Source organism: Hyaena hyaena, unplaced genomic scaffold (genome assembly GCF_003009895.1).
Source record: "Hyaena hyaena isolate Hyena2069 unplaced genomic scaffold, ASM300989v1 scaffold_161, whole genome shotgun sequence".
Classification (NCBI taxonomy): Eukaryota; Metazoa; Chordata; class Mammalia; order Carnivora; family Hyaenidae; genus Hyaena; species Hyaena hyaena.
The window spans coordinates 1,782,400-1,926,578 of NW_024080792.1; the positions used below are offsets into that span (position 1 = coordinate 1,782,400).

The following is a 144,179-nucleotide window of genomic DNA, read 5'->3' on the forward strand; positions in this document are numbered from 1 at the left end:
CCTGAAAAAAAAAAAAAAACAAAACTGTGCAATTAGAGCTCTAGTTTTAACCTCCTGTATTCCCTAGAGGATATATTTTATATAAATGAAACTGCAAATTATTTATTTATTTAATTCAAACTATTATCTTTTGTGTATAGTATTGCATGATTCCCTCTATTTCTCTCCTAGTTGTGGCTAAATACATTGTTACCTGTAAGCATTGCTCTAAATCAATAAAAACTAGTACTGGGGATGTAAATCTGCTTTATATTTCAGATATTCAGTAACTAAAGCATTGACATTTTCATTAATGTATTTTTGTGTAAATACATTCAAGATGCTTTGGATATTAAGTAAACTCTAGTACACCAAAGCTGTGACATTTTCGTTCGTGCATTTTATGTAAACGTATTCACAAAACATCTGAATGCAAAGATAGGAGTTCATGGCATATGTTACAGGTTTTACAAGTGTTTTTTCTGATACTTGTGCAGCAGGAGAAAGATGTATTCTATGGAACTGACACAATTGCTGTATCTGAAATGGATCTGATCTTTTTTTCTTACATTTTGAAGTTTCCTAGCCGTGCTTTTGTTTTTGAGTGGGCTGAGTGGCAAGGGGAACTAATTTCTATCTAATTAGGACTCTGTTCTTCCTGAATATGTCACTTTATCTGGAAGAGGGCAACAGCTGCTTCTCCCCACTGAGCCTGGAGAAGCCAAACATTCTACAGTGGTGCCTGTTGAACCACTGTGGAATCGACATGATAGAGTTTTGATGACATCGCCCCATGCTGCCAAGATGTACATGGTTGTTTTGGTCACAGTGGATTTTGTTTTGTACTCCACAGGGAGCCTGGAGGGAAAGGAGCAGCTCTGATCTCTCATTTGAATACATTTTCTTTAGTTTTTCAGTACGCAGTCCTTAAAGAGTATTTCCATTGCGGACTTAAAATAATTTTATAAGCACATGGAAACCAAGTGCCTCCAGAAGACTGAGGTTCAATCATTTTCGCTGGTCACAGGACATGTTTCTAGGCAATAGGATGACAGTGCAAAAGACGTGAGGAGGATCGTGTTCGTGAGGTACAGCAAATATTCATAGGTAACCCTCCCTTTGATGCGGGCTTTCAAAAATTCAGTATCTATAGGTCAGACAGTATGGAAACTACCAAAAAAAAAAAAAAAAAGATGGAGATGGAGTCTTTTAGACACAGAGAACACACTTCAGCCTCGTCATTGACCTTTTGCCCCACATTCCGATCCACATTTCGTTTTCAAGTCACATTACTCTCATGTATATAGTCACCTTCCAAATCAGAAATTACTTAGGACGTGTAAAAACTCTAAGCCGCTTCAAGTTTTTCATGGGTCAAAATGAAACACTGCATGCATATATCCATACTTACATACACCCAGTACATATATATATGACATATACACATAGAATATACATACACACATACATACACACCTGCAGCCTAGTGCGGCATTTTAGCAGTGCCATATAGTGCAGGAGGTAAGAACATATACTTTGTAATCCCAAAGACCTCAGTTTGAACCAGGCACCACCAATTATTAGCTGCTTGATTTTGAACAAGACATGAGATAAGTACATAAACACCATACCCAACCTAGAGTAAGTGCATGTGCAACTCGAGCTCTCAGCATTATTACTCCACAGTGGGAGAGCCAGCGCCAGAGCTGCAAAAGCCAAGAACCTTGGTCTCATGACATGTCTGCAGCTCGTCATGCTTACGTGTGAAAATATGAAAAATAATGTCAGAGATGTGTATGGCCTCTCACTATCATCTATAAATACTTTGAGAAAATTCACAGGATGAAAACACCAGAGGATTGGCCCAAGCGTGCAGAACCCCTCCTCCACTTTTTACTAGGAAATCCCTGATCATCAATTGTTGGGAGAAAAGAAAGGCTTCTCGGGGGAGAAGATGTGTAGAAGGAGTACTTATTTGACCTCGGTGGCCTGTGTTTTGCAACCTCAGGGAGTGCTAGAGATGTCTGGGGATTTGCTGTTTTTGGAAGGGGACAGTCTAGTAATTTGAATCTGGGCACTGGGGGCGCCTGAGTTCTCATATCAGATTGGCAAGCGATTCCACCACAGGCACTTGACGGGTACTCACATTCTGTGCTTGAGATTCCAGTAAACTGGGAACAGTCATTTCTCTGGCCTTGGAAGTCTTCCATCCCAGATCCCCAATGAGATTGAAGATAAAACTTCTTGGAAGCAGCCCATAGTGTTGAATAAGGTAGAAGGTGTGTAAGGTGCTAAATGTGGTACTTACTTTGGGATTGCGTGGCAGTGAGATGCCAGTATCTGGTTCTTTCTGTTTGAGGCAAAGTCCATACTGCCTTCTCAAGGAAAGTTTTGGGGTTTTTTTATGCTTTGTGGAAGCCAAATACCTAGACATGACATTCAGTGGTCAATAAACCATGAATTCCTGAATGTCTGAATACCCCTGATGAATTAGTTACCCCAATTGGGTTAGTATTGTTTCAACGAAGTGACAAGTTTAATCACCTTTGACTGGAGGAAGGTAATGTTTGCTTAGGTCTGACTCATTGGAAGCCCTTCAACCAGACTCAGCACTGCCCCCAGACGCTCCACCAGGGTTCTGTCCTTCACAACCACCCAAGGTACCCGAGAGGCTTAACTGAATTTGTGGACTGGAGGATTCCCTGAGTAAATCTCAACTTCAACTTTACTGAGTTGGACTTCCTACAGTGATTCTAGGATACCCTCTCTTCACCAGGAAACAAAACCTTTTACTACACCATCAAAAGTAAGGTTTAGAATGCAAGTAAATTTAAAAGAGGTGGAAGAATACTGAGACCTTTTTTAAAGGTCTTTTTTAAATAACAGGCCTCAGTAAGGAAATGGTGGTGAGAACCCCGTCTGTAGAAGGAAACTGGTAAATATTTCCTATAGATCGAAAGTTTAATCATGTGTTGTACGAAGGTGGAAAGAATCTTGAGAAACACCTAATTGATTTTAATACATTCTAGAAAGGCCCTTTATTTGTCCCCTGTTTTAGAGTTCACAAAGCATTCCACGTACATCATCTTACTTGATTTTTACAACTGTTTTGAGGTGAAGGGCAGGGAATGTGTTAATTACCTGCAACTCTATAGATAGGGAAAACAATCTTACAGATAACTAAGGTAGTCAGTACCAGACCTAGGACTCAACAGGAAACTCTTGACTCCAAATCCCCAACTTTTACCACCCCATCATTTTTAGTTCAGATTCAGAGGGCATTGTTCATAATAGCCGAAAAGTGGATATAATCTAAATGTCCATAAACTGGTGAATGAATAAACACAGCACGGTTTACTGTTTAGCAACATGCTACAACATGGATGACTCTGAAAAGCATCAGGTTAGGTGAAAGAAGTCAGATACAGAAGAATACTATTGTATGATTCTGTGTATATAAAATGTCCAGACAAAACAAATACATTGAGACAGAAAACAGATCAGTGGTTGTCTGGAGTTGGGTGGAGGGAACAAAAATTGATTACGTGGGGTACTGGAAATGTTCTAAATTTACAGTTTGGTAAATTTACTGAAAATAATCATTGAACTTTACACTGACAGTGAGTGGATTTTATGGTATATAAATTAAACTGAATACATTGCTTTAAAAAAACAGGAGGTGCCTGCCTCTCACTGACAGGCGATGCCATGTTTACAGCTTCACTGAAGTAGCTCAGCTAAACAATGGAATCATCTGGCTCAGAGGAAAGCACTTGGTTCTTGTGCTCGCGGCACATGATTTATTAGTTTTGCTCTGCTGATAAGACCATTAAAAGCAAATGACACAGCATTCAAGGGCAGCGCCATGTTTACTGCCTTCACCAGTCTTACTGGATCTCAACCCAGGCAAACGTAGCCTTTCTGCCAACCTCTGACATTTTCATGCTGGTTGTAATATGGCTTTCCCATGTATTATTATTGTTGTTGTTGTTGTTGCTATTTACAAACCATACAGAAACGTACAGATTGGAGAGCTAAAAATGAAGATTTCCTGTGCTATTAAGGGCACGAATTGGCAAAGAATCAGGTTACCAGGGGGTTGGGGCTTTTGTAATAGCCTTGAAAACTAGCTCTGATTCTCTGGGGGGTGCAGTGCATAGGAAAGCAAGGAGGGGGGTGGCATTTGGAAATGAGTTCCAGGGGAAAATGAGAGAAGGCAAACATTCAAAAGGCTCTGAATATCAAGAACACAGGGTAACCATGGAAGTAAAAGTCAGTGCGGAACTGCGAGTCTGTGTGAAAAGACAGTGCCTTTGATTTTCATGAGAAAACTGCAAATGAAACAGCTCAGTAACCAGATAGCAGCTTTCAGGCATTAACTGTTCCATTATTGGGTATGCTGAGTTTCCATATTCCTCTACTTTCACGCCAAATTTACCTTTCTAGCCCCTCTTCATAGCAGGAGGTCAATTTTTCTGCCACGTCCCTGCAGGACTTGGAGTTTTCTAAAGTGACAGCTGTCGTGCACCTGAGGGGAGAGCCACCCCAAGGAAAAGATCCACATAGTGGGAACTGACCCTTCCCATTATTTTTCCTGATACCACAGTGAGCAAATCTGTCCAAAACAGTAATATCAACACTTGAGGTTACAAATAACTGTTGCTGACATGAATGGAAGCTTCAGACCTTCCAGGATACCCCAAGCAAACTTTCTTTTATTAGAACTTCATAGAATATATGTCAACTCTGCTCTTGCTGCATAAGTAGAATTCCATACTCATGATCTGCTGGGTAAAATGAAAGACCTTAATGGTGAAGGTCAGCTATTCATTCCTCACTTTGAAGTTTTTTTCTGGAAATCCTTTTTTTTTTTTTTTTTTTTTGGTTTTGACCTTATATTTTTAACATTATCAGTGTATTTTTCTATTCGCTTGCCTAGAACTCATTTTTACATCTTTGAATTAGTTCAGCAAAGAAAAAGCGAACCTACTCTCCATAAGGCGAAGCATCAGATGCTCTATTAAAAATTTCTTTCACTCAATCTGTCTTTCGTTTCAGTACATTTTGAAATGACAAATGAGTAAATCTCAATACAAGAAGCAGCTTGGACTTCTGATACATAACCACAATGATCACTTACTAGTTGGGTATGCTTTAAGAGGTTTTTTTTTTAACCTCTCAGAACCTCAGAACCCATTTTTATCCTTTGTGAAATGGAAGTAATAGTATCTATTTCACCAAGGGTTGCCTTCCATGCTTTCAGTGGTAGCTGCACACAATTATTAAACGGAGATCATATTCGTAGGTGAGACTGCCTGGCACGTAGTATGCAAAAGCAGTTTGTAGACTACGAATGTTATACGATTGCAAGATATTCTTTTTATAAATAGCTCTAATAATTTTAAATTTGACTCATGCTCACTCCCGTAAACTGGCATAGCTTGGAGAGTTGCTTGGCCGCCGGGCCTCAGAGCGAAGACTTGATAAGGGTATTTGCCAGCTCTCATCTGGACCCTGTGGCCTGTTTGGTTGTTGTCCGTACAGAGCCTGACCTTTGCCTGACATTCCCCCCGGGAGCCATCTGACACGCTCCCCGCAGACACACGGAGAAGTCGGAAGCTTAACTTCCTAGGGGGTCATAATATTAGTTCGGCAGCCTGACGACAAGCCGTCCGTAGGAAATGTTGAAAACCCAAATCCTTCTGTGTAAATGGGAGCTATGTTAGATATGTTCAGGAAGCAATCTTGCACCTGTACATTGAAAGAGATTAGATAAGCCTTCAAGAAAAAAAAACAAAAAAAGCAGGGATAGAGGGAGGGTAAAAGTTAACTGGTAGAACCCTTGACATGTGTGAGGATAAGAGAATTTTCAGTTTCCCAGTTTTGCAAATGTTATTATCTCATATGATTTCTATGTTTCCTCATCAGCAAATTGAGGACACTTTCAGTAAGAAAGGTCTCCACGAGACGAACAAGAATGTCATCATGAGATAGGAACACTTCAGTGGCCAGTGGTCTTGTTCACTAATTGGAGGCCACACTCAGAAGCTTCTGGGCCCCTGTGAGTATTGGGGTTCACAAGAGTAGTGGGGTGTCGGTGGTGTGGGGGGGTAGAGAAGCTGGGTTACAACTATGCAGCTCTTCTCTGTAAGCAGTGTCAGTAAACTGCTTAAGGAGAGCTCAGAAGAAAGCAGCTCAAATCACCTACCGCCTCATAATTTTTCATGACTCTATTGTTGCTTTGAATACAGTCTCACCTTCATAACTAATCGTGTACTTATAATTTCATATTGTTTCATAAAGAGGGGCTCAACACTGTATTAACTCTATAAAACTTGGATCCACTCCTGCCTAGCTGGCAATGCGTCTGGTTTGGGTTTGTTTTCAGCCCTACAGCTTGAACATCGAATAACTGTGCTAAGCCTTGGTGACAGTCGATGGGGCAGGCACAGCCCCTCCCCTAGGAGAAAACGCCAGTATGCCAAAGGTGTCTTGAAACAAGACATGCCAAGTGGGATGCTGCATGGAGTGAATGCAGTTTGGGGGAGCTGAGAGAACTAAGCTGCCCCAGGCATCAGGAGAAGCCTGTCCTTGGGAGTGTTGCTTAAGACCTGCGCCTGTAGAAGAGGCAAAGGCATTCCAGGCACAGGGAGGAGCGGGACAGCGGCTTGAGGGTGATGGAGCAAGTGGGGGGGGGGGGGGAGTCCAGGAGCCCAGTGTGGCTTGGGTGTGAGAGTTGTAGGGAGTGACCCCAGCTGAAAGATGGAGGGGTCAACAAGGCTTGATCCTGGAGGGGCCAGAGGGCATGTCAAAGATTCTGTCTCAAGGATAATGAGAGCCATTCAAGGATTTTAAGCAGAGAATGACCCAAAGGGATTTGTATTTTTAAAAAGTTACTCTGTTGGGGCACCTGGCTGGCTCAGTCAGTTGGGCGTCCGACTTCAGCTCAAGTCATGATCACCGTTAGTGATTTAGAGCCCTGCATTGGCCTCTCCACTCTCAGTGAGGAGCCTACTTCGGATCCTCTGTCTACCTCTCCCTCTGTCTCCTCCCCCACTCGATCTTTCTCTCAAAAATAAATAAATATTAAAAAATTTTTCTTTAAGTTACTCTGTTAAGAGTACACTTATCTTGATGAGCACTGAGTCATGTGTAGAATTGTTGAATCACCATTGTACACCTGAAGCTAATATAACACCGTATGTTAAATACACCAGGATTGAAAAAAAAAAAGTTACTCTGGCTCTCTTTGTAAAAGGGGAAAATGTCAGTCTTCCAAGAAAATGAGGACGGCAGCTTAGATTCAAGTGGAAATAGTCAAAGGGGAATCGTCAGAAATATAGCAGGAATTTGAGAATTGCTTAAAATCCAGGAGTCTGGGCCTCACAATGGAGTATGTCCATGTTGGTGACAGAGGGACCCAAAGGTAACACACAGGCTCCAGCAACCGGGTGGGTGAAGAAGGCGCGTTCAGGAATGTGGAAGCCTGGGTGTGGGGGAGGGGAAGCAGGAAAAGGGAAATCAAGACACTGGTGTGGGGCAGGTTGAGTTTTAGGCACCGGTGAGACACCCACCCGAATACAGATGTGCAAGGTGGTTTCAGGAAACATTCTTGAGCTTGAGGTTATAAATTTTACCGCAGTAAAATAACATGTCATTGTAAATCTTGACCTTTGGAGTCCTTTCACGTCACTGAAACTACTCAGATTAAATCTGTGACTGACAAAGGCCTATTGTAAAATGAAACAGAGGACTAGGGGAATCTCTTTTGTTAAATGGATTCATATAATACATTCATTTAACTCCGGTATGTGGTTATAAATAGAGATGCCTATACATTTTGAAATACAGAAAATTCCTGAAATTGCCAAATTTTCCCTGAAATGTGGAGGTTATTAAAGAAAACAAAGGAAGAATTGGTAGGGTCTCTCAACACTTCCAAACATTGAGAGCCAACAGTACGTAAACCATGAGCAAAGTAATTCGCCGTTAAGCAGAGAGTCTCTGCCATGTAGGGTGTAGGCTGACGTACTTAAGACCTACAAACGGAGGGGGGGTGGTCTCCAATCACTGCTTGTAAACAATATTCCCCGAAACACCAGATCTGCTGTCAGGGCCGGTATTGCTGAGTTTTGAAGGTGCTGACAAGTTTTGCTCCTGTTGACTTTCCAATAGCATTAAGACATTTGCTGGGATTAACAGTTGCCTGTATTTAAAAGAGCAAACTAGGGGGCTCCCGAGTGGCTCAAGTTAAGCATCTGACTTCAGCTCAGGTCATAATCTCGCACTTTGTGAGTTCAAGCCCCACTTCCGGCTCTGTGCTGACAGCTCCGAGCTTGGAGACTGCTTCAGCTTCTGTGTCTTCCTCTCTCTCTCTCTGTCTCTCTTTCTCTCTCTCTCTCAAAAATAAACATTGAAAAAATAAAAGGGCAAATTATGGCTATGGGATACTGTCAGAGACTTCATTTAACAGTAGATGATAATAAAGTCCAAATTTCTTGAATGGCCTTTCAAATAAAAAACATTCAACATCTATATGCATCTACCATGATGCTGATGGCTGTTGGGGGAAAAAAAAAAAAGAATTGAGGCTGGGGGGAAGATAGCAAGGCATTGTATCGGAAATAGTGGGTGAGCCAGGGGCCGTTTTCTGCCCATCTCTACCTCCTCTCCACCCCTTTATGGAATAACGCCAGGGGTTTTGTTTTTATTTTTGCTTTCATACTCCTATGTACTTGCCCGGAGGCCACTATCTCTGTCTGGAAAGCTCTTTATCAGCTTCTGGGCCTTCTCCGACTCCTCCTCCGTGGGCCGCACTGCTGCTTCATCTGTACTCCACGTTTGTCCCTTTGCTGGCATCGTGCTGAGCTGTCCCTGCGCTCTGTTACTGTCAGCTGTCTGCCTCTCTCCCAGGAGTGTGAGCTCCTGAGGCCAGGGACTAGATCAATTTCTATTTTTCTGTTTGTAATCCTAGCTTCCTGCCCAGTACCTGTCCACCCAGCGGGCACTTGGTAAATGTGTGTTAAATAAACCAACAAATGATAGTATTTTCAGGGTGAAACCAAAAGAGAAAAACTATTGAAAAAGGAAACTGTTTTCACTAAAAAGGAAATTGCCAATATAATGTGAAATTGTGTATATGCAATTGTGAGCCAAGAACAATGGAAATGATTCTCCCCGAGATAGATACTTTCTGAACAAAAGATGCTAGTCGTCAAAAGGCTTGTAGTATTATTGACTGTAAAAGCAATTCTACTAAAAAAACACGCTGTAATCAAGTAAAAACCCGAAATAGAAAATCCTGGTGCCAGGATCATATTTGATTGGGTCTTTATCCTCAAAGAAAAAGGTTACACACCCCCTCCTGCTCCCCTCAAGGTAGACAGGTTTGTAAAGCAATCTAAATTATTCATCATATTTAAGTCTGGCCGGGGTCAGGTGGTCATGTTTAACTGCTCAACAGAATTTCATCCAATGGATTTTAAGTTTGTGGAGAATACCTAGAGGGGGATCCAGTGAACTAAGATCATCCATGAGTTGTGATTATTATGGCACTCAGAGTGATTGGTAATGTATACACAAGGATATCTAAGGACCGTTGTTCTTAAGGTACTGTCCTTGAGAGGCCCTCATTGTTTTTCAGCGATGCTGTCACAGAACAGCGCTCTTCCAGATTCATTTCCAAAGTCATTCATCAGCCATCCAAGATTTGGGAGAAGAAACTCACATGAGACTCAATTTCCTTCTTTCCTTCTTTCCTTCTCTTTCTTTCTTTCTTTCTTTCTTTCTTTCTTTCTTTCTTTCTTTCTTTCTTTCTTTCTTTCTTTCTTTCTTTCTTTTCTTTCTTTCTTTCCTTTTTTCTTTCTTTCTTTCTTCCTTTCTTTCTTTCCTTTTTTCTTTCTTTCTTTCTTTCTTTCTTTCTTTCTTTCTTTCTTTCTTTCTTTCTCTCTCTCTCTCTCTTTTTATCATTATTTATTTATTATTCCTTATTATTTATTAAATTTCTCATTGTTCCAATGAGAAAACTAAAATATATGGGGTGATTTTTCAAGAGACGCATTTCAACACAATAGAAAACCTTTTTTTTTTTTTTTTAATGATTTGAGCCATCCAACAATGAAATAAGTTTTTGCTCATGTATAATTTTCACTGAAAGTGTTCAAACAAACCCTAGGTGACCGCTTACAGAAATGATAATGAGAAGATTTATGTATTTCAAAGTCCCTTTGAAAGTTGAGAATCTGTGGTTCCAAGAATACCTATCACACCAAATGTATATTAAAATCTGCGTGCATCAAGCCTTTATTTCTCCAGGAGTGTGCTCAAATGTCACCTGATTATAGAGATCTTGCCTATATGAAATATTACCCCCACAACCTTCTCTCTTCTCACCCTGCTCTATTTCTCTCCATAGACCTTCTGTGGGATATGGATTGTATTTATTTATATACTGTTTCCTCCAACTAAAGAAAGTAAATTCCACAAAAGAAAGGATTTTGTTGGTTTTCTTTACTACGGTACCTAAATTGGAATCCGGCATACAGTGTGTGTTTAATCAATTATCAAATAAAAATAATATTAAAATGTTACAGAAAAATTATAACCATGAGAGGTGGGAGGAAGAGAGAAAGAGAAAGCACAATTCCACTGTAGGTTTTTTTGGTACATAATTACATACCCCTTCTTATCTCTTTGCTTTCAAAAAGCACCTAGGTTTTGATATAACTGTAGTCATTATTTTACCTAAAATGTTTTATACAGCTGAATAACTCTTATCCCCTTCACCAAATCTGGCTGTTGTGATTCGAAATCATTTCCAAAAATCAAACCCATTTCCGCATAAAAAAGGTGTGTGACCAGTAAGGCTACACAAAAGGTATATGCTATAGCCCATAAAAACCCAACGAAGTCACCATTTCTAATTTCATAATCATCTCTCTCATAAGTATCATTGAAAAGAGTCATAGTTATTTTTGGAGGCAGAGTACCATCATGAGTAAGAGTTAAGATCATAATAGCCAAAACATTCTTGCAAAAAAAAAAAAAAAAAAAAGCTGGAGAACTTAACACCTCCTGATTTCAACAGGCACTACAAGTCCATAGCAATTAAGACAAGGTGGTATCACAGAAAAAATAGACATATAGATCCATAGAGCAGAAATGACTCTGCAGACTAATCCTTACATTTATGGCCAATTAATTGTCCACAAAGGCATCAATGCAATTCAATAGGGGAAAGTGTAGTTGTTTCCAAAAAAGATGTTAAGCCAAAAGATGTAATACCAATCAGGTATCTGTATGCAAAAAGACAAATTTAGACCCTCACCTTATACATATGCAAATATAAGTTGAAATGAGTAACAGACCTATATATAAATACCTAAAACTATAGAACTCTCAGAAATAAAACATAAGAATGAGAATCTGATTTTGGATTAGGAAACCATTTCTTAGATAATACCAAGGACTCAAGTAGTAGATGAAAAAACTGATAAATTGGACTTCATCAAAATTAAAAGCATTCACTCTTCAAAAAACACCAGTGGAAAATTCACAGAATGGAAGAAAATATCTGCAAATCATACACTTGCTGGAGTCCTGAATATGTTATAGAACTTACTGGCCAATAGTAAGAAGATGACCCAATTTAGAATAAGTGTAAGATTTGTTCCAAAAAATACTTTATCAAGGTAAAAATAAATGTATGTAATGATGCTCAACATTACTAGTAATGAGAAGAATGAAAATGAAAACTGCAGTGAGACGTATTTAACGCCCACTGAAATGGCTATAATCAGAAAGATGGGCAGGAACTGGGGCGCCTGGGTGGCTTAGTCGGTTAAGCGTCTGACTTTCGCTTAGTTCATGGTCTCCCAGTTCGTGGGTTCGAGCCCCGCGTCGGGCTCTGTGCTGACTGCCAGCTCAGAGCCTGGAGCCTGTTTCAGTCTGTGACTCCCTCTCTCTCTAACCCTCCCCTGCTCATGCTGTCTCTCTCTCTCTCTCTCTCTCCTAGAAATAAATTAAAAAAAAATTTTTTTTTTTAAAAATTAAAAGAAAAAAATTTAAAAAATAAAAAATTAAAGAAAGATGGGCAGGAACAAACTAGAATGTGGAGAGACTGGAACTCACATCATGTCTGATGGGAACATAAGTGGGAGAAGCCATTTTGGAAAATAATTCCACAATTTCTTGAACAGTTAAATGTAAATATGCCATATAACTCAGCAAATCCACTGCTACTATCTACCGAAGAAAAATGAAAACATATGGCTACACAAAGACTTGCATATAAATGTTCACAGCATTATTTATAACAGCCCAAACCTGGAAGTAACTCAAATATTCACCAACTATGGAATGTCATAAACAAAGTATGGCATATTATACATGTATTAATAAGTGTATACTCTGTGCATACACATTGTAACAGCTCTTTATATATCTATGCTAAAATGATATATTGCTGAGCTCCTAAAAGCTATGTATATATTTTTTCACAATCATAAGAATACAGACAAATATATATATAATTTCATGTTAGCATTTCTTCAGCTTTCAGCCCACATACCAATCTGGGTCCAAATTCTAGTTTCACTACGTTTTTAGCTCTGTGGCTGTGGGCTAGTTACTTAACCTCTCTGTGGCTGTACTGGCAAAATATGGATGACAATATACACCTGAAAGGACTGTGGGGTTAAATGAGATAAAAATATATAAAGTGCAGAGCACTAATAAGCTATACCCAGTATTATTATTTGTCTTTTTGGAGTTTTATTTGCAAATCTAGCTACTTACTAATACTTCTGGTTGAGGGGAAGGAAGCCATTTTGTGCAGTGGAGAAAGCCACTTGGATACTTCCAGCTTCAAAGTTTTCACTTAATCTCTCAGAGCCTCAGTTGCCAAAATTGGTAAAGGAGGGTAATCAGCTCACAGGATTTGTTATGCTTAGTGTCTTGTAAACTGCAGAACACAATGAAAGTTTAAGCTGCTATATTACCACAGCCTTCTGCTACCATCAAAGCCACCCACAGTATGTTTTTAGAAGAACCTGCATAACTACTTATAGAGTGATGTGTAGTCATTTCTCAGCCTCTGAGATTATAATCAAAGAATCTTTTCATGGCCATGGTGGTGGTAGCAAGTCATTTTCAAAATAAGTTTTATTCCCCTGTTGTTTGAATACAAAGTGAGGACTGTGTTACTCTCTATCTGCAACACTCCCTGCCTGTCTCATGAGCTATCAGGCTCAGCTAAATATGTCCCTGGCCAGTATGTCAATAATCCCCACTGGTTCTGAGACCTCCATCCACCACCGATGTGACATTCTTTGTGTTCAAATGTCTAGCTGACGTCTGCTGCTTAAAACAGCCCATGCTTTCACCCCCTCTCTGCATTGTCACGGCCCTGTATCACCGCTCTTAAAAGGCCACTCTGAGTGCCAGTTGCCGACCAGCCTGCCTACTTGCCTCCCTGCCTGCTGCCGGCTGCCTTGAATGCCTGGTTCTTTGAGCTCCTTGTGGGTCTGACGAAGCAGGGACAATGTCTACCTTTGGCTACAGGAGAGGACTTAGCAAATATGAATCCATCGATGAGGATGAACTTCTCGCTTCCCTGTCAGCTGAGGAGCTGAAGGAGCTAGAGAGGGAGCTGGAAGACATTGAACCTGATCACAGCCTTCCCGTGGGGCTAAGGCAAAAGAGTCTGACCGAGAAAACCCCCACGGGGACATTCAGCAGAGAGGCACTGATGGCCTATTGGGAAAAGGAGTCCCAAAAACTCTTGGAGAAGGAGAGGCTGGGGGAGTGTGGAAAGGTAGGCTCTCAGGTTTTTTCCTTAGCTACTCCCACCCCTGACCCCCATCCCCAACCCGGGAACCTGTTTTCTCTAACATTTTAGCCCTCTTCAATTTTCTTTCCTCATAACCCATTTGCACCTGCTACTGAACAATTCCTCAGGCCACCCAGGGGATCATAATAAGTAAAATTCTTAGCTGGGATCTTTCGATGGACTTTTAATCAATCAAGATGGGATTTTCAAGAGGAAAATAATTCACAAGCAAGTCATGGGTTTAGATATATTGCCAAACATAAGTCTAATTTGAGCTATAAGCTGCTGACATGGCATAATATGTGTGACATTACATATATATTGCAGTTAGGTAGACTTATTTCCTTCTACCAAGACAGAAAGTGAGTACTCTGGTTGCTTTGACTGTAATGATGACTACAGTAAAAATAATTCTTTTTTTTCCCCATCACCAAAAAGTGAGCAGTGGTGGAAAATATGCAGCATTAAGAGCCGGGGGAGCCTTATTTCAAGTCCCTGTACTATCCCTAACTTGTTAGACCTTGAACAGAGAGTCCATCTCTGCAGAGGTGTCTTTCCCATCTGTCCATTGAAGGAGTTGAATCTAGGGTTTCTTTTGTAAATCAAGAACCCCTTTGAGATTGTGATAAATTACATGACTTCTCCTGCAGATAATGTACATGTCTTGTGCACACACACACACACACACATACACACAATTTCAAAATGATGACACACACCCTGAAACCCACCTGAGGACCCAGGTTAAACACATCTGAGTAGATAACCTCTATTCCTTCCTGCTTTATAAGGGTGATCTGAGACCGGGAAATGTGTGTATATTAGAGCTCGGGTCTGTTAAGCTCTTGTGTTCTGCTCAGTAAACTGTTACTTTGGATTACGATCATTAAGATTACGATCATTAAGAGAAGAAAGTATAAAAGACTATGCTCTGGGAAAATAGTAATGGCAATAGCAATTCGAATACAGTATAATAAGTGTCTGAATCTATGGCAGAACACAGGTCAGGAGCAACGGTTTAAAACCCCTGGGCTCCACTAGAATCATCTAAAATCAAAATGGCCTGAATCCAATGGCAAGACTGCCACAGTACTAATCCAGGCACTGTTAGATGATCTTGATGACAGGGTGTGTGGGCCACATTTGTAGCAAGATATGTGTGAGCCTTGTTCATGTCAATCATCGCGGGAAGGGTCACTGGGATCAGGCCAGGGTCTGCCAAGGCCACCGTGGCTGCGTGCACTGAGGGGTGGAAGGGGAAAGTGAGGCCAGGACTGGGCTGGTCAGTTCCTCCACAACTCTGATTTTTAGAGGTCTTTTTTTTCCCCTCCAATGGGGGGATGTGTGTCAAAAATCTGATAAACTGTATAACATTTTGATTATAGTTCTTAAAGACTTTCCTTGATAAAAATATGATGACAATTGCCACAGAATATCCAGGACAGACAGCCATGGCAGCAGTCACCAGCAAGGGCATTTTCGTGTCAGAAGGTCTTGATATCAGTACGAAACAAAGGGCAAAGCCTGCTGTCAGTTCTGTCGGAACGCATCCTGATCCTGCCAAAGGGTTTGCTGATCCCTGCCAATGGCTCAACTAGACGGGCTGCGTGTTGATGAACTTTGATTCCCTTCTGGGTAGTTAACTTTTCTCCCAGGACGTTTTCCCAGCTGGCCAGCTGTCTCTGTGGTCACAAGGAGGGCTGAGCAGAAGTCTCACAGCGTATAAACCCATTCCCATCACAGGACAAAGTTCAAGTCAGCTGGCGGGGAGGTGCGGGGGAGGGGAGTGCCCATGTAAGTGAAGACAAGTGCAATCTGGACCACGAGAGGAGATGGGGGTCTTGGTTATCAGGCCACTGGCTCTGTAAAGGCTTATGAAAATCATGTTCAACTCCTGTTGACTGACAGCCTCTGTCCACTTGGGTTCACACAAACTTATGCTGCATTGAGCTCCAAGGGGCTTGGAGACCAGAGTGTCTAGCTCCCCTAATTTGAGTATCTGCTGGGTCTCAGGCATAGGTGCCAATAAGTTCACTCACATTATTTAGTTGAATTCTTACCCCTGCACATGAGAATTGAGACTAGGAGAGGTTAAGAAATTCAGTGGAAGTTACCAGTGGGGGGAGATATGATACTCAGACCAAGGTCTGCTGATGCCAAGACCACGATTCGTAAATTGTGAGTGCCCAACCCCTCGGCATTACCTGGGAATTTCTTGGAACGGCTGGCTCATTCTAGGGCTTTCCCAGACCTCCCGGAGTGGGGCCCAGCATTTTGTGTTCTCACAAGCCCCTCAGGTGATCCACACCACAGTTGAGGACCACTCAACTATACTGAGACCTCTCAGAGGTTTACTGCTTTGACTACAGTCAATCAGCTCTTTAGGGGTAGACCCACAACCAGAACCGAAAACCAAGCCTATTGCCTCTTGTTCATGTAAAGATGCCAGGGAGGTGATCAGGAGACATGGTTGGCCACTACCTTCCTGTTGCCTTATTTATTCCCTAAGAGTGCCAACATTCGTGTTTTCTCTACCAGCCCTCATGCCTCACCGCATCCCCACCTTCCCACCCCCATTCTCACAAGGATCAAGGTTAACTCCAGAGCCCCCTCGGCTTCCCTTCCCCACAGCAGCAACAGGGCAGCGGCTGCCCTCTGGGAGTACGGGGTCTCTGAGACCCTGCGCCAGGCTCTCCCCCAGAGGGAGGTTCATGCTGGAGAAGCAAAGGACGCCCCTGCCTCTGCCTTCACTGAGCCAAGCTGGGACACAGAGCACCCAGTGGCTGTCGCAGCTGCTAGTGGGGGCAAATTTGAGGAAGAATTTTGAGCGTTAAAAAAAGGGAATCCAGTAACGTGTTGTCTATTCTTGTTGTCGTTTGTTCGGGATGGAGAAATAAGGAAAGATGGAGGAGTGATTCCAGATGGGAGGGTTGAGTTGTCTAAATTCTGAGTAAACAAGGAGCCAAGTCGCTCAGAACAAGTAGTTAAAGAGAATGAAGAACGTATCAAGGGTTTTCCAAAGCTGAACTTCTGACGCATTTGTTCAAACTGACAAAATGATAGTAAATTTTAATACAGTAGGTTGAGTTCTAAATATTTATGCTGCAGAGAACAAAAGAAATGTTTGTTTAAAAAACTGTGGACTTGGAAGGGGAGCAGCTTATTTGGTTTTGCTTCACAGAGCAGAACTCTGGGCACTGGAAAGATATACGGAGGTAGAAGACTGTCTTCAAATAAAGAATTTTCTAACAATTAAAAAAAGCCTTTGAAAGATACGCAATGAAAGATAATAACCGTCATCACCCCAAGTGGAGAGGTCAGAAGCAAGAGAGTGAACTTTTTTTCTTACCTGCTTTTATATTACGTGTTGTGTGTTATTTCCCCCCTTTCTTATTTACTGAGATAATTCACATATAACCTTGTTGTGCTTTTAGTGCAACATAGTGATTTGATATATTGCAAAACCGTGTGTTACTTTTGCAAATTAAAAAAAAAAATGTGCTTAAAAAGGACCAATTTACTGATGATACCGTGCTCTTCAGGTTGCGGAAGAAGACAAAGAAGAGAGTGAGGAAGAGCTTATTTTTACTGAAAGTAACAGTGAAATTTCTGAAGAGGTGTATACAGAGGAGGAGGAGGAGGAAGAAGAGGAGGAAGAGGAGGAAGAGGAAGGAACAACTGACAAGGAGAAAGGTATTAATGGAACTGTAAATTATGATAGCATCGATTCTGAAAATTCTAAGCCAAAGACATTTAAAAGTCAGATAGAAAACATAAATTTGACCAACGGCCACAGTGGAAGGAACACGGAGTCGCCAGCTGCCATTCACCCTTGCGGAAATCCTACCGTGATTGAGGATGCCTTGGAAAAGATAAGGAACAACGACCCTGACACCACAGAGGTCAACTTGAACAACATCGAGAACATCACGTCGCCGACCCTCGCCCGCTTCGCCGAGGCACTCAAGGGCAACACGGTGGTGAAGACCTTCAGTCTGGCCAACACCCGCGCGGACGACAGTGCGGCCATGGCCATTGCAGAAATGCTCAGAGTCAACCAGCACATCACGAACGTCAACGTGGAGTCCAACTTTATCACGGGCAAGGGGATCCTGGCCATCATGAGGGCTCTGCAGCACAACACGGTGCTCACAGAGCTGCGCTTCCACAACCAGAGGCACATCATGGGCAGCCAGGTGGAGATGGAGATCGTTAAGCTGCTCAGGGAGAACACCACGCTGCTGAGGTTGGGTTACCATTTTGAGCTCCCAGGACCAAGAATGAGCATGACGAGCCTCTTAACGAGAAATATGGATAAACAGAGGCAGAAGCGGATGCAGGAGCAAAAACAGCAAGAGGGCTATGACGGAGGAGCCAATCTTAGGACCAAAGTCTGGCAAAGAGGAACACCTGGCTCTTCACCTCAAGCATCTCCCAGGCACTCTCCCTGGTCATCCCCCAAACTCCCCAAGAAAGTCCAAACTGTGAGGAGGAGTCGTCCTCCGTCGCCCATGGCCCCACCCCCTCCCGCTCCCCCACCCCCTCCTCCTCCTCCTCCTCCTCCTCCTCCCCAAAAGCTGCCCCCTCCTCCTCCACCACCACCTCCTCCACTCCCAGAGAAAAAACTAATCACTCGAAACATTGCAGAAGTCATCAAACAGCAGGAGAGTGCCCAGCGGGCATTACAAAATGGACAGAAGAAGAAAAAAGGGAAAAAGGTTAAGAAACAGCCAAACAATATCCTAAAGGAAGTTAAAAATTCCCTGAGGTCAGTGCAAGAGAAGAAAATGGAAGACACTTCCCGCCCTTCTACCCCACTGAGATCAGCTCATGAGAATCTCATGGAAGCTATTCGGGGAAGCAGCATAAAACAGCTAAGGCGGGTAAGTAACCCAAGGGCGGATTTGGGGCACAGTGCAGTGAGTGAACCCCTATTATACAATAGTACCAAAATCACCTTTCAACACATTTGTGAATGTTTAAAATATTTTAGTATGCGAGAGCAAGCGTCCCAATTTGGAACACCAGGAGCGGGTCACCAGTGGGCACATTTCCACTGGAGAAGTGTGCCTGGCCCACCTTCTTAGCCCCTCAATTCCAGAAGGGCCAGGCCTATTTTAAGGCACTCCAATATATAAAAATCCTGATTTCCTTAATAAGAAAATCAGGGAATATAATCTATATTCCAAAAAAGATGATCAAGTTGCAGGTGATTTAAAACTGAATTTACATTATAGAGGCACCTGGGTGGCTCAGTCGGTTGAGCATCTGTCTCTTGATTCCGGCTCAGGTCATGATCTCACAGTTTGTGAGATCAGAGCCCCATCTCGGACTCTGTGCTGTCAGCTCGGAGCCTGTTTGGAATTCTCCCTCTGCCCCTCCCCAACTCACGCGCGTGCGCCCTCTCTCTCAAAATAAATAAAGTTAAAAAGATAATAAAAGTAAAAATAAACATGAAAAAATAAGCCCTAATTTATAATATAAACTTTGAATATCACACAGCAATAATCAACCTACATCTGAGTTAGTCTTAGGGAATACTGCTAGAGACATACCCTATTTCTTGTTTATCTTTTGTGTTGTTTTATTGAAAGACAATTCCTCGTTCTTCTAGGTGGAAGTTCCAGAAGCTCTGCGATAAAAACACCATCTTTGGAAGAAGATGCAGATTCGTTCAGGGGTATTGAATAAAATGCATTATGAGCTGTTTCTAATATACCTTCTTCAATTTGAAATGTTTCCTGACTTTAAAAATAGCCTCACCTATTAATTCCAAAGAGAATTTTAAGAAACAATCAGGATGTTTCTTCTGTAAATATGCAAATAAACTACTTTTTTATGTTATGAGATTTGTATTGGCAAGAAGCAGTTTATTTAAAGATGCTCTTCTATCTCTGGGATGTGTTGGTAACTCTGAGCTGTTATGAGTTAATGAAATGTGCTGTTATTTTTGTAATCCCAATAAATTTGGATTGAAGTTTTTTGGTTTTTTTAAAACAAACTAATTTTTGTGTGCTTGAGTTTGATACATCTGTCAGGTGTTTATGTAACATTGCTAAATATTAAAAATATGACATTCTTACCCAAAAAGGGCTTGGGTCCCTAGCATTTTCCTCTTTGTTTTTTCACATCCCAGATAATTCGATCAGAGCTCTTTCTAAAACGTATGAAATCAAAAATTTTCTTCAGTCTTCTTGGTAGTGAGATAAAAGCTGTAGGAAAGATCCCGAAGTGGCTTTTATCATCCTGGATGCACTGATGTTAGACCCGCTCCCAAGAGGCTTATAGATACCCAGGAGTTGATTCAATCCTTTACAGTTAATGTCAACTATTTCTGGAGGAAAGAAAAAAAATGAAGGAATGCTTCTTGGTAGAGGAAATTTCATTAAGGGAATTCCTGGAAAATAAGCCCCGAATGGAGAGCTGTCTTGTAGCCGATACTAAAGATTCACCTCCCAAGCCTCCCTTTGAACTATCCTTAGATGAGCCTTAGTCCAGCGGGCCTCCACCTTTGTGTGCCCTACACAAATGGTGACATTGACATCCTCGACACATATCCAGGGACACAGGCACTTGTATTTCTAATCCCCAAATATCATTCTATTCCACCTCTCTGTCACTCAAGGAAGACCTGAATTCAAATTAGAGAAAGGCATGTCCGAGACTTCCTTCATCCAGCTCCAGTGCTCCATTCCAACTTATGAAAGCTATAAATCTCTTAAAGCCCTTTGTCTTAACTATGATTAGCAGTGTTTCCTTTGTGTCCTACAGAGTCTAACAGTGGTCCTGGCAAAGCTCTCTGGGCCACTCATTCATTAATTGTTTGCTCTACATACAAAGCTTTGGATTATCTTCAATCAAGAGGATTTTGTTTCACTAGGCTATTTCTCCAATAGTTCTTGGGTCTGTCTCTTTTAGTCTGTTTCTATTGTTCTGCCATCCAGAGAGGTTACTCAGAGAGAACAACCAATATAACCTCTGAAAGTGGGTGCCAGATATCTCTGAGCCAAGCCAGTGCCCTGGGTCCACATGGGGAGTGGCTGACATCTTCTGAACTATCTAAATTATCTCATGACTACTATTCACAAAACGTCAAAAGGGGCTGTCCCCATTTTAGAGATGAGGAAACCATTCAGAGAGGAAATGGGCTCAGGAAGTCAAGGTTGCATGTGGCCGTGCGTATCTCTGACCGCGCAGCCTGTGCCCATTGTATATCACATCACCTCCGGGTGTCCCTCCAGAATCAAACCTCCTCAAGGGTCCCTGTTCTTACAACAGTGATGGAGATTGCAGTTTCTATTTTAAGTGACTTCACTACTTTTACCCTTTTACCCTTTTTCATTAGTGTTCACAATCATGCTTATTATTATGTAAACAGATAAAAAGCTAAAATGTAGGTTCTGAAAAGACGTGTGTGTGTGTGTGTGTGTGTGTGTGTGTGTGTGTGTGTGTATTTAGAACAGAAAGCCAAGGCCAAATCTCTTTTCCCATCATCCTTGCATGTGCATGAGCACAGGGCTCTTCTAAACTGGAAATACTTCTGACTTCACCATGATGAGGCAGTGGGGCAGACAGTTCCTGATAAATCAGGGTTCATAAAACCATGCATGAATCCCAGAAAGCCACTGTGTGGCAGCTCTCTGGAGTGAGGAGGAAAAGGTTAGTAATCTGGGCTGCCAAGAACCATATAGTTGGGGACACTGGCCAGGCCTTCTCACCAAAAGTGAGTGATTGGCAAACAGATAGTCTGACCTCTGCATTTAAAAGTCTACCTTGCTGGGGACGCCTGGTGGCTCAGTCAGCCAGCAGCCAGCTATAGCTCAGATCACAATCTCACGGTTCCATGCGTTGAAGCACTGCATCAGCCTTTGCGCTGATAGCATGGAGTCTGCTTGGGACTCTCTCTCTGTGTCTCTGTCTCTCTCTTTCTGCCCCTTTCGTACTTGTGTTCTCTCTCTCTCTCTCTCTAAAATAAATAAACATCTAAAAATAAATAAATAAATAAAGATCAATCAATCAATCTATCTTGCTGGAAATGTCTGGGCCTGAGGAGATAGCAGTATGCACTTCCTGGGAATGTCACAAAAACGTAAATAAAGACATGAATCCTCACCCTCAATCTACAAAACAGAATATAAAGCCCATCACAACACAGGTGTGATGTGATCAGATACTGAGTGGGTACACTTAGCATTTAGGAAAACCATTTCTAGAACAGTATTACAGAATATAGTACTGTAAACATTTGAGATGTTATGACTCTCTCTATTCAGCACAGGATGGGGATTCTTAGTTTATCCTTCCTGCAAACTCACAGAGTTTGTACGAAAAGTAGTGAGTTCATCCTTTATCAGGAGCTTTCACCTCACTGGGAGAAGAGTGTCCAAGGCCAGCTGAAGTGTTTAGGCTGTGATTTATATTTGCACATTAATCTCTTGAAGTACATATCATCCCGATTTGAAACAGGGCCAGGTTGCTGAGTCTCACTCTGCTTTGAGAGCCATGGCTGCCCCAGGTATTTAATAACTCAGTGTCAGCACGATGTTGATTTAATACCTGCCCTGACGTAGTTGCTCCAAGTGAGTGAAAGGAAGAGGTAGTACCAGGCTGTACGCCTATATTGAGATGCACCGAGGAGTAGGGCAAATCCACTGGTTCTTGAGAAGGCCCCTTAGCCACTTCCTTTCATGACAAACTGAACACTGTCTTTTCTCCACTTCTCTGAGGGTTGAGGGGTGGAGTTTTATTTTCATTAATGATCAAATAGCATGGTCTGAAAGCCTAAGAATTGATCTAAGAATTAGAAAACTCAGAAATATGGTACCAACGTTACTGCACTTAACAGCTTCCACAAATATTTTCCAAATGCCTACAACATTCCAGCAACTTTTCTAGATGCTGAGGATACACAGTGAACGAGGGAGATAAAATCCCTGTCCTCATATACCTTACATTCTTTTTAAAAATTTTTTTAAATGTTTTTTATTTATTTTTGAGAAAGAGAGCAAGGCACAAATGGAAGATGTGCAGAGAGAGGGAGACACAGAATCTGAAGCAGGCTCCAGGCTCTGAGTTGTCAGCACAGAGCCTGACACATCGCTCGAACTCATGAACCACAAGATCATGACCTCAGCATAAGTAGGATGCTTCGCCAACTGAGCTAGCCATCATGTACCTTACATTCTAATTGAGGGAGTTGAGGTTAACAGCGTTCCTGCAAGCATCATGAATTTCCGTATCAAGTGCCTCCTGTGTTTAAGACACTTTGCTCGGTACTGGGAGACCAGGTTAAATTAGAAAGTGCCCTCCATGTCAAAGCAATGGGAATCCTAAGAAAACCATCCCTTCCTGAATATGCGGTAGGATCTGAGTTAGAGGCAGATGTAGGGTTCTACGTGGGCACTGAGGAAGCCTAATCATCTAAAGTTTGTGTCAGCAAACTTTTTCTGTAAAGAACTAAGGAGCAAATTAAAAAAAAAGACTTTATGGGCCATTTGGTGTCTGCCAAAACTATTCAACGCTGCCCCTGCAGGGGAAAAACAGCCATAGGCAATATACTCATGAGTAAAGCATGTCTGTCTTCTAATAGGACTTTATTAATAGATGCTCAGATTTAAATTTAATATAACATTCATGAGTTGTTAACTTCCTGCTTTTGATTTTTTTTCAACCATTTAAAAATGCTAATGTTCTTCTTAGTTCAGAGGCTGTACAAAAATAGGTGTTGGATGGATTTAACTTGTGAGCCACAGTTCACCATAGACCTCTGACCAAAAGCAGATGAGGGGTCAAGAAGAGCTTCTCAAGGAAGGTGACACATGAATTGGACATTTAAAGAAGAAAGAAGATGCCAGGCTAAAAAAAGAGTCACATGATGGGTTTAGGGAACAAGGAAGGATACTTAAGTTTGCAGAAACATGGCAATATAGGAAATAGTTGAAAACCATAGCGTTTAATATAATTCTGTAAGAACAACAATTTGGTAAAGAGTTGATATTTCAGTCTTTATAGTGTTGATAATTTTAGTGAATTGAAAATAGAACTATTGTATAGTTTCTGCATGGCCTACTTTTTTTTTTTTTTTACAAAAAAATGATTACTTTGTGATCATTAAGAAAAATCAGAATATATAGATAAGCAAAAGGACTTAAAGAATCCGCATAAAACCACCCACACAGAACAACCACTGATGACCCTTTAGTGTGTATCCTTTTAGATTCTCCTTGATGTATATTTAAATATACATATTACCATGTTTTCTACAAAAAGGGGAAGAGAGCATACCTACCTTTGTATAATCCGCCATATTTTACTTAAGAAAGTTCAGTAATTGCTGGATATTTAGGTTACTTTGAGTAGTCCTCTGATGTTGGACATATAGTTTGTTTTAACCCATCCCTTTGAGTTATTCTGACTTGTAGCTCTTCCAAAAAGCCCTTACAAGAACTGATTGACTGAATGATTGGCAGCTAAAATGCCATCTCCTGGATAGACAGGGGTTGTGAGCTATCATTGTGGTACACCAAAGCTGGAAATTAGGTTTCAACCAAACTATCATGGTTACCAACTTTCTCGTGGCCAAATTATATGCCTGTCTGAACCACATAGGCATGCATTAGTAAGATGCCTTTCAAGAACTTCATGCTATTTTCTGCTTCTGAATAAAAGAAAAAAGGATGAATTGAGAGTTACAGAGAAGCCCAATCTGAGCAACTGAGCACAAGCTAAGGAATGTGGACTCAATTAGGAAAGTCTTGGGAGCATCAAAGAATTTCCAGAGGAGGAATGACAGGATGTTTATATAGGTTTTGAAAATAAGACCTGTGTAACCAAGAGAAGGATGGATTCCATGAGGTCCAGGCTGGTGGTAGGAAGACCAACCGGGAGACCATTACTGTCATTTAAAAACAAAACGACACAGGTGATCCTGAGTGGTTCAGTTGGTTAATCGTCTCACTCTTGACTTCGTCGCAGGTCATAATCTCACAGTTTGTGTGTTCGAGTCCATGTCAGGCTCTGTGCTGACTCAAACACACAAACTGTGAGACATGGAGCCTGCTTAGGATTCTCGCTTTCCATTTCTCTCTGCCCTTCTCTCTCTCTTTCAAAATAAATAAATAAATAAAATGAAAAGAACTGTAAACTCTGCGTCAGTGTAAAGGGGTCAGAACAGATAGAGCAGAGACTAAGGAGGTACATACCCCACAGAATTTAGTAACTGGCTAAATGTAGGGGGCAGGAGACAACAAAAGAGAGGAGTCTATGTTGACACTTGTGTTCCTGGCCGGGCCATTGAGGGTGGACAGCGGTGCCACAGAGTGGACAGGAATTCAGCAGGAACAGGTGCTGGAGGAAGAAGATGACTGACTTCAGTTTTAAATACATTGTGTCTGAAGTGCTTGTCCATTTGAATGTGTGGACAGGTCTAGAATGATGGGGAGGAGACTCCTGCTGGAAATGGGGGCTTGGGGGTCACATAGTATGAGTGGCATCTAAAGATGCCACTTGAGGGGTTTAGGTGAGGTCACTCAGGGAGTGTGGAGAATGCAGAAGCTGAGTATAACCGGTCAAAAGGAGAGGAGACTCGCATGGCCGAGCACAGAGTTGCACTAAGGAAGGTGCCGTCCATGCCATAAAATGTCTCAGCAAGTTTTGGAGCTTGATGGTGGTCACTTAAACTGGTGGTCTGGGTGAGAGCAAGTTCATGGGAGCAGTGGAGATGGAAATCAACTGTAGGGCTAGGGTGGGACATTCTCCAGGATGCGTGTAGTTCAGTGCTTCACCAGAGGGTCTGCTGCTGGTGGGCGGCCAGAGAGTCCCCAAATCTTGGAAGAGAAAAGGTACATCCTCCTGGTATGTCATTTTCACTTGACATGAGAAATTAAAATTATACTTTATTTAATTTTTTAAATTTATATTTATTAATTTTTTTTAAATTTTATTTCTGAGAGAGAGAGAGACAGCATGAGCAAAGGAGGGTCAGAGAGAGAGGGAGACACAGAATCTGAAACAGGCTCCAGGCTCTGAGCTGGCTGTCAGCACAGAGCCCCACGCAGGGCTCGAACCCATGAACCATGAGATCATGACCTGAGCTGAAGTCAGACGCTTAACCGATTGAGCCACCCAGGTGCCCTTAAATTATATTTTATACACACACACACACACACACACACACACACACACACACATATACATATGTAATCATTTTTACTTCACATGAGAAAAATATATTATTTATATACTTATATATAAATTTATATATATTTTTATGTCAAGTAAAAATTATAGGGGTGTGTGTGTGTGTGTGTGTACATATATATATCCTGATATTTGAAAGTCTGCATTATATTACTTCACTTTTATGAAAGACCTACGTTAGTACCTGTTTTCATTGACAAAAAGGAATCCAAAGAGGATTTTCACTTTTACAAACAAACAAAACAAAACAAAACAAAACCAGAACTGAGAATAACATTGAGTGTTTGAAAGCTAGTTCCGAGGTAGTGCACACCTCAAGCAGTGAGAGGGCCCGACCCAGCCCCCTCACCAGGACCTGAGCTCACCATCTCAGCACCAAGCCTCCATAGCTTTGAACCATGTCTGTGAGCATCTGCGCTTCATCTCAATTTATTTTGTGCATCTGCTAGAAAGTTGTGTATGAGGAATGCCTAGGAGGGGTTATTTTTTGGATCTGGGAATACTCAGAAATTTTTCCATATAAATTAAGTCATTGCTTCTTTGCTTTATGCCATTTCTGCTTATGGAAGGGTTTATAGAAACACTCTACTTTAGGATAACGGGGGCAACTGCATGTATGTTCTAGATAAAGTCAACGGGAAATCTCATTCCATCTCTGCCACAGGCCATGGCCTTCTGCAGGATTTCAGAGAATTCCTGCTCTTAGTTGTTTCTGGGTCCCTGCTCCAAGCCTGCATCTTGAAAGTCTATGATTTAATGGCCCTGTTGCAAATTATATTGATCTAATAATGTGGTGATTGGCCTGTGGCAATCAGCCCTCCTTGATTCCCAAAGCCCCAACATTGCGTGAAAATTTGGGAAATGAAGAAAGGGTTGATATTACAGCAACACAAACTTCAAACCGAACATGAGACCTTCCTGTTGTGAGAAGTCCTCTGCCTAACTTACCATCAGAGATTTGTCCCCCACACTGGCTATTTCATCCCACTCAATAGTCTGAGTTCTCTTGCTAGCGTGTCACTTCCTCCCTCTTCTCTCCTGCTTCTGCATCACCACTATCCCCCTATCGTACTCTTGGGAATTCCGGGGTCATTTCATTCTGTGATGCACAGCAGATTCAGCTCTCTCTGGTCCCTTCTCCCAAGGAGAAGGTCCGGTCTCCCTTGGCACCCCTCCAAGCTAACTAGTGTGGTGCAGATCCCACAAGCCTGTTATCTAATAGGAGCCGCCCTAAAGTTATGGCTGTGAATAGAATTTCTCCCCCCTGGAAGATGCTATATGTTCTCCCTGAACAACACAAAACCCCTCATCTGGTCGCTCACAATCTATTATCTGGACGGTTGCTTCTGAACTGGTTTCTTCCTGACTGGTTTCTCTGCTTCCATTCTCACGTGCCCCAACTTGTCTTGAACATGCCGAAGGGGTATTTGGCCAAAACGCAAGTCAGATCCCAGCAGCCATCTGTTGGAAATTCTTCAGGGGCAGCTCATATTCTACAGAATAAAATTCAAATCACTTTGCGTGGCAGACGTGGCCCTGACGGTCTCTCTGCCTCATCTTCCATCACTTGTCCTCCTCTGCTTCCGCCGTACCGAGCGACCTGCAGCTCACTGAACAGGTGGCCCCTCCTGACACACGCCTTTTCTCACACTGTCTTACTTCTCTGGAATTCCCCTCCCACTCCTGCACTCTGGAGAGCACCCACTTCATCCTTCAAGAGACCTTGAAAGACAAGTAGCTCATTGACCCAAGGAGATGAGAAAAAGGGCACCCTTCAGAGGAGCCTCTGTTCTTCTCCACATTCTCCCTGGGTGACCTTGCCCAAGCTACTCCCATCACATGACCCCCAAATCCTTACTTCCGGCACAAATAAACGACCCCATGATTCTGACCCCACGCATTCACATTCACACACGATGCATTTAAAACTGAACTCATCTTCCTCCTTCAATACCTGCTCCTGTTATATTCTATTTTCCACAGTCTCACGATCTATTTTGCCCTGCATTATATACTGTTTGCGTACATGTCTTGATCTTCCCACTGTCCTCCTGGGCTATATACCCTGGAGACCAGAGGCTGTATCTTATCTTTATGCCTAATAAACAGGAAGCACTCAATACATGTATTTGAATAGATGGAGATGTCAGCTACTCAATCACAATGAAGAAACAACATGACAGTATCTTCTCATCATTCCTCCCTGAGTGGCCAACAGTGGGATGGGACCAAAAAGGAACAGTTGGGAAATGAAGTTCTAAAGGAAGATTGGTTCCGGGTTCTAGGACAGGTCCCCACCTACCCATGGAGGCTTAGGGGCTCCAAGGATCACCCAATGGTACCACTTCCTTTGTGCATATATCAAGGCCAGAGTTCTAAGAATATTAGCATCCTCTCTTGATGCCCCTCCTCCCTCAAAGCCCCTTTTCTCAGTGTGATCTGGGAGCCGAGGTCAGGCTATAGTCACAAGGGGCTGCAAGCGGCTGTCAGGAGAGCACTGCGGGGAGCCAGGGACTGACCGTGGAAAATGAAAAGTCCTGATCTCTAAAAGAACGATCTTGAGGTAAAATTGGTATAATCTCTAAAACCCTAAAGACAAATTTGCAGTCTAAAGTCTGATACATTTATCTGTTTGAATATTAGCTATTCAGCACTAATTTTCGGACCACTCATCACTTGTTCCAGAGGGAAACATTGTGCAATTAACCATATAATCTTTATTATACACTAAACCGTTTCTTAGCAACACAGCTTTCGTAGGGTTATATTTTTTGAATTTTTAAAAATTAGACATATAATTGAAGAACATACCAAGCTGTGGTCAAAATACTGCTGTCACGAGCACAAAGCGCTGAATTCTCTCCCCTCCTGAGTGGAATCTCAGCTGACCCATCTGAGTGATCACTGTTATATAAACACAGAAATAGATGATCAGAAGTCAGTCTCGGGTTGCACTTTGCAAGTTGCGCTCCCTGAATTTATCCGGTATTAACTCCTCTTCGAGCGGGGGCTGGGTGGCTGTGGCACACAGATTATAAACCCTTGCACCCATGTGAATGAACAAGCCAGCAAATGGCTGCTCAGAGGAACTCTTTGCAACCCCTTCGGCAAAATGGGGAAAATTAAAAGACATTTTTTGGACATTTGGGTTTTTTTTATCTGACATTTGAAGGAAGAGTCAGGGTGAAAAATATACATGTATTTATACATATTTACTATGGTCTTTTTAGAAGGTATAGCCTAGTTTTTGCAGCTTTTAGTTCACTCACATGATGCCAGTGGGGAATTGTGGAGCATACCCAGGAGACCAGCAGAAAGCTGAAAATTGCACATTCAGGAGAGGCAAGGTAATACGCGCCCAACACCCTCATTTATTTTTCTCTAAATGCCGCCAAGAATTTCTGGTGACTCTTTTCAGAGACACTCATAGGACATTTAACAGGAATCTTGATTTGTTAGGATGGATAACTATGCTTGTATTCAGAAGCTATCAGTGGTGAACATTGTTTTTAAAGAAATGCACATTTTTTAACATAAGCCAAAAAAAAAACCCCAAAAAAACCCAAAACATGGGAAAACAAAACCAGTTTTGTCTCCACATAGGACATTCATAAATTCTACGTTACTGTTGTGGTGATAAAAACATGAAATACATGGAAAATGCTTAAGGAAAGGAGACATACTGGCAGAGGCTACTTCAAGTTCAGAAAGAAGACTGAGGTAATTCAGAATAGTCGTGTGTCGTCACTTATTAAGCATTTGGGATTACTCAAAGATGTTATTTACCTAATCTTTCAAATGGAAAAAAAATATTTTAATGCTGATGGGAAGGGGGGAATGGCGATCGGGGATGAGCAAACCAGAGATAAATTATAAAAATACTGTATTCTATTCACTGAATACTCCCAAAATATGAGCCTGCACTAATCTCGCAATTTGCCTTGGCTTGCTGTAGTGGCTGCTGGTTTAACTGCATGATTATATTTTCCTTTTGTTGAGTCGGGTTTTTGTTTGTTTGTTTGTTTTTCTGGAAAGCAGATGCAACATTTCCCTTTGGGCCTTTGCATATGCATAAGCAGGACAACCCCAAGCCTTCTACTTTTGAAGTAAAGCTATTGGAGTAAAAGTTTTATTTTTTACCCAGACTATCACTGGTGACTTAATGCACGTAGGAGGAAGGGAACTCTAGTGGTTAGAGACACAGCCTCTGTATTAAGACAGACCTAAGTCTGAGGCTCAGCTCTGACAGATACCAGAGCTTTTTTAACTGTGCCAATTGTTTAATGTGTTTCATTTGCCTTGGATGAAAAATTGGGACAACTTCCTTATGCAAAATATTTCATGCAGTGTCCAACACTCGCTAAGTGTCCTAATAAATACTCGTTACTATTAAAATGGATGCTTTTAAACATGATTTTTCTCAAAGGAAAAACATCTCTAAGGAAAACTCTCTGGGCATGGAGTACGCATGGCCATGGGGCTTTTGGAAGACCCCTTACACGGCTCCAATATCATCAGAAAGTAGCCCAGTGTGAAGTTGGATGAGTGCCCACATTACAGTGTCCCCTGCAGAAGCCCAGACAGGGCTGGGGGTGAATCCCTGAAGAAGTCAGAGAATTCTAGACATTGGGAATTGCAAACTAAGTGAGCAGATGTTCACTGTGCCCTCTGGGAAAAGTTTATTAGAAAAGCACTTATAACTATACTGGAATTAAAATGAAAACTTAATTAAAAATAGTGAAAAACAAAAATAATAACAGAAACACTTGCATGGGTTGGTAAATGTGTTGCCAATATCTGAAGGTGTTCTTGCTATTTCTTACACAAAGTTCCTGGGATCTTCACTGGGCTCCCTATTTCCCAATATCAACTCACACCTTTCAAGAACACACACATGCAAACCCAACTCTCTTCTGTGCTTTTTATACTCCCAGCCCTCTCGATTACCTCTCAATTACTGTTCATTTCCGTTTCGGGGGAGGGAAGTAGAAAGGAATGGCAGAAACCATAGAACAAAAAAACATTGTATTGGATACTTTCTAGGAGGGGTAAGCCCAAGGGAGGTTGCTGCTACAATATTAGGAGAAAGAGTAAAGCGGGGGGGTGATTTAAGGGAACAACACTTTCAAGAGAAACAGCAACTCAGACAGGGAAGCAATCTCCGTAATTTTCTGAAACCTGTTGTTTCTTCTGCCTTCCCGTTCAACATGGTGCAGTGGTTTCTATCTCTGAGGTAGATGCTATGAGAAATTGCTAGTGGGAATTTAAGTCTGGAAACCAAACAACTCGGGAACAAATTTTCTATATTTTGAACTGGACATATCATTATTTTTGTTCCTCCAGAAGACGTTCCAGAACAGCTCTGTAAGTCAATTAATACCATTGTCAAGGTCACATTAATTCAGGCCAGCTATTTTTAAAGAAATAGATAATAGTCTAAGTGTCCCCAGCACCTACACCTGGCTGAATAGTATGTTGGATATTGAGGGTCTGCATGCCCCAAATTCCATGCCTAATGGCTGGTCCTTCTTCCCAATTAAAAGGGTAAACAACAGCCATGGAGAAATCCTAACAGCACTGACAGCTTTTGAAGGCTATACATGTATTTCTTAAACTCTTGACATATTTATAAATTACACAGTAGTCCAAATTAACAACCTTGCTTTTACCATCCTGTAGTCACCAAATCTTGAAACCAGCCTAAGTTTTCGATTTGACCCATTGCCAGTCTTGTGGATAATGATGATAAACATAAATCTTTTCCCTATCTTTTTGTTTTCCCCCAAATTGTCTCATTAGATGCTGAGTGTGTTAGTGTAAACTTTCTAAGAATCATGACCGGTGGCTAAAATGCATTTTCTCTATCTAAATGGAGCCAGCCAAGTACTTGTACACTGATTTCTCCCCCTTGTACCTGGGCAGGTTGTTTCTATTTTCCACAGGACATAAATAAATTCCACAGGTTCCATAAAAACATTTTATATACATCAATATACATAAATGTTCCTGCTCATGCACACTTGTACATTTTTTTTAAGTTTTTTTTTTTTAATTTTTGAGAAAGAGAGACAGAGTGCAAGTAGGGGAGGAACAGAGAGAGGGGGAGGCACAGGATCCGAAGCAGGCTCCAGGCTCTGAGCTGTCAGCACAGAGCCCGACGTGGGGCTAGAACTCAGGAACCGTGAGCTCATGACCTGAGCCAAAGTCGGACACCTAACCAACTGAGCCACCCAGGCGTCCCCAAAGACAATTTCTTAAATGACGTTAATAACGTGGTGCTTCAAGGCTGCATCTCCAGTGACCTGCTAGAGCAGACCTTGTATTTTTGGACCTTTATAAGTTTGGAAGTGGCTCACACGGCCTCAACCATTGGTAGCCACACGTGTGTCTCCAACATTTAGTGTCACGGTTTTTCCAGTCTCCTCTCCTGTTTCACCAATGTGTGACTTTTGGCCATTCTTTTGTTATCAGTCATGACCATCCCTTCTACTCCTAACCTGTGTCAAGGTAATTTAATAAACTACAAAAACCTGTTCAAAGCTGGCAGGGGAGGTACTGAGCCCGATTTCCCAATGGGCCTTAGCATTATGTGGCCACATGAATTCTATTATCCTGGGATCTAGAGAGATATTAGTAGAGAACAACAAATTTGTTTTATTCTGGAGCCTACTTCCAACTTACAGTAACAATTTTTTGTTAATGTGTATTTATTTTTGAGAGAGAGACAGAGAGACAGAGAGAGAGGGAGACACAGAATCCAAAGCAGGCTCCAGGCTCTGAGCTGTCAGTATAGAGCCCAGTGTGGGGCTTGAACTCACAACTGTGGGATCATGACCTGAGCTGAAGTCAGATGCTTACCCGACTGAGTTACCCAGGTACCTTCAACTTACAGTAACAATAATCATTTTAAGTAGTTTGTCTAAGTGTTAGGATAATAATGCTTGCATTCAAGTGCACTCACCTAATAGTTCCAAAAATACGATGCCTGGGAATTTTTGAAGACCCAAGAACTTGATATAGGAGAACCTTTCTTTCTGTTCTTCTTCCTTCTTGCTTTCTTCACCAATTCCTATTAATATTTTAAAAACTTATGCATTTGAAAGCTTTCTGGGAAAAACTCTCCAAAAATTCCCTTAGTTTTTACACTGCCCACCCCTATCTTCGATTTTGTGGTATATCTTATCAACGTAAGGATACAGCAATGGTTTCCAAGTGTTGAAAGATCCTTGCTTTATTGTCAGCCAGTTTTTGTGTGGGGTCATAACTGCAATTCTAACTTAACACACATCACAAAACCACCAAGATATGAAGGCAATGCTACATCTAAGTGTTAACCAGCCATGCAGTGGATAGATACAACCACAATCCACCCGCCCCCCCGCCCCCAGAAGTTACCCTAGCTTTCCCAATGACCCACCAAATCCCATCTGCGTTCAGATGTCCATTAATGAAGACAGACGTAAGCTTTACAGAGTCAAAACTAAAGCCAATGACACAATGTACTTGTTTCTCCCTACCCTTCTCAGTGGCATGGTGTTTGGCTTAATATTTAGATAGTTGGGAAATGAAGAAACGTCTATGAAAAACATAGCGACTCCCAATCAAACCAGGGCTTCTGTGACTCTGGAAAACCACGTGACGGATGTGGAAAGTAAGAGGAGGATGCGGAGAGGGCTCAGTGGTGCACAGGGCTCTCCACATGGCCTCATGGCAGAAACCACACCAGGCTGGCTCGGGCACGGTGGTTGTAAACTTCAGGGCTCTGGTGCAGACCTGAAGCAAACACTTGGCTCAGAATTAACTCAGATTTTCTAAACATTTTTAGGCAGCCGGTTCCTACAAACACGTTCTCCAGCGTCCCACCCTTCAACCAGGGACAAACAAGGCCACCTAAATAGAATCATAATATGCTCCATTTACCGGTGGCTTGGAAAGAAAATAGTTGCAATTCTAGGACTATGCTCATCAAATCAGACTCTCTTATAATCACTTACCTGTTATGTCAACTACGGCACATTTGTCAACCATCCAAGGCAAAGTTCAGAAGTCTTTTTAAAACAAAAAAAAAAAACAATTGAATTTTCCATTTGAAAAGACTGGTATAGATTTTTAGCTGAATATACAACTCAGAAAAAGCTGGCCCTTCTACATTTATATCTTTGCTTAATAAACAAAACCAAATATCCTATTTTGTCGACTTCTTTTTAACTGGGTATCACTCTTCAAAATGGAGATTTTAACACATTTAATTTTACTTGCTGAATGTTTTCCCAGTCCCAATCTTAAAACAAAAATCTGCTTGCAAATACATATTCTCCTTTCTAGTCTCTGCCTCCTTAGACTCCCACCCTAACTAAAACAATAAAAAGTTATTTCTTTTTAGGTTCAGAAGTGGATTAAGGAGCTAATTAGAGTTCTTAACAGATCACTACAGTATTGAGACATTATGAACAGCTTTGTTTGTTTCCCTATAGTTACCCGGACCTGGTGATGCCTTTTCCTTTCTTGCCTCTTTCAACACCACACACACGGGAACACAATCTTTACTTTCCTGCCTCTTTTCCCGTAAGGGCAGAGTATATTCCACTAAATTCGAATCTCCCCTTTCTCACTAATAAGAAAACCAGGAAGTTGGATTCAAAGTGTTCACTTTGTCCTTGTCCTCTTGGAAGAACTCCCGGTCTTTAAATTGACAGTGCAGCTGTTGACTGAAAATTATACAGAAAGATTAATACATTCTCAAACTAATTTTTTGTCAGGCGAGCTGAGTGTTAAGGGCTTACAAAATACATCTAGATAAAGGCAATAGCTTTTACATCCATAAGAAACTAACAAAAATAAGTTGGATGTAGAATAAAAAGCTCATTTTTTTTAAACCCAGTACTAAATGACAGGAGTGTCCTGTGATGACCGAATGCTTGGACAATGTAGGGTGGCCGCCATCATTGAGCCAAAATATGATCACATGCTTCAGAGTCAGAGGCTGGCCCTCAAAGCAAGCCAGCTTTCCCAGGCAGAGACGGGAACAGGATGCTGGTGGCTTCTATCAACACCCAGATGACATGTGAGAAAGGGTAAAATCTGTAACCATAAATCATTCAGAAACAAAGTAAATCTGAAATTTACTCATAATTGAAGAAAAATACAGAAAAATAAAACCGTATGAAGGTGCACGGACAAGCAACTGAACTGGCAGGCAGATCAGTCTAACAGACCTCTGGCGAGCCCCCACTTTGAGGAGTTGGCTTGATTGAACTCGATGGTCTCCAGCTGTCTTTCAGTTGTGAAATAGTTTAGATTGAAGGAGGGAGGGGGATCCACTTCACTGCAATTATATTTTAATGTCCATCACCTATTTAGTCTTAATAAACAATTGGTTAAATACGGTGATATTGAGGCTTACAAATTCTTAGACTTCGGCTTTGATGAAAACCCTCACACATGTAGCCATATCAAAGATAAAACTGAATTTGGGTCAAGACAGGCCATCCAGGCCAAGACAGAAAGTAATGTCAATATGACACCTGGAATTTTCAGTTCCATAATGCAATCTGAGTGTTAAAATTAACTTCCTCTTGAGTAGAAACATTTTTAAAAATCCTTACTAGAGTAAGTGTAAGAAATTTTTGTGGTTGTTACAAAACTAAGGGACTTCAAATTTACTAGAAATTCCCTAATACACGAAATGATTATGTGCTATTCACATCTTGATTTGTCAATCTTGACGGTGGTACAGATGACCAGTTAAGATTTACACTGGAGGCGTGTGAAATTAAATACTGCATCAATAGTTAGGATGACCACTGATGTATGTTAAAAAAAAAAAAAAAAAGGTATGGCTAATTTATATAGACATGTTTTGTAATAAGGCCAAAATTTTTAGTGGCCTCCTTCACTCAATGGAGGATACCATGTATCATTTGTGGGAGTAAAGGCAGTCTTAGCATTAAGTGCAAAGTATGTCCCCATCATATTCCTAACAGCCAATTTATTACACCTTTTCCCAGTGGCTTTCACTACAAAGCAAAGATTAAAAAAAAACAAATCCACCAATGAGGGGCGCCTGGGTGGCTTAGTCAATTTAAGTGTCCGACTTCCGCTCAGGTCATGATCTCACGGTTTGTGAGTTCGAGCTGCACGTCAGGGCTGTCTGTTGTCAGCACAGCATTCGCTTGGGATTCTCGCTCTCTCTCTGCCTCTCCACTTCTTGTGAGCTATTCTTGTCTCTCAAAAATAAATATTAAGGGGCGCCTGGGAGGCTCAGTCGGTTAAGTGTCCGACTTCGGCTCAGGTCAGGATCTCACGGTCTCTGAGTTCGAGCCCCGCATCGGGCTCTGTGCTGACAGCTCAGAGCCTGGAGCCTGCTTCAGATTCTGTGTCTCCCTCTGTCTCTCTGCCCCTCTCACGATCACACTCTGTCTCTGTCTCTCAATAATAAATAAACATTAAAAAAAATTTTTTTAAATAATAAATATTAAAAGAAAAAATCCTCAGTGAAACCCCAAGAGATTGTAAGAGAATGCTGTGTTTTGGAGGTAAGATTTAAGAATGTCAATAAAATAAATGTGCAAAGTAAAGTTTTCCTTTTCCATAGAGTTCTGTTGTACTATAAATAGACCTTATCTCTACACTTGTCCTTTAAAAACTCCATTTCTGAAGGACAGTAAGTTATTTCAGGAATTCCTCCTTTGAGTAGATAAATATAATGTGGCAAGCCCAATTCTGAGGCATGTGTCTCTTAAAAATTTGTTTTCAAGTTTAGTGAATACATTCCTATGTATTCACATTGTACAACAGCAACAAAATTTTAATAGAACATATAAATTTGGCCTGAGCTCTCAGAAGGCATATTGTGGCATCCTACACACAAGATTCCATCACTCAGTTTAATCTTCAGACACCCACTCATGCCAGAGTCAGCAGGACAGAACATTCTATTGGTCAAAACCGAGGCTCCTGTTTGAAGTACCATCTTTGATGTCATTTACTAAGAACCATTTAAGTCCCACGTGCACTGCTGTCTGTGGCTCCCACTGACATTACCAGGAAACTTCAGTCCCATTCCGATTTTGGGGAAGTGGCAAGTGAATGAGCTGCAGTGGCCTTGCGGTGTGACCGCTCCGTGCAGCACAGCACAGGGGGCTGCTGGGCAGCTGTCAGCGTCCAGGCAGAAAAGGGTGTGACATTCTTTTGCTCAGCAGTATTTACTGAACGGCGCACTCCCTTGGGGCATGCAGTCTGCTGAAAACTTCAACCCTCGCCATTCACTGCTGTGGACCCTTTACCGTAATCTACAGTTAAATCTTTGCTTTCACCCATTTTAATCTCTTAACAATAAAGAAAAACACATTTTCCGCATGTTTGGGTCAAATTAATTTTATTATGCTCCATGATGAATTGCCACCAGTGCAATATCCTATCACTATACATTTCAAAAAAATTCACATACTAAACAAAATTTCAGTTGATAAATGGAAATGAATGATTGAAAAGTCTTTATGAATCTCACACATACGATATGTGGCTAGCTGAAATTGTCTATCACGTAGCACTTAGATATAAAAAGCCTCATGCTAGTTTGTTCAACGCGAAGGCTATCAGACAATCGTGTAGCTGCGGCACACATGGGAGGCTTGCAGACAAAGCACAGGTGCGGCGCTGCCCACAGTGCAAGGGGCCGGAGGACGGAAACATGCAGCCTGCACATCTGCGGGGACTCAGTCCTCAGGCCTGGACTCAACTCCACAGCTGCTGTGTTTCAACCAATAGGAAGTTAGACTTTGTGCAACAACAATAACAGAAAGTCTTTTTGTTCTTTAAGAAGAATAAACTCGATCTCGCCTTTGGCAAATTTTGTACCCATCTTACGTGTTTAAAATTGTGTTTCCAAGTCAAGAATTGATACCCTTTACTCAGAGCAGCTCCTGATAAATATTTGTCACACCAAAGTTCGCTGGAAAACCCTGAATTCCTGGGCCAAAAGTAAAGAGAGATCTTAAATTGGCATTACCTTAAAGACATTTCTAGGATATTTAAAATGTTTTTTATAGTGTCACACAGAAAAAATGAAACATGTTTAATATTACTTTAAAAATAATTATAATGCTCTATTTACCATTTGCACAAATTCCTAATCCTATTGGTTAGTAGCTGTCCAGCCTCCCCCAAACCAGACACAGGGTCACTGAGCTCAGGCCACGGTAAAAATGAGAGTAAGCAGAGAAAGGTTTCCAGCAGCAGAGGGCACTGTTTTCGCAAGAAACAAAAAGTCTAGAATCTTCTCCGTGTGTTTAAATTACTCTTGCAAGGAAGGTAACATTCTTTGAATAACTTAGCCATTTCACTGCACCACTTACTGCTTTCAGCAACAAAACCTTTTAAATTATTTCTTATGATAACTAAATGCACAGACCACTAGAGATTACGCGGTAACTGGTTAAAACTCAAGCCGTATCTTGCAGGACCAGCCTGTCAAGATCATGCCAATACTAGATTTTGGTCGGTACAATTCTAGAGAGCTTAATTTTTAGTTGGATATTGTGATTACAGTAATGAAATACGTTTGGAACTACATTCTGCATATGACTCAATGTGAGAAAAATACGTGTCTGTATTTAAATCAGATCATTTTTCTACCTAAAATTTAAAATAGGTAGGTATGATAATTAGCACTATAAATATGAAAAAAAAAAAAAAACACCTTTAGGCAGATTAGTGTATTGTAGAGAGGCAAGGAAACCCTAATTTTAACACATCATTTTAGTATACATAACAAATGTGCAGGTTGTAAAGTTTTTTTTATTTTATTTTTTTAAATCTATCATTCATTTATGTCTTTCAAGAAATTTGACGTTGGGACCACCAATCTTTTAAGAAAAACGTAACGGTTCACCTGACATTTGACAAAAACCTTGAGAAATTATATAAAAAATTTTTTTAAATAGTGTACTAGGTTCAGCATTAGTGTTTACCTTTGCCCGCTCAATTACATTTGTATGGTTGGTATTTCTGAATACCTCAATCCATACACACTACCCAATAATTCCACATCATTTTCATAATGTTCTGATTTTATAGTGTACTTAACCAAAACTGAAGTAACCATAGTGTATAGCCTCCTTCAGTTCACGTAGAATATTACCCCTAAAATCCAAACTGCAAATACTTAAATAACTGCTGAAGAGTAATACCAAAAATATTTCTAAATTTTTGCCCAAAAGAGCCTGCCCCATTTGCTATAGCATAAAAATAATCTCAGTCAAGTACAGGTAAGCAAGGCCTCCTTAGGATTCCAGCCTCCACACGCCCCTTCTGCACAGGAAGAGGAGATGCTGCCGAGAGGTGTGGTGCAGATTCTCCCGACTAGGGTCTGTGGCGCGGTCTTCCGCGGGGCACTCTGCTACACTGAGAGCCTGCGTCCGTGTACTGATGTCTAGAGAACCGTGCAATGTGTCAGCTTCGACATCCATGTAGCATGGTGTTCAAAATAAGGGGCTAAGTAAACTAAGGTCTGCATCACTTAAAAAAGAATGTAGTGCTATACTAGATTTTAATAAGAAAATTTAGGTACAGAAAAAGTAGGGTATGAAAATAGTGTTTTCCTTCTGGCATTACAACTAAATTACATTAAGGTTTTTGTCAGTCTCACATATAATATTTAAACTCCCTTGTTGATGGAATGGCCAATATTCACAAATTAAGTGAGCATCCTGGTGTAAACTTGCACACAATAACAGGGAGTAGCTTTGTAGAGGATTTTGACAAACCTTTACAGATTAAATGAGGTATTGCACAGATTAATAAAAAAAGCAAAAAAGGCAACAAAAATATACAGCAAATTGGTAGAACATTTACATGATAATTTTACAGAATCCATAGACAGAAAGTAGTGTTTAGTATTTCACCTTAAAAATATATATATAATATATAGATCAGTCTTCCCATTCATCATCGTCCTCAAAATCTTCTTCATCATCTTCATCCTCATCTTCATCTAAAAGAAAATCATCAAGCCAAACAATCAAAGCATATGTAAAAATAAAACAACATTACAGAATTCTTGGGTGATTTCTCCAATTATTTAACTTCTGAAACACAAACCACCTGATTTCTGGAAGAACCTAGTTAAAAGAAATCAAATAAAATACATATAAAGGGTATGATGGTCAGTTGAAGATTAGAACAAGAGTTAAGAAGTTAAGTCCCTTAGTATCTATGTAAGGAATTTCAACTAGTGTTTCTTTATGTGTGAACCCTCATTTGGGTTGGCCTCTGAATTTTCACGTATCTCCTAACAAGAAAGGCCCACTTAATTATCATTAAAGAAAAGTTGTTAAACACACACACACACACACCTGACTGAACAGATTGTTCAGCCAGCAATTCCAGTTATAATTCCAGTGACAGGAGGGAAACTCAGGGACACTGAGCCCCTAAGGAAATGGAGTAGGCAGTCCAAATACTCAGCCTCCCTTTCAACCTTCCTATCCTCTCCTGAACTCAATGCCACTGCTCTTTCTAGGTCACCAATGACTGACCATTGGTGAAACTAAAGCTCAATTTCCTATTCTCATTTCCTTGATCAATCACACTTCTGACCTACATCCTGACTCCATCCTCCTTCAAACACTTCATATGGCTTCTAAGATACTGCACTCTCCAGCCTTCAGAGCCTACTATATTTACATGTACTTCTTTAAGGATCCTACCCAGTTCTGTAACTTTAAATACCACGCCTATCTCAATGACAAGCAAATCTATATTAACAGTCCAGACCTCCTCCCCCAACTTCAGGCTCATAATCAAATGCCTGCACAACAGCTACATTTGAAGTTTTAGTAAGTATCTCAAATTTAATATTTATAAAAACCAAACTCCTGATCTTTCCTCTCAGACCTGCTTCTTCTAAATCTTATCCCATTCCATTAATGAAAATTTTACCCCTTTCATAGTCAAGTCAAAAATCTTGGGAGTTCATCCTTCACTCCTTTCTTTTCTCCAAACTTCACTTCCAATCCATCAGCAAACGCAATTATTTCCACATTCACAATATACCTAGTCTCCAACTCCTGCTCACTGGTGCTACCTATCTCATTCAAACCTCTACTATCTCTTGCTTGGATCACTGCCATCCCTCTGCTAAGGACCTTCCGGTGACTTCCCAACACATTCATGGTTTCCATAGCCTTACTACTGGCCTCCTAGATCTCTTGTACTTGAATACTTTACTATTCTTTCCCTCTCTTCCTTACTCAGCCACACTGACCTTATCATTATTCGTCAACCTCAAGGACTTTGCATTTGCTGTTCTTTCTACCTGAATGAATAAATTTTCCCCAATTTTCTACATGGTTTATTCCTTGAACTCCTTTTGGTCTTTTCTCAAGTGTCACTTGAGTTAGGCCTCATCCTATTTCAAAATGAACTTCCTTCCTATAGCTACAAGTCCCTATAGCTCCCTTTCCAGATTAATTTTTGTCCTTAGTACCTATCATCATTTAATATATACTTTCCTAATTTATTTTATTGTTGTCTCTCATTGAAATGCATGCTCCATGGAGGCTTTTGTTGTTTTTTTAATTGTTATCCCACAATAAATACCTGCAGAATGAACTAGCCTATTCTATCTTTATAACACAGTGTTGGAATAAATATGTCTATTTAAGGAAAACAAATATTAGTAATAGATCTTACACATGATTCATGAATTCTCTCCATAAAACAAATAAAAAAAACTGAGGTCCACAGAGAATAAATAACAGATTCAATAAGAACAAAGATCAGATTCTAGTAGAGCACGCTGGGGAAGCTCATTAGTAACCCCAAGCACTATATCAGCAAGGCCAATTGCTTTCTCCTTTGAAAGTAACATCCATTTATATGGTGACAGATGCTTAATAAAGGCCTCAGAATAGGGAGTAGTTTATTCAAATAAACCTTTTAGGAAATGACAAAAAAAGAGGACACAAAAACTTCAGGATTCTTTAGCAAACCCCAGAAAACCCAATTTCTCAGTCCGGATTCTCACAAATCAGGGAAACCTGAATTTCTCATGTCACAAGAATGTCAGAGGAATGCAATCCAGGATTCTCAAGCTTTGTTTAGAGGTCTGCCAGGCATTCTACTAGTATTCCCAGTATAGGAAATGAAACTGTTAACTTTTCTGAAGCTGTTCCTCCAATTTATGCTTATGCATCATGTGCTGGAATCCACTAAACTTCAGACAGACTAATCACAGGGGCAATGACTTTTAAAAATTTGCCCTAATATCCACATCAGTGTTATTCAATAGCAGTGGAAAAGCTAGCAAAGACTACTATAAAATTTTTTAAAAAATGAGAATTTCAAATATTAAAATTAAATACACATGTACTCATATAAATAAATATACCTGAAGAATGAATGGCTTTGCTCCTTTTCTGCATCACTTCCATCAATGCACCCACAATTCCTGAAGTGGGTGCAGGTGTTGGTGGAGTAGACTCTTGGCCATCAGATACCTTGGCAAAGAAAGTGAGCAAAATTTAGAAATAAATCTTTAGCAAAAACTTTTTGTCTCTAGAAAGTCTTACTTTTTTAGAAGTATTTCCTGTTTAAAAAACAAAGGGAAACAAAAACAAGGACAGGAAAGGAAACAAGCCCAGGACAGGATTAACTAAGTTAAGAAGAAATAAACTGTGCCGTAAAATAATTACTCAAAATATAGTTCCTCTCCTTAATATATACAGCCATCAACACATTTCCAAATTTAGAATTACAAACCTTTTCCTAAATAATACTTACCCTTGCAGTTGGATTACTTCTGTTCGTTCTAGAACACAAAGCCTTACCTGATGAAACTTTATTATCAAGGAACAGCAGTTTACAAAAAACTAAGATATATTCAGATTCTTAGAGTGATTAGGTGAGAAGGACACTTAAGATATCTAAGAGCAACTGAAGAGACTTCTAATCTCCTAGAAGAACTCAGCTTCCCTAACAAGCTTTATAGCTTTATATACTGTATATACACCTCATATGGTACAAACTTACAAATATGTACCATATATGTAAGTATATTATGATAACTCAAAATGAACTTTCCTTCTCATAGTGTACAACTTCTTCTCTTCAACGAGCTCAGTCAGGTAGCTTTCAAATTGTACCTACCTCACAAGGCAATCACTATCCATAACTAAAGTACTTCTATCTAGTATAAACTACTTTGGGAGCAGGGGAAACAACTTCAAAAGGTCTCATTAAAGTTGCGTATCTATAAAAAAAAATACTCCCTGATTCCAACTCTCATTTAAAACGAGAAAATATAGGGCACCTGAGTGGCTCAGTCGGTTAAGCGGCTGACTTCAGCTCAGGTCACGATCTTGCAGTTCGTGAGTTCAAGCCCTGCGTCAGGCTCTGTGCTGACAGCTTGGAGCCTGGAGCCTGGAGCCTGGAGCCTGCTTCTGATTCTGTGTCTTTCTCTCTCTCTGCCCTCCCCCACTCACATTCTGTCTCATAAAAAATAATTAAACGTTAAAAAAATTTAAAAAGTAATAAAAAATAAAAAGAGAAAAATACATGAAATATGTAGAGATTCAGGAAATATATATATACGTTATTTAGAAAGTACTGCTCTAAGTGTACTTTGACTAAAAGGAGCAATCATTTCTACAAAATAACTCATTTTGTTAGTTTTGTCTCTGGACTTATATCACCCATGTAAAGGTACAATATTAGTATACTTAAAAATGAAATCGCATAGCTGTTTTACTTCAGTTCTAATCATTTCCCAAAGAAAAATCACTTTATTAGGACAAACTTTTTATTCTGGTCCTTACAGTTCTTCTCCTAATACTGGTTGTCTTTCTGGAGACTTAACAGATCTTTTTCTTTTAAAAATATACAAAGTAATTCCCCATAAGATACTGATTCATTCATTAGTATTTAGCTTTTGGGAGACTGGATATTAACTACTCCTAATATAGAAGTGCCACAAATGAAAAGACAACAGAAATAGTTTCTGAGGTTTGAAGGTCAGCACGAGGCTCTCAAAGAAGCGTAGCAGCAGTAAGAAGAAACATTTAAGACTCCCTTGAAGTAATTTGAGAATACACAGCAGACAGACTGCAGGAGCACAACACTGATACAAACACGTGTTCAAAGGCACTTACTTGAATAGTGCTATCCAAGGTACTATGAACATGGAATTCAAAATCTATGGAATTCAAAATCTATGCAAGTGAATACTTACACCCTTCCTGCCGACTGCAATCTTACGTTAGTCATAATCATCTTTGAATAAATGATTTACATAGACTGTTTAAAGAAACAGCGCTGGAGAAATTTTAACCACACAATGGTTTTCTTAAAAAAACAAAGTAAAGCTATGGACTCAGATCACATACAACATGCCAATAATTCATTGATTTATCCCTCTAGGATAGTACTCTGAAATTAACATAAAAAAGTGATTATTTAGGGGAAGAATGGCCTACATATAGAATGGAACATACTTTTCTCTCTAAAATAAATGTAGAGAATGAAGAGGGTTGGGATGGGATGGGATGGGATGGGATGGGAAGAAGCGATGATGGGGAAAATAGGGAATTTAACTCGGTGATTTTTTAAATTAAGAAAAGAGGATGAGGGGTAGGATTAAAAATTGAGAACACAATTTAATTCATTAAAAATAACACCTTATTAGTAAGAGCAAATGAGAGAAAGCAACAAAAGTTGATTGTGGAAGAGAGAGGAAACAGAGAAGAGAAACAAAAAGAGAAGTCAGGAGTGGCAGATGCGGGGAATGAGTGACACAGAGGCTAGAAAGTAAAGTCCATCAAAGCCTGCTCTTCACCTGGGCTGCAGTCCTTTCTTAAATAAATGTTTATTTATTTCTGAGAAAGGGAGAGAGAGAGAAGGCATGAGAGAAAGCGAGTGGGGAGGGGCAGAGAGAACGGGAGACTGAGAATCCAAAGCGGGCTCTGTGCTGACAGCAGAGAGACCCACGCAGGGCTAGAACTCCTGAACCATGAGATCACGACCTGAGCTGAAGTCAGATGCTTAACTGTCTGAACCAGTTAAGCCAGGCGCCCCTTTAACTTTAACACAAATTCCCCCCACTAACAGCTATTCAAAATTCTCCAACTGTTCCTCAGAAACCTTTAGTCTAAACAAAACGTGGAAAGGGAGCAGAGACCACTGCTCACAGGTTGATGGCGTGGCAAGAAAAGATCTCGTTACACTTTAAAGATGAGAGTATTTAAATCTGTGCTATGCCAATGTTTAAATACTGTCATTCAATCAGCTGTGTTCCCTAGCCATAATTCTCCTCCTAACCAAGCTTTGGAGATTCAGAGTTACCATAATTCCCTACACCACAAAACTGTTTTCAATTAAAATCTCCTTTCATCTTCATTTACTACACAGAAAAATCCACTATCCATCACCTACCTGAAGCCCCGCAGAGCAAACGTTCCTCTTGGAATTGAGAGACCATGTGCAAAAGCTCAGAAGGAAGTATGTAAACACAGGCTAAATTTAGGTTCTAGAAAAGGGGTCAGGAAAATATTGCCCATGGGCCAAATCTAGCCCATCCTGTTCTTGTAGAACTTTTTAAAGTGAAAAATGATTTTTAAGTTTTAAATGGTCGGAAGAAAATACAAAGAAAAATACTTGTCACATGAAAATTACATGAAACTCAAACTCCAGTATCCATAAGTAAAGCTTTACAGAACACAATCATGCCTCGTCGATCAGGCCTCACCGATGCTGCTGCATTTGTGGCGCAAGAGCAAAGCGGAATAGGTGACAGAGACCATACGGCTGCAAGTCTAAAAGATTTACCATTTGGTAAAAAATGTAAACTAGTTTGAAAAAAAAAACTAGTTTGCCAACCTCTGCTCTAGAAGACTATCTGATCTCTGCTAATAGACGGGACCCAAAATTCCCTCCAGCAGTATCCAAAATTCTGTTAGAATGCTTTCAAGTTTCTGCAGAGTTGGAGTCTCTACTAATCTAAGTTCCAGAGAATAGGAACTTTAGAATATCATTTACTTTCCATAAAGCTAATGGTATGAACTTACCAAGATGGTTATAACTGGTTACAAGTAGGGCTTTTACTTCTCCACAGTTTAAAGCTTTATCTTTAAATTCAAGTAAGTTTTATTCAGAAGTGAAGTCTAGAACACAGCAAACATACTATATATAATACTCCACTTACATGAAGTGCTAAGAACAGGCAAAACTATTCTACAATGATAGAAATCAGATTAGTGATGATTTGTTTTTTTTGAATTTTTTTTAATGTTTTATTTATTTCTAGGAGAGAGAGAGAGAGAGAGAGAGAGCGTGAGCAGGGGAGGGTCAGAGAGAGAGGGAGTCACAGACTCTGAAACAGGCTCCAGGCTGTGAGCTGGCAGTCAGCGCAGAGCCCGACGCGGGGCCCGAACCCACGAACCGCGAGATCATGACCTAAGCGAAAGTCAGACGCTTAACCGACTAAGCCACCCAGGCGCCCCGATTTGTTTGTTTTTTGAGAGGGAGACAAACTGGAGAGAGGCACGAGGAAACTTTTTCTGGGGTGATATTCTAATTACAGAAGTCTGGGCTACCCAGGTAAAGGTATAAATGTGTTGTGTGTTTTGGTTTTTTAACATGCTTTATTTCTGAGACAGAAAGAGACAGCATGAGCAGGGGAGGGTCAGAGAGAGAGAGAGAGAGAGAGAGAGAGAGAGAGAGAGAGAGAGAGAGAGAGAGAATCTGAAGCAGGCTCCAGGCTCTGAGCTAGCTGTCAGCACAGAACCCCACGCGGGGCTCGAACCCACGAACCGTGAGATCATGACCTGAGCCGAAGTCGTACGTTTAACCGAATGGGCGCCCCAGGCGCCCCTAAATGTGTGTGTTTTATGGTATGTAAAAAAACAAAAACAAAAACAAAAACAAAACAGACGAATACCAAGAGAAAGAGCAAAAAATAAAAGATTTTCCAACATTTTCCAAGTTGTCTCATAAATTACTTTACAATTCCGTTAGGGCAGATCGTCTAAGCTGAAAAGAACTGATTACTTACAGATTTCAGCTGAATACCCTGTCGTATCTGGTCTAAAAGTGCATCCCTTCCGGAGCAGGACACCGGTCGACTGTTCTGTTCCACCTTTTTTAGCTGAGCACCCTCTCTAATTTGATCTAAAAGAGCCGCTTTGCTTCCCGCAGGAGGTGGAACTTGATGGTCCCCGTCAGAAGGGAGGCCAGGCGGCGGCGGCGGCCCGGGCGGCGGCGGCGGCGGCGGCGGCGGGGGCGGCGCCGCTGACCCGGCCGCGGACAGAGGTGGCGGTGGCGGTGGCGGCCCGGACGGCGCTGAGGAGGGAAGGGCAGGAGGCGGAGGAGGGTACATCCTATTTGGTGGCGGTGGAGGGGCTCCCACACCGGGCCTGGACGGCGGCGGGGGTGGAGGTGCGGCTGTGGGAGCTCTCGAAGGTGGTGGAGGAGGAGCGCCTCTCCCCCTGGCGGGAGGGGGCGGGGGGCCTGAGCTGTGCGGGGGCGGGGGAGGAGGCGGTGGCCCTCCCCTAGATGGTGGTGGCGGAGGTGGTGCTGAAATGAAAACAGAAAAAAGAAAGCGTGCTTTTCTTTCCCCACAAACTTGCTTCGACACGTGTAAAAAACCGATACGAGGGAAAAAAGGCCTCATCCCTGTTTTAACTTTACAAGGACATGTGAGCACACAGGACATCTTATAATTCCATTTGGGAAAACTCATCTAAAGACCACCTTGCTGTTGTGTCTTGAAAAATATTAGCTTAAACTGTAGAACTAGTTTTGAGGAATCAGCAACACTACTTAAGGTTGGGGAATAAACGCTTCCTTGTATAGTAACAAAATCATCACAAAATTAAATACTTTGGTCAATTAGCATTATTTAACATTTTAATAAAAACTAATGGATACCTCCTCTCTTTAGAGAATTAAGCTTATTTAGTTATTTTATGAAATTAATTTACATTCAGAATAAAATAGCTGATGTTGCATAACCGATCAATTTATTCAAGTAAATCTGAACTAAACCCAAAGTGAATATTTTTTCTTTTAAAATTTAAAACTTTGTCACCTTAAATTTATATGTTCTATATTTTCTAAAAATATAGTATATATAATAATGTAATATACTATAATATATAATAATATATAATATTCTATGTTTCTAGAAGATGCTCAGTATTTCTAGTAATGGCAGTAAGGGAGGCTGGTTGCTCAGGTGTGATGTTCACCTACTTATTCAGGAGATGCAACCAACTATTAATAAATTAACTGAGAATTTCTGCACTGAAAAACTGGACTAAAGTTATTAATAAAATACTAACTCTTTTCTAGTATTAATGATATTTACATTCTTATTCTACTTAAATAAAAAAGATGTAATAAGGAAATAAATTCAAAGTACCCATTTATTACATTTTTGGAGGTATGATTTTACTAACAGTATGTACAAATTTACATAATAATCAACTTTATTATTTCTCCATTCAAAGACTGAAGAGAAAAATTAACTATTTTTAGGAGTAGAGAAATACTAGAATTCAAAAAAACTATTTGTGTTTACTGATATAAACTATATTACTGATGGGGAGCTCTACAATCTTACAAAATACAAATACTGATCTTAATTACAAGTAACAACAAACATCTTTAGATGTTCAATACAATGATACCGGGGAGGGAGGGACCCTCACTTCAAAGGAAATAAAATGGTATCTTCCAAATTAATTTGGGACAATCATGTGAAACATGCTATAAAAATATGCTATCAAATAAAATCATAAACATTAGATAAAATATGCAGAAAAACCAATGCTCATATTGTAAATGAGTAATACAATACTGTCTCCTTGTATACAAACTTTTACGAGTGGAAATAATGTATAGTTGCAAACAGGAGAGGTAGGCCATCGGCGGGGGGGTGGCTATGATTTCCATTCAAGGCACACTGGAGGTCTCAGTGTTGCAGCTAAGGTTCATTCCATTTTCTGACTGGATCCAAAGTGAGGACACATACTAAACTTGCTAAAAGCAAAGTCTTTTTCTAACATTTTGTAATAAAAGAACAAAACCAGGTGGATATGACATATATATATATATTCTGTGTACTCTCCTTCAAGCAATTTTAATCAGGCTAAGGTTAATATTTCAAATAGTTATGATTTACTTGTTTGTTAATCAAGAGGAAAACACCTACCCCATTCTCCTTTAAAAAGTGTTAGTAAATCATTTCTCATGGTTTTTTTGAGAACTCTGGATCCACAATCTTTTATATGTATTTCTTCAGTAGAGAGAATAGAAGTTCTTTCAAACTTGCAAAAAGTACATTTATTGGAATAATTTGGAGTTCAGCTATTAATCATTTAAACAGACACTAAATCATTGCCTAGGAAAAGGGAAGCCTGAATTGACTGGGAGTAAATTATTAGCTGGTTATAGCACAAGTTCAGCATCTCTACTGTCTTGAAAAGTGACTGGAAGTATCTCTATATTTTTGGGAGGAAAACATGTAAGTTTCTATTTTTTTATAGTCTATATTATTTCTACATAAAAAGGTAAATACTCAAAAGACATGCCATATCCTGATGTAAAAACATAAATTAAAAGAGGAGAGGAAAGGACAGAGGGCACTATGTGAGTTAGGTTTAGGTGCACAAACATGTCTAAGCAGACACACCACCATGAGAAAATCCGATGGCCTACAGACTGGCAAAACTCTTAAAAGTCACCACAAACACCAGAATCAGAAGAACAATAGTACTTACATTCCTAAAAAATAAATGAAGTGAAACTATGAAACAAAAATTAACAACAAATTAACTGTTTTCACTACCAAAGTTTAGTTAAAAAGACAGAAAGACTGACACGGAAAAAAAATCTTGTCTTCAGAGCAATACTACAAAAAAAGTTCATATACTTAAAAATGATTATTATTGCACATCAACATTAAGAGTAATAGATAACAATTTTCTAGGTATGTGATATTTATAGGAATTATAAGCAGAAATTATGAAATATAAATATAACTAATGTTTAACAGAAATACAGTATTAACTAAAATTAAGGAAGCATTCAAAAATTTCTCTCATGCACTCTGACCAAAGTAAAGCAAATAGAAAAATGCTATCTATTCTACACAAATTTAAACAACTGAGTAGGCACATACAGAACTATGTGTGTGTTTATGTTTAGCACCTCCTCCCTGACTCAAATTAATGTAAAAATCTAAGTATATTTCATATACTTACTGAAATGGTGCTAAGTGTGAAAAGTAACCACAGGAATGAGTATAATAACCAACAATAAAAACAACAATGGTGCTGTGGGTAAGAAGTGTTTTTTAAAAATCCACATAATTCCATTAGAATGATCTAAAGTATAGATGAAATATGAGCTCTGACTCATACAGAAATATTCTTTTACTTTAGCATCTATGCACCCAAAACATTAGTTTGATCTATGTGCCCACAACATTAGTTTGAGTGGAGGGCAAAAGAACCTCACTGGATGTTAGATTGGGAAGCAGGATAAAGGAACTCTAGCTTCTTTGAAAATAAACCTATCAAAGCATGCATAATTTAGAGCACTGGGTCAAGTAACATCCCACATATATAGCACTGCATTGTGGTAGACCTACACAGCAGATTATTATGAGTTAATGGCCTTCAAACAATTGCGTGCATGCGCGCGCACACACACACACACACACACACACACACACAAAACATAGCCACAAAATACGTTGGAAATCACAAGTCTACTACTTTTTATAAACCTGATTACATAATTTTATAAAATAAGTTTCAAGAGATTTGATTCAGTAGGTTTTATAAAATATATTTTAAGACAACTTCATCAATTTCTCCTCTTAATTTTTTTATACTTCTGAACACATTATATGTTCTTCCTGGAAAACACTTCCTTAATAAATCATTAATTTGTCTTTTTATTCTTCCTTTGAAAAATTTATCTTCGATAAAATCATTCTTTAGTGTCTAAAAGGTTCCATACTGGGGGTTAGATTCTTAAGTATGACAAGAATTTAACTTTGTTCCCAAAGTATGTTTTTCTTTTTCTTTTTTTTTTTTTTTACTGTTTACTTCTATTTTTGAGGGGGAGAGAGAGAGAGACAGAGAGAGAGAGCACGCACACGTGAGCAGAGGAGGGGCAGAGAGTGAGGGAGACAGAATCTGAAGCAGGCTCCAGGCTTCAAACTATCAGCACAGACCCCGACGCAGGGCTTGAACCCACAAACCAGGAGATCATAACCTGAGCTGAAGTCGGACGCTTACTGACTGAGCCACTCAGACGGCCCACCCAAAGCATGTTTTTTAATGTCTATGTATTTCTTTGGTTTTAGGTAATTCAATTAAGGAAAGAGTTTGCCTAATTTGATATTTTAAAAGCAGCTAGAATAATAAGCATTCATAATAAAGTTTAAAAAACAAATTAGGGGTTGGGGGGTGGGGAAAATGGGACAAGGGCATTGAGGAGGGCACTTGTTGGGACGAGCACTGGGTGTTGTATGTAAGCGATGAATCATGGAAATCTACCCCCTAAGCCAAGACTATACTGTATACACTGTATGTTAGCTAACTTGACAATGAATTATTTAAATTAAATAAATAAGGATTCATATTTATAACTTAAAAAACAACAACAAATCCAATCAAGTTAATATAGACAACTCCTTTTTTTTTTTTTTTTTGAATGTTTTATTTATTTCTGAGAGACAGACAGTGTGAGCAGGGGAGGGTCAGAGAAAGAGGGAGATACAGAATCTGAAGCAGGCTCCAGGCTTTGAGCTGTCAGCACAAAGCCTGACGCAGGGCTCGAACGCACAAACCATGAGATCATGACCTGAGCTGAAGTCGGACGCTTAACCGACTGAGCCACCCAGGCGCCCTTAATATAGACAACTCTTAATCACAGGTATTTACGTATGGATAGCCCAGTAAACGTCAAGAGTCATTTATAAACTTATAAATTCAGAGAGCTCAGAGAAATGCCAAGTAAAATCTGGTATGTGATATCCATGGAAAAAGAGAGTCAGGAAACACACTACCAGTAAATGTGACTTACTCTGGGAGCATTTTAAAAACCATAATGGTGCTATGCCCAAGACGTTTTTTTATTAAATATCCATAGAATCTGGAAATGTAATTTTTTCAAAACTAAGACAAATTAGCATCATACTAATTTCAATGAAACTAACATTGTGTTTCTATAATAGCAACTTCTGCCTGTATGCCTGTTTACATATCTGTTTCCACACTAGACTATAGTGTGGAAGTTTCTGAGGGCAGAAAACCTTTTATTTAATAAAGATCTAAATATCCTGCATGGAAATGAGTCTGGCATAATGTTTAGTGACTATATGAATGAATGAAAGATTGAATGAATATCAGTACCGAAAAAGATACAAGTCAGTCAAATACCTAATTTAAAACAACAGTGAAATTCCTCAAAAGAATACTCTGATTAAATGGAGCTTTTGCTCCCTACACAAAAGCTAGATAGAAGAAAAGCAATCCCAAATGAATAAGGTGGCGAAGAGATGATTGTCATATTGGAAAATTCAGTTATTGAATTTATGTTATTGTACTTTTAACATACAACTTAAACACAAGGTACTTTAAATATCAGATCTTAAAAGTATGCAAATTAGTATACTCAAAATACTAAATGGTAAATTTTATACTTTACCAAGGAAAAATGTTTGTATTTCAAACTAAATAGATTTTCATTATTTATATTCTTGAAAATGCTTATATATTACTGATTAAACAATGATTATGTTTAAATTACTACTTCTGAGTTGTAATAAAAACAACTTGAATAGTGGTTTCTAAGATTCATTAAATATTAGGCAACTATAAATTTTTAGTCTAAAATAGAATATCCAGAAGATTTTGTATATATATTCATTATTTTAATATATGATGTTTTTAGTAAGAAAAACCTTACCAAATGTTTTAGTTATATCAAAATAATGTGAAACAATACCAGGTCAAGCTAGTTATCTATAAATTCAAGTTTTCTACTTACAGAAGGTTCATAGGAATGTGTATAGCTATCTTCCATGAAACTGACCTCAAAACAGTCAAAAGTAAAAACAAAAAAGATTACAATGCTTAAATTGAAAAAAACAAAACAAAAAAAAACAACTTACCTTGCCTTCGTAGTTCATTTTTAACAGCTTCCACGCCTCCTGTTTTTTCAATGAAGTCGTATATAACTTTTGATGTTTCTCGGTCTTTAAGTTGTGCCTCTGAGATTCCACACATATCAAAAAGATTCTTCAGTTCTGGATCCAAATTATTCAGCTAAAACAAATAAAGTAACTAGCTGTTAAACCTATCCCAATTTTTAAAAATAAGTATGATCAAATTTAAGTCTCATCTTTGCCCTTTATGAAATTAAGTTAAGAAACTTCCTTCAAAAGAGGGCATCTCATTTAGAGTTTTACTAACCCATTCATGATTCAAACATTTCCAATGTGCACCTATTCCTAAATAAGATTTAGATATAACCACAAATAAACAAGAAAAGTAATCAATTTGAAAATCTGAGGACAAGAAACCTCCTTACAACCTCAGCACCCTGTAGAGTGTCCAACACAAGGAAATATTCAATAAATGTTGTGGACTTAACATTGTAATTATAACAAAAATAACCAGAAGGATTTCTGACTCCAGTCACAAGTATTTCTCCTCAAAATAATTTTTCCAAATCCTGCTTATCTGTCAAATGTGAAATATGTATGACTACTTAAGCAACCAAAAATAGAGATAAAATGTTAAAAACACGTATTTGCCAGCAGTTTAACCTACCTTGTTCAGTGCTATAAATTAAATAATGATGAAATTACAAAAAAGAATAGAATGAAAAGACCTAGATAATTCAACTGGATAATTCAGAAATTGATTATAGTACTTTCTAGTAATTTGGTATATACTCCCCAAAAATGATCAGCTAGCAGAAATACTTTTCTTATCTTGCTGTCAACACACAAGAATTTCACATTACAGTATGTAAATCCAAGGAGTACAAAACCTTTGTCTTTAGAGACATAGCCATAAATGACAAAAGAATATTTAGGTTTCAAACCTCAGTAGTATATGTACATAAACACAACATTCAAATAAATGCCAGAATTCATAAAAATGAATAATAATAAAAATCTACACCCAGGCCATGGGATTCCCACTAATTTAGAGCAGTAATGTTTATGACTTGCAAAGACACTTACATCAAAGCCAGTATTTGGATCCCAACCAACATGTCCAATGTGCCTGAAGAAGTAGACAAAAGTAAAAAATAGAAAATGCATAAAGAGCATTTAAAACATAAAATACATGAAATCCAATCCACCCAATAAATGTTGACCTTGAACTAACAGTTCTCACAGACATAACCATATTCAGAGAAAAACTGTATGATTCCTGCCCTGGCTCTGCTATTAACCGAGTCTTAACACTTCTTGCACAATCTTTCTGAGCATTCATTTCTTCCAACTGTCAAACTGTCATAAGAATACAGGTATTTTATGTGGCACCCGGGTGGCTCAGTCAGTTGAGTGTCCAACTCTTCATTTTGGCTCAGGTTATGATCCCAGGGTTATGGGACTGAACCCCACATCGGGCTCTGTAATGAGCATGGAGCCTGCTTAGCATTCTCTCTCTCTCTTCCTCTGACCTTCTCCTTAACTCGAGCTCTCTCCAAAAAAGAAAAACAAAAACAAAAACAAAAAAAACAAAATAAAACAAAACCCCAAGAATTATATATATGAGAAAATAAGAGTTTTGTAATGAGCTAATGAAATGATGAACATGAAAATGCTTAAAATACATCAAATAAATAGCAAAAGTTTGATGCCTACTATAGACTACATATTTGTGTCCCCTAAAAAATTCCTATGTTGAAACCTAATTCTTAATGTGATGATATGTGGAGGTGAGGATTTTAGGAGGCGATTAGGTTTTGAGGGTGGGTCCCTCAAGACTGGGATTAGTGCCCTTAGCAGAAAGGACCCAGCAGCCTTCCTTGCCCTCTTCCAAAATGTGAGGACGACAGCTAGAAGACAGCTGTCTATGAAGCAGGAAGAAGAACCTCACCAGACACTACATTTTGCCTGCCTCTTCCCAGTCTCCACCGCTGTGAGAAAGAAATTTCTGTTCTTTGTAAGCTACTCGGTCTACAGTATTCTTCTACAGCAGCCCAAATAGACTGAGACAGTGCCTCTAGGCAATTTCCAAATACCATTTATAGAGAAAAAGTGAGAAATCATTATGTCCAACAATTATTTAAAGAAACGATTTCATCTAACTTTTCTTTACTGATGGGTAGAAAAGGAAATAAACTGTTAAGATTCACAGAAAGTCTACTGAGCCTTTAAAAAAAGAATCTACAGCTAAACAGGCACGCAAATGATAAATGTAAGGGTCCTCCCAATAAGAAAACAAAATTTTCGAACAAGTTAAAAATCAAGAGGAGTTACGAGTAAATCAGAAGATAAGAAAAACAAAAGAAATCTCTTACTGGAAATTGCTTGGTGTTCCAATATCTGCCTTGGTTAATCTCTTCTTTTTTGCTTTTCCTTTTTTCTTTTCTTTGGTATGGGAGATGTTGTTGACTTGTGGACCATAAAATCTATTGGTTGTGATTTCTGGATTTTTTATGTCAACTGTTGCCATGGGTAGATTAGGACCTGCAAAACAATATGAAAGGACTAACTTAAGATAATAATTATTATGATTGTAATTTGTAATGTGAATGACCTTCTCTGAAGTAGGGCTACTTCATTAATGTAAACTATTTAAAATTTAAACTTGCATATTAGTTTTTTATAAGTAATGGATACAGTACTGCCTGAATTTCAAAGCCTATAATAAATTCCTTAACACATTAGCATAGATGTTATTTGAAAGCAAACTTATATTTTTATAATATTAAATCTCATGGGAAATATAAATTTTCAATAAGAATTAAGGTCTAATTCCTTAAATTTGGACTAAAATAGCCTGATACACATCACATTACTCCTTGGTAAAATGGTATATATCATATAACAAGGATAATAAAAATTTTTAAAACGTACATATTTTGTTTTAAATCTGACAAAGAAATCTAGTCTTACTTCTTTGTTTCACCTTTAGTAGCCCATGAGGGAACAAAGTAGTTATACAATTATTAATTTCTTTTCCAAAACTACCATATTTAAGTCCTGTAATATTTTCCCTATCATATATTCTGACTACCAGAAATACAGGGCTCAAAAACAAGAAGGAAACATTCTCAGAACACTCATCTTTCACAAGAATAGTAAAAATATCTCGGGCATCTTCAGATATTATTAATAGCATCTTTAGGAGTGACACTAAATATAGCATACAAAACCTGTTTTATAATTCATGAAAATATTCTTGGCCTTAAAAGCAGGAAAGTCTAAATGAAATGTATTCAATTTTAAAATTCCTTATAAATTTAACTTAAGGGCTTCACATATTCCTTAAAGAGTCCATTTTAATAAAAGGATTCTCTGACAAAACCACTTACCAGACTTAATTCCTCTGAGATGAGTACAGTAATGACAACTTTCAAAATGGTGTCTAAAAATGTAACTACTACTGTGCAGAGAAGAGTTAACCCAGCAGGCCTGAGACAGCCATCCTTATAGTGGCCTGCCTGCAAGGTTAGCTCTGAGGGGGCAATTTGGAAACTGGGATCCCAAGAGGGTTCTTACCATTTCCTGACAGGATGGGCTCCTTGTGCCTCAACGACTTGTGCTGACAATGTGCTTAATGCTAAACACCTGCTTTCCTCCTGCGAGTCTAGAATCTCACATTGTGCTAGACAGAGGATGACTATGTAAGTAGCACCAGATAAACTCCAGGCACTGATCCCTAATCAGTTTCTCCTTTAGCCAACATCTACATGTGCTGTAACAATTGTTATTGGAGGGATGATGTGCATCCCCTGTGACTCCAGAGGGAGAAAACTATCACAAAGTTGGGTGTGCTTTCCCTCAGACCTAACCCCATGTGTCTTTCCCTTTGCTGATTTTGTTTTTATCTTTTCGCTATGTGCTTGGTCTTGTTGAGTCCTTCTAGTAAATCAACAAGGGGGTGGTCTAAGGATCCCCAACACAATCATAAATTGGCAATCGAAAATAACAAGAAATTATAGGCTAATGTATATTAGGTAATAACTAATTGCCAACTTGACTCTAATTCTTCACTTGTAGTAAACAGCTCAAATGTATCCTATTCATTAAAGTCACCTGAAAGAACAGTGTTTATCTAAGTGGGCAAATTGCATACAACCCATTTTCTCTCTTTCACCTCTACTATTAAAGATAAAATAGAGTTAAAATAAATTTATGAAAAGCCATCTGCCACCTTATCAGACAAGTAAACAATCTAGAAAGATGTGTATTTTTAATATCACCAAAATGCAGCTATTTTCCCTCCATATTCAAAGTCTACTTATGTGTAAGTGTCTAAAAGTTCTATTTATGTTTTCATACAAAATTCCATGGGAAGCTTCTCATAGTGGCAAGAAATAAATTCTTATTTGAAAAAAATAGAAGCTAATGAGTAAAGTGGATAAAACCATTAAAATAAGCTGATTCAGTGTCAAGGAATAATCTAAAATAACTGGATCAAAAATTAAAGATTAGCTAAGCAATACAGAAAGCTTATTAAATAGTAGATAAAGACTTGGGTTTTCAAATTTGTTCAGGTATCCGATTTCAGTGTGTACTGTAGTTCCACAAAGTAAGGGACTTACAGAGAATAACCAGAATTCAAGTGTTAGAGGGTTAAATTGGTGTCATACACAAAAGTTTATTTAATGATCTGCTTTTACTTCTCATCCTTCCTTTCTGCCTTTCCTCTTATAATTTATCTTTACAAGTCAGTATCAGCAATACCATCCATGATAAGAAGTGGCAAAGCACTATTTACTCTATCTTTATACTTAATACAATTCAAGAAGTGACTTAGATTTAGAAGTATCAGAATGAGGCACTCTCCTTGAAAATACCACCCCTCCTGAAAAAGTTGTTCAAATAGTAACTACAAAGGAACAACCAGATTCACCATTAAACAACAACAACAAAACTATTATTAGTTTTCAGAAAAAAATTTTCATGCTGCTTTGGGTTATATAAAAGTTATTATTATACTGTGGAGATTCTAAATAGTAAGTAGAGTTGGCTAAAGTGAAGCTTAATAGTTTAAATGATCCCAGCTAATAAATTCTTCTCTGGGAATTTTAAAAAAGTTAAGATTCTTAAAAGCCTGATTCCTAAGTCACTAGAGAAAATAATTCAGCCATCTCTAAAGAAAGTTCAAGGATAAAGAAGACGGGAACAAAATATAAGTGGTATGTGGAATGAGAAAGTTTAACTCATAGTGTAGTCAGACTGTTTTTCCCCTCCTCTCTCTACCCCAAAACGAGGTGTGGATATAGTGTTACATGTCTGTCAAGCAGTTTATAAAGCCTTTGAATTAGCTATTTAGTATCATTACTAATTTCATTAGTACTAGTTAAAACATTATATAATTACATCTATACAGGAAAATCTGAATTATAGCGATATATAGAAAATTGGTATTAGCTGGGAAATTAGACTGTTTTCCTACACTTTTCGTTTTATAGATGGCAAATTAAGGTGAAGAGTCAGGTGACGTATCTAAAGTCACACAATTAGCGACAAAGGCAAAGGTGAACTCTGCTATCTTGGTTCCTAGTCCACTACCCTTTCCATTAACTACTATTGTACTTCCTATACTAAAATCAAACCATAACGTGATTGATAATGCTAACTTTACAAATGTTACTGTTTATAATTTCCTTACCAATTTATTAGTTTTTAGTTTATAAACAGTTTCTTATTTAGTAAATATTTACTAATAACTTTCAAAATTTAGAAAAAATTTCCCACATATTCAAAGGAATAGGCACTTGGTTATTTCTGTTGACAACAGTCATTTAGAGTTTGAAGGTGTTCAGAAATAAGTTTAAAAGAGCATTCTAAAGCCCCTTAAATATTTGTCTCAAAAGTGAGACCTGTACAAGGCAGTCAGTCATTTTTCAATAAAGTAAGGTTTATGGAAGATTTGGTAACAAAGATACAGAGATACTCTTAAATCACTTCTAGTAAAAAGTAATTTAATTATTCCATTTATGAAATTATATTCATCCTAAGAACATATACTAAGTAAATATATAGTGGAGGGGGCTGTTTCCCTTCTTTTTTTTTTTTTTTTTTCCAAAAAACAGTCAAATGATAAATTACCTTCTTCTGATTAAAGATGTCACAGAAAAGTCTTTTTAATATTCTCACTGAACAGCATTTCTAGTTAATTTTAAAACTAAAAGAACAAAAAGTCCTCCCCTTAATTACATAAAAAGCAGAGAACTCTCACCAAGGTAAAACAGTTGAGAAACAGGTGGCCCAGAGGCCTCTGAGGTCAAGCAGTCATGAAGCTGAGAACAAATCATTGGAAAGCGTCTAAGCTAAAAGGTGAGACTGACCAATAAAGAAAAAAGAAAGATGTATGGATTAGGAGTTAGTGAAGAAGACACTGAACTGCATTTCAGGAATATATGTTACTTGTACATAAAGTGTCTTTTTAATAGTTACAATTTGAGAAAAGGCTGCTGAACTGATAATGTAAATGAGGATTAAGTCAGAGTGCCAGCACGGACACTGCAACATGGTTACAGTGTCCACTGCCTCTGCTGGCCGGGCTCCAAATCCAGACAAGTACTATGCTGCCTCCAAAACAGCGGTCTCCACATAGTGGGGGGAGCAAGACAAATGACTGCGCAGCAGAAAAAATATTAAAACTTCTATTAATTATTTCATCCTTTACTGTGTAATATGTTAATACCATATTATATGTATATTTTATAAAGAAATACACAACAAATATTGGTAGTACATGCCATATAATTTTGCCTTTTAATGATACTATTTTTTTAACTGTCATTTAATGAAAAGAAGTTTGGGATCACTGCACCTAAGGGTTAAAACTACAGATCTAAAGATTTAAAACCAAGAGCAACTGCAGAGAAAGAAACTACATTTAATTATGAGTATCCCCCCTATGTGGAAGTAATAAAATGGCGAAATACCGTTATCACATAAAGAATATCCACATTCTGTGTACTCACAGATTAGGTGCCTCTTAAGAAGTATATTTTATATGTACTGAAAAAGATTAAAATTTTAAAAACCCCAGAAGGTATTTACATCCTTAATTTAACTTGATGCCACTGCTAGGAAGCCTTCACCCTGGTACCCATACAAGGTCACAGAATGCAGAATCGTAAGCTTAAAAAGATTAAAATGCTGAACAGACCAGCCAGGGAAAGAGTTCTAACACTGACGTAAAAGTTCACAGACGAAGGACTTCCGACTCAGTGGCTTCTGCCTCCTTTGCCTCTGCCACATATTAGCTCCAGAACCTGGGGCACTGGTCTACTCTGGCTAAGTCTCAGTTTCTCTTTCAGAGTCTTCTGGACATGGCACAGTGGTTAAGGGGCAAGGCTGTGGAGTAAGACTGCTGGAGACTGACTCTTGTTCTACCACCTACTAGTTCTGTGACCTTGAGGAAGTTACCCACCTGTGTGTGCCCTGCTGCTCTCCTATAAAACAGGTATAACAGCAGCCACTTCATAAGATTGCTGACAGTGCCTGGCTGGTAGTATGTAATCCTTAAATAGGAGCTGCTATAATTATTTTTATTGTCTTCATCATGATAACTAATATGTACTAAGTACTATGCTAAGTACTTCTTTGATTACTTCGTTTAATCTCCACAGCAGTCCTATAAATTAAGATTTCCATTTAAAAGACAAAGTATATAATATTTGGCACAAGATAAGCCCTACTGAAGGCAGTCATTTTTTTTTTAAATTACAATAAAGTAAATAATTGAAACTTTAATACAGCAGTATTTGGTCTTTGTTTTTATATCAGGAAAACAAATTTAAGCACAAATTCAGAAAGCAAAATATCTGTTTAAAAGAAACCAACCCTAACAATCACCAGTAGTGGTCATATATTAAGAACTTCGTATTATTTGTTTCCCTGAATAATCTATCTAAACTCTGATGAGGATATGAGATGCTTTTAAAAAGAAAAAGCCATATTCTCCATGATACTGAAAGTTCCTAGGGCAATGGTTCTTTACCTTCCCAGGGTCAGGGACCCAATTAAATGTGATGAAAACCCTGCAACCTCTCTCCCCAGAGAAAATATATACACTTAAAATTTTAGCACACTATTTCAGAGACACTTTATGGAGCCCAGGATGAGAATGTCTGCCCTAAAGATCTGGGGCTTTGTCCTTTTTATTTTAGTATTTTGCTTTTACTTTCTGGTATACATGTTTTATTTCTTTTTTAAATGAATCCACAATACTTCAAGTGCCCATCATCAAATTAAGGAGGGTTATATGCACAGCTGTTATATACACAGCTCTAAACATATCATTAAAGTCAGTGTTCATTCTTACAGGGGCTAATTTTGTATTACCACCATGAAATAATATTTTGAAATAAGAAAAAAGAAAAGATAAATCTTAAAGTATGCTAGACAAAATTTATCTTCCTTCTTTAAGAAAGATACTAAATCAAGATCATGCAGTTTCTAATCAGTTGTGGATACAGAATGAAGATATAATAGTGACCATCACCCTATATAGTCCCCCTTCATCCTACAAAATAGCCAAAGAATAGTACATTTCTAAGACTCATCTCTGTTGTTTTAAAATAACATACTAAACTACAGTATTTGATCACAGATATTAAATATTAAGTATTAATGTATGATATTTTTCTAAAAGGATTAAATTATAATCTAAAATCTTCTTGATCAATAATTTGTATCAAAGAGCTTACCATTTGGGGGATCTCGCCTTTTCTCTGTTAGAAAATAAATTAAAATAACATTATTAGGCATATGTAACATAAAAATCAACATAAAATATTAATTCACCTAAACTCTGTCTTAATTCCTAAGTCAATGTACAGGCAGTTAAAAAAGATTTCTCTGAGGAACTGACATCTGAATAAATGAAGAGAGGGAACAACATTATTAAAGGTCCCAAGGAAGGAAGGAAGGAAGAGCATGAAGGAACACCACAAAGCATGGACTGGAATGAGCCAACAGAAGAGTAAAAGGAAAGAAGTCAAAAGGAAACCCAGGCCAACGTAAGGGTCATGTAGGGTCTCCCAGGCCAAGGTAAAGGATATAGATTGTATTTTAGGTATGACAGAAATCTCTTACAGAGTTTCCAATAGGGCAAATAACAAACTAATCTGTTTTAAAGTAACTCTGGCTACTGTGTGGAAAAGAGATCATAAGGGGTACTGGGTGGTAGTAGAAAGACTAGTGAGGGTGTCAGGGTAGTCTAGATGACAGATGGTGGTGGCTTAGATTAGGGGAGCAGCAGCAGAGGTGGTGAGAAATATATCCAGATTATGTTTTTGAAGGAAAAGACAATGGACTCACTGATAGGATTTATAAGGGACCATGCACGGTAAGCCAGAGTGGAACATTTTACCAAGTGGAGAAACTAGGAGAGGAGTAGAAATAGGTCTAATTGGGGTCAGTGAACATGGATTAAATGTTCTACTCGGACATGTTACATATCGAAAGCTATTCTGATGTCCAACTGAAGTAAATTAGTCTGAAGGTTGGGGGAGGGGTCAGCAATGTAGATAAAACTTTGGGAGGTTTCAGCATATGGACAGTTTTCAAAGCTGCAGGACTGAGGGAAAGCACAGGGGTAATGAGAATACACAGAGACGTCTGAGCACCGGGGCAGACCAAAACAGTCACAAGAGTTACAGCAGATTAGGAAGGCGTAAAACCAGGAGAACTACCACTCTTCTGCATTCATACTCTTATATACCAGGTCTGATACCATTTTACATTTAAGAAATTCAAAAGTGGTTGAAAAATTTTAAACAAATAAAATTTCCAGGATTTTCTAATATAAAGTTGTCCAAAATTATAAGAGAAATACCCATAAATAATGATATAATAAAAATAATTAGTTTATAAACAGCCATAAAGTAAAATTAATAGGATTTAACTGGAGGACAAGTTAGAAAATCTTGGCAATGGGAAATATAAACTTATTACTCCATCTGGTGGTCTGATGAAGTAACTTTCTGAAACAGTTGGCAAAAGCAAGTCCTATCTACAGCATAGAATGTCAATCTCCCATTTTCCAGGTAAACCTATGCAACCAGAGGAAATACTTCCTAAAGTGATGACAACACAGATATGGAAATACACTGAGATAAATATAAAGTTCAGAGTGTAAGTTCTAAAAGTAACTTAAAAATAAGATGGTATCCTGGCTTGAGAGCCATACATATGAAAAAATGGATGGCTTGGATGAGCAACGAATGGGAGGTACTGGTGTGAGGTATTTGCTAAAACATTAGCAGAACAGTGTTTAATCAAATCAAGAGATGTTTTTTAGTATCATGGAACTGGTGAGACTGCTTTTGGAGTGCTGTGTTAAAATCTGGACCATCTGAAGAAGACCTAAAAATCGACAATGGAGTCAGAGCACAGTACTTGGGACGAGTCTATAAACTACATCATGTGAGAAGTAAAAAAACTGGAACTGGTTAAACTAAAGAAGTGAAGGCATAAGAACATGATAGATGGCTTCCAATATTAAATGGCTACTGGGAGGAAAAGAAAACGGACTAATTCTTTGTTGCTCCAAAAGTCAGACTCCATGCATCTAAGTTAAATAGAGGTGAAGCTGGAGTTCAACTTAGCATGAAGGGCTACCCAAAGATGAATCAGCTGCCTCCTTCATGTTGTCATCTTTCTGCTTCTAAAATGCTTAATGCTTAAATTAACCGTGCTTAATTGCGTAGGAAGCTTAGGAACTGCATAAAAAGAAATTCCTATGCCAGCTGAAAGACACCTTTAAGCAACCCTCCTATTTCAAAGTCAATTAGTCTACATTTTAAGGAATATTTTTTACTCATCTTGACTTGGAAATGTCACATACTTTGGCTAAAAAGAACCCCTGAGAGCCCCTGGCCTAGCACATGTCCCTGAAATAAAGTACTAAACCACAAATTATTCTATAGCTTTAAATTCTTTCCTAGCATGGAATCAAGTGGTAACTGTTCCTTGGTCCCAAAAGGTAGTAATAAAAAATAGGTCCTTCATAATTCTATTTACTCATTACAACTGAGATATAAGAAGGCAATAGTGAGGCAACAGCTTAATTCGCTTTATTTTCGTTTTTACCTCACCTCCCTCTTGGAAATCCATTAAAATAATAATAGAGACATATAAAATGGAATACATGATTTTACCTTCTAGTTTTCTGGATCCAATGTCTTATATATTTAGTCCCTCTTACCAGTAAAGCACATCCCTGAACACTGCGATCTTGTAAACTGTGGTAACATGTACCCCCAGATATACAGAAAAACTCTTCAAGGAGCATATGGCAAGGCTAGTTTTAAGGGGATCTATATGAGGATTTCAACTCCCATATGTTATTTCTCCTAAAAGTGATTTGCTTAAGAAGATGATTTTGGAGAGTTTCCCCTTTCCTAATCACCTTTCTCCCACTTTCTAACAGAAACAGCACACTGTTATCAAGTATTTCTATACCAATAAATTTAAAGCTCTACACTACCCTGCATCATTCTCTAATTACATTATATGTATGAAAGTCTCATGAATTATACTGAGTTTCTTATGGTTTTATAATAGACAACATCAGGGACTAAACAGAGACAAAACAACGTTTACAGATTCTACTTGCAACGTGGCTTATTTGCTTCTAGGCTTGCCAAAAAGTCTTCGTTCACAAAGTATTAAGTATTCTAAGAATTTAACAACAATGCTATAAAAATGCAAATTTTAAGAGTCAGTATATATGGAATGTCATCAACAAAAAAGGTTATCAGAATGAGTTCTTCAGTAAATCGGAAAAAAATTAGATGTTAATAAAAATATTCCTCTTAAGGATCATCACTTTTGTTTTTGGTAGAGCACCAGAGAATAAACATTTTAGACTGTGTGCCATACAGTCTTTGTCGTCACTATCCAACTCTTGTTGTGGCAAAAAAAAAAAAAAAAAAAGCACCCACATACTATACAGACAATATGTAAACCAGTGAACATAGCTGTGTCTCATGAAAACATCCAAGTGGTGGGCCAGATCTGTCCCATGCATAGTTTGTCAGCTTCTGTTTCAAAGAATTGAAAAAAAAAAAGTTTACCAGATTTCCTTTGTCGCCGGCCCAACAAGTCTGTAACTGCTTTTCGGAATTTTTTTGCTTCTTCTTCATTGGCAAAATTAAGAGCAACTTGACAAGTCTGAAATATTTTTTATCAAAAAAGGTAAACAGCACAAAACATTAATTTAGCTTTATTTAACGAAAAAGTTGATAATCAACAAAGTACATTTCTGAAGAAGGGAAGCAGACTTCACTAACAAAGACTCAGTTTACATTAAAGTTTTAATTTTAGCTGAAAAACCTAAGAATGCAAACAGCACAGAAAAAGCAAAGTAAAAGACTATATTTGGAAAAGTTACCTATCACAGTGAACACTCAAATATTAAAATGAATACATCAACAGCAACAAAAAAAGGAACAAAAAAATTTGATTCTTCAACAGAGCTCTCTCTGTAAAATAATTTGGATTTTAGAAAAAGCAAGCACCAGAAAAGCTGGTCAAATGCAGGTCAGCTTTTCCTTTACTAGGGTATGTTTTTATTTTACAGCTTCACTGCAGGTATCATTTAAATTATAACTTTAATTCAGGTAAATTATTTAAAAATGTGGAAACACACTGACATTATTGATTATGGTATTTAATGCACACTTTTATATATTTATATATATTTGTATTTTATTAAGAAAAATGTAAAAAATAATAGCTAAAGAAGAAAATACTTTTTTGAAAAGATAGATCATCTGATCCAACTTTTTTCTCATTATAGAAAATTTAGGAAATACAAATATGAAAATAAAGAAAATTAACATCACCTATAATCTAGACACTCAGACAATCCCTGTGAGCATGTGATATGGAAATCCTAACATTTTCCCCAAGTATATGCAATAAATTTTTAAAATTGTGTCCTCCCCTCCCCCCCCCCCCCCGCACATTTAGTCTATTGTAGTACTCTTCTAGGTCATGAACTATTCTTGAATGGTATTACAAAACTCAATGTTTAAAAAATATCATGGATTAGTGGGCAATTCAGACTTCCATTTTTTACAGAAAACTAAATCCCAGAAAGATTATGCCAAAGACATACACCAAAGACAGAAAGGTGATAAAAAACAAATGTCTTTTCTTCATAGCAAGTTATATTCACAGTACTCTTTGAAACTTTTATTTTTTTGGTCCTTTAAAATCTTAGCCATTTACTCTTTACTATCTATGAAGATGCTTTTAAAAGTAAAATAATTCTTTTTATTTTATACAATGTTTACATGGAAAGCTCACAGATGCTTTCCAAAGACAAATGTAAAAACAATTACATTAAACAGGGCTTAAAAAATATATATGACTTACATCTCCAGCAAAGGTATGAAAATATCCTCTAGGACTATTATATACAAAGTTATTGTATAGCTCTTGTTCCCACAATAGTTTCCCATCCTAGGAAAAAAAAAGTTAAAATAACAGTTAACAAAAAGATAATCTCTAGAAATAAAGCAAAATAGATGACTCCTATTAAGGGAATTGTTTACATTAGTAATAGCTTTCGTATGCACAGAAAACACATATATGCATAAAACATGTAACATAATTTAAGCAGTGATTCCTTAATAAGAGCATAGTAAATCCTGGAAATCTCTTCCACAAAAACTACATATCAAGTGAGCTTAATTCAGTATGCCAAGATACAATCTCTTTAGCCTTGTATTCTCAAATATAGTTACCTGGTCAAATATAGAACTAGAACAATTATATGTCATCAATGTTAGAGAGAAGGAATAGAATACTGCTGTACATGCACTGCTGATCAACACCTAGTTCCATTAGCAATAGACTATGTGCTATCAAATATTACAGGAACATTTCATGCTCTTTTCCTCAATTCTATAGATGCTGGGAATGTCATAAACCTTCCCAGAAATAAACCTTTTCTGTACTGCTCACTAACAATCTTTGTCCTAACTCTTATACAGTGGTTTACTAGTAAAAGTAGTACATCATGTGCAGAAAGAGACTGATGATTAAGGTGCACCAAGGCGAAACTCTGGTTAGGAGAGCCATTGGTGACTGGACTGTCATATCTATGGCCGTAGTAGAAGAAATAGAATTAACCTTAATACCAAAGGTGGCCTATTCCAAGTATTCAGCAGTGGTTGTCTACAATCTGGAAGTAGTTAGAGAAATCAAAGCACTGCCCTATTCTGAAAGCAAAGTTCTACCTGGACCATGATTTAAAAATATTTAGAATTCACTGTACACACATGACCACCATAACACAATTCCTTTTTTCTCAGTGGAGTTATATGCACACTTTATTTCTAAACAGTGCTTCTCATTGGTGATAAGGAATATGTCAAAACAACTGATGGGTTTCTTTCAAACTACTACATGTCTCCCCATCTCCGAGAATCACCGCCAGAGTTAAGCTCCTGAGAACAGGAGTACGCCACATCTCTCAGCTGCCTTCAGGTATGCAGAAGTGGATGCTAAGAAGCACTAAGTTACAAAGTACAGTAACTTAAATCTTATTTAATCTCAGGGAAACATGTTGTAATAAACACAAATGGTTCTTGCGTTTTACAAATAATAAGCCAAGACCCAGAGAAATAAAAGAGTCTGACCTAAAATCTATCTATAAGTATCATCCAGGAGAGTTCAAAGTCAATGTTCTTTGGTTTTTTTAGTTATGCTTATTGCCACATATAAATATTACAAAAGCCTACTTATAGAAAAGGTTTTAAAAGATAAATGAAGACTTCATCTCTGCAAAAAGGTAATTACTTCTATGGTAACTACAAGAAATAAATACCTGAGAAAGGGCATCCCATCTAGGACAGTGTGGATTTGTGTTAGAATGTGAGAGATACAAAGTTGTGAAAATCTAAACATGCCTATGTTGAGAAACAACATAAGGAAACATGGGTAGCAAACATATTATTACAGATATGGTGTAATGCTTTAACCCTAGGCTGAAGTAACTAACAGTACATACTAAACTAAAATATATTTTTATAGTGCCCTGAAAGGACTTTACACTCCTCTGTACGGAACAAGATGGAATAGAAGAACATCATTAGAAAAAGAGAGAATGTAGGGAAAGCCCAAGACGTCAAAGTATTAAACAATACATACAGGATAAACAAAAATTACATATGTAACAGCATACATAAATATATGTAAAAATTATAACTGCAATAAAAAAAAAACCCTAAGCACCTACCTAAAATGGAAGCAAAACAAAACTCACCTTAATATCAAATATTCTTAAAAAATAAGATCTCTGTGGATTGTCCTTAACAAGACAAGCAACACCGCTGCACTTCTTTGACCACATACAGTTACGATCTGCTGCATATAACTGCACCACTGCTGAAGACATAGTCTGGAAAATGTAAAATTTATAGCCATTAGGTTCAAAATAACACTCAGATGACCTCAGCCCCTGCTAACACCCTGACTGCAACCTCATGAGACACTGAACCAGAACCCAGCTACGTTGCTTCTGAATTCTTGACCCATAGAAACAAGGGGATAATAAACATTTATTGTTACTTTTTGAAGTGATTACTTATGTAGTAATAAATAACACAAAAATTATGCTAAAATAATTATGGAAAAGAAACACTTATTGCCACTTAGAATGTATCAGAAATCACGTTAAGCACTTTTAAATACAACTCCATTTAAATTTATTACTGTTATAATTTCATTTTATGCTTAAGAAACCCAAGGTTAAAGGGATAATTTACCCCAAATCACACAGCTCACTGGCAGAGCTGAAATTCCAATCCAGACAATTTGTGACTTCAGATCCTGTACTCTTACTCCTTATAAAATAGTGACCCCCAAACCCTCTTTATCCATGGGGAATACATTCCAAGACCCCCCCCAGTGGATGCCTGAAACTGCAGATAGTACCAAGTCGCATATATACGATGTTTTCTTTCCTATAGATACATACCTATGATAAGGTTTAATTTATAAATTCGGCACAGTGAGAGATTAACAACAACTAATAATACAATAGAACAATTATAACTACATTCTGTAATAAAAGTTATGTAAATGTGGTCTCTTACTCAAAGTATCTTATTGTACTACACTCATCCTTATTGTGATAATGTGAGATGATAAATGCCTATCGAGGAAATGAAGGGAGTAAACAGCATAGGCATTATGATGCAGCATTAGGCTACTACTGACCTTCTGACGATATGCCAGAAGGAACATCTACTTCCAAACTGCAATTGACCTTGGGTAACTGAAGCCATGGAAAGCAAAACCATGGACAAAGGAGGACTACTATACCATTTCCAATAAAGTGAACATTTAAGTAGTGAAGTGGTAGTGTTAGTAAAGGGTGATGTCTGTATAGCAGTTAACTATTTAGTACAGTACTAAATCAAATCTGAAAGCCAGATCTGTGGTTACTAATTATAATGCTGGACACTTTGATCATACCATAGGGAAGACAGATTCTAGTATCACCTTTTTTAAAGATGCTAAAACTGAGGGGAAAAGAGATACTAAGTGACCTGCACATGGCCACACAGCTTGCGAGCAATACTGAAAATATAAAGAATTATTTGAGTGATCGTTGTACCAATTTTTCCAAGGATACATCTAACTAATACTCTTTCAGGTATGTAAAGAAGCTAATTGTTACATGCAAGGAACGCAGCACATTAACTTCTACCGTGTTGCCACCTCACTCATGGCAGTAACATAAAATAATGGAAACTTTAGTTTAATTCTAAACTTTCTTTCAGGGGCACTTGGGTGACTCAGTCAGTTAAGCAACCAACTTTGGCTCAGGTCATGATCACATGGTTTGTGAGTTTGAGTCCTGCACTGGGCTCTGTGCTGTCAGCACACAGCCTGCCTGGGATCCTCTGTCTCCCTCTGTCTCTGCCTCTTCCCCACTGGTTCTCTCTCTCTCAAAATAAATAAATAAACTTAAAAACAAAAAAACCTCCTTTAATCTTTAAAATAAATATATAAATAAAGTTTCTTTTATATTATAATCTAGGATGTAACTATTCGATTTTAGTTTCTGTTAAGAGTGATAAAACACACTTACAAATCCTCTGAAAATAATAATCATGTTTTTTGGTCTAAATCTATTGATTTCAGGGGCGTCTGGTGGCTCAGTCAGTTAAACATCCAACTCTTCGGCTCAGGTCATGATCTCATGGCTCAGGAGACTGAGCCCCGCCACCGGAGTCTGTGCTGACAGAGCAAAGCCTGCTTAGGATTCTCTCTCCCTCTCTCTCTGCTCCTCATTTCCATGAGTATGCGCATGCTCTCTCCCTCTCTCAAAATAAACAAACACTTCAGTCTAGTGATTGTACTCCTAAATGAGAAATCAATAAGGAAAAAAATTTGTTATATGTATACAAATACAAAACCAAATGTTTATATGAATATATGTTACAGTTTTTTTTTTAATAAAAGGCATTTAAATAAGCAGAAGTAAGAGATGACTTAAATAATTATATCAGTTCAATGAATACTGAGCATTGTGAAAGAAAATAGACTACATTAAGTTTTAGAGCTAAAGTTGTTTTGGGTTACTTACCTATGGCTGGGGATCTACTGTATATATATTATATATATGTATATATATGAGTTTATTTATATTAGTTCATAATAATAAAGTCAAACGTAAGATCTGTGTACTTTTGGGGAATCAAAATTGTATAAGGACTTTCCTAAGTAACAGGGCTCCATGTTATGTTTTTAACTTTTGTAGACCACAAACTCATCTTTGAATTTCAGTCATCAACAGCACACAAAGTAGCAGGAAAATTTCCACAAGAGCCATTAAAAAATTATAAAAATAACTTAGAAACATATGAAATATATATACTAGGATGCTGGGCTTAAAAAAGGACACTATGCCTTTGGCTTGCTCAAAACATACTTCGTTCATCTGCAAGTATAACACATATCACTATCTCCTTGAGCTCCCTGACCCCAAACTCCTAACACTGAAAACTTCAATCAAAATCAAATGGATCCTGCATATATGATCCAAAGGTATTAAAGACCAGACTGAAGGATTCAAAAATCAAAAATTAGATGAGTAAATGTGTTTTCTAAGGCAAATTCATATAAATTACAGTCCTTTTAGTATGATGCTGTCAAAATGCATTCCTTTCTAAAAAGAAAAGCACTTAGGAAACTGGATACCAAGAACAAACTAAAAAAATCCTTTTACTCTTCTTTGTAACCAAAAAACAAGAAGTAACAGCTTACAAAAGAAAAAAAGTATTATCAGTTAGAGTCTGAATTCCATTATGGAAATCCCCTTGCCAAATGATGAAATATTAACATGTAAAACACTGAATGTATATGTGAACCTAAAAAAAGGTAAAAACTAAAAATCCACACTTAAACATTTATATGAATTTAAAACAAATTCTTAAAACATCTGCTTAAGAAATAAAGACCTGTGAAACAGTTTAATAACATTCCACATAAACATGGTTAGCACAATAAACCAAAAGTTTATTATAGTGTCTCTTTCAGTCCTTTTTATCTTAAACTAGCAAGGTCTGAAAATTATATTAAGCCCTTTCTGATTAATAATTATTCTGATTAATAATTATGATTCTGATTATAATTCAGGAAAATTATAGTAAATTCAAGAATAGCTTACACATATAAAATTTAATATAGGAATGCAAGAAATATTAAAAAAGGACTATCTCTTAAGGCCCAGATTGACAGTGACTTAATTAAGTTTTTGAAAACATTCCTCCCATTCCTGTAAGGAAATTACAGCTAATCAACTCTGTTACATCTGGTCTCTCATAACTAAGAAGGTATTATTGAAAAACAACTAAGGACAAGTGCTTAGAAAAGGAAATCTATTTCTTATTAGCCCAGTAATGTTACAGTTAAAATCTGTTAATTAAAAGGAAACAAATAATGTAGCAACTTTTGGAGAAATAGAACCTGTCCTATCTTATACATTTCTATATTTTAGTACTAAGTTACTGCAATAACACATTCGTCCTCATAACTTTCATTGTCAAGCGCAGATAGAAGATGAAGGATGAATTCTGGGATGTGAATCTCTCCCACTGTCCTTCAATTGTACACTTCTACCTCTCAGGCTGACTCTGCACCAGTCAAGAACTATTTTCCCAATTCCTTATGTTAAATGACTTTTTTCCTTCACATTTCTAGAGTACCTTCTTTTTGAATAAATCTTATTGTATCACAGATCTTATCCTACAATAGAATAATTTTCTGTATTGACTACTCAGTAAGTGGACTATAACTCTCTTAAGCACCTAAATAGTTTTACAAGACTATATACACTTTCACTTCACCTACACTTTGCTCCAAGTAAGCAAACATTTGTTAAATTAAAAATTACATATTCTGATTTTGATACAAAGACTATGTATCAATGTCCTTGATTTTAGGATACACATAGTGAAGCATTATAAAGGGGTATGATACTGGCAATTACTCTCAACTGTTTCTGAAAATAACTATATATATGTGTACATACATAAGGCAGAAGAAACCCTAATAAAATGTCATACATGCTTGACAAATCTGGATGAAGGATATGCAGGAATTCTTTGTACTGTATTTGCAACTTTTCTGTAAGTATGTATTTTGAAGTTAAAACATTCTAAAGCCCAACTGATTTATAAAAAGTGTAAGTGACCATCTTGGGAAGGTAGTTCCCTTCTCGGAGCCACTGCTACCTGTACGCATACTGGCCACTACCACACTGACCCAAAACCAAGAAAACTACTACTTCTTCCAATTCCTTCTACACTTATACCAACCTTGTGAAAGCGAGCTTCATCCTGAGTAAGAAAGACTTATAGTATCTACCACTTCTATAGTTTACATTCTTTTCACATTATCAAAACAATCATGTTATATAACAGGTCTGAATAAGAATTTTAGACCTGTTTTGTCTATGGACCTGGGTTTGTCCATATGACTTGCTTTGAATAGGGCCTCAACAAATACCAGTAGAGGCTTGAAAAATACTTGTACATTGTGGCTTGCCCTCCTAGAACTGCTGCCCTAAAATCTTGGGGTGAAAGATAATATGGAGAGCTGGCCCCCATCATATTACTTGTCCTTGCCAAGCCTAGGTCCCATTAGACTGTCCACTGAATGCCACTGCATGAGTGAGCATAGGTAATAAACTAAACATCCCGCCAATCCACAGAATCATAAAATATAAATCACTACGGCTTTAAGTCACAAAGTTTTAAGATGGTGTGTTTGCAGCAATATGTAGAAGACTAATTTAATATAATAATAACTAATTTACTATAATAATAACATATTATAGATGGTTCTAGCTCCTTTCTCCACTTCATTTATATTGGACATGTGTTTAAAATTACCAGTAAAGTTTTTATTTTTTTATTTTTTTTTTTAATATTTTTTTTATTTATTTCTAGGAGAGAGAGAAACAGCGTGAGCAGGGGAGGGTCAGAGAGAGAGGGAGACACAGACTCGGAAACAGGCTCCAGGCTCCGAGCTGGCAGTCAGCACAGAGCCCGACGCGGGGCTTGAACCCACGAACCGCAAGATCATGACCTAAGCGAAAGTCGGATGCTTAACCGACTAAGCCACCCAGGCGCCCCTAAAATTACCAGTAAAGTTTTTAGAATCATAAAAGTTTTAGAGCTCACTCTATCAATGCACCTTCTTTTTTGGAATCATTTTTTAAATGCATTTTACATCCAAAAGCCTTACTAAAAGATATATACTAGATAAGAGACTAGGCTCACTAAACCACTCATAACCACACATTAATCTCATATGGTGTCTGTGATTTAAATTCATACATCAAAAAACTAAGTTATGTGGCAAAGATCTTTAGCATTACCTGCAATCAAAATTACAGATGCTAAAGCCACAAATGGCAAAGTTTACTGTACTCTTAATTTTCTACTTGAAGGATAATCATATATAAAGGTGAGAGGAATACTGATCTCAATACAGACCGGGTTATGTTTGCAAATAGGAGATGACACTGTATTAGAAAGGCAGCAAACAGGGGCAGCTTGCTCTCTTCTGCCTTTCCCTTCTCTGTAGCTTACGCAGACCTTAAAGGAGTTTTTCTTGTTTATTTTCTCTTCTGTTTCCTCTTCCCTTTGTCTACCTTTCTCATACAAGGTCAGTAAAACCTATGTTAAAACCTGAAGTGTGGGTTTCAGTTTTTAGGGAATGAAGGTACAGATGCGAAGGAAGGTCACTAGGATTATCACCTCAGCTAACCAAGGTTTAACATTTACCAGCTGCGCCCCAAGCCCTGGTAACAAGAAAATATGTGTGTGTGTGTGTGTGTGTGTGTGTGTGTGTGTGTATAAAATATATTATAAAATATACAAAGTATATTACACTACAATATAAGGTATATTATATTTTAAAACAAGTATATTATATATTTTATTATAAAATATATTTATTTATTATAAAATATATTACTTTTTATTCTGCTACCACTTTCCTGTGCAAGTAACAGTTTGGGAAGAGAAGGTGGAAGGTTGCTACTTTGGTCACTGATAGGATTTCAGTGTTCCTGAGCCCAATATCATTTCACCATAAATTTATCCAGAGTGTAATCCAACCTCTTCATTTTACAGAAGAGGTGAATTTACTTCTCAACGATCATACTGGTCAGCTCTGGATGCATTTTACAATCAGATGCTCCTTTTATATTCACCACACACTACTCACTGATTTATCCCAGTTCCTAATTTGTTGTATTTTTGACCTATCCCATCTAAATGATGTTCAAAGAACTATATATCCTTAATATAATTTTATCCCTCTATTGATCTCATTGGTTTACCTTACTTGGGGGGAAGGCGGGGGAAGTTAGTGGTGGTGGAAAATAGAGGACTGCTAGTGCATGAGAAAAAAGGATCTTTATGGAAAGAAAAGCTTCAAATGGCTGTTAAGGCATACAACCTGGGGACACGGGCAGATTTACCATGAAGTCAATTCATTTAAGTTTCAGAATCCTTTACTTGGAAGTGTCCCTTACAAAATTTGGTTTGTTCTCCTCTGAGGAGCACATGAAGGAGCAGCAACCCCAGCCTTGTGCTTAAGGGCTCCTATGTAGCTATTATGGGAGGTCATCCTGGTACTTCCATCAAGGATGCACTATCTCGACATATGTCCAACCTTAGCAAATAATCTGTCCCTCTTGGACTAGAAAATGCATCCAGACACAATCTTTAACCCCATGGAAAAGGCCTGAATGAGTGCTATCTAGCTCCCTGCTGGGGGTGGTATACTAAGACCAAACTTAGAACACTTCTGGGGAAGGGAGAACAGTCCAGCCACCTGAGGTCAAGAGCTGGAGTTTTCCCCAGGCAAGAAGCAGCTTCTAAACAAAGTGAAGGAAATTAAAGATGTACCAGTAACTAGTTTAAGGAAATTTCTTTGAGCTTCACAACTATCAATATTTTGATGAAACATACTAGAGCAGGAGTCTTTTCCTATAAAATACCCGATAGTTAATATTTTAGGCTTGTGGGCTATTTGATCTTTTTTATCTCTGCTGCTATAGCGTGTACAAAAGCAGCCATAGATAATTTGGAGATGCCTATGTTCCAATAAAATTTCATTTACAAATACAAGCAAGCTATAGTTTGCCAAGCCATGTGCAAGAGGAAAGGGTCTCTCTATAGAAAATAGAAAATTACTGTCATGTAAAGAGGTAGGTGCTCAATGAATATATAGCCAAAATAAGTAGGAAAAAAGTATCAAGAAAGTGTATCAGTCAATTAACAGTAACAGAAATAAGTAAGAAGTAATAAGGTATTTTTCTGGACTTTGTGATGTTTATGGTATTTTTTGTTGTGATATTTTCTCATACTAACTCACAATTTTTATATTTAATTTTGGATTTTTTTAAAAGAGAACCCTTCCAAATTATGTGAGTTTCAGGCCACAAAACCCGGATTAGCCTTATTTGGGAAAACAAAATAATGCATCAATTGCAACAACAGGACTTTGTATCTTAAAAAAAAGAGCTAACTCAATATATATGCCTTTTGCCAAACCAAACTTAATGTAGTAACCTTTTAACGTGCAGTGACCTTATCTGCATAAGAAAACTGTGGCTGAGCAACTTTAAAAAACCAGTCCATAGCAAGGTTTGAAAGGTCACTGGGAATGTGTGTGTATGTGGATGGGTTGCAAGCGTCTTTTATAAGCAACCTTCTACCCCAAAGTAAGAATTCTTCATGTAATAATATTCTAACAGAAGATTAAATAATATTTGCTTGAATGCTTGCTCTAATGGAGAATTCACAACGTGAAGGGAAAAACTCTTTATTCCTGAGCAACTCATAGAAAATACTCAACCTAAACCTGTTTTCCTGGCAATTCCTACTCACAGGTATTTGATCTTTAATCGTTCATTTAAATATCTGTTGAACATTTGCTATGTGATATGTGCAGCTCTAGTTACTGTGGCTACAATGCTACAAAACTGGAGATGTAAACTACTCCCCACTAATTACAGTATAGATGTCTAGTGGTAATAACATTTCCATTTTCATAAAGATGTTCCTCCAACAGCTCTACTTCTAAGGTCACCTTTTTTAGCAAGAGTTTATTTTGGTCATTCCTCATCTGACCTGATTTATGGATACCTTATCAGTCTGGTTGCCCTTATCAGTCTAGTAAAATGAAATAGATAATGTTTACATGTGGTCTGACCAGTGCAGAATTTTAGCACAATAATGGAGGAGACAATTTGTTCCCAATCACAAAAAGAAACGCATATGCTGCCTCATTCTCATCTATCACATTACATAAGGAAGACACATGGGACCATCTTTCACTAAATCATTATCCTCTCTCATGTCCTGATTTTCCATTTCAATTCCTTGCTCCCAAAGGCAAAACACCCTCTCTCCCCCTCCTTTTACCTAATTCTGCTCACCTTTCAAATCTCAGTTCAGATGCCATATATCATATCCCTTCCCTGACTCCTTCAAAAAGTGTTATAACTTAACCTACTGTAAATATCCTACTATTCATGAAAACGAGCAACAGGAGCTTGCCTAACAAGGCACTTTAGTCAGTTTCAGTTCCTCTTTTCACTAGGCTTTACCACGAAGATTCTCTTAGAAAGTCAGTGGACTGGCTAGTTAATTAGATCCTTTCAAACCACACCAATGGTTAGGTTAAATATTTTTTAGTGGACAGGAAATTCTAAAGAATAAAAATGAAATCTAGAATTAAAAAGTCTACAGGAGAGGCGCCTGGGGCTCACTCAGTTAAGCGATCAACTTTGGCTCCAGTCATGATCTCTCACAGTTCAGTCATGATCTCGCAGTTCGCAAGTTTGAGCCCTGCATTGGACTCTATGCTGACAGCTCAGAGCCTGGAGCCTCTTCAGATTTCTGTTTCTGTCTCTCTCTCTCTCTGCCTCACCCCCCTTGCACTCTGTCTCTATTTCTCTCAAAAATAAACACTAAAAAAAATTTTTTTAAGTCTATAGGAAGCAAACATGCTGAGAAGTTCAAAGCTCATTAAACACACACACACACACACACACACACACACACACACACACCCACCCACCCCATAGGGGCACCTGGGAGGCTCAGTCAGTTAAGTGTCTGACTGGCTCAGGTCATGATCTCATGGCTCATGACTTCAAACCCTGAGTCAGGCTCTGTGCTGACAGCTTGGAGCCTGGAGCCTGCTTCAGATCCTGCGTCTCTCTCTCTGCCCCTCCCCTGCTTGTGCGCGCACGTGCGCTCGCTCTCGCTCCCCCCCCCCCCCCCCCGCCCCAAACAAGCAAGCAAACAAAAAAACACAGGGAACATAGTCAATAACAACATTGTATGGTGACAGATGGTAACGACACTTTTGGTGGTGAGCATATGGTGCACACCTGAAACTAATGCAACACTGTATGTCAACTATACTTCAACACAAATGAATAAATACTTGGAACAGGAAAAGATAGGATCTCTGATGTAGCTAGTACAGGAGTTTTCCCACTAGTAATGCATTGGTACTAATAAAAATTCTCTGAAAGAAAGCCCAGTTGGGTGTTTCCTGGACAGCAGATCTGCCATAAATCCCCTGCAGTAGACCCCACATACTCAAAAAATATAGGCAAAATATCAAAAAAATACTGAGATAAAAGGATCTAATAATTAGCAGGGATGAGAAATAATAATCAAGGATAATGTAACATACATACAGTATGAAAGTTAAGTCTTAACCACAGTCAAAATGGATAAGTTCATAAGATACAGCATGATAGGTAGTTTGCATCCTGTATGTATTTCCTTTGGAGCAAGAAAATACACCACAGTAAAATATATGGTACCTCAAATGTTCACACAGGTAACCTTGTGTATCATATAGGAGTTAAAAATAAGTTCAGTAATGTGTTTGGTCTATTGTACTAAACCACGGTAAAGCAGTAACACATTTTAGAAAGACTTCCATCAAAATCAACAAAATATTTCAAATCTTACGTTTATTAATTCAGACCTTCAGAACCTTAATATTATCCAAAATTACCCAGGCAACACGAATTTTCTAGGTCATCAAGAAAAACACCCATTCAACTCATTAAATAAATTACAATTTAGTTCTACAATGAGATACAATACAGCTGCTAAAAAAATAAAGAATGAAGAGGCTCTAAGTAATGATAAAGAAAAATCCTCAAGATTGTTATGTGAGAAAAAAACAAGATGTCAAATGAAAGGTACAGTATGTGAACATTTGTGCTCAAGAGAAGCAAGAATCAGTATTTGCCTCAGTATGCATAAAACTGAAAAGGGACACAGTTGCTGTCTTGTATATGCACAGGTGTTTTGTCAGGGAAGGAAGGATGACGCAAATGCAAGATAGCATGGAAGAGAAACTTTTCACTTTCATACATTTTGATTTTAAACCATGTGACTATTTAAGCTTTTCAAAAAATTAAATATTGATGTGAAAAATACACAAAAGAAAGAAAAAGACCTTCAAACCATGGTGGAAGTCTGGGTGAATAAAAGATCTTTGTGATCTAGAAACTATAACCCAGGAAGAATTTCTAGTAGCTTTAAAAAAAACCTTCCTTAAAAAAAAAATCTTTGAGAGAGAGAGAGAGAGAGAAAGTATGCATGCATGCATGAGCTGGGGAGGAGCAGAGAGAGAGGGAGACAGAGGATCCGAAAATGGGCTCTTGTGCTGAAAACGTTCAGAAAGTCCCACATGGGGCTTGAACTCACAAACTGAGATCATGACCTGAGCCAAAGTCGTATGCTCAACTGACTGAGCCACCCAGGTGCCCCAAAAAACCTTCCCTTAAAAATTAAAAGTGAACGTTGCTGAACATAACATACTATAATATCTAAAGGTATAAAGTAAGAAAAAAGCAAACTTTGGCTATTGTAAAGAGATAGCCTGTCTGTAATGAAGGCCAAAGTCTATCATTTCTTTCATAAACTTTCCGTTTGAGTCTTCTGAACTCTTAAACATGATTAATCAAGACAAGCAAGTTTAAATAAAATTCAGTTTTGTCTTCCATATTTGCTATTCTATATGCAGCAATTCATAATTATCCAAGCTTTTAAAGATAGTCACAGGGATATGAGTACATATTATATTATATAAATATATATGTAATGCATACACACATTTCTTTTGTATGCATTAATATCATATATTATATAGGTATACACACACACACATTTAATTTGTTTGACTTTCATATGTACAATCAAGGTGGGGGAAGGACATGTAAAGAGGTTAATCGGAGAGTAAACTGAACTTAAATTCAACATACAACCCAAGGACTTTAGATTCAGCATTTAAGACTCATACATGATATATAAGAATCAGAAAAGAGAGAGAGAGAGAGAGAGAGAGGCAAGAATCTTTCTTTCTTTTTAAAGATTTTATTTTTAAGTGATCGCCACGCTCTGCATGGGGCTTGGATTTACAGCCCTGAGATCAAGAGATGCATGTTCTACTGACCAAGCCGGCCAGGCGCCCTAAGGACCTTTCTAAAGTTGTTTTTAAGATTCACACTTTACGGTAACCACATCTATTATGGTGGTCCTTTCACAATACATATAAATGTTGAATCATGACATCGTATACCTAAAATGATACTATATTTCAATTATATTTCAATTAAAAATTTTATGCTTTCTTAACAACTTTGTACTTAAAATTATAGTGTAAAACATCAATAATGATCTATTCAATATGTGAAATCATTTAATAAACTAAACTTTACATACTTCCTCAGAAAGCTCAATGTTGCTAGTTTCAAAAGGCATTTCTGATTCACAATGCATGAACCAATACTTCTAACCCCAGTGATCATTACGGAAACTGAATGAACATGCCTAACTAGATGTTCAACTGCAACCACCACAAAGGAGTAGGAAGCTGACTTTATTAAAATAAAAACAGATCATGTTATTTCTTCTTTTAAAAGATTTTTACTATTAATAAACCATAAACTTGGGGGGCAGAGTTAAATGTTAGGATTTTATATACTCGAATTCTACCCTATAATGTTACACTATCGAATTCTACTCTATAATGTAACACTAAGTGCTATAAAGCCACAAACAGAAAGCTAATAATTTTCTCTCTAAATGGAATGGGTGACCAGGATCCCATATAAATATTTAATAACTTGAATGTTCTATTTTTTTAATGCATAAATGATTTGGGAATGAATGAATTTTAAGCCAAGGTGAGTGCCTTATCTGGGTGGCTACACAGGAGGTGGAGAGATGCTACTGGACTCCTCTTTCTTCTGCTCTTTGGAACTGCACGGTGTAATAAGGAGCTTACTAGCCACATAGAGCTATTTAACACTGAAAATTCAGTTCCTTTGTCATGCGAGCCACGTTTCCAATGCTCAAGGGCCATGGGTGACTGCTTATTAAATGGTATAAATGCAGACTATGTCCACCATCATGAAAGTTCCACTGAACAGTACTGGTCTGGAAAATTCAGGGAAAAGATTTTATATAAATACTTCATTAGGGTAAGACATTGAATTTACAAGGTCAGGGGTAGAACAGAGTAGGGATCATTAGACAAAGGAATATTCATAATAAAAAGAATAAAATCATATTTATTCCAAATTGGCTAACTGGAGACTAAATCTGAATATGGTATTAAATTCACTTTAACAGATACTGATTATACACTGAAAATAGAAAAATAATTAAGGGCTAGTCTCTGTCTTCAGTGAGTTAATTACCCAATTAGGGAGATATGTTTAAAAAAATAACAAACTACGCTACAAAATGAAAATGTACCAAATGAAACATAACAAAATGGAAACAAAAAGTGCTCTGGAAAGGCTGAGAAGTAAACTGAATTCTAACTGGGGACAAAGTAAGGGTAGAGAATCACAGATGTCCCAGGGAAGAAGACTGTGAGGACCAGAGCACAGACCCTGGGATGGATTCCACCACTCACTTGCTAAGCGATTTTAGGTGAACATATACTCATCTTCCCAATTCATCTCCTGATCTGCAAAATGGGGATACTATTACTAACTTCATTTTGTGTTATAGAGTAAATTAGTTAATGCATGTAAAGTGCTCTGAACAACTTCCTTAGCATAGGATGATTAAATTTAAATGAAATACAGAAAGTACTCACAAAATTGCTTGTCACTGTATGTACTTTTTAAATGTTATTATGATACTCATATTATCAGTTGCTATACTTCCAATCAGATCACTTCAAAGCTCTACTCCTAGCTTACAGAAACTAGTAGTTAGAGAACTAATATTTCCTCTTTTCAGCAAGTTGGTCACTTAAAAAATAAGGAAAACCAGAAGAAGAAAAAAAAAAACCAAGCCTGCAAAAACATGAAAGACACCCTCACACTTTTACGGTCTGCAAATCTGGGATCAGAATTGTAACTAAAAAAGCACCTCAGAACTTTTTTTTTTTTTTTTTTACAAATACTTTATTGTCAAGTTGGTTTCTATATAACACCCAGTGCTCATCCCCACAAGTGCCCCCCTCCATGCCCATCTCCCCCCTCCCCCCCATCAGTCCTCAGTTTGTTCTCAGCATTCAAGAGTCTCTCATGGTTTGCCTCTCTCCCTTTTCCCCACCATTTCCCCCCTTCTTCTCCTCCATGGTCCTCTGTTAAGTTCCTCCTAATCCTCCTATACGTGCAAACATATGATATTTGTCCTTCTCTGCCTGACTTATTTCGCTCAGCATAACACCCTCAAGGTCCATCCATGTTGCTACGGCCGGATTTCATTCTTTCTCATTGCCATGTAGTATTCCATCGTATAGATAAACCACATCTTCTTGATCCATTCGTCCGCTGATGAATAGGCTCTTTCCGTGTTTCAGCTATTGTTGAGAGTGCTGCTATGAACACTGGGGTACATGTGCTCCTATGCATCAGCATTTTGAACAGTAACTATTTTTTACGATGGCATCTAAAGCAGTTTTAGGTCAGTGAGAGACCAAATAAATAATCACGTACTATATCTTAATAGAATTTTCACTAACTTTTATATACATAATAAATAGAACATAAGCAGGCACGTCCTGTCCCTGCCCACCATCCCTAATACTTCTGATGTTAGAGACCCACTGCCTTTCTCCAGGGACAAGCACCTGTACTGAAGCTCAATTAGAATTCTCCCCCTAAAATTTAGAATTCCAAACTGAGTCACAGGACTAATGGGCTGAGGCAGGACATGACTGGAGTTGAGAGAAGTTCCACCAACTCCTGCTGTTGTTCTCAGAACTTCCCAGCCTCCTGCTGTTTCTGAAGTTTTATTGTTCAATTCTGTCCCGGATTCCCTGTCCTCTGATAGCCAATAAATTCCTTTTTGCTTAAACCAGCCAGAACTAGTTTCTGTTATTAATTCCAAAGAACCTTAACTAACAATTAGCTTCTTAAAGTAAATATTCATATTAAGTACATTCTCATACCTCCAAGTTCTTAAGAAAAATCAATGAGAAAGGACACTTTACTCACTATATGTATATGCTATTATATATAATCGTATAAATGTGTATCTGAATTTATACAGTACCTTCCTTTGGCCTGAGGTATTTTAATAGCCTAAGAGGACATTCTGCTTCTATTTTATTCTCCATAAATTCTTGACAATAATCTCTTAATATATAGATTCATGCTCAAGATGTAACAGGTTTCTCTTTAGTAAGAATAAAGTCTAACTTTTTGGCAAGGATTCAAGCTCCTTCTTAACCTGCAGCAATTAACAACTTCACCTTCACCTCCTGCTATTAACCCAGTATATATCAGATGGAAGCCAAATAACCTACAAATGCCCAAACATACCATACTTCTCATCTTAACTCATGTTTACTCTGCTGGAATATTAGTTTGAAACTTTTCAAACTCCATATATATTCCTAGTTCAAATACCACACTATTTTTCCCCTATGCGCTCAAACACTTCTCCCTCTGCTTAATCCCATAACGTTTCATTTACACATTCAATGAAGCACATATCATTGAATGACTTGTGAAAGGTCCTTATGTAGGGTGCTTTGCCAATATATCCTTCATCCTCTGTAGATAAGGGCCCTGTATTCTCCAATTATGTATGTACACTTAATCCCAGCACAGTATTTATATGCATTTTGTATTCATTCATTAACTCAACTAAATTGAAAAGAGTGTATTTCTTAGAATCATACTAATTATTGTCACGGTGTTTTTAGAAGAATAACAACAGCTCTCTTCTTGGCACTTCAATTAATCATAAACATCTATACGACATGTTAAGAACCCCAAGTTAACTCATCTCCTGATAACCTGATTGTTATAGCTTTTATCATATACCTTAAAAATGAGGTATGGTAGACCGAAATTTTTCTTTTTCAAGATTACTGTGGCTATTCTAGGCCCTCTGAATTTCCACCTAAAATTTATTTATTAAAATTTTTATTTTTTTTTTTTTAAATTTTTTTTTTAATGTTTTATTTATTTCTAGGAGAGAGAGAGAGAGAGACAGCGTGAGCAGGGAGGGTCAGAGAGAGAGGGAGTCACAGACTGAAACAGGCTCCAGGCTCTGAGCTGGCAGTCGGCACAGAGCCCGACACGGGGCTCGAACCCACGAACCGCGAGATCATGACCTAAGCGAAAGTCGGACGCTTAACCGACTAAGCCACCCGGGCGCCCCTTAAAATTTTTAATGTTTATTTATATATTTTTTTTTAGAGAGAGAGAGAGAGAGGGAGGGAGGGAGGGAGGGAGGAATCCCAAGCAGGCTCTGCACTGTCAGCACAGAGCCCGATGCAGGGCTTGAACTCCCACACTGAGAGATCATGACCTGAGCCAAAGTCAGAATCTTAACTGACTGAGCCACCCAGGTGCCCCTGTACTTCAATTTTTTTATGTTTATTTATTTTGAGAGAGAGAAAGCATGCATGAGAGAGCAAGCACAGGAAGGGGCAGAGAAGGAGTGAGAATCCCAAGCAGGCTCCATGCTGTGGCTAGGAGTGCAGGGCCCAACGCGGAACTCAATCCCACAAACCACAAGATCATGACCTGAACTGAAATCAAGAGTCAGATGCTCTACCGACTCTTGAGGCACATCTACTTCAACTGCTTTAAAAGTGAAAAAAAGTATCTTACTGTGGATAAGTTTTTAAAACAAACCACCAAGCTAATTACTTCTACGTTTGACATAATCTTGTTTGCAAGGTGGCTAGATTAAATAAAGGGAAAGTTGCTACTAACAAATATTAATGCAACCTTCTTACTTGTTTTACTTGAAAACAAACAAACCCATCATATCCCACTTTACAAGGGGGAAACAAACTCTGACTGTAAAGTATCTTGTTATATTTATCTTCCAATTCATTAATTTTCATTTGAAAATTGAGAAACCCCTAGTACTTAGAAAAATCATACCCAAGATTCAGGAAAATCATACTTAAGAAATCAGAATATTTTTTATGAAATTAAATTAAAAAATTATTGCTACTTATATTTGTTTAATGTTACTTAGCATTAATGGTCCATAGATGGGGTTACCTAGAAATTGGGCATTTTCAAGAACTACAAAGAATACACTAGACTGTCATAATAAGAGGCACAAATTATTGGTCAGTGCAATCAAACAAGATAAAATCAAATTTTAAATGCACTTATCCCGGGGCACCTGGGTGGCTCAGTCAGTTAAGCTTCCGACTTCGGCTCAGGTCCATGATCTCACAGCTTGAGAGTTCAAGCCCCATGTCAGGCTCTGTGCTGAAGCTCAGAGCCTGGAAACTGCTTCAGATTCTGTGTCTCCCTCTCTCTCTGCCCCATCCCCCAATTCGTGCTCTCTCTCAGAAATAAACATTAAAAAAAAAAATTTTAAATACACTTATCCCTTTAAACAATTCTATTTCTTGGAAATCATCAGAGTAAAATAACAGATCAAGTCTGTGAAGATAGATGGAATATATGTATACACACAAATGTTAGGGGGAAGGTTAAAATAAAAAGAAAAGAAAAGAAAAATAACTGTGTCTAGGGAATTGGTCAATCATTCTAGAATGTGTCCACTGAAAACAGTATACTTACTAACATGAAACACTGAATAAAGAATTAATATGTGTTTGTCAGGGGGTGTTTGCTGAGATTAAGTACCATGTTCATTTACCATTTAATAATTCGTAAAAACCAAAACCTAGGAGGATGTACACAAAAACATTATATGAGTTATTTCTAGATGAAGGGGTTTAGAGATGATTTCCATTTTTATCATTATGACCTTGAAAACTGCTTAAGTCTACACTTAGAAATGTAACGTGAATCACATAAGCAATTTCAAATTATCTAGTAGCCAATAAGTAAATTAAAAATATGTAGATGAAATTAATTTTAATAAATTTTATTGAACTGAATATATTTCTTGAATTGACATTTCAGCATATAATCAGTATTAAAATCTTTTATTTTTTAAGTTTCTTTATTTAAGCAAACTCTACACCCAACATGGGCTCGAACTCACGATCCTGAGACCAAGATTCAGTCACATGTTCTTCTGACTGAGCCAGCTACATACCCCAATATTAAATTTTTTTAATGTTTAGTTAAAAACAATAAACATTAAACCCCATAGATGGGAAGGCATGGGAGAAAGCGAGAGAAAGGAGACAGAGGATCTGAGGCAGGCTGCTTGCTGACAGCAGAGAGCACTATGCAAGGCCAAACCCAGGAACCGCTAGATCATGACCATGAACCTGAGCCAAGTCAGACTCTTAACCAATTGAGCTACCCAGGAGCCCCTTAATATTAAAATCTTAATGAAATATTTTACATTCTTTTTTGTACCAAGTCTTAGAAACCCAGTGTGCATCTCACATTTACCGCACATCTTAATCTGAACTAATTAATCTGAACTAATAACACGTCAGGTGCTCAACAGACTCATGTGGCTGATGGTTACTGGGTTCCATTATGAGACAGCAAAGGTCTTTGTAATAAGCACTTTATTTTTAATGGGAAAGAAATGTCAATTTTTAAATAAGTCACTTGACTGCTATCAGAGATCTTTTTCCAAAGTCTCACAACTAAATTTTACATAATATTTTGAGTTATTCAAACTGTTTCCTCATATTCTACGGAAAAATTCTGTTTTTAGAAATGAACAGGTTGGCCTGAGATCAAGGAAGAAAGATATACAACAATATAAGAATTAAATAAAAATGTAGCACTAAGAGAGCCTTCCAGGATATAGGTGAGTGTCTGCATAAAGCCAATTCCCTGATTTCCATATTTTCTAATAGTGAATTCCTGATGGTAAAATTCAATAAATATGAACTGATTAGCTCTATATCAGCATTATTTTCAGGTCTTTTAATATGAAATTAAGATCATTCAGAGTATGGTTAATCAAATAAAGAACGATAATAACTTACGCTTCTCAAACTTCTCTAAATTCTCCTCAAAAATAAGATAAAGACTATACTCATTAGCTGCATCAAACATAAGCTTGAAAAATTAAGGATTCTTTCAGGATGACTTCAAATAAACCTAACAATTCCTATTGCAGGAATATTCTCCTTCTATCGGAGGTAAGAATTACATCAAACTTCTCTTCAAAACCACATAAACAAGAGAATGGTGTAAAATATTTAAAATGCTAAAAGAAAAATGCACCAACCTACAATTTTGTATCTAGCAAAATTATCCTCAAAAGTGGAAAAGTATTTTTTTTTAAATGTTTTTATTTATTTCTAGGAGAGAGAGAGAGAGAGACAGCTTGAGCAGGGGAGGGTCAGAGAGAGAGGGAGTCACAGACTGAAACAGGCTCCAGGCTCTGAGCTGGCAGTCAGCACAGAGCCCGACGCGGGGCTCGAACCCACGAACCGCGAGATCATGACCCAAGCGAAAGTCGGACGCTTAACCGACTAAGCCACCCAGGCGCCCCTAGAAAAGTATTTTTTTAAGACAAACAGAAAGCGAGATAATTTGTTCCTACTAGATAAGAAGTGCTAAAAGTTCCTTAGGGCGAAGCACATGATCCAGGTCAGAAACTTGAATATACTTGAAAGAAAAAAGTGTCAGAGAAGGAATAAATGAAGATTAAATAAATTCTTTTCTTCTTCTTCTTTATAAATCCTCTAACAGGTAACAGCAATAATGTATTCGTGATTATGGCTTACAGATCAGTGAAGTGAATGACAGCAATATTATAAGGGATGACATGGAAGAACTGGGAGTATTATGTTATAAAGTACTTCTACCACCCATGAGGCAATATAGTGTTTGATTATATATAGTTTGATTGATTATAAATATATATTGCACAATGTAGGAAAACCACTAAAAAATTATTTCAAGAAGTATAATTGGGGCACCTGGGTGGCTCAGTCGGTTAAGCATCCGACTTCAGCTCAGGTCATGATCTCAAGGTTCATGGGTTCGAACCCCACATCACACTCTGTGCTGACAGCTTGCTCAGAGCCTGGAGCCTATCTTTGGATTCTGTGTCTCCCTCTCTCTCTGACCCTCCTCTGCTCACAGTCTCTATCTCTCACTCAGAAATTAAAAAAAAAAAAAAAACACTAAAAAAAATAAATAAGCATTTTTAAAAAGTCAAGAAATTTAAAAAATATTTGGAACTAAAATGAAAATATAGCTTAGCAAAATTTGTAGGATGCAGCAAAAGCAGTGCTTTGAGGGATATTTATAGCACTGAAACACATATGAGTAAAGAAAAAAGGGAAACAGTCACAGCAAACCATTAAGAGCTTTATATGGAACCTAACTGTATTGGAAGACTAGAGGGGTAAAGTGGTGTTTTAACTTTTGACACTTTGCAGTGCATTGTGTGTGTGTATGTGTGTGTGTGTATGTGTGTTAAACAGTAAGTGAGTGTTACTTCTGTACTCTAACACATTTTTTAAATGGCTAACACACTTGATAAGAAAGTTATAAAACTACAGAATGAAATTAAGACTTAAATAGTAAATAAAAAAGACTTGCTTTCTGAGTACACAATAGGTCAATTCTTCCTAAATTAATCTACAAATTCAGTGCTAGTCCAAATCAAAGCAAATATTTTTGGTGAGGGATAGGGGTGAGAGGTAAGGTCCTGAAAAAATACGAGACACAGGCCCATAAAAATAGCCAGAAAATGCTGAAAAGGAGAGTAATGAGGGACTAATGCTAATCAAACTGTATCATCTTTATAAAGCTACATTAATTTAAAATCTATATACAGGCAAATAAATAAATACAGAAACAGACATAAATAAGCACATCTGGCAATTTAGTAAATAATAAAGGTAGCATTTCAAATAGGTGAGAGGAAAATATTGCTCAATAGTGTGGAGATAACTAGCCATTTGTAAAACCATAAAGCTGGATTTCTACTATAGTTATTTTCCAAATCATTTCCAGAAAGATCAAAGATAAGATGTTTAAAATATAACCATAAAAGCACTAAAAAAATGAGAGTAAATATTTTTATAATTCTAAGCTATAACATTATTAAATAAAAATTTGATATAACAAATTATATTTAACTTTACAAAACTTTGAAACCTGGGGTGCCTGGATGGCTCAGTCAACTGAGCGTCTGACTTTGGCTCGGGTCACCAGCTAGCAGTTCATGAGTTCAAGCCCCACATCAGGCTCTGTGCTGACAGTTCAGGGCCTGGAGCCTGCTTTGGATTCTGTGCCTCTCTCTGCCCCTCCCCCATCGGCACTGTCTCTGTCTCTCTCTCAAAAATAAATTTAAAAAATTTTTTTAAAAACTTTAAAACCCATGCAATGACCAGAAATACCAAATATACTTTGTCAGAAGATAAATGACAAACTGCCAAAAAATACTATAATATACAATTACCATCTCTAAAGAATTCTTCACATCACTAAGAAAAAAAAATAACATAAAAGATCGTCTAAAAATAAGAGCAAACAATTCACAGAATATCTATAAACAACAGACACGAAAAGATGTTTAACTTCACTAAAAACTACAAACCAAACAGATTTTTTCTTAGACCATTAAATCTGTCAAAATTAAAATGAGTTTTAAATCCTAGTGTTTATGAGAATATATGGAGTTTAGAAAAAACTGCTTCAGAAAACAATTCAGCAGTATATATTAATATTCTTAATGTTCATGCCCTCCAACATCATTTCTTAAGAATTTATTCAATAGAATTACTTCAAAAGGATACATAAAAATATGTGTTTCAATGTTCATTATAGCACTGTTTCTAAAGGGAAAAACTTGGAGAGAAAAAAATATCTATTGTTCTGGGCTGAATTATGGCTACCTTAAAGATATGTTGAAGGGCGCCTGGGTGGCTCAGTCAGTTAAGCACCCCACTTCAGCTCAGGTCATGATCTCACAACAGTTCGAGCCTCGTGTTGGGCTCTGTGCTGACAGCTCAGAGCCTGGAGCCTGCTTCAGATTCTGTGTCTCCCTCTTTGTCTTTTCCTCCCGACCTCATTGTCTCTCTCAAAAATAAACATTAAAAATATATATACGTATACACATTGATGTTCTAACACCTGTTACGTATGAATATGACCTTACTTGAAAAGAGGATCTTTACAAATGTACCCAAGTTAAAATGAGGTCATTAGGGTTGACATTAATCCAATGACTGGTATCCTTTTAAGAGAAGACACAGACAGGTAAAGAACACCATGTGATTAGATATGTAGAGATTAGAGTCATGAATCTAAAGCCAAGGAACGGCAAGGATTGCCAGCAATACCAGAAGCTGGGAGGGAGGCATGGGATGAAGTCTCTCAGTGCCTCCAGGAGGAAGCAACTCTGCTGACACCTTGATTTCAGACTGCTAACCTCCTAAGTGAGCGAGAATAAATTTGCTTTTCTTGGCCATCCAGTTTGCAATACTTTGTTACGACAGCCCCAGAAAAATACACCCATCAACAGAGATTATTACAAGAAACTCATAAAATAGAGGATGTAGTAATAAAAAAGTATGCAACAGATATAAATGGACATGGAAATATATGAAATATGTATCAATACATGTGAAAATGATAAGTTTCCGAACAGTACATATATTACCAATTTTATGATAAAGAAAACATATTTCTCTGCCTCCAACTCCTCAACGAAACCCATCCTTCTCACATGCTGGCCAAGGCAAATATGGGTTAGAATACTTCCCTCTGCAATCTTGACCTGCACTGACACCTTCACAGATTGAATTCACTCCCAAGGCCTCAATAATCAACACTCTGCAAAGGATTCCAAAAGCTTCACTCCTACAATTTCTACTATCCAGCTGCCATCAGGAGGTTCTGTTGGAATTCACACAGACAACTAAATATTGCCATTTTTTCCTTCACGACATTTCCATTATATAACCTTGGGGTGGCAACTAGATTTCCTCTAAGTGAACCTGGACTGACTGGTAGTGGCTACCTGTACGGGTGTGCTGAGTATTCGGAGACCACATCTGGACACAGTAGGAAAAAAAATGCTATGAGCAACAGGTGGTGTCTGCCATGTGCACAAAGACCCTGTGACTATCCCTCATAACCCTTTTTTTTGTTCCGATGCTGCCACAATGCAGGTTCCTTAACCAGGTCGGGTCAGCTGAGAGAATGAATAAGAAAATGTTTACTGAACTTTAAACTGTTACTTAATTATTCCTATTATGAATGTAATTTCCAGTTTTCCCCATCTCTAGATCCTTCCTATCTTGGTACTCTTTTAATTAAAAATCTTTTTTGCCTCTTTACTACTTAAGGACTAAAGCTTAATTAACCTCTAAGTTTGAAGTACAGTCTTCCAAACTCTGGCCTCAATTTACCCTTCAAACTTATTATACATCATGTTCTGAAGCAAATACTATTCTCATTTCTAGCCATGCCAGTCTATTCAATATTTCCTAACACTCCAAGTAAATTTTCTACTCTAAACTCACACATTTCCCTCTACTTGAATTCAGGTGCTTCCTGCTCCTGAAAAATTGTATACCATTTAAGGTCCTTATGTTTAAGCCCCACAATGATGCATCAAATCTCATACTGATATATCGATCTTTCTTCTCTATTATTTAATTTTCTTTATATACTGGCTTGTGAAACATCTTTTTAAGCAAGATTCTGGTCTTCCCTAGCTATTTAGTAAACAACGGAGTTGTAAGAACTGAATCTTCCTACTCCCTCCATGTATTTTAAGACACTGGTAAAATGTTACATTCTCAATAAATCCGCAATACTTGATGGTGATGATATTTCATTAATAAAAACAGAGGAAATTTGGATTTCTGATTAGCTTTATGTGCTGCATACAAATCAAATAGCTCCTTTACTATAAAGAAAATTTCTTAAGTATTTAGGTATCCTCTAATATTTTAAGGCAACAAAAGTATTCGCCATAGTGGAGGGAGAATTTCACTTAAAATATTTTACTTTGGAACCAAAGACATGATAAATAAACATTTCACCTCTACTATAATACTTAAAAATACTATACAGTTTTAGCTTCTCCAAATCTAATATAAAGGTTTAACTTTAAAATGAAACTTGAAAAACATTTCATTGTCCAAAGGTTACTGTACATTTGGCTTAGGATAATTTTGATCTCACATCATTTTTTTAAAGCATTCCTAGATGTCTTTCATATTTTCCTTTTGTTTCAATTTATCTGGTATTTAATGAGTACCCCTTTTACAAAGACAGATTTCTATAGTAAATCTTCAGTTCAAGTTAAAAGTAAGTTTAAAAAATCACTATAGCAGAGGAACCACAGGGCCAAGGATACTGAGAAACCAAGTAAACTATCAGAAAGCCACAGTAATTAAACTATAAATCTTTCAATTGACTCTGTTTTCTAAAGGGGGCTTTTCTAAATTTGCCTCTTTAGCATTACACTCAATTAATTGGTCTCTTTAAAAGAGGGTCACAATTCCTCTTAAACACATTAACTCCAAAGTGAAATTAATATTCTCTAAATAATCTCACTCTCCTATATTAATATTATAGTCATTAATTCTCCACTAGTTTTATAATACTGACAGATACAATAAACAAAAACAGGATATCTGTTACAGTATATTTAGGAATAGGGTTAAGCATATCAAACATCACCTAATTACTAAACAATACTTAACCACTTAAAAATACTAGATTGTTCAGTCGTACAACAATTAAGTTACAATTACAGTTAATGATATATATTACTGTGGACAAGAATGTATAAACTTGTTTGGTTTCCAAATCTTTACAGTGAAAGCGACCTCTATACTAACGCCACATTCTATAAACTCCTAAAAGACACTAATTTATAATGAAGTTCAACTCTATCTGCTCTTGTAAACCTCAACTTTGAATAAGCTCTAAAATGACCAAGTTAGTTCACTATAACTGTTAAATCTAACACTTAAACTAAAATTGTCTTAAAAATCTTCTTTATGCCACTTTTTCACATGCTTCTCCAAACAGCCAGAACACTTTACATCCATTATAGCATTATCCTCTGAAATCCTTAAGCAAGCCCAGTTTACAAATCTAAACACTAAGGCTCATACTGGTTAAAAAATTTCCCTATAAGCTAAGAATAACCAGAAATACGGGTTTTATAGCCCAGATCTGCTGTATTCTTCTAAATCTCCTCCTATACTTACAGTCTACCCAACATGACACTTTTATACTCATCTTTTTCCTCTACACAAGGTTGCCCTTTCAGTTTTGTATATTCCAAATTCCATAAATGTTAACATTTTTCTCTTTCCATACTCAAAGGTGAAATACATTCTCAGCCCTAACTTCTCACCAATGCTGCCTTAACTCAGGCCTTCATCAAAACAAGGATCTATCTAGGCACCTCTCCCTGTAAACCTACTTAAGAATTTAGAACAGAAACAAAGTAACTGTAAGACAGCTACTGTTACCCCCTTTATTAGTTCAGGAGCTGACTTAAACCACTTTATTCTTATAAAGGAAGACTTAAGTCCAGATAAAACCCGCATCAGAATTGAAGATTTTAACAATGATCGAACAATGAGAAATGCTGAATGAGCTCTCAGGAAACACAGGAGTTAGCAATTATAATTAATCAGTAAGTATTCAGTGATCTGTATGCTAGATATTATAAAAATCAGAGAAGACTAGGTAAATATAAGGTCTAATCTACCATACTTATATATAGGAGGAGAAAACAAAAAATCTAATGAAAGAATGTAAGTAGGTTAAAACAAGTGCTGAGGAATCAAAAGAAATGAAGGTTAAAGATGGTTAATAAAAATGGCTTCTTAAGCACCACTAAATCTTGAAATAAACTAGTTGAACATGGCAGAGAAAAGCAGCAGTCAACATTACCAACCTCAATCCCTTTGGACCACACAGATGGTTGTAGAGAGGTAGTATGAGGTTTTATTTTTCCCAATCCTTACTTTCTTACTTATTCAGCACTATATATATTAAACTCCACTTGGCAAGATAACATATACTCTAGAGAAAATAAGCTACATCACAGTACATGAAGAACAACAGAGCTAATTACAAAACAAGACCCCATCATGTTTTTAACTCTTCTTAATTGTTCTAATACTACCAGCTAATGAATTGCATCAGAACTATTTAGATAAAAGTATATAACATATATTGATATATTATATATAACTTAAATAAACCTCAACTTTCACAAAATCTATTTTTTAAACTGTGGCAAAACAGATTTACTTAAGATTCACCTCTTCCATGAAACCAATCACCAATCTAGAGTTTAATATACAGACATATTTCCATTTAGTGCAGTATGTATGTTTCTGTAGACTTTTTCTGCTGGTGGTTACACCTGTCTTTAACCAAATTCTCTTCCTTCACCTGCTATATCTAAGAGGAATGAAATCCTGCTAGAGACTTTTTAATTGTCCTGGAATTCCCACCAGCAGTGCCTTAATTCAGGCCCTCATCATATCTTATGTGGACTATTGTAAACACCTACCTGATCTCCTCTGTCTCCACTATTACCTTCAATCCACTTTCCACAGTGCTTTCACCTTTCTCCCAAACTTTCTAAAAGTCATATCTGATCTTGTGGTCCCCCACTAACTAGTGCAATACTTCCTCAACTGTCTCTCTCTTACATCTATGAAATACACATTATTATCTCAACAGGGTAGAGAAAGTCTGTAGTAAAATAACAACAACCAAAAAAAACTCAACTCAAAAAACCCAACTCTGTTTTAATTTAGTCTTAACTCACAAAATATGTATCCAAGATAGAAGGGAAACATACTAGCATTTAGTCAAATGTGTTTCAGGATTACCATATCAGTAACCTTCAGCAGTGGTTCTCAAACTGATACGTTCAAGTCTCCTGTTGACCTTATAAAAATAAATGCCCAAGTTCCACTTCAGGCCTACTATTATCTACGGATTCAGTCTAGCAATATTTGTAATCTCCACAATATTTCTAATGCATACATAAGTTTGAGAACCCAAGAAGAAACTCTCCTTGCTCCATAACAAACTATTCGCTGGCCTCCAACTTTCCAAGCTGTTTCATTCCTCTCACCCACCTGGGAGGTACCTACTTATCATAATATTCAGGTATCACCCATTCTAAAAGCTTTTACCCATTTTCTCTCTCACTATCCTCTTTTAATCTCCTAAACTTTTATAAAAAATAGTTAACATCCATATGTTTACATATGGTCCTTCTAATCTACAAACTACTCCGTAAGACAGAATCCCTATTTTATTTTTTTTTTAATATTTTATTTATTTCTGAGAGAGAGCGAGAGAGACAGCATGAGCAGAGGAGGGTCAGAGAGAGAGAGGCTCTGAATCTGAAACAAGCTCCAGGCTCTGAGCTAGTTGTCAGCACAGAGCCCAATGCGGGGCTCAAACCCACGAACCGTGAGATCGTGACCTGAACCGAAGTCGGACGCTTAACCAACTGAGCCACCCAGGGGCCCCAGAATCCCTATTTTAGAAATAAGAAAACCAATTCTACCACAATGAGTTAAAAACAAGAAAAAACAGAAACAAAACAAAACAAGAACCTTGTCGTAAGTGACCATATGAGTTAGAACTCTGGTGTGCTGACTACAAAGCCAAGATCTTTTCCACTGAGACATGCAGCCTCCTATACATCACTCTGAAGTATTGACTTATTCATCAGCTTACACATTTGTTTCCCTTTTTAAACATAGTAAGCTCCTTAAGGGCAGGCATCGACGCTGATTTTGACCTCAGCATTTAGTTACTCAATGTATATGTGTTGAGTCAAAGAAGGAATGCAGCTCCTCCAGAACTGGGACTATAACTACTTCTGTTTCATTTCTTGAATTCTTAGATAGAGCTCTACCTACACATCTTCCCTAACAAATTTGGTCTGACCTTGTTTTTTCTTTTTTTAAGACAATGTATTTCACTATTTTTTAAACTACAAAAAGCCACACAGTCAGCAAAGAGGAAAAAAGGGATTGTTCAAAAACATATGTATTATTCTTACTTTATTCTCAAAGAACTGGAGACTTCAAATATTAATCTTCACAAAAATTTCATACCACCAGAGCAGGCCACTAAAGAGTGTGATTTTAGATGACAGAAATTCAGAAGGTAAAGGTGACTAATAAGAGACAATATAAAGATATTGAGCACTGAATACTGACAGCTTATTTGGGAATCCACTTAAGCTAACCAGAAAGAAGGTTATCTTTCTCAATCACAGTATTCGTTCAGATCTTTCTTTTCTTGAAACTCATAAACATTACAGGTAAGCATACAGCAATTAGTCAGTGTATTCGTGTTTAAATGTAATGTCCTTCCTGCCTCAAGTTAATGTGTCTGGTATGTAAAACAATACAACTACTTCCTTTCTGACACAGATTACATAGCAAATGTAAATAAACCGGCAAAGTTTTCATTTGCAAATAATGTAACATTTGAAGACCTGGAGATTCTCCTAAATTGAAAATATACAAAAATTAATGCTGCTTTAAGAATCTTATTACATTCTAATTTTATCAGGTTTGGGTAGGGGAAAAAAGAAGTGATAATTCCTTTAGCACCACTTTTTGAAACAAATCAGTAACAAGCAAGAAAAAAACCATTCTAAAACAACATGATGTAGTGCAAAGTACAACAGACTAGGCATCAAGAATCCCCGTTTTCTAGTTTTGGTTACCTTCCTAAATTGCCTGTGTGACTTAGGGTTCACTGGCTCAGTTTTCTCATTTGTTTAAGGGGGGAGAGGGGTGGCTTGATATCTTTAAAGTTGTTTCTCAAAATACTGATTTTAAGCCAGTCCTCTTATTTCATTCTGCTCATCAGCAAAATGTCACCGACATCTGAATTGAATGTAATAATTCAAACTCCAGCAGGATACAAAAGGTTGATGCCTATAAAGTTAACAATTAACTCATAAGGTAACTTTCCAGAAACCGTCTCATCCTAACCTCTTAAACAAGCAGGTGCAGCCTAGTTGGACAGATTTAATCTAAGAACAGTTGTGACACTGCGCTGCTGACATTTCAGTGGCGTTCCCTGGGTTCCAGCGGCACACGATGCGCAGGTGCTAACACGCAAAGAGGGGAGAAAGGAACCCCAAGAGCGTTTCAACAAACTCAGCCACGGCCCAACCCAGCCACCGCAGGAAGATGCAGCCTGACAAGGCCTACCCCACAGAGCAGAACCTCCCCACCCCCAGAAGTGCCAGCAGCCAATGTAATGAATGCTTCCGTCAACAACACACATTCCCCTTCCCACAGCAGAACTGCCTGCTCCCAACCGGCCATCTGGGGTTGGAACAGGCCACACAGCACCAACCTAAGAATCACTCTCAGGCCCCGAAAGGCCAAGAACTACTAGAGATTGCGGTTCCCCTGCGCATGGTTGTGGGGAGAGCAGCACCTCCTCCCACCAATGCAAAAAAAAAAAAAAAAAAAAAAAATCAGTGGGGTGGAGTGCAGGAACCAGGCCTGGTCAAGATTGCTGGCGAAATCAACGCTGGTTCTCTACAGTGGGGAGCAGTAGCATTCCCTGCCCTCATTCTGAACCGAAGCACTAGACTTCATTCCCTCCTGAGATCCTAAAGGGAGATTCAAAACCACATTCCGGTCCGCTTCATTCATATTTGGGCTTCATTCCCCGACCAACTCACTCCTGAAACCTCTGCCATTGTGAAAGGAGGCACCCCCCGATCAAGCGGCAGGAGGTGAAGCGAGGGCCAGTACAGAGGCCCGGGTTTTAAGATCGAGGAGCTCGTGCAAGAATAAGATCCCCCTGTGGCCCGAGAGCAAAGTTTGAACCAGCAGCGAGGGCGCAGACCTGGGCCCGGCCAGGCAGGGTTCCGGGGCAGGCCTGCGGAGGTGACACTTCCCAGCTCACGGGCGGCTTCGGGAGGCGGTGTCCGGCGGCCCCGGCCGGCACTGCCCGGCACCCGGGGAGCCGGGCTGGCTGGAGGCCTGGCCGGGGGCCGGACCCTCCCCGCGCCGCTCCCGCCTTCTTCCCCACTCCCACTTCCCGGCCCACAAGCCCGGGCCCGAGAGGTAACGTCAGGGGTGGCGACGCGGGTCTCGGCCACTGACCACACATTTCTTGCCGAGGAAGGTGAAGAGAGACTCGTTCTCCTGCGGGGTGAGCAGCAAGGACCCCACGTTGGTGACCCTCCGCGGTGGCGGCTGCTGCTGCTGGCCGGAGCTCATGGTTTCGCCGGCGGGGTTGCGAGTCCAGGGCCGTCTCCAGCGAGTAGGCGAGCGCTCTTTCCCCTCTCGGTGACAGGGGCGGGAGGAGGGGAATCAGAGGCGCAGCATCTCGCAGCTCCCCGGGCGCGGGGAGGAGGAGGAGGCCACGGGAAGGAGGAGCCAACGGCAGGCCGCGCGGAGGAAAGGACGCTCCCAGCTCCCGCCCGGCTAGGTTCTGGCCGGATGGTCGTTGTCCTTGTACTCCGGCGACTGCGCTAAACTCCCAACTCCTCCTCCGACCCTTCTTCGGCCGCGGCGGCGGCGGCGGCGGCGGCGGCGGCAACGGCGGCGGCGGCGGTGGCTGCCGCACAATCCAACATGGCAGCGGGGGCGGACGAGACCACAGGACGCAGGACGCGGGGGAGCGCGCCGGAAACGCGCGGCTGCGGGCCCGTCCCCGGAGGAGCCCCCTCCCCCTCCCCGCCGCCAACCACGCCGCGGCCGGCCTCGCCGCGCCGGGCCGACGCCCCGCCCCCTTCCGGCCGAGTCTCGGACTGCGCGGTGGGACGCGGGACCGGCATCCCGCGTACCCGCCTGGGCCTCCAGCTCCCTTTCCCGCGGTGCTTGCGCCCGGCGGCGGCGGCGGCGGCCTGCAGAAGAGCGGAGCCGCGCGCCCCTGTGCTGCGGTCGCACACCTTTCCGAAGCGTCAGTGCAGACCCAGGGCCCCCTGCCCAGAATGGCTGTTGTTTCTGGGGTGCAGAGGCCGGACGTCCCCACTGCAGGTCACAAAGGTCTGGAATCTGGAAACGGAAAACTGGGAAGAAGTGACGCGCTCCCCTGTGCTCCTCTGTGGTTTCGGTCAGAGCCGCAGGTGCCTGGGGTTTCTCAAACTTTGTCCAAACTTCAGAAGTGGAAGTGGAGGAACAAACAGGCCTCTCTTCGTATTGTGAAAGAGCTCTTGCTGATGGATGCTACAAAAGCCAAACGCACTTGGAAAAAAGATTTTTGCAGCTCGCCGGGAGTGTTGCGTAGGATACATGTATTTGTAATATTTAAACTCAGGCTCTTTTCTCTGAAGTACCCGGAATATATTTCCCCCCCGTCTTGTGAATTGGAAAGTATTCTTTTTCGCCTTCTCATCTTTTTCTTTCTCTCAAACCCCAAAGACCTTGTTTTCTTTTTATCCAAAACAAATATGCCCATTCAGGGGTATTTCACAAAGGGAAATAACGTGGTGTGATTTAATCCTTCGAAGTAAATCTCAAGAATTTTTGTTAAATGTGTGTGGCTCAGAATATTGAAAGTTAACCAATATAGCCCCCTTTGTTCAAGTAGATTAAATACTAAACAAATGTAAAACAAAGTTTTGGACTATTAAAATGATAAAGAATACCCCCTGCAGTAATATGCATGTGACTTTGCCTCCATCATCAAGTTTACTAATTATTCAATTTCAGTAAACGAAAAAGTCACCATATATTAAACTTAACATCCATGTCATGCCAAATAAACTTCGGTAAAACCATTTGATTTTAACATCTCTGATAGATTCCAATACAAATCATCTATGTACCAGAGGTTGATAAGCCATTATCAATGCACTTTGAAAATATTATAAAATTTTAAGATTAAAGCTGCCCTTATGAAGCTAGCTAAGTAGGAATAAATCTAGAAAGGAAAATGAGATAATGTAGTCCTTGGAGTCCTCATATAAAATACGGATATTTCAAAGTTAAACTTGATTAATAATGTTAGGGGGGAAAGTGATTTAAGAAAATCAAGCTATAGGGGCACCTAAGTGGCTCAGTGGGTTGAGTGTCTGATTGTTGATTTGGGCTCATTTCATGATCCCAGCATCCTGGGATCAAGGCCTGCATTGGGCTCCACAATGAACATGGAGCCTGCTTAAGATTCTCTCTCTCTCTCTCTCTCTCTCTCTCTCTCTCTCCCTCTCTCCCTCTCTCTCCCCCTCTCTCTCTCTTTCCCCCCTTCCCCATCATGTGCTCTCTCTCTCTAAACTGAAAAGAAAAAAAAAGCAGGCTGACTTTTATAAAATAATTAGGAAAGCAGTAAAGTTTAGGAAGCAGTAGAAATGTAAACCTGGAGTTGCCTCAGAATTACAAAGCCAACAAAATAAACCTAGACACTAAATCAGTTTGTCTCTTGCATCACAAGTGAGGTTCCTGTAAATTACAACCACCATGATAGCAGAAAGCACTACAAATTCTTGACAAATAAGAGAAATTAGAATCTTAATATGGCCAAAACTGTGAACCAGGGTAGCGACAAATACAGGCTTAAGATCGACCTAATTGGGAATTCTTGTTCTGCCATGTAAATATGTAACTTTATGGGCCTTATACAAATTGCTGCTCTGAGTCTGTTTCTTCATCTGTGAAATGAAAATAACTTCTTTTTAACAAAGGTGTAGTATAGAAATAACTAAGCCTGCTTCAAAATTGTAAAATCTACCAACAAAGTGTATGTGAAATACTAGATACATAGTGGTTACTCAAATATTACTTGTTCCTCATTGCCCATCCTTGCCTGTGGTCTCCTTGCTTTCTCTTTGCCTACGGTCTGCTTGCTTTCCCTTAGCTAACAATCAAGAGTTGAGGTGAAATGTGTATTTTTATCTTTGTTCCATCGAAGGCTAATAGGTCAAAAACTGATCCTTTGCATTTAGAACTCTATGTAATTCTCCAAACATGTAGTGGTGGATTGGGAGCATCATTTCTTTGTTAACAGAATTTCTTAATTTTTTTTTTTTTTTTTTTTACATTTAGTTTTGAGAGACAGAGTGAGACAGAGTGCAAGCAGAGGAGGAGCAGAGAGAGAAGGAGACAGAATCTGAAGCAGGCTTCAGGCTCTGAGCAAACGTTCAGCACAGAGCCCGATGCAGGGCTCCAACCCATGAACCACAAGATCATGACCTGAGAGGAAGTCGGACACTTAACCAACTAAGCCACCCAGGCGCCCCCAGAATTTCTCATTAGGCTGTATGTTATGCCACGTGGACCGTATATGTCCCAGTATGCCAAATTTACAGAACTTTTTAAAATTATAAATCTAGAGACAGAATCATTATTTCTAATATTCTCTTTACAATAAATAATGTCTTATTATATTTTCTAATATTAATCTTATTCATAAAAACAAAGCAATTTTTATGCTGGAATGCCAGATTTTTTTTTAATTTTTTTTAATGTTTTATTTATTTCTAGGAGAGAGAGAGACAGCGTGAGCAGGGGAGGGTCAGAGAGAGAGGGAGTCACAGACTCTGAAACAGGCTCCAGGCTCTGAGCTGGCAGTTAGCACAGAGCCCGACGCGGGGCCCGAGCCCACGAACCACAAGATCATGACCTAAGCGAAAGTCGGACGCTTAACCGACTAAGCCACCCAGGCGCCCCTGGAATGCCAGATTTTAAAAGCTTGTAGACCACCAGACTATTTTGAAGATGGGAGAGATGGGGAAGAGGGCTATGGGAAAAAACAGATAGCTATGAGAGGCTAGTTGAAAGGACAGCAGCTCTGAGTTGAAGAATCTATCCCATGCTCAGATCCACCAGGTTCCAATCATTTTACATCCTCTCGGTAGCCTAGACTATGTATTGTTTTAATTGTTTTTTTTTCTGATTCTAGATGCAATTTTTCTGACTATTTGCCCTTTATCATTTTGGTTAAGAAATGATGACAGAAAATTATCACCACCATAGGCCTTTTTTTCCCCTTCAAATCCAAATCGTTTCTTGAACTTTTTCTCAAAACTTAAAATGTGGTTATTTTGTCCACAAAATTGCAATCTAAGTTCTTATTTTATACCCCTTCATTGTTATTATTACTTTCTTTGGCCCTTTTTTGACTCCTCATTCTTAAAATGTGGAAAATGTTAGCATGAACATTACCTTGGAAATATGACTTCCTTACTCTTCATAGCATGTGAACAAGCAACATTTGGGTTTCCCCTTATGACCATGCATACAAGGATTTTACTTTTCCATGTTCAGCCTGAGACCAAGCGCTACTAGCTTGATTTGTTTCAAAGTTTTAGCAAGTTTCTTCTTTCATTCTTGATAGCATAGCCTCTATTTGGCAGAACACAAGACATCTTTCTGTTTTCTTTGGCAAGTTATTTTCTTATCTCAAATTCTTTTTTACCCAATTTGAGAGATTGGATTTGGTCCAGGAAATAAAGAGGATTCTATTTCCCTTGCACTAAGTATCTTGAAGTTTATAAGCTAGGTTAAGAAGACCGTAAGGATTTTATCTTCATACACATACGAAATGCATATGCTGTATTAAAATGTCTATGAATATAAGTAAAAAGACAAATCTTAAATTTAATTTCTTCCATTTGACTTTCCTTGGCTCAGTTAAAATCTATTCTACTACTTTTATTTTCTTCCTTCTTTGCTATGATCCTTTAAGGTAAAGTCCTCATTTTAACAGAAAACATTAGGGTAGCTTATAGATAGATGGATTACCTGCCATTATCATTATACTTTTGCAAATTTCTCCTGTCCTGGTCCTTTGTTAATCCTCTTTTCTTCTTTGCAAATATCATTGTTTATGTACTGTTACAAGTCCTCTGAAACACCCTGTTCTCCTTGCTAATGTTAATCATTTAAAATGTCGTGACACCCATCACTGTAGGGGAATGTGGTAGTAGCTGTATACTGTGATCAATTGCATTCAGCAGCCATTGTAGCCGTAATTGCCAGTATGGACGTGCTGCTTTACTCGGCAGAGCTGGCTTAGAGAGACAGAACAAGAGCAAATCTGGATACCGCAGGGGTGATGAATGTCACTTCTACCATGCAGCCTCCAACTGCATTGGGTTTAAAATGTTCACATTGTAAAACGTCTCTGAACATTTTTATGTAAATGCTGCCTACAGCAATGTTTAAGGGAATTTGTCCTAGTACATCCTCTCGTTAAATGTTGAATGTTTTGTTTTTCATCAACTAAAATCATCAGCTAAAATCCTAAAAAAGTAAGCCAGCAAACGATTTTCCCTTCCCTCTTCCTTTTAAATTCATTTTGAGTACAAGCCTCTCTGGGGCTTACTTTTTAAGAAACAGCGTATTTGCAATTCATTCTGATTTCTTATTGATGTTAGGAGAAAATTGGATTCTTATTCATGCTAGTGAATTACAAGTGATAGTCACTACCACTATAGGGCATAGTCTCCAGATACCTAAAACATACCTTTATTGGGGCGCCTGGGTGGCTTAGTCGGTTAAGCGTCCGACTTTCGCTCAGGTCATGATCTCGCAGTTCGTGGGTTCGAGCCCCGCGTCGGGCTCTGTGCTGACTGCCAGCTCGGAGCCTGGAGCCTGTTTCAGTCTGTGACTCCCTCTCTCTCTGACCCTCCCCTGCTCATGCTGTCTTTCTCTCTCTCTCTCCTAGAAATAAATAAAAACATTAAAAAAAAAAAAAACATACCTTTATTGAAGAAATTATTTGAACAGCTAAGTATGTTATAGTTCCCAGGGCGCTGCTTACTGGCTTTTTCGCCACCATTCTCTAACGTTAATGAATATTCAGTGGTTCTCAATTTAATTATTTCAGATGAGAAGGGAAAAACATTGGCTCCTTTATTATAATGTGCTCAACGTCAGTCTACCTTGATTGAATTAGTAGCCAGCTTGGATACTTGTGATGGTTTAAAGATGCCATGTATCCCCGTTAACTCACTAAAAGTATCAGGGTGAAGGATATGGTCTTCTCTATCATATAATGCATTGTTTTTGTTGTTGTTTTGTTATATTGGTCAGGTTTGTTTGATTTTTCTATTTCAATATATTTTCTTGTTTTTATTGCTCTTTTCTACTTTAGGCTTAGTAATTAGTAGTTCTTTTCCCATTTCAGAGTTCAAGTCTAGGTTGGTCTATTTTTTCATGGAGATATAATTGACATTGATGTGATTTGTCTATGAATAGTTTCTTTGCCAATCATTTAAAATTGTAGTGTGTCATTTTAATATATCATAATATGTTGTCAAAGCCAGTGGTATACAAATTTTCTGTTTGGAAAATATAATTACTTTGTAAATGTCTCCATTATTAGCCTGAAGGCTCTCTGAAAGCTAGGATCATGTCTTATTCATCTTGATATCTTCTTATTCTTAATACTGAACCTATACAGTAATAAATGAATATTTCTAGGTCAAATGATCACCCCGATTCAAGGAACAATATATAAATATTTCTTATAAGTACAAAGATAGTTACACGTGCTCTGAAATCAAGACAAGAAAACTTACTGTCTTGTCCAAATTCTTGCACACAGTACTAATCATGTAGCATTCTAACAGTGTCTGGAGAGAAAATACAATATCTAGAAATCTGCACACAACCTAGTAGGAACAGAGAGAGGGGTTGTAGCTTACAGCAATGGACAGAGGTGGACCCCATTGTAGGTGGCTCAGAAAACTAATTCAAGTCCAGAGCATGAAGTGATTCTCCCCCCCCCACCCCACCCCACCCCACCCCGGAGCAGTATCCAGGGGCCTAATTCAGGAGAAATGTGGACCTGTTGTTAGGAATTTCTGGGAATAGCTTTTAGCATGAATCAATTGCCAGAAAAATAAATCAAGGCCTGAGCTGGTCTAGGAAAGCAACTCTGGAAGCAAGTCCTAAAAACTAGAATACCCAGTTGTCCTAAAAACTAGAATAAGAACAAGGACAAGGACAAAAGGTCAGTAGACTGGCCATTCTTAGAGACTGAGTGAGATAGACCAGTAGTTCCTAAAATGTGGTTCCCTCAATCAGTGACAATAGAATCACCTGGGAACTTGTTAGAACTATAAATTCTTAGGCCCTGTTCTTGAGTTAGAAACTGAATCAGAAACAATGGGGTAGAGCGCATCAGTTTATTTTAAAAAGCCCTCCTGGTGTTTATGATGGACTGACCTTCAAGAGGACATCCAGAGGGTTAAATTTACTTCCACCAACAACTACCTTCCACCCCCTCCCCCAGCACATAAGAAATATAGCATTCTGCACTCCATATCTGAATCTCATTCCCATATCTGAATAAAACCACTGGGCTTTATTCTTGTCAGTTTAAGGCACAGATAGTGTAGTATCTGTAGACACAATGTCTTTATTGTTCACATCTGGTGAAACAGCTGCTAGGGCAAATGGATTAGCTATTCTAACCTGAGTTCTGATATTAACCAGCTACGTAATCTTAGTAAAGTCACTTTAATTCTGTATGCTTCCATTTCTGATTGCTGAAATGAAAGGAATGAATTAATAATTGCTAAAGTCCCTTATAGTTTAAATTATATAATCAATACAATTTTTTGAATTGAGAAGACATCCAGCTTTTTTAAAAGTAACAGGTACAAAAGGCAGTGTGTAAGAGAATATAAGCAAATTTTTGCATTATTATAAATGTCCTTTGATGGTATAAAAATGAATATAGAAGCCCTATTATTTTAAGTCCACCTCTATTGCAAGATGGGCTGGTAAGGATTTCAATCCCCTGAGCATAAAAATTCCACTTTTAATTACCTCGTCAAGAAAAGATTGGCTAATTTGTGACTATGGTTTCATGGAACTATCACCCTAATATGTATCATTTATATTTAAAACTAGATTCCATAAAACTTAATTGCTAAATCAGTCATGCTTCTCAATTTTCCACAGCTGGGAGTTAATATTATTAGTTTTTTGTTTTTGTTTTATTTTTTTAATAGATCAGAAAAACATTGAACATTCAGTGATTTAGCCAGAGTCAATGGTTATATTAGAATAAATTCCTTATTCCTTTGTTTGGAAATTATACAGCTCAAATCATTGTATTAGAGATGGAGGGGACCTTAGCAATTATATAGTTCAAACTCCTCATTCATCTGTGCCTAAAAATGGAAAAAGCAAAAAAGTAAAAGAGAATATGTGGGTGTATTTGGTTTGCTACATAGCAACAGCAGTTGCTTAAATGTATCTAAAAATTCAGCATAATACACTGAAAATAATGTAGATATTATAGTCAAATAGACCTATATTGAAGACCATCTCAACAGTGGTCAAATTAACTACAATGTAGCTCAGTTTTCTCCTCTGTAAAATGGAGAGAATACCTAATTCATGGGATTGATTGTTGTAGGGAGTAAAATTGAAATAATGTATATAACAGTGCCTACCACAAGCTGCACTAAATGGTTGCTCAGTGAATGGTAGCTATTACTACTAAATAGAACTAAAGTGTAAGCATCTCCCACAAAAAAAAGATTTTCAAGAATGTTGATCAAACTACTTAGTCATACTCATATGTACTTTACACACAGAAGCATGTGTAACCTGAAAACCCTGTAGCATATAGATCCAGTTTTAAAACATTTCCCTGCTCTGTTTTCTCAAGTCTTAAGTTTCTAATCCAAAAAAATATTTTGCCATCTTATCAATACTTGCAAATTTACCATTTGTTTTAAGATTGAACCCCTAAATCATAATTATTAATTATATCTTATTGTTTAAATTATTACACTCTTCCTGCAGAATCTATTTGTACTTCTCTAGAGATTAAAAAAAAAAAAAAGCCAAATAATTAGTGTTTGTATTACGCCAGGCTCCCTAGAAGCAGAGCCTGAGACAGGGATTTAGGCACACATAATTTATTGAGGGAATGTTCTCCAGGAAGCACTCAAAGGAAGGAAGGAAGCTGCAAAGGGAAGGGGATGTAGTCATGAGGATGACATCTCAGATGAAGTCTGGCCTTCGACTGATCCAGAAGATAAGGCTCTGAAGCATAAATTACTTTGGGTGTCACATGTTACACACTCAACCACTGGCTTCGGGAGGACGGAGTGGTTTGGGTGGTGACGCCCACCAGCCAGAGGCAATACCAAATTTCTGGAGAAGGGAGCCAAAGTGGGCCATTAGCAGGCAACGTTGTCTGCACTGGGAGCTGGGGGAGTGGTCAGGCTGGGGGCCATGGGGCACCAACAGTATCATTCCTTCCTCGAAGATTTCGAAATCCTTGATTTTTCCTTTGCACTCACAGCATGCTGAATACTAATTTCTAGATTTATATGAGCTGAAAGCCAGTTCACGCTCGGGAGCCACGTCGTGGGCCCTGGCACCCAGAGAAGACACTCTGCTAATTCCCACAAAAGCACTCGCGACAGCCCAGAACCATAAGTTGCATGTGAAAGCCCTTGGTACCTGCTGCTCAGCAGGGCAAGGAAGGCAATACCGACAAATGTTTAAAGAAAAGTAACACTTGGATACAAATTTTCCTTTCATCAAAACCCAATAATTGTTTTTCTCTATTTGGTCATCGCTTAATCTCAACAATCTTCACTTGTTACCAGAGATGAGTAAAAAACAACCATTTCTTAGTCTCTCGGGCATCTTGGAGGCTTATTTTTTTGGGTTTCGACTCTTGCCTTGTGCTCTGACTATAGTACTGAAACTTCAGGGAAACCTTGGCAATCAAAACCCACAGAGGGCTCATATCGGTCATGGTTCAACGAAGGAATCATAAATTCAGTAATTAAGACAAAATGACTTGAACCCAGGATATTGTTTTCACAGATGCTAGGAATGCTGAAACACCAAATAGGGGACAGCAGAAACAGAGATTAGCAGTAATAAAAAGTCACTAGGATTTTGAATGGGGGGAGGGGCGGGGGGGGGACAAAGGGAGACGGAAGAACCAGAGATACCTAGAGGTAGCGGGCTCCTCTGCTGGCCTATTCAGTGGAAGCTCTCTGCTGTCAGAGAGGGGAGAAATTTCCTGACTTCTTTTTCTCCAGTCCTCCAGTCCTGCAAGTGCCTTTCCGTAGCTGAACCAAGCTGGAAATCGGCGGGTTTGGAAGCTAGGAATATTACATTTGTGGGAGTCATCCCCTCACAGTACAGAACAGAACAGAGGAAGGCTGAGAAATTGGTTTGACAGCAAATTCTCAAGGGCAGGTATGAGGTTATTTTAGCAAATAACCTCAGAAGGTTGTAGGTAGACTTCTAAGTTCCCAGTTTCTGTGTCTCCTTTCAGAGACAGCAGGATATACATATTTCTGAATTCATTTTCTCCTGCTTGGACTTTTCTCATTCAGAGTTTCTGCTCGTTCGTTACTGGCTTTTACATAATTTACTGATAATTAGATTCCATATACGATCTTTATTACTCTTCTATATGTTCCCATAATAGATACCTATTCTTTTTCAAAAGCTAATATCCATACTGCCAAGTAGTGGTAGCCATTTTGATACTTTGTGTCTTTGCCCTTAGAAGGTCATGTCTAAGGCCTAAGAAGAACCTTCCGAACATTGAAAATTGGACCAGGGCTGAACACCTAATCTCAGCTGGGCCAATCAAATTTGTTTCCTGAGATCTGGGAATCAAATGTTCTAGATGTTAGTGTATGCTGATGGCATGAACTTAGGGCATATAAATGCAAGGAATGTGAGGAGGTCATTTTCCACCATGTACATGAAAGAAGAGAAAGCAATTTGCAGAGAGAAATGTTAAAGACTTACAGAAAGAAGCACAGATGGGACCGAGAAGGACCCCCAGAGAGGGAGATCCAAGGAAAAGTAGCCTGCATTCCTAGTTGAGGCCCAGAATAGCTTCTGCTCTTGGATACCGAGAAAGAAGCCCCTATCCTATATAAATTCCTCTTTTTTTGCCTTATCCCGGGGCGGGGGGGGGGGGGGGGGAAAAGGAGTGGGCGTTTTATTACCTGTGACTAAAAGATCCTTGCCCAAGCTAACATTTTAACTAGTTTAAACAAATACTTTAAAAATTGTTATATATTTTCTTTCTCATGTCTCCTTTCCTTCTCCTTTAAGATAGGTAGGAAGATAGACACAATGGAATACTGGTACTTTTTTTTTCTCACCTGGATACTCTTCATACTGAAGCTGTTGTATTTATATTCAGTTAAATTGGGGCTTTGAACCAATGAAAGAGGAAAGCTCTAATAAGCATCAAAACTGACTTGGTATGTTGAATCAGTTCCTCCATAATGATGGTATCTATATGCATGCACGTTATAATGCTCTGACACACATGAGAATGTGTCACCCTGTCATAATTTCCTGTTTAATGAAGGTCTACACATCATTTCACTGCTTCCCCAGGCTCTCCAAGCACCATTGGATTTACTGTGTTATAAGAGACCATCGGCAGACCACTGTACCTCAGGCTGAACTTAATGGTGAGCCTTCTTTTACTCTTGGCTCCACTCCAAGAGAGTTTGCAACCACTGGATAAATAAATTGAAACAAGACACTCAATTATATCTACTGACATAACCATCCAAAGAGATCCACCAAGCCTCATTTTTTACTAGAAAGACCTGTTAGGAATGGCAACACGTCCTTTATTTCGAAGGAGATATGTTTACGTGTCCGCCTGAGATGTCCCTAAGGTATCAGGCTTCGGTATTTGGTGGTATTCATTTCTCCATCACATTCATACATCTGACCAAGGCACCCGGAATACTTGAAAACTCCCGACCTACAGGTCAGTTTCAGTGTGAGGTTATTTTATGCAGTGAACTAACAGGATGAGGCAAGAGGCAGTGAGACTGTCACTCGTATTCCAAATCGGGAAACAGAGCAGTGAAACAGCCCTACATTATTGCCTATGGTTATTACAATCTAGAATCCATTGTGATTCTAGAAAGCTTTAGAGCAGGGGTCAGCAAACCATGGCCAGGGCTCAATCTGGCCTGCTGCCTGTTTTTTGCAAATAAGGCTTTATTGGACCGTAGCCATGCTCGTTCTTTTAAGTATTATCTATGACTGTTTTTAGGCTATAATAGCAGAGCTTAGAAGTTGCAACAGAAACCTGTATAAACCACAAATCCTCAAGTGTTTACTATCTGGCCATGGACAAAAAAAGTTGGTTAACCCTTGCTCTAGGTAATTAAATGTTGGGTTTGCTTTTTTTTTTTTTTGCCATCAAATAATAGAAATATGAAGAATTCAGTAACTGTGAGAGAACATTGAATAAACTAACCAAAGAGAAGGACAAACTCTAGTCTATAAATTCCTGCCTCAGAGCACAGCTGATACTTGGGAACATTCTGTGATAATTCTGGGGGAAGGGGGAATCTATCCTGGATCGTTATAGGACTGAGTTAACCAGAAGTGAAGTTCATAATTTTATCCAGGGTTGCTGAACTAATGACTTATGGATTAGACTATCTTAAATACTTTGTAATAAGTTAGGGATGACCATTAGAATTACTTATAACAAAGAAACTCACTGGTTATTTTATTGTAAATTTTGTATAAGAATCATTGAACTTAGGATGTTACATTTTTTTTCTTGTTTATAATATAGACAGCTCAAATTTTATCCTTCAAAGGACAACAGAGGTAACTCAGTATGCGTTATGTCTGGCATCTCTATGCTCACTGAAGCTTAGCATTTTCTTCCTAAAGCCTTCTGCTTTGCTGTACTCTATACTTCTCTGTAATCTTACTTCATCAATGATTTACCTTCTTTCCTGTATTTCAAATATTTTCTTCTCTATTAGCTTTTTCCAATGAATGTATAAATAGGCTCAAATATCTCTCAAATTAAAATTAAAAATGACTTTGTTTAGTTACTAACCTGTATCTCTCCTCTTCACAGTCAAGCTTCTAAAAAGAGTGAAGTACATTCATGGTCTCCATTTCTTCCTTTGTCCTTCACCCAACAAGCGATGTGAGCTTGTTTCCACCCCTAACACGCCAGTGACTAAGTTCACCAATGACTGAGTAACTACTAAATCTCCCAAAACATTCTTTAGTTATGTAACATATTGGTAGAATTTGACATGTTCTCTTCTTTGCAGTCTCTCTGTCATCAGTCAGTACGCTCTCTCTCTCTTCTACTTGTGCAATCACTCGCTCTATTTTCTCTATCTTAAAAATATTGATCCACCCAAAGGATGCCTGGGTGGCTCACTCAGTTAGGCATCCAACTCTTGATTAAATCTTGCATTGGGCTCTGTGCTGATGGCACAGAACCTACTCGGGATTCTCTCTCTCCCCTCTCTCTCTGCGGCTGACCTGCTAGCTCTCTCTCAAAAATAAATAAATAAAGTTAAAAAAATATATTGACTCACCCAGAGTTCTATCATTTTTCTTCTTTTCTTTGGCCTTGAATACAGTAGGAATCCTTACAAGACCTGGTGAATAGATTTTGCTAATCCTATTTGTCTGAATACTAGAAGAAGCTGTGTATTGAGCACTTATTATATGCTGGACACCTTATTGCGTGCTTTAGATACATTCTCATTTAATTTAATTTAATTATTCCCTGGCTGATGAGAAATATTTTTAACATCTCTTTTCAGATTTAGACACCTGGCACGAGTCAGTGAGAGAAAAAGCTGATTCAACGCTGGGTATTTTGACAGATGGCCTATGCCCTTACAGTGACACTATGAATGTCCATGGCTTTATACTATGTCATCTTTGTGATTCCCATATATCTCACTGGACTTCTCTCCTGAGGCCCAGATCTGTAGCTTCGACTGATAAGCTCCTCCAAGTCATCCTGCGCAAATCTGAACTCATGATCTTTGTTGCAAATCTTTCCTCTGCGGGTGTTCCCTGTCTTAGTGAGCAGCACTGCTGTCTACTCTTTCCCAATCAGATACCTCAAAACCATCCCATTGTATCCCTTTCTGTCCCTGTCCTCTAATCTGCAGTCACTGTATCGCGTCAACGTCACCTCCTTTTAGTTCTCTATCCATTACCTCTTTTCCATCTCTTCCGCCTAGGTCCCAAATCAGGCCATTTCTCGACTGCCTTCGGAGACTCCCTGTTTCTAGCCCCCAATTCGTCCTGCATGTCATTGCCAGCAAGCAGATGAGATGCTGGTTGTGTTCTCCTCCCTGCTAAAAATTCTTCAGGGGTTCCTCATTGGTCACAGGGTAAGATTTAAGTTCCTTCACTCCGATGGAAAGGCCCTTCAGAATCTCTCCCTTCCCATCTATCCAGCCTCATGCTCTGGTAGTTCCCCCTCCCCGTCCCTGCACACTGAGCACGCATGCTCAGTACTCACGGTTGCCTAAATAAATAGGCCATGTTTCTTACACCCTATTCCCTCTGCCTGCAATGTCCCCTCTCCTGTTTCCTTGTTGGTCTGTGTGTTCCTTCAACAACCAGGTCAAGTTTTTACCACTTTTATGTAGCCTTTTCTGAATTCCTCAGGATGGGTGCCGCTTTCTCCTCTGTGCCCCCATTGCAACTTGCATGCAGTTCTAGTACAGCCTAAAATGAATTAAATGTGTTTGTATTTGTTTCCTCATTTGATGAAAAAAAAATGGATCCTGTATTTTTACATGAACATGTAGATTTGTTATATGCATGATCCCCTACTGCCTGGCACAGATTCTCAATAAATATTTGTTGATTAATGATTAAAGAAACATAAAAAGGAAGGGAAGAAAGAAAAGAAGGAAGAGAGAAATAAAAGAAAGACCCTTCAGAGTTGTAAGAAAAGACTCCAGATTCCTTGTAATCCTCTATCTCCGTTTCTTTTAAGGAATCAGGCCCTGGGGTGTTTGGTGGCTCAGTCCGTTAAGCGTCTGACTTTGGCTCAGGTCATGGTCTCAGGGGTGAGTTGGAGCCCCAGTCGTCAGGCTCTTTGCTGACAGAGCATGGAGCCTGCTTCAGATTCTGTCTCTCTCTCTCTTTCCTCCTCTCTCTCTGCCCCTCTGCTGTTAGCACTCTATCTCTGTCTCTCTCTCTCAAAAATAAATAAACTTAAAAAAATTATAAACAATCTTGGCCTTCCCAATGTTAAGTATCTGAATCATGACTAATACTTCTGTTCTCACCCATTTGGATATAAATACCGAAGCCACCCTCTACAGCCAGGGTACAGCCAAAATTTTCCTTTTCATTGGAAGATCTTTTGTCAGGTACTCCAATTTGCCCTCCCTTTCTCAATACTCCTGATACATAAAAATTTCCTAAACAAAGAAAGCATCGTTTTCTTTTGAAAGTGGCAATGACTCAGTAATAGCACTGGATTGACCAGGAATCAAATATTATATTTAAATAATTTGTTTGAATATATTTCTACTGCAAAAAAACGCAACATCAAAGACTTAGAAGCGAATCATTCTGAACATTTTATTCATCATTCAAAATATATAGTAATCAAAAAAACCTGTCCATTTCTCAAGGAAATTTTTGCATTTTGTTTCTTTTGAATTAACAAAGCTACCATGTGATAAATAAAGTGAGTTGTCACTCTGAGGGCGAATGGAGATGATAACCAAGTGGTGATGTTGCCTTTATAAAACAATCTTCTGGCCCGTTGGGGCAGGGGTAGGGAAGACAGACCATGTCTGTATAGGTAAAGAGAGAAAGTGACAGTATACAGTTGTCAAGGATGCAATCTGTTAGGCAGTTTTGCAAGTCAAGGGGTTAAAACATAATCATCAGATGGAGAAATCACTGCTCTTAACATATGATAGTGACTGTATATATTAATTCGATGGGAAATGTGGTCAGAAAAGGAACTACAGTCTCTTTCTCTAATATTTTGTACTTAATTTCCTTGTTTTCGTACATTTCTCAATAGTATCTACTAATGAAGTAGTTTGTCTTTTCAAATTAACCCATGCGGTAGCAAGAAATTATGTAAGTAGAAGAAAACATACCTTTTCAATATTTAAAGGATCAAAAACTAACACTTAAAAGAACAATTGCTTTTGCAATCCCTCTTTCTGTAGTCAGCATTTCTTTAGCTAATTCGCTACTGAAGTAGAGCAGGTCTTTATCTTAGTATTCATATTTTAAACCAAGGCTATGACTGAAGCAAACAATATTCTCTTCCTGTTTCCTTAGTATAGCAAAACATTGTCCAAAGGAGGTTTATTCTCTGGAAATGCTCTCTCACTCTCTTCTGTTACGAAAAGGTTTCTTTTTTTTCTTTCTTTCTTTCTTTCTTTTTTTTTTTTTTTTTTAATCATTCTACTCTTCCTTTAGCTACTTTAATTTCCTTCCGGAGATAGGCTTTCCAAGGCCAACTCCTGATATTTCTCTCATCTGCCTCTTGCTGGTGTTTCCAGACATTATTTACTCTTTCTTCAACAAACAGATTCTTAAGTTTCCCACTTTCTCCAGCTTCTGTTCCTATAGTTCCCAATTGCAACTATGGCTTGGATTACTAATAACTGTCATTCTGTTCTGAGGGACATTGTGTTGATATGTTACCTATTATGAGAAAGTTCCTCGTTGCAGTTGCTACAGAACTCTGAATTACAAAAAGACATTTCTCTCTGTTATCAATAATACTTGCCTTCTGTTCTCTTGATTTTCAAAGCATAAGAATCTGTCCTCAGTTAACAATAGAGAACATTAGTACTTCAAACCAACTCAGGCAGCATAAACCACAATTTCTTACTATTAAGCTACTTTCAAAACCCAGTAAGAGATGTGAGATTTAGAAAAGCTTTCAACGGAATGGCTCCCCATAGAAGTCCCTAGGTAACCTAACATTTATTTTTTGCATTAAATTCAATCCCCGGAAGGCTGCATAGTTGTACCACATTAACTTAAACCTCTTATGGGATCAGAATGCACTAAGTTATAGTTTCAAATACATTAAGTTATAGTTTAAAAACTCCTGATTTCAATAGAAGATTGTTATAAGGAAAAATATCATGAATTCACTTTTATATTGATTATAGAATTATTGTTTGAGGTATTTTTCTCAAGTAATAGGAGTTCATAGCCTCTCTGTAAAAGTGCTTACTGAGAAATTTCTTTTGGAATTTAGTTGCGGGGAATAGGCCCTTGGGAAATGTTGACACAATTTCTCTTTTCTGATAATAGCTGTAATGTATTTCTACCCCATCCCCCAAAGTCACCACCTGCCCCACCTCAGGCAAGTAGGATACTCAGGGGAAAATTTGATACTCAATCATATGTGCTATCAATGTCTTCAAAATTTCCAATATTTGTATGATACCTTCATGATGTTTGCCATTTCCTCAACCTCCCAGAAAAATTTATATTCTCACCTTAATCAGATCATCTTTTTTTGTTGCTTTAACAAATGTATTTATTTTTTTCTAATTAAAAAAAATTTTTTTTAACATTTTTTCATTTGAGAGAGAGAGAGAAAGAGACTGCAAGTGGGGGAGGGGCAGAGAGAGGGAGACACAGAATCCAAAGCAGGCTCCATCCAGGCTCTGAGCTGTCAGCACAGAGCCCGACGTGAGGCTTGAACCCACAAGGGCTGAGATCATAACTTGAGCCGAAGTCAGACACTTAACCGACTGAGCCACCCAGGCACCCTACAAGTGTATTTAAAAAGAACACTTGAGGGGCGCCTGGGTGGCTCAGTCGGTTAAGCGTCCGACTTTCGCTTAGGTCATGATCTCGCGGATCGTGGGTTCGAGCCCCGCGTCGGGCTCTGTGCTGACTGCCAGCTCAGAGCCTGGAGCCTGTTTCAGATTCTGTGACTCCCTCTCTCTCTGACCCTCCCCTGCTCACGCTGTCTCTCTCTCCTAGAAATAAATAAAACATTAAAAAATTAAAAAAAAATAATTCAAAAAGAACACTTGATTTTGATGTGCTAGGTACATTTTGAATGTACACATTCAAATGTGTACAAATGCTTACAAATCATCTCACATACTATCAGTAGTATAATTATCATACATTGAAAAACACTGAACTGTGTTAAGTTTTAGGATTGACTTATTTTGGTTCTGATTTTCTATTTAATAACTTTTTTGTAGGGGGTCACCTGGGTGGCTCAGTCGGTTAAGCATCCAACTTCAGCTCAGGTCATGATCTCACTGTTGGTGAGTTTGAGCCACTCGTCTGGCTCTGTGCTGGCAGCTCAGAGCTTGGAGCCTGCTTCAGATTCTGTGTTTCGCTCTCTCTGCCCCTCCCCAGCTCATTTCTCCCTTTCTTTCTTTCTTTCTTTCTTTCTTTCTTTCTTTCTTTCTTTCTTTCTTTCTTTCTTTCTTTCTTTCTCTCTCTCTCAAAACTAAATAAACATTAAAAAATAACTTTATTGTATATGTCTTTTGTTGCCTCAAAATAACTTGCTAAAAGGGACACAACCACAGGTGGTAGAATTCTAAGCACAATAAGCTTATGCAAAAAAAAAAAAAAAAAAGTAGACCAAAAAGAAGAAGTAGAAGGAGAAGAAGGAGGAGGAGGATTCGGTTTATAGGTTCTCATAAATTTTTTTTAATGTTTTATTTATTTCTGAGAGAGAGAGAGAGAGACAGCGTGAGCAGGGGAGGGTCAGAGACAGAGGGAGACACAGAATCCAAAACAGACTCCAGGCTCTGAGCTGGCTGTGAGCACAGAGCCCGATGTGGGGCTCGAACCCACGAATCGTGAGATCATGACCTGAGCCAAAGTCGGATGCTCAACAAACTGAGCCAGCCAGTCACCCCTGGTTCTCATAATTGAAAAGTCCAAGATAGACTCCTTTTTTCCCCTAAATGTTTAGTTTTGAGAGAGAGTGAGAGAGCACATGGGGAAGGGACAGAGAGAGACAGAGAGAGACAGAAAGAGAAAGAGACAGAGAGAGACAGGGAATCCAAAGCAGGCTCTGCACTGACAACAGAGACCCTGATACAGGGCTTTAACTCATGAACTGTGAGATCATGACCTGAGCTGAAGTCAGACACTTAACCTACTGAGCCACACAGGTGCCCCCAAGACAGACTTCTTAAGGCTTAGCCGGATCTAGGGCTCCTTGGTGTCAGGAAGTCCCAGCCTTTCGTTATCCATATTTCAACTTTTGTTAGGGTTTGTCTGTAGTTAGGGTTTGTATTCTATGTAGTTACAGTTCATGGCAGGTTCTGTCCATGTGCTGGCTCCCTGCAGCTTCAAGACTTAGCACCTACCAGCTTAGCAATTTCAAGAAAAACTAAACTGCTTTGTTCCCACAATCTGAGCAGAAGTCTTCAGTCTGGCTCTCACTGCCCCCAGGGTCCCGTGCTCATTGCTTAACCAATCACTGTGACATGGCAGGTACAGTGTTCTAACTGGTAAAGTTTGGACCATGCACCCAGGGGTGATGGGTCAGTTCTACCCACACCATATATTCCCATAGAAAGATAGATAGTTTCTAAAGTAAAAGAGAGGTGTGGAAAAATTGCTAATATGGACTCAATGCTTGTGTTGCCCCATCCTAGGAAGATCTCTGGAGCTAAAATGGCCCTGTAGGGGCACCTGGGTGCTTAATTGGTTAAGTGTCTGACATTTGATTTTGGCTCAGGCCATGATCTCATGGTTCATGAGCTTGAGTCTTGTGTCAGGCTCTGCACTGACAGTGAGGACCCTGCTTGGAATTCTCTTTCTTTTCCTCTCTCTCTGTCCTTCCACTGCTCACTGCACGTGCTCTCTCTCTCTCTCTCAAAATAAATAAATAACTTTAATATAAAACAAAATGCACCTTTGGAGTATTCCCACGATGATATCAATTAGTCACTGGATGTAAGCTACCACAAAAGGGACATGACCTTGGGTAAGATTGCTCTCTGTAGTTGGAGCAATCGCTAGAGAGGCTGGCAGCTGAAAGCCATCTGCCAATAGCCCTTCTAGGAGCTGGGGTAACAAGTCCTCCTGGGAGGAGGATCTGGGTGACTTGTCACAATGCCCACCACAGTTAACCATCTCCCGCAAAAGGCTGTAAGATACAAACATCTATCTTCTTCATAGTATACAGTCCTTTTGCAAAGAATCTCATGGAGTATTATAGGTACCTCAAAACCACAAGGGAAAGAGATTCAAAGGGGAAAAAACGTGACCATTTACTAAAATAAGATAAAATGTGATAGGCAGATATTTAGATTTCATAGACCAATGAAATTGCCCGTAAAAAGTGAGATGACGAACATAAGCTTACCACCTTTTATATTTACCAAATAAGAATTTTTTTTGCATAGTCATTAAAAAGATAGGTTATTTTAAACTAAAAGTTAGGATGGACCCAATACCAGAATGAAGGACAGCTTATGTTTAGATTCATATACCTTCATAAAAAGGTACTGCACTGTTACGTGTCTGATTTCATCATGGACAGGGGAGAAGTATGTCACCAACTGTATGACTGTGGGCTGGTATTTAGGAATCATTACCATGTGTGAGATTAAAACAAACAAGCAAACAAGCAAACCCTAACAATCTACCATGGAGGTTCCTGGTAGGACATCCGGGAAAACTTGGTAGGAAAGGTAACATTAAATCTGGACACTTCTGGAAAGCCAGGTAGCAGGATGAGTCAGGGAGGAGGTTTCAGGTTAAGTGAAGAATGTGGGCAAAGACAGAGAGTAGGGTGCAATCACATGATCAAATATAGTCATCTTGCTCAGGAAGGACATTAGTCAAATAGAAGAGTGTTGAGCAATGAAACCGAAGTATGGCGGGACTTGCTTATTCAGTAAGCAATCGAGAAATATTAGAGGTTTTTGAGCTAGGAATGTAAATGATTAGGTTTATGCTTTAGGAAAAATAACTTATTAGTAAATGGGTTTTACTTATGGAATATACTTAAAATGGACCATAGGGTAGAGAGTCTGTGTCTTGTTATAAGGCCATTGCTGTCTGAAAAGTAAGAGGAAGATGCAGATTAGGAATGTGGCCTTGAGAATATTAAGAAGGAAATGGATGTGGTAAATATAGTAGGAAAAGAATCAACAGGATTTGGCAATGTATTGGATATGGGAGCTTAAGGAGAAGGAAGAGAATAACAGTGGTATTTTCATTATGAGAGAAAGAGAGTGAGCAAGAGATAGGCTTTGAAAAAAGATAAAAGGTTCAGTTACAGGCATCATGAATCTAAATATTCTGTGTTAGGAAGGGTAGGCTGGAGAGCAAGTCTATTTCTAAAAATGCTTTTTTCTTTCTTGCTATTAGATTGTGAATTGTTCAGCTTCAACCAAGAAGGAAATAAAAGCAGTCTTTGCTTTGCATGTTAACTACATCTTGTGCCTAGCAGAACTGCTTCCTTCCTGCTCACTGAGCTTGAATCTCAGCAACACGGTACCATACAAAGTGAGAGCTACCTGCACATCAATGAGCCTCCTTATTTTTTAAAATGTTTTATTTTTTGAGAGAGAGTGCAAGTGGAGGAGGGGCAAAGAGAGAGGGGGACAGAGGACCCAAAGCGGGTCCTGCACTGATAGGCTGACAGAAGTGAACCCTATGTGGGGCTCAAAGATCATGACCTGAGCTGAAGTGGGACACTCAACCGACTGAGCCACCCAGGTGACCCGGGCTTCCTTATTTTTGACCCAGTTGATGTTACATGACCACTGATGAAATGTATTGAATTTTTTTCTTGTACATCTGTGTCTTTACTTCATAGATTCATAATTACTTTGCTCTAAAAATGAGAGAAACCAAAGTTGCTGAATATCAGGGGAATCTGTCAGCGGCTGCTCTCACACATAATTCTACGGCCGTTACGTATATTTGCAATTGTATTTGATTTCAGCCTTTGTAAGCTGTTCTTCTTCTCTTTTCCTCATCATTCGCAGACGTCTGTAGTCCTGTATTTTTCCTCCATATAAATTCTAGAGGTAAATTTATGCTATCATGTTTCATCTTTCCGTTAGCATAGTAGTTGCAGTTTAGAAACTTTTGGTTGTTACAGTATTTTGGCATTTTTGTCATGGGCACTTTGTATGTGATACAGAAGACCAGAAACAGAGTGGATTAGTGGGTAGAATCCATGGTAACAACAACATCCAGAGTCCAGGCAACAGTGGGCACCAACATGTAAAAGCGGGGCATCTTAGTGGGTGGAAGAACATGGTCAGACGTGATGCTCTGACATCTAGATGCAGCTGCCATTTGCAAAAGCCAGATATTGGGCCTTCCGACAATTACAGTGATGTGTCTGGCACAAGATTTCAAACCCAGAGGCTTAAGTGTTAGGAACGGGCAACTAGGCAAAACACTGGGACTGAAGCTAAGGATTCAGGACAACACAGAGGTCCAAGTATTTGAATGACATGATGTAAAAATTGTGACTTACAGAATAGTAAATGAAACCGGTGGTGTGGTATCGTTGGAACAAAATTATAGAAAATTGGCCTAAAACAAAGCTTTGCTTAATGAAAACTGTTTGGGTAGTTACTGCCTGCAGTCAAAAGGAAGTGTCAAGGGGCAGGCAGATCAAAGGGCCCATAGGACTATCTGCCAACTGATGGCCCCATAGAAGCTGATAGTTGATGTTACAGTTAAAGAACTCAATGGCAGGGGCGCCCGGGTGGCGTAGTTGGTTAAGCGTCCGACTTTCGCTCGGGTCATGATCTCGCGGTTCGTGGGTTCGAGCCCCGCGTCGGGCTCTGTGCTGACTGCCAGCTCAGAGCCTGGAGCCTGTTTCAGTCTGTGACGCCCTCTCTCTCTGACCCTCCCCTGCTCACGCTGTGTCTCTCTCTCTCTCTCCTAGAAATAAATAAAAAAAACATTAAAAAAAAAATTCTTAAAAAAAAAAAAAAGAACTCGATGGCAGGCTCTACGACACCCATGAAAATGAATTAATACCAACTACTGATGACACGCCATGGTGTCTCCTAAGATTCGTTGGTTGTCTTAATTTGGCTTTCTTTTTTTTTTTCTATGTCATTAGAGCCTATATCCTCTCAGTAAAATATTTTTATGATGGTCTCAGTCTATTCTTGATTATGGACGCTACTGGAAGTCTTTAGTCTTTTTCATGATCCTTGCTCAGACTTGTTCTTTGCTTTTTTAGACTTTACAATCAATTAAGAAGTTTATACTGTTAATAGAACAAATGGTCCATGTGCTCTTCTTGGATGAGTTTCTGTTTGTTAACTTGCCCAGGAAAGAAATCACACAGACTGTGGTTTATCAGATTTGAGTCTAGTTTTACATTTGTTTTATTTTTTTAAACTTTTTTAACATTTAGTTTTGAGAGACAGAGTGTGAGTAGGAGAGGGGCAGAGAGAGAGGGAGACGGAATCTGAAGCAGGCTTCAGGCTTCAAGCTGTCAGCACAGAGCCTGACACAGGGCTTGAACTCATGGACTGTGAGATCATGTCCTGAGCTGAAGTCGGACACTTAACTGACTAAGCCACCCAGGCACCCCTAGTTTTACATTTTAAAAAATTAGACATTTACTATTTAAGTTTCTTTCTTTTTTTTTTTAAATATTTTTATTTATTTCTAGGAGAGAGAGAGAGACAGCGTGAGCAGGGGAGGGTCAGAGAGAGAGGGAGTCACAGACTGAAACAGGCTCCAGGCTCTGAGCTGGCAGTCAGCACAGAGCCCGACGCGGGGCTCGAACCCACGAACCGCGAGATCATGACCTAAGTGAAAGTCGGACGCTTAACCGTCTAAGCCACCCAGGCGCCCCTTAAGTTTCTTAGTAATGATATTTAAGAATAATAAGTTTGCTTTGTAATTCTTTTTCATTCTTTCCCTCTTTTAATGGAAAATTAAGATAAATATAACATGATCACTTTGTGAAATTCCATTAATGGTTTGTAAATTGCATATTCAGTTGTACTAGTTCAATTTTATATTAGTTCAAAATTTAAAAAAAAGGACAACTACAGTGGACTTATATGCCCTAGTATTAAATTTCATCACATAGAATGTTTTTACTTAGCATGTACTTCTCACATGTAATTAGCTTTCCACAACTCTGTTTTACCTGCACGTATGTGTTCTTTTACATCAACCAACTCATTGTTTGAGTCGGGTCTTTACCATTTGCTTTACTTAAATCTCCCAAGCTTGTGGTTCAGAGCTCACCAAAATGTCAATCTAGATGAGAACTTTTAATTGTTCAAATAGGACTTTCTTCTTCTTTAGCAATGTTTATTCTTTGTTTTAACCTGTCTCAAGTTCTCTGCTTTTTATTAATGAATTCATTTAGCCGGTCAATCAATAAATCTGAATCTATCCATCCATTCATCAAACACTTGTTTCGGACCATGCTGTGTGCGGTAGTTGACTAGGCAGAGGAGAATCAAGGGTAAATGAGACGTGGCCTCAAGCCAATTCTTGCCTCTATGCTTTGCTTACTCCATGGCTGCCCTTCAACTAGAGAGTGAACCCTGTCAATTCTGCCAATTTTTGCAGCCAGATCTGTTCCTTACTGCTCCTACCAGTCTCTATTACCATCATAGATCAGATGTCTATTCTTTTGTCATCAGGATAACTGCAATTGCTAATTACTGGAACTCTCTTCCTCTGATTCATATTCAATTCTGCAATCAGAGGATCTTCCAGAAATGCAAGTCAGATCTTGTCACAAGCTACTCAAAATCCCTTCAATATCTTCCAGTCCCCTTACAATGACATCCAGATCATTAACCTTCTTTTCCCCATCCGGCTCAGGTATACCTCACCTGCCTCTCATCTCTTGGCACTTCTCTGAAACTCTGCAATAACTTGAGCATGTGCTATTTTACTTTTGGGTCTTCTGATGAGCTTTCCCTTCTAACTGTTCATCTTTGACATTCTTTATCTCCCCACTTCCTTCACCACCCTTTTCCTGCCTAATTCCAACTCATACTTAATGTCTCAGCTTTGGTATCACTACTTACAGGTAGATTTTTCTGGGTTAGGTATCTCTTCTATGTGGACCTTTGCCATAGACTGTACTGAAATTGCTTCTCATCTTTTTCTGTTGTCATTTATATCCCTGTCTTCTTGTTTTTTTTTTTAAGTGTTTATTTTTGAAAGAGAGAGAGAATGAGGAAATGGCAGAGAATGAGGGAGACAGGAGATCCAATGAAGGTTCTGCTCTGTCAGGGCAGAGCCCGATGCAGGTATCAAACTCACGACCTGTGAGCTCATGACCTGAGCGAAAGCCTGATGTTTAACAGACTGAGCCACCCAGGCGCTCCTCTGTCTTCTTGTTTTTATGTCTCTTCCTGTTTTTATAAGACACAAGGAAATGTCTATGCCACTCCATATACCTGGAAATTAACTTAAGTGCCTGTTACACTGTAGGGGCTAAGTAAGTGCTTGTTGAATGAGTGGATGATTGAACAAGAGGACACCCCATCAAATGTTTCAAGTCTTTTAAGAAAATGCTTACAGGTGCACTTGGCTGGCTCAGTCAGTGGAGCGTGTGACTCCATCTCAGATTTGTGAGTTTGAGCTCCAGGTTGGGTATAGATTACTTAAAAAAATTTTTTTATTTAAAAAAATACTTAAAATTTTTTTAAAAAATGCCATTAGAAACTATTTTTTATGCTCCATACTAGGACAATAAATAGAAAATAACCAACGACTTGGTTGTTAGTTCTCACATCTGGAATAAGACAAAAAGTGAATGAGGGAACGGAGTCACTATGCTTTGTGTCATATGTAAAATGCCGAGTGTAGCCGATTTGTGACAGGGACTAAGATTTAGACTTCTTAATTCCAATCTCTGGATTTCATTTTCTTTTTTTTTTTTTTTTTCCCTATTCAATGATTTACAAAAGGAATCTCTCTCCCACCTTTTAAAAATCATTCTCCAAACGGGCACCCTCCTACACTGTTGGTGGGAATGTAAACTGGTACAGCCCCTCTGGAAAACAGTGTGGAGGTTCCTCAGGAAACTAACACTAGAACTCCCGTAGGACCCAGCAATAGCACTGCTAGGAATTTACCCAAGGGATACAGAAATGCTGAGGCATAGGAGCACATGTACCCCAATGTTCATAGCAGCACTCTCCACAATAGCTAAAACATGGAAAGAGCCTAAGTGTCCATCAACGGATGAATGGATCAAGAAGATGTGGTTTATCTAGACCATGGAATACTACCTGGCAATGAGAAACAATGAAATCTGGCCATGTGTAGCAACATGGATGGACCTTGAGGGTGTTATGCTGAGCGAAATAAGTCAGGCAGAGAAGGACAAATATCATATGTGTGCACGTATAGGAGGACTAGGAGGAACTTAACAGAGGACCAATCGGGAGAAGAAGGGGGGAAATGGTGGGGGAAAGGGAGAGAGGCAAACCATGAGAGACTCTTGAATGCTGACAAAAACTGAGGACTGATGGATGTGGGGGGGGAGGGGGGGATGGGCATGGAGGAGGGCACCTGTGGGGATGAGCACTGGGTGTTATGTGGAAACTAATTTGACAATAAACTATTTGAGAAAAATAAATAAATAAATAAAAAAATTAAAAAAAAAATAAAAAAAATAAAAATCATTCTCCATACCACTCTTTAAAATAGCATACTTCCCTAGGGAACTGATATGATGGAAAGCCACTAAAACAGGGGTGTAAAACCTGAAAATGGAGGGGACCACATTTATCTCAAGTGCAGGTGCATACTGGTCAGGCCACTTTATTCGTCTAGAATATTGGAGGCTTTGAATCACCTAATACTGTTCTATGATACATTTTAAATACAAATTAATTTCTAAATTTTCAACTTCTATAAGAGTTACAGTAAAATACCGACTTCATAAAGTAAGGTATATTTCTTTTTTTAATTTTTTAATGTTTTTTATTTATTTCTGAGAGAGAGAGAGAGAGAGAGAGAGACAGTGTGAGCAGGGGAGGGTCAGAGAGGGAGGGAGACACAGGATCTGAAACAGGCTCCAGGCTCTGAGCTAGCTGTCAGCACAGAGCCCGACACGGGGCTTGAACCTTTGAACTGTGAGATCATGACCTGAGCCGATGTCAGACGCTTAGCCAACTGAGCCACCCAGGCGCCCCTTAAGTAAGGTATATTTCTATATGCCTCTGCATTTGAATTACCTTAACTCATGTGTAAATCCTTCTATGACAGAAATCTCAGCTTTAAACTGGACTGGATTCACTGTCAGAACTTCGGCATAACTGGGTGTCTTTTGAAAGCCAGAGGATAAGTGTAAGAAGATCCTGATTTTTATGGGTAGATTGTCAGAGGATTTTTGTTTTGCATTATTAGAAGTCGAGGAAGTTTTGTGCCTCGGTGCCTGGGGAGCTAGAAACAAGTGTTATGGGGGGCACCTGGATGGCTCAGTCATCAAGTGTCTGACTTTGGCTCAGGTCATGATCTCTCCATTGGTGAGTTAGAGCCCCAAGTCAGCCTGAGCCTGCTTTTGATTCTGTGTTTTCCCGTCTCTCTGCCCCTCCCATGCTCGTGCTCTGCCTCTCTCTGTCTCTCAATAATAAATAAACTTAAAAAATTTTTTTTTAAAAGAAACAAGTGTTATGGTGGGCAACATGTCTCTTACCTGATCTCTTATTAAATCAGAGCTTCTTGGGGGAGAATTGCTTTGAGTGGAAGCTAAAGAAGCATTTTCATGAGAGAACACAAGGTTTGGGAGAGGAACATGTTCTACGTTTCCGAGCTAGACACATTGCCACACAGGCACAATGAGTTATTACCAGGATGTGGTATCATTTCTGATCCCTAAACTGAAGATTTGGGGTGCACTGGGAGATGCAGCTTTTGACAGTGATCATATGTCCCTTCAAAGGGCTTCATAAGGGAGATTGGAAAGGGGATTGGTGTGAACACAGGCAAGACACCCCTGGAGACTGAAAAAATACCGTGGTGAAGAATTTTGCAACAGATCATGGTTGCATGAAGTACAAACGAAAGCATAAGACTCGTTAAATTTGATTAATTGCTATTAATAAAAACTCCTTTGTATCCCCAGGATGAAAAGACCAGGGAAAACTTGGATTAAGTTTACAAAAGGGTCAGGTGGATGCAGTTTCTAAGCCACACACTGCTCTAGTGCTATTTTTATGGAAGAAATTTCCCCATTATTCTCCCATCGCCTATGCATGCGCTGTGCAAAACCGTAGCCACAGGCCATAATGGTCTGTTGAGTACTTGAAATGTGGCTGATCTAAATTGAAACATGCTCTAAATTTAAAATACACACTGATTTCTGAGACTTAGTATGTTTCTTTTTACTTTTTAAAATGTAGCTACTAAAAAATTAAAAATTACATATATGGCTTACATTGTATTTCCATTGGATAAGGCTGCCTAATAATTCACATTTGGACACTAAATCTTATGCCATTTATTTTGCTTTTTAAGTCATTCTTGCAAAAATTTTTAGCTTGATAACATTATAAGGTCCTGGGGGATAGGTTCTAAGTTTTTAATTTTTCTTTTTCCAGGTAATTAAAGTACTAGTAGCATGTGTGGTAGTTTTACTTTATACTTGTTGATTTAAATTGATTTAAGAAGAGTATTTGTTTCCATAAATTTGTAAACTACTTTCAGATTGTGTCCTAGATAAGTGCATTTTGATTATAAACAGAGCTTTGTATTGTTATAAAAAGTATTTAGTTCAGAAAATGTGCTAATGAATTACAGAACTATTTTAATTCCATCATGAGCTCATTTTTCTGTATTTTGCTTTATATTTCTAAAGTGGGAATTTTAACAAAGAAATTAGGACAATGTTCTTCATTAATGTATTTATTTCTATAAGCCTTTGATAATTTAGTTTAAATGGAAAGAATGTTAGTTGCATTTCAAAAATTCCAAATTGTGATTTTTATTTTTAACTACTTATTTGGAAATAATTTTTCTGCAGAAGACTTGTAAGAATAACACACCCTTCAATCAGTTTCATCATTTATATTTGCCATATTATATTATTATATACTTCTTTACCCCCCAAATACTTCAGTTAGTATTTCCTAAGAAAAAGAATATTCTCCTATAAAATCATAGAACAATGATCAAAGTCATGATATTTAACACAATTCAATGCAATTATCTACTAGACAGTGCATATTTCAATTTCACCAATCATTTTTATGTTATTCCTCCCCACCCCCACTCTAGTCTAGGGTCTGATTCAGAAACATGCATTCCATTTAACTGCCATGTGCGTTTTAGTTGCCTTTAATCTGAAGCAGTTCCCTAGACTTTTTTCTTTTTTCTTTCAAGACAATGATATTTTAAGGGTCTTAGCCAATTATTTTATACTGTGTCCTTTGATGTGAGTTTCCAAGTGATTAGAAGCAGGTTATGAATTCTTTGACAGGAGGATCACCTAAGTGATGCTGTGATTTTCTCAGGCACCACATTAGAACATGTCAGTTTCCCATTTTGGTGACATTAGGCTGGTTAATGTGGTGTCCTCTAGGTTTCTCCACTGTAAAATTTCAAATGCGATTGTAAAAAAAGTTACAGCTTTTAAAATTAATTTGTAATTCATAAATAATTAGGATGGAGATACTTTAACTATATAAATTTCTTCTTCAAATGTTTACCCAATTTTTAGCCTATACTGATGATTCTTACCTGAACTAACTATACTTCACATTCAACCAAAACAGTATATTGCAACAATTAAATGCAGGAAGAGAATTTGAGAATCCAAATGAATTCTATCAAGCAGACAGTAAGAGATATGCAAAAGTGTACAATAATGCCACTCTTTCACTAGTTTATTTGTGGTTTGAAAAATAAAGCTCTTTCCATCCAAATATGTTATTCACATTAACAAGTTATGGGTTTATGATTCCACATTTTAACTAAACTTTATTGTTACTTAAAAATGGGTTGAAACAAAGGACACAGGAGTGCTGATACAAAGGGGCACATGTACACCAACGTTTACAGCAGCACTTTCAACAATAGCCAAATTATGGAAAGAGCCGATGAGTGGATATAGAAGATGTGGCTTATATATACAATGGAACACTACTTGACAATGAGAAAGAATGAAATCATGCCATTTGCAGCAATGTAGATGAAACTGGAAGGTATAATGCTAAGTGAAATAAGTCTGAGAAAGACAGATATCATATGTTTTCACTCATATGTGGGATTTGAGAAACTTAACAGGAGACCATGGGGGAAGGTAATGGGAATAAAATAGTTACAAAGAGAGAAGGAGACAAACCGTAAGAGACTCTTGAATACAGAGAACAAACTGAGGGTAGATGTTGGGTGGGGGGGAGAGTTGAAAATGAGTGATGGGCATTTGTTGGGATGAGCACTGGGTGTTGCATATAAGTGCAATCCTAGGAATCTACCCCCAAAACCAAAAGCACACTGTACACATGTATGTTAGCTAATTTGACAATAGACTATATTTTTACAATAAAATGAAATAAAAAATTAAAATGGATTGAAAGGGGGGCCTGGCTCAGTCAGTTAAGCATCCCACTTCAGCTCAGGTCATGATCTCATGGTTAGTGAGTTGGAGCCCTGTGTTGGGTTCTGTGTTGACAGCTTGGAGCTTGGAGCCTGCTTCAGATTCTATGTCTCCCTCTCTCTCTGCTCCTCTTGCTCATACTCTGCCTCTCTCTCAAAAATACATAAACATTTTTAAAAAAAGATTAAGAAGAATTGATGATATATTTCCAAATTTCTCACTATTAATTTCTGATGTGGTACACATAAATATAACTCATAAACCAAAGTTCTAGGAGATCTTCTACAAGTTTGCGAGTGTAAAGGGGCCTTGAGAATAAAAGTGAGAACCTTTGTCTAAGACCAAATGAAATGCTATTATTGGTGCTATGCTCTGGAAATTTTCTTAGAAAAGTGGCAATGACGGGGAACTGAAACTTAAATTCCCAAATCAAGTCTATCTTTCGGACAAAAGTATCTTCAGTATAGGCCTGAGGCTTTCCACAGAAAATCCTTGTCTTTTAGAGGTATGCAATGTAATAGCGAGAGGTAAAATAATATGGTGTCTGAAATTTGCTTTAAAATAATACCATGATGGTAATGGTAGCTATGGTAGTGTCACTTGCAGTGGCGGTAGTGGTGGTGAAGAGGGTATAGATGAAATGAAGTTGTGCTGTCAACTGTTGGAGCTGTGAGATTGCTCCACAGAGGTTCATTACAAAATCTTATTCGACTAGGTTTGAAGATTTTCAAAACAAAAGATTTTTTAAAGGTTTCATCTCTGGATAAGCTTTTTAATGCTATGGATTTGGAGAGAATCAAGCTTAATTGCCTGAAATGTCATAATTATTTAAAACATGTTAATTATAGTTTTATAGATTTATGTAACACCTTTCTTCTGAAGGGTTCAAACTGATTAACCTTGGCTGGTTTTTTAAACATGAATATTCATTATCTATTTCTTTGACATTTTGAACATCTGAGGGAAGTTTGCAAAGTAAGAACAAACGTTGAGTACACATCAAAAACTATCACTTCATGAGTAGTTTGGTATGTTTGGAATTAGCTGCGATAAACTAAACGTTGCTTGCATAAAGATTTTTGTCTCTCCTTCACAATGTAGATCCTAAAGCCGAATAGACAGTCTGGTTCTTGGTTCTGCCACTTTATAATACTTACCATAACATTAACAACACTAGACATACTAATATACAAACAAAGCCAGAATTCATTGAGTGTAATATGTGACTGGTTTTGTGCTGAATTCTTACATTAGTTTATTCATTGAACCCTTACAACAATCCTGTAAGTTACTTTAATTTTTTTTAACAACCCCAACACCCAACATGGGGCCCCAACTCACCACCCCTCAACCAAGAGTTGTGTGCTCTTCCACCCGAGCCAGCCAAATGCCCCACTCTAAGTTACTTTTGCTTAGTAAATAACCTGCCAATACCTATCTGCTAAGGAGAAGAGCAAACATTGGAAGCCAGGGCACCAATCAGCATCTCTTCCTCTAGCCACTGCATTAAATTGTCCTATCTTACCAGCTAGCTGTCTTGGGCAAGTTATTTGATCTCAGCCTTATTTTCCTCTTTTATAAAATAGGGACGCAAAGAGTAACTATCTCATAGGCACAAGGATTACATCAGATAAACGGATAACATACATAAAACACTTAACACAAGAAAATAAGAAACGCCAGCTACTATTATTTTCATTACCTACTTTTCTTCAATAAGTAGTATCTTTTTTTTTGAGATTAATCACCTAAGAATATATGAAATCACCTGGACAGCCAAACGCAAAATATCTAAGAAGTTCTAGAACTCACTCTCTAATATGGTGGCCGTTAGCCACATGTGGTTACTGAACACTTGAAATGTGTCTAGTCGGAATTAGAGATGGGCTTTAAGTGCAAAATACATACCAGCCATTAATGATTTAATATGAAAAGAAAAATAAAATAGCTCCTTAATATTCTTATGTTGATTATATATTGAAATGATAATAGTAGGACTCTATTAAATTAAAATATTATTAAAATTAATTAATTTTGAAACATGGCTATTGGAACATTAAAACTACATACTGACTCTCATTATATTTCCATGGACAGTCCTAGTCTAGAATGTGGGTTACTTCATAAAGAGTGACTTGTTTCTGGAGCCTTTTTCCCCTTGAGCCAAAGCGCGAGATACCGCTGTCTTTCTGTAGTTGAAATCATTTACAATATAGTCAATATTCATGATGTGAAAAGAGAGATCATTGGTTTATGTTATCTTAGTATTTTGAGTGAAATGCCCATCACAACTGCTAAGTGAGGAATTTCGTTGTGTCCATTCTTCCCCAACGCTGTCTTCACTTCCATCATTCAAATTATACAGCTTCAGTGAAAGATATAAAAATGGTGAGGATCCTTGTGCTGGAAAAATAAAAATATAAAATTATGTTTAAGAGTCTGGATCTTCCTGTAGCTGTTACTATTATCAACTAGTATCAGATGTGGATATTAGTTCTTTGACCATATTAGCTCAGTTGTTTTTTTTTTCAAAAGTGTATTCCCGAAGAAAACAAATCCTGTAAGATTAGACTGACCATACATCCTGGACTGCCTGACGTAATCCCAGTTAACAACTATTATCCTGGCACAATTAACCACTCTCTCTTTTGTCTCAGAATTGTCCCAGTTTAAGCAATAAATTACATGGTCACCCTTGGGGTAAGATCCTCATTGATGAAACAATTCCTTGGTCAAATAAGTTTGGGAAATGAATTGTAGTCTATCCCCCTTTTAGAAATTTATAACACATACTAGCATTTGAGAAGTCATGTAAGAAAAAAAGTTGTCTGGGCATGCATGGGTGGCTCAGTTGGTTAGGCATCTGACTTCAGCTCCGGTTATGATCTCACGGTTCGTGGGTTCGAGCCCCACATTGGTTTCTGTGCTGGCAACTCAGAGCCTGGAGCCTGTTTCGGATTCTGTGCCTCCCTCTCTCTGTCCCTCCCCCGCTGATGCTCTGTCTCTCTCTGTCTCAAAAATAAATAAACTATAGGGGCGCCTGGGTGGCTCAGTTGGTTAAGCCTCCGACTTCGGCTCAGGTCATGATTTCACAGCTTGTGGGTTTGAGCCCCGCATCGGGCTCTGTGCTGACAGCTCAGAGCCTGGAACCTGTTTCAGATTCTGTGTCTCCCTCCCTCTCTGACCCTCCCCTGCTAATGCTGCCTCTCCCTCTCTCAGAAATAAATTAAAAAAAAAAAAAATTAAAAAAAACCAAAAAGAAACATTTCTAAAAATAAACTTTAAAAAAATTTTTTAAAGTTGTTTAACTTTCACTCAGTGTTTGCTAAGTTTGCTTCGTTGTGGGAGTCTCCTTTCTCCTGTAACACATATTAACATCCCACAGAACACACTTAAAACTAAATCAACTACATGCAGAATTTTCCAAAGCTAGATTTTTGACTAAGGGTTGCAATTATTTTATCATAATTAAATAAATACAAAATTTTATATAATAAACTTCTTTGCCCTTTTCAAGAATGTATGTGACATGAACAGACATCTGCTTAAAGAAATATTTTTATTTTATTCATGATCAGATAATCTGAGTTTCAGCTCTGAAATTCTGATTCAATTCAATAAATATTTATCATATGTCCTTGTTTTTTAGCTTTAAAAAATGTTTATTCATTAGTTTTGAGAGAGATAGAGATTGTGCACATGCACGAGCAGGGGAGGGCCAGAGAGAGAATGAAAGAGAGAATCCCAAGCAGGCTCTGAGTCAGACAAGGGGCTCGATCCCATGAACCTTGAGATCATGACCTGAGCTGAAACCAAGAGTCAGATGCTTAACTAATGGAACCACCCAGGTGTCCCTATCATATGTCTTCTATACATCAATTGCTGGCCTAATGCTGCTAATCCAAAGAAGGATCAGACATGATAGTTATCCTCATATTGCGCATAAGTATATGGATTGATTTGCCTCCTCTATAAAGGGACTTTCCTCTATTGGCTGTTTGATTGGTTGTTTCATTAAATAGTATTTCTAGGGGCACCTGGGTAGCTAAGTCAGTTGAGCGGCCGACTCTTGATTTCGGCTCAGGTCATCATCTTGCGCTGGTGAGAGGTTGTGAGATCGAGCCCTGCATCGGCTCCATGCTGGGCATAGAGGCTGCTTAAGATTTTCTCTCTCCCTCTGCCCCTCCCCTGCTCTCGCTCTCTCTCTTTCTATAAATAAATGAATAAACAAATCAATATATATTGTAGTTATTTCTTGCCACATTTCCAAAATGGTATAAATGCTAGTGGAGTTAATCTAGTGGTAGAGCACAGATGATTGCATTAGGTGATAAAACACCCTGCATTGGGTGCTCCCTCGAAAGGGAGGTATCTGTAAAATGATTTCCAAAGGTGGAAGGAGCTGTAAGACCAAAGGAAAAGGCTGAGAAGTCCCGCTTGACAAGAAATAGTTTATTAGGAGGACTTACAAACAGAGGCATGTCTTACGTGACTACAAGATGAGATCGCCACAACCCCACCTCCTATAAGACCTGCTTTTATAGCCCTGGAGGTTAGTGAGCACATGCTGGGGGGACCACCCTGGACGGGAATGCCTGAGAATAGGTGTGTGTCACAGCCATATCTCCAGGGTAGATCAAGGACATTATGCTTTAATGTGTACTTAAGGGGTGGATAAACAAAAGAAAAGAATGGGGTGGGGGCAGTGTTATGCCCGGAAGCCTTCAGGTCACAGAGCAGTTATTATCACGGTGGATTTGTCCCAGATGGTGTTAGTCTGGTTCACAAAACAGGTATAAATAAAGTGTCATTAAAAATCAGGGTAACTGCTCAACTTTACCCAATGTCACTGAAAAGGATTTCACTGAGGACCTGCTATGTGAGTGAAGAAAATTAAAGTGCTGACAGACCCAAGAGGTAGAAGTATTTCTAGGCAAAGAGAAATGTTTGTACAAATGCCAGAAAAGTCCGTGTTTTAAGCTAATAGGAATAGGTAAGGGTGTAGGCAAACAAATAGAATTATAAAAACATAATTAGGAACAAAATATGATGGCTCTTTAAATACTATTTAAGGGTTTTGAGGAAATTGCCTGTGATTCTCATTAGGATGACTTTATGACACGGGTGAGTACATTTCAGTGTTAGAGGGCCGATTCTTCAAGATCCCGAAGAGGAACTTTCATGGGTGTGTTAAAGTTCTAGCAAAGAGATAAAATATGCTGAATCACTACTGTGCACAATAGCATTTGGCCACCCTCTTTCAGTAAAGTAGTTGTCATAAAATACATTTATAAGCTAATCATATTACTTTAGCAAGAACTTCCATTCCAGGTACTTGGCTGCTATTTGTACATTTGTGTGTCCATGTAACAGTAGCAGAGTATGATTGTAAAAGAGGGTTTAATTCTGTGGTTTAAATGTTATTTACTTTAGTGTCCTATCTGTATCATAAGTAATTGTTCTGGTATTTTAAAATATGTTCAGCTTTGATTCTTTCAAAATGTTTAATTTCAGCCTATTTATTAAAACAAGATAGCAAAGAAAAACTAAAAGAAAGCACACACACAATGAAAAAAATAAAATTAAAGTGTTGCCAGATGCCTGAGTTCAACATACTAGTCAGAAATTTAGCGGCCTTCATAGAAGGTTTTAGAAACTCTTGGCATGTTGGTAATTGAGAATCTTACATTTTTCACCAGTGGAGAAACTGCTTAATTCAACGAGAAAGTGTGACATAAGCCCAACACTGACCTCACTTAATGACTAGCCAAATAAAAACAGAAGTTTAGAGGTTTCACAGCTGCTGACAGAGTCCATGGAAAGAATTATTTTGGAATATTCTTACTGTTGCTAAAGAAGGGAATTAAAGAGGTCAGAAATAAGAAACCAGGAAGAAAACAAGCCTGTCAGCATTCAAAACTGATTACTAGGGAATTACTTTGTGGTTAAAAATCCACAGGGTTTCAGCAACTTTATTTAGGAATGTTTATCCCAGAGGGCTTTCATTGCATGTATCTTGCTACAAATAAGTTTGCTTACCTTAACTCCATACAGAGCTTTATAAACCACAACTGTTTGGATTTGAATTTGCCAGCTTTCACAACTGCTACCAACTCCATTGAAAACCAGGAGACTTTCAGGATGTAGGAGGGGCCCTGGCAGTCACAGGGTCCAATTATGTGGTTGTCCCTTTTGTTATGGTTCACATCTTAGAAGAAGTCAGATAATGAGCCCCAGCACCCACCATTAGCAAGTAGGAGCCTGTTAATTGTGTAGAGGTCCCTTATGTTGAGTGTAACAAGGGGAAATACGGTGTTTTTCTAGCCTAAATCAGTTGCATACTTTACTTTCATTCTTTCATTTGCTTTAATACTTGTGGAATAAACAGTTAGTGAAAAATTTAATATAATGATTTCTTAGAACAAAGAAAAGATCCTCTCACTTGGGTTGGAGAGCCACATGCCTGTAATGTGGGGTGGTGGGCAGTACCTCAGTTGAGATTCAAGGGACCTATGCTCCATTTTCTACTCATTTCCTATTGGATTATCCTTATCTAGGGCTACACCATATTTTGGTGTATCGGCTTCACCATATTTTGTTTTTTATTATTTTTTTAATGTTTATTTATTTTGGGGAGAGAGACAGAAAGCAGAGGAGGGGTGGGGGGCAGAGGATCCAAAGCTGGCTGTCTGCTGACAGAGGTTTGAACTCACAAATTGTGAGATCATGACCTGAGCCCAAGTTGGATGTTTAACGGACAGAGCTACCCTGGTACCCCAGATTCATCATCTTTAAAAAGAAGGTGATGATAACGTATCATAATGATGTGGGGATCAAGAGAGACTGTGTATCCCAAAGTAGTTTATTAAAACAATAATTTGCTTTATTGTCTCAATTCTCCACCTTCCCATAAACACATCTTAACTTCTCATACTTTCTTGAACTCAGAGTTAGATTAAGGCATGGCTGTGGATTGGAAGTATAGTGCCAGATAATGCAGGTTTTGACCTGTCATCCTTGGCAAAACGTAAATTTCTGGTTTCATTTCTGCCAAAAGAGGCATGCCCTCGAGCGGAAATAAAAATACAAAACTCCCCTTGCTAGAATTAGCTATCTATGCTGAGCTTTCTTGCAAATAAGCAGCTACTAACACAGCTACAATTCCAGATACTAAAATGCAGGTCACAATGCTGCTTAATGGGGCATAATTCATCTTAAAAAAAATTTAATCTATGGATATGTATGCAATTTAGTGGTCACATATTTTCAGAACATTGACTATGCTTTGACCAGTTGAAGTCAATCACTGAAGAAATTTATTTCTATGTAAAATCTTTATTAATGTAACTCTCCATACTCTCTAAATAAATGCTCAACAAGAAGTTTTTGTATATTAGTTAAAAGGGGTGCCAAATCGTTCATCTGCCAGTATTGCTCAGGTTTTCTCACACTCGCTACACTTTTCCACATATTTCCATCTACACGCATACTCTCTTTTCTCCACTTTGTTCACTACTCATCTTCTGGGTCAATTAAAAAATCAATCCCTATATGATACCTTCCTTTCCCCCTTAGTTCCCTAGAGGGAATTATGATATTTCCTTAATTCTAAGACATCAACTTTTTTGGGGTAGATCAAAGCCAAAACCAATAGAATATTAAAGATATGCATCAGTTTAAGGCATGTTCCAATAAAAAAAAAATGCTAAAATGGTCAAAAAAAATTTTTAATCTAGAAATACTGTAGTTGCTTATTCCTATGAGTATCTTTAGCACATAGGACACTCTGTATTTTAGTACTTCTCACACCATATATATTATAAGGGATGTAAATTTGCCACAGGACACTTGGGTAAAACAAAAATCTTATTACTTTATTTTTAAAAAATCAAAATAAATCTTGCTCTGAACTCTCTTCTCAGCACCTTTTATATTAGTGACTAGAGAGCCCTCCTTTGAAATTGTTCATGATTCCCAGGGGCATTATATAGTTCATTCTACATTATCATAGAAGAAAGTATTCTTTTTCTTTTGCTTTTGTTTTAAGTAGGCTCCACACCCAGTGTGTAGCCTAATCCGGGGCTTGAACATGCCATGACTCTCAGATCAAGACCTGAACTGACACCAAGAGTCGGACACTTAACCAAATGAGCCACACAGATGCACCATGGTGGAGAGGGTTCTTGATTTTAGTTCATTCTAGTTGTGCTGTTGTCACAGCCACTGCTCAAGCCCATGTGGCCTTCCTGGAGGTAGACTACTCTGTTGCTTAGGTCGTACCCTTCCTCCATGCTCAACTCAGACCCAAGGCTTGCAACGCGACAGTTGTAGAGACTGAACCATCAGGCACTATATGCATTCCTTATCAGTGATCCTGCCACCTACTGGGGTTCTGAGTAGGAATAGGACCTTTGGGTCTACCCACCTCAGGAATTCAATTCTAAGCAATAATTCAATTCCTTTATCCACTCCCCCTCTGAGATAATCCATTATAATCTTCAATTGGCCCGAATCCCAAACAATTGAACTTTCTGAACAGTTCTCTTTGTGTTTATGGGGGGGGGGGGGCAACTGCCATATAAAGAGAGAATAGGCTTTACCTTTTGCAAGTTAAGAAAGGAGACCATTTATTTTACCATGGTGAATTGACAGCAGAGTAAACTAAAGAGACACTAAACAACAATCAAGATTTACCAGTAGGTTTGGTGTGTATCTCCATCATCTCCCAATAAACAGTGGTCTTTTTGAGGGTAGGAGCTATGTTTTCATTATGGATGAGTCTTTAGCATCCAACATAGTGCTGCCATATGTTATTAGTCAATATTCGATCAATGAACTGAGTATAGCGTGAGGATCAATGAAATGAGTAAAGTGTGAATTATTGCTCTTGTCTTCTAGATAATTCTGGTTTTAGGAACTTTTAAATGCTTTGAAATGTAAAACTAGTTGAATAGAACTCAAGAACAAGGTTCTGTCCTCCAGTCATACCATTTTGATGAATTTCCCCCCAGAGGTACAAGGAATTTTGGGTGTCAAACACACTAAACTGGAATTTTCAAATTTACAGATCTAAATTTGATTTCTTTTTTTAACTTTTAAAATCTTTTTATTTTATTTTTGAGAGAGAGAGACAGACAGACAGACAGACAGACTGTGTGTGTGAGAGAGAGGGAGACACAGAATCTGAAGCAGGCTCCAGGCTCCAAGCTGTCAGCACAGAGCCTAACGCTGGGCTCAAACCCATGAACCACACGATCATGACCTGAGCTGAAGTTGGATGCTCAACCGACTGAGCCACCCAGGCACCCCATCTAAAACTGATTTCATCTCAGGGCACCTGGCTGGCTCATTCAGTGAAGCATGCGACTCTTGGTCTTGGGGTTGTGAGTTCAAGCCTTGCCTTGAGTGTGTGGAGATTACTTAAAAATAAAAATTATTTAAAATAAATAAACAAATCAAAACAAATAGATTTCAGCTCTGCTTTCCCCCCGCTAAGAAGTCATTGTATCTCCGTGCTATTGTGTGTATTCACATTGTGTGAAGTTAGTAAAGTGTTCCAAATTTGGATGGAAAGTACACACTGTTCATTGAGGGCACAGAAATATCTTTGAAAGTGAAATCTTTGATGGGTACACGGACACTTGTACTTTGCTTTTGTTACATATTTAGCAGTGAGTTTATATCAGTGATATATCAGGAACGCGCCAGGGGAGAACAAGGAAGTAACTTGGTTACTGTACAGTCACTGGAGTATACTTCAAAGCCTGTGTGATTTTACTACCTCTGCTCATAACATTCCCTCATTTAAAATGTCATTTTAAGCCACCTTCTCAGTTCGTACCTAAATCCCCACGCAGCTACTGTTCATTCCTTTACTACCTAGTAAATACTCACCACCAGACCACTACCATACATAAAAGATTACAGTCACTCCGATAGAAGTTTCTTATAGGACTTGTTATTGCACAAACTGGAGAGAATAACTTCAAGTCCAGAGACCAAAATGACTCTCAAAGTTTTATTTATTCAGCTCATATTTATCAAGACACCTTGAGCAAGGACCTAGAGTAGGCTCTGATGAAAACCATGATTTATTAAACCCTCAAGAAGATTGTTATTTCTAGAAGTGGGAACAACAGAAACACACAAATGGCTATATTTCAGGACATGGCACGATGAATACTAAAAGGGGAATGGAGTTCAAAGGAGGTAGTAACCATTGCAGCCAGAGGAATTGGGCATGTCTGCATAGAGGGGTCATTAAACTGTGCTGAAAAGAATGGGTTACTTCCCATTTGGACTAAGCGTGACTGGGAAGGGCAGGTCAAACGCAGGGAATGCCTTGGGCAAAGACACATACTCAGTTCCCAAAAGGCAAATCAGCTACTCAAACAGTAACAAATGTTCTTGTTTCATCATATTGCCTACTTGGGTGTATTAAGTGTGCATATTTCATAAGAGTAATGGAAGATATTATTATGAAATATACTCTATATTTGCTCTATATTTAAAAATTGACCAACCAAAAATACATTGAGAGTAAAATAGTACTTACTGAAGTTCCTTTGATTGCTTTCCACACTTTTCTTGTCAAAGTAAGTTCTTCATTCAGGGCAGCTATTGAGTTAGTCAGCATTCTCCAGAGAAACAGAATAAGGTGTGTGTGTGTGCGTGCGTGTGTGTTTATGTGTGTGTGAATATGTATCTCTGTTTGTGTCAGATATACACATATGTATGTATACACACATGTATGTATACCCCATATTAATTGAAGAGAGAGATTTATTTCAACGAATTGGCTCATAATAATGCAGAGACTGGTAATTATGCTATTTGAAGGGTTGAAAGGTAGGCGGGAAATTCTTGCATGAGTTGATGTTGCAGTTTTGACTCAGAAGTCAGTGAGGAGGCAAATTTGTCTTTTTTGATGGGGTAGGGACTTTAGATTTTTTTCTTAAGGTATTCAACTGATTGGATGGACTACCCATGTTATGAAGGGTAATGTGCTTTACTCAAAGTCTACTGATTTAAATGATAAACACATCTAAAAACTGCCTTCACAGCAACATTTAGGCTGATATTTGATGAAACAACAGATCAGAATACCCTAGTCAAGCTGATGCATAAATCATCACGGTTGTCATGAATCATGAAGATATGGCACTAATGAAAAGAGGGAAAACAGTATCTTTCATGTGTATACAAGGTTCTTTATGGTTTTACAAACATTTTTGCACATATAATTTTAAAAACCCTGTAAGGAAAGAAGGAAGCATTATTATCAATGGTTTCTAAATGACAAATCTGAGGTACAGAGAAATTAGAAATGTTGAAGATTAAAGAGCTAGAAGTGGTTCACTTGGTGTCAGAAGTAGAACTGTCTTCTAACTCATTATCGAATGGTCTTTCCGTTGCACCATCTACTAGTGGTCCAGTCCAAATTCCTATAGCATTTATTATCTGTAATACCCTCTCCAAACTTAAAGATATCATTATTGATATATTCTATATCCCCAACTAAATCCTAAGACATGCCTCATTGTCAATAGCCTGTTATATCCTATGTATAATTAAATATCAGTAAGTGTTTTTTAAAAATAAGAATGGATGCTGCTATACATCCTATTTATGCTGGGAGACAATCTGTGTATATAATGGGTAAGCAACTCCTTGAATTAGTTTTCAAGTCATGCAGATGAAACTGTCACGGTGCTTTTTCTAAGGTCGGCGAGCCTGAAAGGCCTAAATTTTTCATGTTAAGAAAGACTTTGAGTTGTATCAACATGGACAAGTTGCTCAACTTCTAGGTCTAATTTCTTTATCTGTAAAAAGGGGATAATCATAGAGCTTCAGGAATGTGCTGTGGGAATAGAGAGTTACTGCCTGTATAACAGGTATGAATAGTTCTGTGACACTCAAGGTGCAAGAGGCTTCATGGTTCTTTATTTTCAAAATAAAGGCATCTCCAGATTACAACTTATCAATATCAATAAGCCCAATACCAGTTATTAACTCGGGTTATCCTCATTGGAGCTTACAAAATGGGTTATATCTTCCTAGAAAAATGGGGACCTGGTTCTTGGTTATAGGATGGTTATCTCCACCCCCCCCCCCCCCGCTCTTGGTTCCATTTAGTTGCTACATACAGGGCCATTGTATATATGGCTTTCACAAACACGGGTGGCAGCTCAGTCTTCTAACTGCTCAACAATAGTTGAGGGCTGCTTCTTTGCCACACATTGGAGATGGCTTCTTTGATTGGGCTGGCTGATATCTACTTATAATATTCCTCTCTGCTGATTCCTTAGCTGCAAACATCTTGCTCAAGGTGCTCAAGATGCAGCATTTAAGGCCAATTCTCACATGCGTTCAAATATCTGTTCTCATACAAGGACCTCTTATCTCCAGAATGCAGAGTCCAGGCCACTTGAGAAATCCACAAACCTCCCCATCTTTCAATTAAGGAACAAAATCCAGTGTTGGGCTATCCCCCCGAAGTCTCCATTTTCACCTCCTTTGGGACAGTCAAGTTTAATCCTTTTTTTGGCTGAGAACTTTGCAATGAATCCTATTAAAACTCTCTCTCTGAGGATAAGGGGAATCTAGATTTCAAGGGCAGAGAGCCATCTTGTCATCATTTTTTGGCAAAAACAATAGAAAAAAAATAAAATACTGATCAGTTTCTCGGTAAATCACACAGCTGCACAAGCAAATCACTTAGCATATATTAGCTTATGTTAATTGCTCAAAGTATGTTCTTTTTATCATTATTGTTTGGAATATTCTAAATGCATAGTGGCTGTGCTCCATTGAATCTGTCACATCTTGAGAGGCTTTAAGGTATAGGGGAAAATCCTGGCTTTTGGAGTCAAACAGCTCTGGTCTTGATTCATGGCTCTGTTGTCTATTATCTCAATGAAATTAAGTAAATTACTTTACCCAGCTTCAGCTTTTCTTTTGTAAAATTAATTGTGTAGGCTAATTGCACCTAACCCATATAGCCTTGGGCTTCACCTGCCAGGACATACACTTGATATTTATAATAATATCCCACTTCTCAAGGCTTTGAGCCACAGCTGCATGACCAGTAGAAAATTTGGTCTTTTGCTGGCAGCCCTTCCCATTTATGTATTCTTTTTGGGAAGCCCCATGGGTGAGGGGTGCTTACAGTCGCTTCATTCTCATGTCCTTCATTCTCGTGTCAGACCCCTAGGCTGCTGGTCTCATGCTTCTCTTTCCTTCTGAACAGTAGGGAAAATTCTGTAGACTCCCACGATCAGAGATATTTCAACAGTTAGGTCCCCTATGTCCCTGCATTTTCCTTTCATAGCATATTCAAGTGTAGGGGAAGAGGGGATATGTCAGAGAAGATCGAGTAGTCTTCTGCTGCCACTGCTCCCTCTGACATTCAGGACAGGAACCAGGCCTGTTCTTCTATATCTTCTCATAGGTTCTGAGGACCTTTTCTCCAGACAAGCCTCATTTGGGGGAGCCCCGACCCCTAGATTGGTTTCTAAATGACTGAGCATAACATGTGGACCAGGTTTGCGTTCTCTTCTACAGATATTCTGGGTCCGTGCAAAACAAGATGTGTGTCTGGGCATCTGTTTCAGTCCTTAGGAGCATTCTGTGGTGGTCCCAAAGTCCCTGGAACATTTTGTCACACCAAGTTGTGCTATCAGGAGCATACAGAGAACTCTGCGTCATGCTCTGATCTTGACGTACTCCAAATATTCCCTAAAGCCACTAGTGACTGCCACATAGTAAGTTCCTAGTAAACATAAGCCAACCTTTGTCTTTGCCTAAAAATGATTTGATGTATTTTTATATTGAAAATCAGATAGTTGATTATAAAATGTATTTTATCTTTATGTCAAGCTAATTGTTTTTTTAAGTTTATTTATTTATTTATTTATTTATTTATTTATTTATTTAATTGATTCTGAGAGAGAGAGAGAGAGCGCGCACGCAAGCAGGTGAGCGGCTTGGGGAGGCAGAGGGAGAGAGGGAGAAAGAATCCCGATGCAGGACTTAAACTCACAAACCATGAGATCATGACCTGAGCCACAAGCTAATTGTTTTTATAGTGAAAAAAACCTGTGACCCAAAGTCCTCGGGGTCATGTTGTTAAATAGAGCATCTCAGGACTTGGGAGCTGACTATCAATACAGCCTACACATTGTAAGCATGACTGGCTTAATTAGAAAAACAATTAGTAGACTGTATAATGGTTACCGAGGAAGAGTCATGGCCTTGTACCCTGGTATAAGCCATTTCAGTTTGGACCCCAAAAAGCAAATGGAATAAAACTAGTTCTTCAAGTTCCTGTGACAGAGACACATAGGGTAGGATGCTCAGGTTAAGAATAAAATACCAAACAAATAAACGAAAACCTTCTCCACAGTTTATAAGTAAAGCAGGAAGTCAACTGTTTGCAAATTATATTGCAGTAGAAATGAAGCCTCTATAAAGCTTTTATTAAGGTGAACTTTGAACTTTTGTCAATGCAAAGAGTAAGTGCTATTTAAAAATCCTCAGAAGGTACTGAAGGAAAGAGGTAACAATTCAAACACAGAATGGTGTGGAGTAGACATCATGAGAAAACAAAAAATGATATTCATAGCTGGGACAGTTGAGGAAGAGGTGTCCAGATCAGATGAAACCTGAGACTATTCTCTATGTCATTCTGGTTTAAGGATTCTCACAAAGTCTTTATGGAGAAAATCTGGAAATTAATTTAAAATCTTCACTTACATGATATTTATGGATACATTATGAGCCTCTCACATTGTTATTTACTTAATCTTTAAAACACCCACATGATGTGCTATTGGTCCCATGTTTTAAAAAATGTTTTATTTATTTCTGAGAGAGAGAGAGAGACAGTGTGAGCAGGAGAGGGTCAGAGAGAAAGGGAGACACAGAATCTGAAGCAGGTTGCAGGCTCTGAGCTAGTTGTCAGCACAGAGCCTGATGCGGGGCTCGAACCCACAAACTGTGAGATCATGACCTGAGCTGAAGTCGGAGGCTTAACTGATTGAGCCACCCAGGCGCCCCGATTGGTCCCATTTTTATAGATAAACAAACTGAGGCATAATTTGCCCCCAAACATCGGGCAAGAAACAGAACCAGAATTAAAAATCAGGTAGTCTTGATTAAAGATAGCAATTTCACTTGTAGGGCCTAGTAATTCTGTTCCAAGGGAAATGAAAACATATGTCCACATAAAAATGTGTGCACTAATATTTATAGCAGCATCATTCAAAACAGTCAAAAGGTGAAAATAATTCAAAAGTCTATTGATGGGTGAATGGATAAACAAAATATGGTATATCCACACAGGGAATATTCTTCAGCATTACAAAGGAACAAAGTGCTAACCCGTACTATAACATGAGTGAACTTTAAAAAAATAATGCGAAGCAAAAGAAGCCAGTTACAGAGATCACCTATTCTATTATTCCATTTGTATAAAATACCCGAAATAGGCAGCTCTGTAGAGACAGAAAGTAAATTAGTAGTTGCTTAGGGTGAGAGACATGGGATCTGGGAGTGATAGCTGAGGGATAACAGAGTCTCAGGAAAAAAAATACCCCAGGTAATCTGGTTCAAGAGTCTGGGTTTTCAACCCCTGGGCAATGCCATCTTTCTTGACCACAGAAGCCTGCTGACCAGAACTTTTTGCTGTGTATGCTCAGATACTTTAAAATAGCATAGGACTTTGATACGCGTGGGGAGGGAGGGGAAAG

General features: G+C 38.5%; 2 protein-coding genes across 2 annotated transcripts; one reads left to right on the forward strand and one right to left on the reverse strand.

Annotated features, from left to right (window-relative positions):
- Positions 1–13,519: 13,519 nt before the first annotated feature.
- LMOD2 (leiomodin 2) lies at positions 13,520–19,448 on the forward strand. The gene is made up of 3 exons (XM_039239655.1): positions 13,520–13,792; positions 17,350–18,690; positions 19,422–19,448. The coding sequence occupies exons 1-3, from the start codon at positions 13,520–13,522 to the stop codon at positions 19,446–19,448; spliced, it is 1,641 nt and encodes a 546-aa protein (XP_039095586.1).
- Positions 19,449–37,365: 17,917 nt separating this feature from the next.
- WASL (WASP like actin nucleation promoting factor) lies at positions 37,366–98,501 on the reverse strand. The gene is made up of 11 exons (XM_039239683.1): positions 98,289–98,501; positions 68,503–68,637; positions 66,609–66,695; positions 65,303–65,399; positions 61,931–61,954; positions 55,556–55,724; positions 54,267–54,309; positions 53,187–53,340; positions 47,052–47,572; positions 42,396–42,504; positions 37,366–39,998 (listed from the first exon to the last, which is right to left on the reverse strand). Exons 1-11 carry the CDS (start codon positions 98,403–98,405, stop codon positions 39,937–39,939), a joined length of 1,518 nt encoding a protein of 505 aa, XP_039095614.1. The 5' UTR covers positions 98,406–98,501; the 3' UTR covers positions 37,366–39,936.
- Between the last annotated feature and the right edge of the window lie 45,678 nt (positions 98,502–144,179).

Coding starts and splice junctions, on each gene's coding strand:
- LMOD2 (XM_039239655.1), top strand. CDS start 13,520: ATGTCTACCTTTGGCTACAGGAGAGGACTTAGCAAATATGAATCCATC. Junction 13,793..17,349: donor GGCTGGGGGAGTGTGGAAAG/GTAGGCTCTCAG, acceptor CGTGCTCTTCAG/GTTGCGGAAGAAGACAAAGA. Junction 18,691..19,421: donor GCATAAAACAGCTAAGGCGG/GTAAGTAACCCA, acceptor TCGTTCTTCTAG/GTGGAAGTTCCAGAAGCTCT.
- WASL (XM_039239683.1), bottom strand. CDS start 98,405: ATGAGCTCCGGCCAGCAGCAGCAGCCGCCACCGCGGAGGGTCACCAAC. Junction 54,310..55,555: donor GGAACACCAAGCAATTTCCA/GTAAGAGATTTC, acceptor CTACTTCTTCAG/GCACATTGGACATGTTGGTT. Junction 47,573..53,186: donor AAATGAACTACGAAGGCAAG/GTAAGTTGTTTT, acceptor TTTTCATTTCAG/CACCACCTCCGCCACCACCA.